Below are 131,635 nucleotides of genomic sequence, written 5' to 3' on the forward strand. Positions count from 1 at the left end.
TCAGACGCTAGAGTTACCTGTTATTGTTTCTTGTTAGTTATTACTTGAAAGTATTTGTAGTTTTCTACATGGATATTTGATTTTTAAATAATTATTTTGTATATTATCTGCTCATTCATTCAGTTAATTTTTTAGTTGGCGTGTACTTTTGCGTAAGTTCTGTTAGCTTTCACTGTTAGCACCTCTCTTATGTTAGCTTAAATTGTTTCATTTAAGTAAATAAGTGAAATTATAATCACTTCTCTACGTGGATAATTTATATGATTTCGTTTGTATATTATTAACTTAGAGTTGCAGTAAACTTTTTATTTTTATATTTAGATAGCTAGTTAGACTGTACTTTTGTAAATGTTTTGCTGGCTTTCAATTTTAGCTTCAAAACTGTTTCCCCAAAGTTAGCTTGTATCATCTACTGTTAGTTATTAAGTAACAATATAAGTAGTTGTTTACATGAATACTTTAAATTCATTAGTTTACTATCTGCTAAGTTGTACAAGATTTTTTTTCATTTTCACATTTAGTTAGCAAGTTGTCTTGTACTTTTGTAAATGTGTTTTTAGCTTTCACGGTTAGCATCAGAAGCTATGCCCCAAAGGTTAGCTTGTATTTCTTATTGTTAGTTATTAGTCAAAGTATTAGTAGAATCCACATAGATAAATTAAATTCATTACTTTGTATATTTTCTTTTCTGTCATTCAGTTTGTTTTACATTTTAACATTTAATTACTAAGTTAGCTTGTACTTTGTAACTTTTTCTTCTCAGTTGGGGCCAAAAGCCTCTTATGCTTATATTTTTTCTTGTTAGTTATTAATTGAAAGTATAAGTAGTTATCTTCATTAATACTTTAAAGGTATCTGTTTTTTTCCTTCTCATTCCTCCAGTTTGTTTTAAATTAAAACATTTATTTAGCGAGTTAGCCCTTACTTTTGTAAAAGTATTTATTAGCTTTCACTCTTAGTGCCAGGTCTCTTAGGTCGGCTTATGTTGTTTTTAGTTAGTTATTTAGTGAAAGTATTAGTAGTAATCTACATTAGTACTTTAAATGTATCACTGTTTTTTTCTTCTCATTCAATCAGTTTGTTTTGAATTAAGACATTCAGTTAGCAAGTTAGCCTGTACTTTACGAAGTATTTTTTTTAGTTTTAACTGTTAGGGCCTTATATTGTTTTTCAGTTAGTTATTTAGTGATAGTATTCATAGCTGTCTACATGAATACTTTAAATGTATTAATTTGTATTTATTCTGCTCAATCTTCCAAGTAATGTATAATTTTTACATTGAGTTAGCAAGTTAGCTTTTACTCTGATAAAAGTTTGTTAGCTTTCACTGTTAGCGCCACGTCTCTTAAGTTAGCTTTTTTTTTTCTTGTTAGTTATTAAGTGAGAAAATTTGTAGTTATTTACATGAATACTTTAAATGTATAATTGTTTTTCTCTCATTCATTCAGTTTGTTTCGAAGTAAAATATTTACTTAGCAAGTTAGATTGTACTTTTGCAAACGTTTTTTTTTTTTAGCTTTAACAGTTAGCGTCAGAAGCCAGGTCTCTTACATAATCTTATATTGCTTTTAGTTAGTTATTTAGTGAAAGTATTAGTAGTAATCTACAAGGATACTTCAAATGTCTTAGTCCATATATTTTCTTATCATACCATCAGTTTGTTTTAAATTAAAACATTTAATGAGCTTGCTCTTTTGCAAAGTCTTTTTTTTTTTAGCTTTAACTGTTAGCGCCTTATACATTGAGTGAGCAAGTTAGCTTTTACTTTTGTAAAAGTATTTTTTAGCTCTTACTTTTGGCGCCAGATGCCAGGTCTCTTAGGTTAGCTTATGGGGTTTTTAGTTAGATATTTGGTGAAAGTATTAGTAGTTATCTTCATGAATACTTTAAAGGTATCAGTGTTTTTTTCTTCTCATTCCTTCGGTTTGTTTTAAATTAACACATTCAGTTAGCCAGTTAGCTTGTACATTTGTTAATGTATTTTCTTAATACTGTCTACATCAATACTTTAAATGTATTCGTTTGTATTTATTCTGCTCAATCTTACTAGAAATGTATATTTTTTACATTGAGTTAGCAAGTTAGCTTTTACTTTGATAAAAGTTTGTTTGCGTTCACTGTTAGCGCTACATCTCTTAAGTTTTTTTTTTCTTGTTAGTTATTAAGTGAGAAGATTAGTAGTTATTTACATGGATACTTTAAATGTATTAGTTTTTATTTTTTCTCTCATTCATTCAGTTTGTTTTAAATTAAAACATTTACTAGCTTCTGCTCAATCTTACAAGAAATGTATATTTTTTACATTTAGTTAGCAATTTAGCTTTTACTCCGGTAAAGGTTTGTTAGCTTTTACTGTTAGCGCCACGTCTCTTAAGTTAGCTCATATTGTTTCTTGTTAGTTATTAAGTTAGAAAATTCGTAGTTATTTGCATGAATACTTTAAATGTATTATTTTTTTGTGTTTTTTTCGCTCATTCACTAGTTTGTTTTAAACTAAAACTTTAAGTTAGCTTGTACTTTTGTACTTTTTTTTTTTAGCTTTAACTGTTAGCGCCTTATGTTGTTTTTTAGTTAGTTATTTAGTGGTCGTATTCATAGCTGTCTACATTAATACTTTAAATGTCTTAATTTGTATTTATTCTGCTCAATCATACAAGAAATGTATATTTTTTACATTGAGTTAGCAAATTAGCTTTTACTCGTTTATAGTTTGTTAGCTTTCTCTGTCACGTCTCTTAAGTTAGCTTCTTTTTGTTGTTGTTGTTAGTTATTAAGTGAGAAATTTCCTAGTTATTTACATGGATACCTTAAATGTATTAGTTATTTTTCCCTCTCATTCATTCGTTGAGAATGTTTTAAATTAGAACATTTACTAGCTTCTACTTGTGCAAAAATATTTATTTTAGCTTTAACTTTTAGTGCCTTATATTGTTGTTTACTTAGTTATTTAGTGATAGTATTCATAGTTGTCTACATTAATACTTTAAATATATTAATTTGTATTTATTCTGCTCAATCTTACAAGAAATAAAAAAAGCTTAGCAAGTTAGCTTTTACTAAGTTTGTTAGCCTTCATTGTTAGCGCCACATCTCTTAAATTAGCTTATATTGTTTCTTTTTAAATGAGAAGATTCGTAGTCATTTACATGGATACTTCAAATATATTAGTCAGCTTAGTCTGTATAATTTATTTTATTTTATATTTTATAAGTTTTATTAGCTTTCTTTGTTGGTGTAAATTCATACATAATTAGTTTGATATTAACTTTATTTTTAAAAAATTAATTTTCATGTTCTATTTCGTCCACTAAATAAATGTATATAGATCATTAAGAATTAGTAGCAAATGAATCTCGACTGAAAAATTCCAAACTCATCCTTTTTCATCAAAAAAAAAAAAGAAGAAAGTTGGAGTCGCAGTTGTGACGAGCGGAGCAGGAACGTGTGCGGATCGCTGGGGGTGGAGTTAGAAAAGTGGACGAGAGCTGGATGCCAAACAGCGAGAGAGGAGAGACGGAGGAGAGAGGCAGGAGAAGAAGAAGAAGAAGAGGAAGAAGAAGAAGAAGAAGAAGAGGGGGAGAGACCAGAGGCTGCTGCACAGTCGGAGGAGAGAAGTGAAAGTGACTGGATGGAGAAGAAGGAATAAAAAACCTGGACCTAAAGAGGACTTTGATCTGAGATCGTTTTCATCCTTTTGTTTTTTTTCTTTCTTTTTTTTATTATTCTTGCACGAGCATCTCTCAACTCTCTCGCCCGGAAGGACCGACCTCTCGCCCCCCGGACTCGCTCACTCCTCCGGCGGACTCACCGGCAGATCTTCCCGGTGAGAGAGGAGCGATCAAGCGGACTTACAGAACTATTGTTCCTGGGGGGGGGGGGGGGCTCGATTTTTACACCACGATAGAGTTAAAAAATGATGAGAATGTTTTGACGTTTTGTCCTCTTGTCTCACCTGTTCTCAGGCTTTATTCGCGGGGATGTTTGAGTCGCGCGCGCTGGTGGGGTGAAGGGACCGAGAGAGCGGCCGGAGAGACCGAGGGACCGCAGGCCGAGAGAGGCGCCGGGAGGATGGCTCTGGTAGCGCTGGTGCTCTGGGTGCTTACGACTCTCACCTGGGCCAACCTGCTCCAGGTGTCCGCCAACAGACACTCCGTCTACTGGAACAGCTCCAACATCCAGTAAGAAAAACTCTTCCTTTTTTTTTTGTTTTATTCTCAAGATCACTCTGACTGAGGAACCTCCTCAAGATCAGTGGGATTTTTTACTCGCAACTTTTATTTATTACCTATTTATCGACATACTATTGTGTTTTTTTTAAAACACATCTGCACGTATTTCAGCTGGAAAATAATTTATCTTTAAAGTTTTCACCATATTGTCCAAAATATTCCATTTTTTGGGGGCTCGGTGAAAAGGATCCTCATATTTTAATCTTTAAATATGTGTCATTTATGTACGGAAAACTCGTCAAATACTGTAATCGCTCAACTTTTTTGGGGTAAATCTTGGTCTTAAAAATACGACATAAATCACAGGAATTCGTGAAGGATTTTTCTCATTTCCGCCTCTCTTAAAGTGCTCCTTTACCTCCTTCATCATCCGTCACGTTCGGTTATTCATTAGTTTTTATTACCTCAAGTATCACTTCATTCCCTCTTTTACAGCCATTTTTCTTTTTTTTTAAACAAGGCTGCATATAATTACTCATCCACCGTTCTTTTCAAAGCTTTTAAGTGAATTCCCTGCATCTCCGTAATAACACATTGACTGGACTGTGATGTGTTTTTATTAAAATAAAAAGGGAGAGACATCTCACCACTAATTATGTCCCAGGCGTAAATCTGCTTCATCCTTTTTTTCGGTTTTTAATGATGCTGTGGTTTAAAGTCAAGTCCAGACCAGTGTTTGGATGTTGGGAATTCATCCGCTTTTTTAGAAGTTATTATTTAACCGAAATAGTCGCTTCCAACGCTTTTATTGTAACTTGGATCGTGCCACCTCTACCTCAACCTATCGTGCGCTTCCTCCCGAGTCACGCCTTTCTTCGTGGATCCACCAACCCCATTGGTCGTCTTCCTCTAATCCCCCCTTTTTCTTTTTACACTTTCATCTTCTTCACCCGACATGTATCTGGTTAAAAAAAAAGGCGTTTTATTCGCTGATTTTACATGTGAACGCTTAGTTATCTTCAGGTAGTTGAGTCGGGATCATGTCTTTCCAGCATGTGATCCCGTCTTCTCTTCCATTCCTGGAAAAGTCATGTGTCTCACGTCTCTTCCAGGTCTTTTTTCTTTTCCTCTCCGTCTCTTTCGTCTCTCTCTTTTCTTTTTTCTGGTTCAATTAGGCGCACTTCTTCATCCTGACCCCATTGTGTTCTGGCAGTGTCACTATTCAATCTCTCTCCTCACCAACTTACACCCTCCTTTCTAACCCCCTTTCTTGTTTACACTCAGTTCGTTGGCCTTTTTGTCATCCGTCTAATCCCTCTCTCTTTGCCTGCGATCTTGATTCAAGCGAGAAAAAGCTCCTTTATTGTAAAATCTTTTTTCTACTCAACACTGTCCTTGCTCTGAGAAACAGCAGCAAAGAAACTATAGATATCGAGAAAAATCTTTATACATTGTTTGCGTGAACAGAAAAAATATCACAATCATTACTAAACCAATTAGTCGTCTTCCTGCCCCCCCCGCTGTGATCCCTATCTCTCCCGGATGTTGTTTTTATTGACGCTTTTATAGTCCACAACAGGATGCTGGAGCTACTTTTTTTTTATTTTTATGACAGCTCTTATTAAAGACGTAAACTATACGACACTCTGACAGACAACTTTCTTGGATTCGACTGCGACAATAACATTTTCTTTCTTTTCAAGAAGAGAAGGAAGATCTATGACTCACGGCCACATTAGCATCCAGGAAGTGCTGCTTAAAGTAATAGAAAAATGAAAAGAATGGGCTTAGAGGCTGCGGCGCTATAAACAATATTAGATTTCCTAAATATAAAAAATGATTTTCCCACACACTTTAGAAAAACCAATATTACAGGCACATTTGCAGCTTATGTGTTTTTCAGCGGATGCCTCTTTTTCTTCTGTTGTAGTTGTTATTAAACACCAATAAAAAGCACCTTTACTTTCCCATCACATCAGAGTGTGGTATGAAAAAAAAGAGGAGTTTATGCCCCGGAGCTTGGTTTGACTCGGTGCTCAGTGTTTTTCAGCCTCGGTTAATGAAGCAGCATCTGTTTTACTGTCATCTTTAAAGTGCAGCGCAGGGGCCACGTGCAGCCCTTCGGTTGTATTGATGTGGCCCTCGTGAACCGATCCTATAGCTCCTGACATCAATCAATTCTGTGCTTGTTTTTCAATGGAACTTTAATTGATATATGCATATATATATAAATATTGTGACCCTGGTCTGGAAAAGCGCTATATAAATAAAAAATACTTACTTACTTACTTACTTCTAAACTCTTCTACTTGTAGTATTTCTTTGAAATTCTTAAAATTCTTCTTCTTTTATCACGTTAACATTAGGGTATACGAAAATACTCTCGACCATTGCACTATTTTTTCTTTAGGATACAATATCAATATTCAACAGCAACTTTTTGTTGGCCCTTTTAATCATTTTTTAAAATCAGTTATTTTATGGTTCATATGTCAATAAACAGTAATAAAATATATATACAAATATATTTTCGAAAAACATATAAATATTCATGGGATTTGATACATTTAGCCAAGATTCCACATGACTAAGGACGAGAGGATACATCTTTAAAGTGCAGTGCAGGGGCCAGATGCAGCCCTTTTATTGTATTGATGTGGCCCTTGTGAATGACACAACTGATCATGCTGTTTCTGTGCTTGTTATTTAATACCATTTTTTCCTTATTTTTTACTCCTTCAAATCTTTACGTACTTTTTTTGGCTTTCAAATTTATTTTCTATCATAGTTATTTTACGGTTTATATTTCAATAAATCATGTTTAAAATAAAACTATTTTTACTTTTAATAAACCTTTATTCATCCGTTTGTTAATTTGCTGCGGGATCCCGGGTAATGACTGAGGACGAGAGGATACGGTCGACTCCAGCCGCTTTTAAAAGCTGATATTTGGACATAATTTGATTTCGAAAAACAAAATGAAAGCAGCTACGACTTCGTCAAGAGTCATGTGGTCTGTAAATTCTGCAACACCAGAGTCAAGCACTCGACAATACTATGAATATATCCTTGTTACTACAGTATCACGATATATTGTATCGTTGCCCTTGTATTGTATCACCAGATTCTTGGACCCCTAAATAAATTTGTATGTCCATACAACAAAAACTTCTTAGCACAATCATTTTTTCTATTATTCCTTCATATTAAGGACATGTTTTCCAGTCCTTTGTTCCCCTCCATTTATAATTATGGCCCCTAAAGTAATGTAATTGCCCACCCTCGACTTAAAGCGATTGCTTTCCTGACATATTGGAAAATCAGCTGCATCTCTGCGGAGAAGGTTCACCTTTAACCCGCCTGAGTATTGCAGGACCACGTCCCAGCAATACTTGTCGTCGTCCCAGTGGTGGATTTATGCCTCTGCTGTGTTTTCTTTATTAAAAAAAAAAAAAGACTGATAATTAAAACACAACCACTCCCTCGGTGGACCTGCCTCGTCCCCGATCCCCCCCCCATCTTTCTTTCCCCTCACTGCTCGCAATGACAACACATGAGTATTGAGTTGAATAACTATTTTTAGGACCCAAAAGAGAGGGTGGACCAGGACGCACAAAAGATTGATAGTCTGCAGGATAAGCTGTCTAATCGACTCTTGAAAATAACTTTTTATTTCAAGCCTTTATTTGAGTCGTCGGCAGGCCTGACTTGTGTATGTAGCCGTTGGCGATCGTTCTCTCCGGAGTTTTCTCTAACTTGCAGTTCATCGTGGAGGCTGGAAACAGCCAATAATAAGCTCTAGTGTAGCTGTCGGATTGAGTAGTAAACACATTGTCAAGCCTAGCCTGCAGTTTGTCGACCGGATTCTGACCCCGAGCGACTCATCAAGAGACGAATCTACCGGAGTTTTTTTTCTTCTATGGATTAACGCACACGTTCACATGCTGCCACTTATTTACACGCGTGTTCAACTCGCGCTGTCAATCATTCCGAACAGAGGCTTTTATGAACAGTACTGGGTTTTTTAGGAGAGAAAACACATCTTTAAACAATTAAATGGACAATTAAATACATATTTTTTACAGTTATATGCAGTTCAATTTTTTAAAATATAAGATAACATAATTATTAATTATTAATAAGATACTTATTAATATGTGTATTAACAGCGAATTAACCATCATAAAGTACTAACTTGCTTTTTATTCTATTTGACAATATTCTACCGTACTATACTCGTATTATGTTATAAATACGAGTATAGTTATCTTATTTATTTTAAAAGAGAAAGTATTATTAATAGTGATTTACTTCTATCATTGTATTTAAACCCAATAATGGTATTAAGGGTAGAATATAGTCAAAATAAACAAGTTGTGAGTTAGTACTTTTCAAATGGTTAATGTGTTATAATTAGCAGTGAATATGTGTAAATGTTGTGGCTGGAAATTAGTTTTTATCTGCAACAATTCTTCGTAATATCCTTCCGTTTTTCGTCATGTATTAAGATATTTTATTGTGTATACTTGTTGAAGTACCCGACCAACACAGTCTAGATCTGCAGTTATATTTTAATTTTAAGTAATAAAATTACAGTAAAATAATGTCCCAACAGCAGAAAACAAGAATATTCTTAAAGCCCTTGTCAGGGTTTCTAATGGTTTCAAATATAAAAAAACAATATCATTGATTTCTGATGTTTAAACGGTCAAATATTTATTTGATTTTAATCACTTTAATACGACTATAAAGCAACGCAAAAGAGCGACAGCAGCCAGCACTTCATCAATAGATCTATTTGTTTATTTTACCTGAAGAGTGTGATTTTTAAAAGAACACTGAGCCGCTGCGCATGGAAGTAATTAGTCGCAATGATTTCTATTTGTGTGCGTTCTGTTGTTAAGTGTGTGTCGCGGAGAAGGAAGAAGCTGATGTTGCAGATGTTTCGATCACTGGTGTGTGACCAGAACCCAAACAAATTCTTCACTTCATTAAATCTCACATTATCTTCCACCACCTGGCAATTATCCCATGCTGTGTGTTTGTGTGTGTGTGTGTGTGACCATGTGTGTGCGCATTGTTTGCATGACAGTGTGTGCACTTTTACTCGGAAGCGTCTGATTAGCATAATAGATAGCTATTTACAAACGCTCATTTTATCAATTGTATGTTTTGAAGTGACTGTTACAGACACTTTTTGTGAGTGTGCGTGCGTGTGTGCGTTTGTGTATGAATTCAATTGTTATCTACACATTTAATTATTTTTGTTAATTGTTGACAACATTTGCTTGTTAGTTACACGTTTTACTTGTATACAAGTGAGAACAACACAGAGTTTACATGTATGTCTGAATCCTTTCTGAAGTCGTTAAATATCTTACTTAAAAACAAACTTGGAAGAGTTATTATTCTGAAGGTCAAGGTTGACGTGAAAGACATTTCTAATCCTCACATTCATTTATCACAAAAGCGGTGTAACAACTATAAAAATATGATATGTGGTTAAGTACATTTGATGGACTTACTTTAGCTCAGGACATTCCAATCAGTGTGAAAACTTGAGGGTCTGTTCCACCACGATTGATAAATTGTACTCGGTCAGAACTAACTTCAACTTCTTGAAGAGACAAGTTGAATTTGTTTAACATTTATCGCAGGAGCGATAGTCCTCAAAGAGAACTAAAAACTGTGGATTTATTTCTGTTAGTTTGTAATAGTTGTGGCTAAATTGACTCCAACTTTGGTACCAAAAAATAGCTTTTAGCCCCTAATTATTTGTTTTTGTATGATTAATAAATAACAACACTACGTTTTCTTTAACCCTTGTGTTTTCTCATACCTTTGATTTCGGACCTCCGAGTCACCTTGACCAAAAGACAACACAAGAGATACCGCAAACACATTTTTTTCTGCCTTTGGGTCACCTTGACCCAGAGACTACAAAAGGAATATTGCACACACTTTAGTTTTAGGGCCTTTGGGTCACCTTGACCCAGAAACAACACAAGGAATACATCAAACACATTGCCTCCGGGTCACATTGACCCAGAGATAACACGACGGGTAGTAACATATTTTTTTTCGTACAGAACTTAATATTGACTTATAATGGTAACATTTTATTAGAAGATTAAACATTTTTATAGGACAAATACATTTGCTGAAAAAACATGATTATTAATAAAAAATCAGAGAAAATAACATGAATTGTTGGCCATGAAAATAATTAAATAGAAAATTGTATTCTGGGAAAATTTTTTATTAGAAAAGTATAAAAGTATTTAATATAAATATTATTTACTATTTAGTATTTTATTTTCATCAATTCCGAAAATGAAGTGTACATTTTTTCTGTCATCATCTATATCAGGATCTCTCATAGTTAACACAAAATGAAAAATAAAACTTAACATAAATTCTAACAAGATGTCTTTAAACTGAATTGTTGCTGCACTAAACATCCAATGAGAAGAGACGGAGGAGGAAAAAAAAAAGTATTCTATTTTTGGTCTTCTTCTGAACTCGTCTAGCGCCCCCAGTCGTGGGGGGGGGGGGGTCACTCGGACCACTGACATCTCGGTGAAAAAAAAAAGTGTGAAATAAATAAAACAGTCGGTTCGCTAATTGTTGAGGGACGTGTGTCGTCCACGGGAGCTGTTGTGTACTTGTGACGTCCTCTAAATATGTCACCTGCCTTTTTTTTCGCAATCATGTCCTGCTTTGTTGCGACCGAGATCAGATGGAAAGATTAGATTAGACTCGGATTCCAGGACGGGAACGTTGGGTCCAATTTGAAGGATAAAAATCAGGAATTTCTTTAATATGCTGAAAGGAAAATCTTCACCTTCCTGTTGATCGTCGCGACTCGTCATTGACCGAAGAATCACGACACGATCACGCCTCTGGATTCCCCTGAACCGTCTTGTCGATGCTAAAAAGGGGGAATTGAACATTCCGATCAACCCGCCTTCGCCCTGACGGCAGCACAAACCTATCCGTCTCCCGGCTCCACTCAGGATGTTACCATTTACATTTATGAATATCGGCACAAAGGGGCGCATCACTCACCGGCGCATCAGGAAGAAGAGCCTCGTCTCGTTCGTACACATCCATCATCCAGTGTGTTATCCACCGCTAACACACACACACACACACACAGGGATCGTCATCACGCGGCGATCAGGCGAGTCATTAGTAAGAAATAATAAGGCCTCATGGCGAGCGTGTGAGTGGACGCAGGTTGTGGCGGCGGCGGCGGCGCGTGGGTTAGCGACGGTATTCGAGCGACAACGTTAATTAGACGCAACACACGTGTGATGGATGGCAATTGTTGGCATGAAAAAGCTCAAGTTGTCTTTGTAGTTCGCTCTCGGCGAGCCGTTTAATTGAAGACACGGCATTAGCATTCCGCGAGTGTCAATTAGGAGAATCAAGTTGTATCAGGAACCCAACACCTTGTTTTTTTTGGCTTCAGAAGGTTGTTTTTTTTTGTTGTTGGATTTTTTATTCATGGCGGCAATCATTTTCGGTTTTAAAAGGTTAAATCTTTGAAGGATTGAGAAATAAATTAGCTAGAAAATTACCGTGATGAACACACGAATAGAAAAACACATTCAAATCTAAGAGTTGATGGTAATTTAGCCATAAAAATATATAAAAAATGTATATAATAGAGATTAAAGCACACTTTACTGTATTAGAATAGCATATTAAGTGTATGCTTTTTCGTCTGTTCTACTGATTGTCTACGGAGAATAAACTAAATCTAATTTAATTCAACTTTTTATTGAGATCTTAAGATAAATAGTAAACATTGTGGAAATTAACCAGAACAATTGGGCTCATTTTTGGCAGTTAAAAAGAATAAAAAAAACTTTGATAAATGTCGGAAAAAACCCATCTAAGCCTGGGGACTAATGAGTCGTTTATTTTGTAGTGTTTTGTATATATATATATATATATATATATACATAAATATATTTCCAGGTAGGAATTGTTCTATTTCACAGAAAACAAAAAATCAACGATGAAAAATAAATTAAAATTCCTACCGGATTCCTTTGCACTGCGACAATATGCGTTTTTTTTATTTGAGTCAAAAAATCTTCAAGCAAGAATTAAAGCTGCAGCATGTAACATTTAGATTTTTTTTCTTTTGCAGATTTACGCTGAAGATTGTGTTTTAGACAGCCATGACTCACTTGAACTCTTTTTTCTACTATTTTAATGGTTTTTAAACTATTACTAATCCTTTGATCAATCCAACCGATCTCTTTGCGGCAGTTCTCTGTAGACGGCGGTTACATTTATTTCCATCTTGGCTCAAGTATTGAGAGTTGTTTTTGGAGTTTACAGGAACTCCAATGAAGCCTTCCTCCTGTTTTTTTAAACAAGCACTAATTATTTATTTTTCCTGTAACTTCAGGGCTAAAGACACGTTTGTTACAGTTGTAAATATACTTTTTTAACAGTGAGTGGAGTGATAAACAAAATAGTTCAATCTTTCTTGGCTCTTTGTCGTCGAATAGTTTCTAGTAAGCTATCAGAAGTGATATGAAACAAATTAAATATTGATTACCCAAGTATATTCAATGTACTTTAGATATAGTTTGTGAGTTTTGTCTTCAAAGCAGCTGATGTTAGTAGACTTTCGTAAATGTCAGAAAAATGGTTAACCAGGGTTTTCTTTTAATGTAGTTTGACACTGTTGGATCAATATTTCGCCAGTTGGGTTGTCTTTATTGATCAATACTATTGGAGATCCATAACATTTTTAAATAAATTACATTAATTTGATTATTCAATTACAGTTCCATTCCATTATTTCCTGGATAATATGAAGAAAATAGAAGGTACAGCAAGTTTCATAAAAAAAACAAGAACAAAAGTGCAAAAACAAGAACAAAAGTGCAAATAAAAGTCCAAAAGTGCAAAAAAAAAGAACAAAGGGCAAGTATAGTATAATATAAGAACATAGATCAAAGGAAATAACGTAAAGAAAATGACAGAAAGGAAACATAAAATAAAACACATCATCTTTGGATATATTATTGTATTACTTTATTTCTATTTAAATCCTCTGGTTCAAGTAAGACATTTTATTTGGATCTCCTTAAAGGATGTTTCTAAAGAATCAATGTGTTTTACCGTGTTTTCAAGAGAACTAACCTCCACCTACGTCCGCGTGAAGCATCCCCTCTTTTCATCCTTTTATCAGTCTCTGTCACTTTTCCATAAAAGACCTTTTAAAGCTCTTGTGCTAAAAACTTAAATTCATTCATCGATCTGGAGAGAAGCTCCTGTTTTTCTTGGCGCTGATTGTTCCCGGGCCTGAAACGCTACTCTGCTTACATGACGGGCTAATTGGAGCCATCGCTGTAAAAAATGGAGTATTGATGTTTTGTGTTCATGCTCGTTGGGTCTGGAGTGAAACGCTCTCTCTGGTCACTAACGATCGGGAGATTTTTCTTTTTCTTTTTTTTTTTACAGGAGACAAGATTCAGGTCTTATTTAAAAACCGAGTCAAGCGAAAGTGCCTCTACCATCGATCCATATCGATAAAGCGCCTTTTTTTTTTTTCTCTTTTATCGTCGTTGACCAGACGATTTATTTTGACTTTTGAAGTTGAGCATAGATTCTGTGCTTCTAATAAGGGACGTAATCTAAGTTTTATTGCGACTCGGAGTGCCGTTAAGCTTCCCGCTGTCTCATCCAAGAGTTACAATAATGGCCGTCTCTTCCTCTCCGCGGTGCACTCTCCCCCTGCTTTTTTAATTTTTAATATTTTATGGCAATATCATTTTTTTTTTTACACAAGTGGAGGGAGCTGTTATTGTGGAAGAGGCGCTCGAGCACGAGGGGCGTACTTTTCTATTTATTCATTCTTTTTCATTGCCGCGACTGATCTGGTTTTTAATAGAAAAGTGCTGCGAAGATTTCACCTAAAAAAAAATCCTGAATCAATACATCTTGATACGTTTAACAGAATTCTGGTTGGATTTTTACATGTCATGCTTAATTCATTTGCAGTAATTGAATGCAGGAAAATATCTTGTGCAGGAAAAAAACTTCCTCTCTTCTCTGGAGTCCCACATGCAGAGCTTGAGGCTTTATTGAATTCCAAATAACTGCACATAAACGCCCTCTTCCAACTTCACACAGGCTTTAATCCGACGAATAGAAATACGTCACAAAATGTTGAGTTTATGGTCGATATGAAGGTTCATAAGTAGGTTTGCCCTGCACATGACAATGCATTTTATTTAGTCGTGTTCACGCAGCTATTTTTAAAAAACATAAAAGCTTTTTTTTTCTTATGATGCAGTGGGATTAAATGACACTATGTTCCTGTTCCAAGTTAGATAAATGAGGAGAGTTGCATCAGGGAGGATATATCAAATGGTTTTTTGTGTGTGTGTGTGTGTGTATGTAGGGAATAATGAAAGGAGAAGCTGTGCATTACATGTCGGATTAGTTTTATTTATAACAATTATGTATTTTAATCCATTAAATACCTCATAATCCGCGTTGAATCGGGCGGAACGTCGCTCTTTAAAATGTTTGCTCGCGTCTATCCTCGCATTCGTGCACGTCGAGTCAAGAAAACCATGTTGATTTAGTGCTTTTTGAGGACAAAAATTGCGATTAACAATATTTACACTTAAGCTTCCATTAACTTTTAACTGGCAGTACAAGAATAAAAACTTCCAAATATATTAATTTAATCTTTTCAATTTGATTGTTTTCGGTTTACAGATTATTTAAGAGGGCGATAAAGAAGCGAGAAGTTTTTTTTTTTTTAATCCCTGAGAATGCAGACTATAAACGTAAAGTTTATGTGCGCGATGTTTCCACGGATACAGCGGCTTATGATTCTAATTAATGATGGAAGGAAAGTTTCTTTTCCTCTAATAAACATTAGGAAATGATTGTCTTTATAGCCACGCAACTAAAGAAAATGGTTGGAAAATGCAATATAAACTTTTTAAATAATGCTTTAATAGAATTGTTTACATAGTAGAGTTGCTGAAAATGCTCGGAATATTCATTAAAAATAGCTCAACCCAAAATAATTGTTGTTGTACTTTCATAGTTGAAATAATATAAACAAGTGTTTTCTCCATTATAACTTTATTATCGTCCAGAGAGATTAAAAAATTGTATTTTAGATTAAGTAATGTTTCCATGCATAATAATGTTACTTCATTAAAAAGTCAGCATCATTTTAGACAAAACTACAACATATTTCCAGTTGTTCTCTTTCTTTTTACCATTTTAATATTAACAAAATACAATCACACATGGATCCTTAAAAGTTCATCTCTTGCTGGAGTTTTTTCTTCTGGAGTATTTTTTGGCACACCTTAGTTAGAACACACTATATTTTTTTCACAACCTTGTGTGTTTAAAGCGCTTGTGGATGACATACAATGAATAGTTTATTGAATGTTTTTTTGCTTGACTTATTTAACTTGTTTAATGCTGAATATAACTTTTTATTTTAGAAGGTTTTTCCTCTTTTTCTCTCTTCGGATGAGTCCCTGAGTCTATTGGTGTTGCATCTGAGGAGGAGCATTTGAGAACTCCTTTGAGATGATAAACAATACAATTTTTAAAAATGTATATGTCACAGTACAGATTATAGTCCAGTAGGAACTGGAATCCTACTTGTACAGATTGGAACTCCTATCTGTACAAGTAGGATTCCAGATCCTATGAGTACAGATTGGAATACTGAACTGGGATCTGAATATTGGAATTTCAATCTGTCCTAAGAGCAATCCAGATTCTACTAGTTAATTCCAATCTCTGCTAGTACAGATTGGAATCCTACTACTTTATTGGGATCTGAATATTGGAATTCCAATCTCATCCTAGGACAAATGGGAATTCTACCAGGACCATCTCCAATTCTAATAGGAGAAATTCAGATCACATCAAAACCAAGGACCTAACCCTAACCCATATCAATATTAAGATCCCAGTTCAGTAGCAGGATCTGTAGTAGAATTCCAGATCCTACTAGTAGAGATTGGAATTCCAATGTCTACTAGTAGGATTCCAGATCCTATTGGATTCCGATCTGTACTGTTACATATATATTTCTTCATTTTAAGCCTCTTTTTCTTGGCCGTAAATTTGGCTTAACGATCCTTAATGTGATCCCTTAAGAAAAGGACTTTCCCAAATCCACAGCCCCTTTATTTCGGCTCCCGAATTAATATTTAACGAGCGGGTCTTGAAGTCGATGGGAAGACAATTTGACCTTTTATAAGCGGAACTACTTCAGGTAATACAATCACCATTCAGTCGGTTTTCATTTGCAGTAAAAACGGGAACTTTATTCTACTTCCTGTTTCCCACTTTGACTAGTCCAACAGTATGATCCTTGTTTAATCTTTATCCGGAGTCGATGCCTGAGCTGTAACGGTGTAATCCGGTGCTAATAACCATCTTCTCATGTGTACACGCCGTTTGAAAAAGCGTTGGTTTTTTCGCCTCCTCTCTTTGGTCCCGGCGGCTCCCTGGGACTCCGGTGGACGACTAATAACGTGGGCAGCTTCACACGAACGCTGCAGCGACCAGATGCACATATGGGGCGTCAGTGATGTGGCTAATGATAGCAGCCATATGCTGAGGCCGATCGCAACCGTCTAGTCGCCATGAACCCCGTCGACGTGGGCAATTAGAACTTCCACCACATGGAGACGAAGAGATGTTTTTTTTATCTCACAACAACTCCGGTGTAAAACTTTTTTTTCCCACTCGCAGTGAGCAGAATATTTATTCTGGTTTCGAGACGGATCTTGTTTTTTTTGACACGTGTAGTAACAAAGGATATATTTGTAAAACACTTAAAACACTTGAACTGTGTTCGCGCCCACAGTCTTGGGCGAAAGACGTTCATGGCTGAGAGTTAAAAATAAAAAGATCCTCTGTCTCCAAAAACAATCATTTGATTTGGGTTTGTGAAGTTTGCAGGAGAGAGTCTGCGCTCTGTTTGAAAATGTGCATTTTATTTTTATCGAGTTATTATGTTGAAATATGATTATGTTGGAGTATATCCATGCCATGCCTGGTGTGTCTGAGACACTATTAAAAGTAGGACGCTACTTCCTTTGTACACTCAAAAACTAAAGGACATTTCGGAAAGTTTTGTCTGTTATCTAGGGGTGTGTAAATGTTTTTAAATTGTTTATATTATTCTTATTATTATTAGTATTTTCGGTCTCAAATCATATTTTACATTTATCATAATACTAGCTGTTATAACGGTCCTTCGCAATTAAAAGAAATGAAATGACTGAGGACAAGAGGATACAGACGACTCAAGCAGCTTTTAAAGCTGATGTTTGGACATATTTTGGTTTCAAAACAAATTAAAGCTGTTACGACTTCATCAAGAGTCATGTGGTCTTTAAATTCTACAACACCAGAGTCAAGTACTCGACAATACCAGAAGTATAGCAGTGTTCCATGTGTATCTGCTTGTCAATGCAAGTCAATGTGTGCAATCAGACTCTAAAACAGAATTTTTAAAGCATCAAATTTTTACGTTGAATTTTCGAAAAACATCAGATTTCAAGCACTGTCATTTTTTTGTCTGTTTGTTTTTTAATGAATACATACATCCAGTGAAATATTCAGTTTAAAAAAAAACATGATTGCAAAAATTCAATTAAAATAAAATAAAAATAATTTAGATATAACATTTTTCAATGTTAATCACAAACAACCAATACGGTGATGGTGCAAAGAAAATGTAATAAATAGACAAACCCAGACACAGTTGATTTCCTTTTAAAAAATGGAATTTCTTTACATCAAATTTCCTCCACTGAAATTTTTTAATAAAATATTTACATTATGTTTTTGTTTTGTTTTGTTTTCTACACTAAACATTTGTTGACATTACATTTTTTACACGATAATTTATACAATAGATTTATTCATTTATCAAAAAGATAGGAAAAACAGCAAAAGAAATACAGTACTAAAATTAAAAAGGTTTTTCAAGTAAAAGATTTTGATTCTGTAAAAATTCAGTGTTAGAAATTCATATTCAAAGTCCGATTGTCACACATTTACACTTCGCTTCTTCTCTTAAGGGATATTTTTACTGACCCTTGTGTTATCTCAGGGTCAAGGTGACCCGAAGGCCCCGAAACAAATGTGTTTGTTGTATCCCTTGTGTTGCTTCTGGGTCAAGATGGCTTCCAGAAATGCAGTGGTGGATATTGTTCACCTCGACCCAGAGACAACACAAGGGTAAACATAAAAAAAAGGCCAAAATGATTTACAACATATAACGATAAGATGTAACGATTACAACAGAACGACAAGTTAAATACTTATAATTAAAAAAAGAACTGCAACTATATAACAAGTTTCAGGTCTGGTATAGTGCAATAAAAATAAAAATAAAATGAACAATCTTAACCATATTTTATGGTTGTTTGTCGTGCTGTTGAGCATCTAAATATTAAGTCTGGTTTTGCTTTACATACACAACAATAAACTAAACGTACAACACTTCAGTATCAATGCTTTTTTTTTGCGTTCCGATACTTTTGACCGCCCTATTAGGTGTGAGTAATATGTTGAAAAACACGCCTTATAACGCGGTACTCCTTACGTATGAATATAGACCGGTTCATCTATATTGTGCCACATAATTTGTTGCGCCTTATAGTAAGTAAAGTACGGTATTTAAATAGGTGATCAATTTCATTGTGTGGTCAGGACGATAATAATTTGAGCTTCACCTTTAAAAGTTCAATTAAAACTAATTCCAAGGAAGACTTTGAAGCCGAAATAAAAAACGTTTCTAACTCCCACACGTTTTCCGACTAGTTGGTTCCACGTGGAAGACTCTTTAATTGAGGTTTTATCCACTCGAGCTGTCACATAGAGGCCGAATCTTAAAACCTTAAACCTCTCCTCGCCGGCTAATGACACAAATCACCGAGGTAATGTCGTCGTGTCGAGAGCGTAGGTGTGAACGTGTGTGGTTAAACGCATGTGTGTGTTCATGAAAGAGTGGGGGGGTAATTACGCGGAAATTGGGAAATGGTTAAGTGAATTACGACCTTGTTTCGGCAGAAGGCTTTAATCAGTCGCAGCCGGGCCGGAGAGGAAACGTTCGCAGGCGGTTTCTGATTGAAATGGTTCACGAGGGCAGGCGGTCGTTCGCGATTATACCTTTGAAACGATCCTGGGTCACTATGGTTATTGCTGTATTTCAATAGTGTTTTTGGAGGTTTGTACATGGAATTAAAATATGTAGGAACCTTAAACTCTGAGCTTTGTTGTGGTAGAGTTCGTGCTCAGGAGCTTTATTACCAATAACTTTTGAATTTAGAGTTAAAATCCAACTAATGAGGGTCGTGGGTGTCAAAATCAATCGCACAAATATGAATAACTGACAATCTTAGGACAATTTTAACCACCGATTCTTGAGCAAATAGTTGCTCATTTTATCACATGTTTTATACCTTTAATGCTCTAGTAGAAGAACTCACATTTCTCCGATCCTTAAAACTCTTCACTGGCTTCCAGTTTTTTTCAGGATCAACTTTAAAATTCTGGTTCTTACTTTCAGATCTATTCATGGTCAGGCTCCTCCTTACATCACTGATCTGATCCAGCCTTACACCCCATCTCGGGCTCTGAGGTCTAAGCTTTGGAACAATCTTCCTCTCTCTTTGCGCTTGATGGATCTACTGACGCCTTTAAGAAACATCTTAAGACGTTTCTATTTGTTCAGGCTTTTCCTTGATTTTCTGGAACTCCTGTGTTGTTCTCAGTATTATCTTGATCTTTAAAGTATGTACTTTTTTGAGTATTGTTTTGATTGTTAAAGCGCTTTGTGACCCTGGTCTGGAAAAGCGCTATATAAATAAATATTACTTACTTACTTACTTAATGCCAAATAAATTACACATTATAAACTGTAAACTGTAGAAACTGTTGAAAAAAAGTAAGAAAAAAAATCAACCAACATAAAATAAACCTAAATATGAAAGAATTATATTGTTAATACGATTTCAATATTACATAGAATTATATTGAGTAGCACGAAACATTCACGAAAAGGACACGAAAAAAAACAACAATGTCAAGTTGCTGTTGGAAATGTTGAGCTAACATATGGAAGCAATGTTGCGATCAAGGCACAACATAAAGACAACACTTAAGTGCTAAAGGTCCCTGTTCATTGATGGTCTACTTGAGGCTGAAAGACCAGAAGTCAAACCCATCGGAAAAAACTGACTTTTACAAAGTTTAACATTTACAAACAAACACTTTTATATTATTACTTAAAAATGGCTTCAACATACCTAAAGAAGGGTGATATTTTCTCTTGCATTTTACTTCTTCAGTTTTCATGAAGTTGCACTATGATGGGTTTGGTTTACTTGACTGGTTGGCAACCAGAGTCTAGAGCTGAATAATCCAGCAAAACTTCGCCTCTTGACATCACAGACACAACGTCCATATTCTATACAGTCTACACTTGCTGGTGCTGCAATTTAGGCATAAAAAAAAGTTAAAAAAAATCAGAAGTTCGAAACGAGCCTTGATGAATGTTTTTATAATAACTAATTGAAAGCTGGAAATTCAATTTAAACTCAACTAATGTGAAACTCCATGTTGAATCTTCCTCTCCAAGATGCAGTAAGTCCCTCATAATGACCACGTTTTGAACGTATTACTTCATAAAGTTCGGCTGAAATCTCGGCGAAGGAGAAGATACGAGAGCGGTGTCCATTATGACGTAATAATGGCTTCACTCCTCCTCCAGCCAGCTCTAATCTCGCCCCGCTTTGTTTATATAACGAGTCCCTTGGAGGTGGATGACCAATAGAGCAGAGTGGGTGTGGTTATGGTAAACAAGATTTTATGGTGTGCGGGGCTTAAGATCATTTTCTAATGTAAATATTTCAATGAAAAGAGAGTTTTGTACAAACAGACACACACTGATGATACAATAGAGGTTCAAGATCTATTAAAGAGACGCTTAAATCAACACATTAGTTGCCCTTTAACAAAAGGAAGGATCATTTAATAAAATAAATGAAGCCCCAAAGTAAGTCCGCCATTTTTACTTTCCACTTACATTAGACCTGCCCCCAATCAGATTCACCCACTTATCTTTTTTATAGAAAAAAGTCAGATTGCAGTAAATTCATATTACCTGTCGTGTGAAGCTCTAAAGTGTGTGGTTCATGCCTGTGAAAGTGTGTGTGTTTGCTTAATGAGTAGATCGGTTCCAGTGATGCTCGTCCAGGTGGTTAACAATCAAGAATCAATGACTCGCTTTGTTCGCGCACAAAACAAACAAACTAGTGTGAAGAAAAATCAGTTCCCTGAAATACTGGAAAAAAAACAATATTACGTAGAGAATGAATTTTCCCTGATAAAATCACACTTTGTTGATTTATCTTCAGACTCCAGTGAGTCTTATGAAGACACCGATCTTTATCTCTCTTTGAACAACTCTCAGGGTGTGTGTGTGTGTGTGTGAGGAGAAGCTTTTATCAGTGTGTGTGTGTGTGTGAGAGCATCTGTTGGTTCTTCTCTCGCTGTCCATTTCTGAGTGTGGAATCGATGGCGCCCTACAGACACCGCATTCCTCTCCTGGATGTTTTTAGCTTGTTCCCCCATCCCTCTCGCTCTGTTCCGACCCTTCCCCCTCCACCCTCTCAATCCCTGGAAGACTCTCCCAGCGCCGGCCCTGGCTCTGCATCGCTGCCTCCTCGCTTCATTGTCCTCCAGTGCATCATTGCACGACTCTCTCGTCTCCGATCAGACAGTGACCACTGTCTCTGTGTGTCTATCTTTGTCCGCACTTATGTGTGTGTGTGTGTGTCTATCTTTGTTCGCACTTATGTGTGTGTGTGTTTCTTTATCCGCACTTATACGTGTTTGTGTTTCTTTTGAGGGATTTGTCTTCCTCGAAGAGAATCCCACGTGGAGTCTTTGTTAGTGTTGATAAAGATACATTCAAGATTTAAAGGGATTATTCAGCCACAATTCACTTATTTTCTACTCATGTCGACTAAAGGTTGGGGTTATTTTTTAGAGTAATCTGCGTCTTTTTTTAGAGTTATAGGGAAAAAAGTAGGTTCATTTTAATGTAGCTTAGTTGTCTTCGTCTTCATCTTCCTCCAAAAATGATGCACTTAAAAACACCCTAATACCTTCATACTCGTCTTTAACATTCTCTTGTATTGAAGCCTCGACAAAAAGAATAGTTCCGAAAAACTTGAATAAATCTGTATATTTTACATTTGTTCGTAGCGGAAGTTATCATTCTCTCGTACGCAAAAGATTTACACTGCTAGCCTATCAACGTCCGCTAAAATCAAGCTAAAAATACAGACTTGCTTCTTTTTTTTCAGAACTATTTCTTATGTCGAGTCTTCAATACAAGATGGACGTTACAGACGAACAGTACGGTGGTATTTGGATGTTTTTTTATGTGTCTTTTTGGATGGAGATGATGCTGGTTTAGCAGCTAGCCTAGCAGTGGCCGCTAAAAACAAGCTTTAAACATAGACTTTATTCGGGAAACATTCCTCATGTTGAGTCTTCAACACAAGATTGACGTTGTAGACGAACAGTAAGGAGGTATTTGGATGTTTTAAAGTGTCTTTTTGTATGGAAATGAAGCTGATTTAGCAGCTAGCCTAGCAGTGGCCGCTAAAAACAAGCTTTAAACATATACTTTTTAGGGGGAAAAATTCCTCATGTCGAGTATTCATTAGAAGATAGACGTTACAGACGAGCAGTATGGAGGTATTTGGATCTTTTTAAGCGTGTTTTTGGATAAAGATGAGGCTGGTTTAGCATCTAGCCTAGCAGTGTCCGCTAAAAACAAGCTTTAAATATAGACTTTTTTTGGGGAAAAAAAATCCTTGTCGAGTCTTCAACACAAGACGGACGTAGCAGACGAACAGTACTGAGGTATTTGGATGTTTTTAAGTTTGTAATTTTGCAGAAAGATGAACCTGAGCATCAGTCGCTACATTAGCATGGACATACATTTCTGCCTATAGCTTGAATTTCTGGTAAACCAACCTTTAAGATGAAACCAGGAAATGACTGAAAATGTTTCTGTCAGCAATACAAAGGGTCATCGAGTGAAGCCCACTTCATTTTACCATGAACCGAGGTGAGAAACACAGAGCCACGCTTTTCATTTGTTGCTGAATCCAGTAAAATAAATATCCGACGTGCCAAGGTGCTTCATCAGTCTTGCGATGAAAATCGATATTTCCATAAAACAGTCCCCACTCATTGATTTGCAACAGTGCACACAAAGCGAATCAAGAAATTTCTATTGATGCGCCCCGCAGTTGTCGGGCGACGTGGTGTGCATGATCCCTCGCTTTGTTTGTGACCCTTTGTGTTGTGTCGCACAATCGGGAAACGCTGTCCATACATCGACGCCGATGTCACTTTTCTATATTAAAAAGATATTGACCGACTTTTAAATGCCATTTGAAATGTCAAATTTTTCTCCTTTCTTTTTTTTTCTGAGCCTGTTTTTCCTTGGGGATCCGCAGGCTTCGGTTTGTTATATCCTCAGGAATACGCTTCTAACGGGGAGCCCTGGGACAAATCTGGCCACAAAAAAAGGTTAGCAAAAATAATTAGCATGTTGTACAACAATTAAAGCTAAGCTAACAAACCTTACAAACTTACTTAAAGACTTGAGAAAAAAAAACATTTTTTTTATTTGGTTGAAATTGGATGAAAACTGAAAACCAGAAGAATTGAAAGAGAATGATTTTAAGTATTTTGACACTAACCATAAAGATGTGTATACTAACTTAAACCAACCAAACCTAAAAATGCAGCTAGTAAAAAGTTTCTCATGACTTGGATGAGTTTCTCATGCAATTGATTCACTAAAATGAATTGACTAAAATGTGGTAGAAGTGACTAATATGTTTTTATTATCTATTATTTAAGGCTACAGAGAAAAAGTGCCCTGAGGTAATGGTTTGATTCCCGGTCAGGTTACCTTTTTTTTGCCGTGAGTCAATACAGCTGTTAAATAATTAAAGTATTTTTATTTACTAAAAATAACTGTGAAATAGAGGTATGCACTGTTTCGATGCCGTGTTTTAAAAGGGTTAGTTCACCTAAAATTCAAATTTCAATCATTTTCTACTCGCCATCATGTTGACAAAGTTTAGGGATTATAGGCAGAAAGGCATTTCCAGAAAGACACAATTGAAAAACATCTATATTCATCCGAACTGCTCATCTGTAATGTTCCTCCTGTTATGAAGCCCAAAGAAAATAAATTATTTGGAGAAAAAAATTAAAAGTTTATATTTTAAGCTTGTTTGTAGCAGAAGCTAAAAGGCTAACGTGCTACACAGACAGGAAACGGGTCAATATCATGAAAGATCCCACAGTGGACAGTAAAGACTGGACGAAGAAAGCTGGTCTCTGGTCATATGGACATACATTTTTTGTCCGGAAACTCCAACAAGGAACTGAAGAAAACGAGGGAAATTTGAATTTTTGGGTGAACTTAACCTTTAACAACTAGGCATTGAAACAGTGCATACTCCTGCCAAAGAGCCAATTTCACTTGTCTTTTTATGGATCTAAAAACTCACTTTAAAAGGGCTCTTAAATTTTTTTTTTTTTTTTTTACTTAAAAAGTATTAGTAATACATGGAATCCTACCAAAAATGAAGGTATCAATGTGAGGTTGTTGTGAACTGTTTTGCTTATAAAGCAACAATTGTCACTTTAAATACAAAAGATACTGTCATATCATGCCTTGTTTCCTTTTCTATGGTTTGTATTCTTCAGGTTGAGGCAGAAAACCTTGGGTCTTAAGAATCAATTAAATCTAAACGAATGAACTTTAAATGAGTTTATTGATCTCCGGGCAACACGGATTGCTTTATATAAGAGTATGAACATTGCATTGATATTGTTGGAATTACTTGCAGTGATTATGGAAAAAGGTTATTAACACAAACGGGACTTTTGAAAAACCACTTGTTTGACTTGAACACGGGTGAATCAGACGTCGATGAGCGAGAGCTGCTGATGCTGGTGTTGTTAACACCCACGCCAGTCTGTGGGCTCACCATTGTCGTGGCGAGGCTGCATATGAATGAGTATTTACACCTCGTAGACAACACAGATCTTCCCTCGGCTGGAGGAGAAGAGACTAGTTTAGTGGTGGGTGGAGAAAGGGGTGGAGGAGAGGATGCAAAGGAGGGTAAGAGTGGAGGGAAGGGGGGGTCTCGTAATGAATGTGCTGCAGTTTTAAAGAATTCTGTGTCACTTCCCGGGAGAGGGGGGGGGGGGAGTAAAGATGGGGGAGATGTGGGAGGAGATGTTGTGAAATAGGATGTGTTGATGAAGAAGACTTCTACCAAAAGCCAGGAAAACTCTCCTCCTATCCTAGAGGAGGTGTTTGGAGAAGGAAAAAAAAAAAAAAGGCCGAGCAAATGATTGCCCCGATGGATGCCACCCACATGTACACCCACTCGCTCAGACCCATACATATGCATACTTGCTCCTCTCCACTTCTTTTTTTTTTGTTTTTTTTTTTTACACACACACGGATTCGTGGAAAAAAAAAAACATGTTTCGCAAGGACAATCTCTGTCATTACCTCCCACGGCTTTTCCTCGTGGGAGTTTATTGTTACCGACTCTGATTTAATAAACCGGGAGCACAATGACACACGCCGTCGCTGCGGAAAACATCACCGGCGTCTTGCGTGTTTAGGGGGGATGATTGAACGGGGGAACGCCACTCGCGGCGCTCAGGCGAAGCGTCGCAGCGTGTGCGTCGCCGTCGCCGTTTTTTTTCGTCTACAGTATCGCGGCTGATAATCAGAGACCCCGTGACGGGGGGGCTCTTAGAGTGGCTCAGATAAGACTCCCTGAAAGAAGGGGAAAAAATCCACGAAGGAGGGGAGAGCACCCCTAAGAAAGGAGGGCTCCGGCGGAAGGGTACTGCCAACAACAAAAAAAAAAAACCCTAGGTCAATTGTAATGAAAATGGCCGTTCACATGACGACAATAGCCGCTGAGTGACAGGACTAAAGCCGCATGGACGGGCTTATCCTGATCACTCAGGGCCACGACTGGGGGGTGATCACAATGGCCCTGGAGATCTGTCCTTTTTCTAGGCCCCGCAGGATCACAGGAGCGCCCACTGGTCTCAAGCTTTGGCCCCGAGACATCCCCTTGGCATTAGCATATCAATGCCCGCCCCGGCCTGAGCGCCAAGCGACAGTGTGGCCGGGCGATAGTGCCTCCTGGTTCGCGTCACCCTGTGTCCCTTCTCAAGGCCATTCAGCAGTCAATGGCGAGGGAGGGTGAATAGGCGAAGAAGTGGAGGCTTGCTGATGTCAGGTGGTGCATTCAAGGACGGCACTCGTGTTTGCATGAGGCTCCAATGTTATCTCTGTCTCTCTTCATCTTCGCGTTTCCTCTTTTAACAGGAGACGAAATGTACGCGAGTTCTTTTTGTCCTCGGCGGACACGATTGTATTGACAGTGTGATTCTCAAAGAGAGACAAAAGCCCCTGAAGGTATTTGGCCGTGTGAGGAATGTGACAAAATCAAGCTCTTGTTGTATTTTTTTCAGCGCGGAAATTTGTGAACTACTTTTGAAAAAAAAATGCTGAACAAGTAATTCTCACCCTTGACTCAAAGTTTCGACCGAATAAATTTAAATTGCTGTACGTTTTGTGGCTTTAGTGTTGGGTACGAGTGTGAGAAAATAGCGATACACTAAAATATTCCCACGATACTTGATTGATATTCAACAGTACTTTCTCACATTGTTTTTATTGTGTTTATCTGACTTACTGCAATCTGACTTTTTTCTAAAAAAAAAGAAAAGAGGGTGAATCTGATTGAGGGCTGGTCTAATGTAAGTGGAAAGTCAAAATGGCAGACTTACTTTGGGGCTTCATTTGTGTTTTACTTTTACTAATTAATTAATTGTTTTTTCTATTCTTATCATATTTATTCTAAGGTTTATATTACAATAAAGTCTGTAAAAAATGTAATCAATATTTTTAGTATTAACTCTTGTGTTATCGCAGGGTCAAGGGGACCCAGAGGCATGAAAACAAATGTGTTTGTGGTATCCCTTGTGTTGTCTCAAGGTCATGATGAACAACCTCCCTGGCTTTCAGAAATAGATACATAGTGGCAGCAGTTATTTTGTCCTCCGCAGCTAAAGGAACAATGAAATCCTTTGAGATCCCTGCCATGACTGAGGATGAGAGGATACAGTAGCTCCATTAGCTTTTAAAGCTGATGATACACATATTTTTGTTTTAAAACAAATTAAACAGTTACAACAAGAGTCATGTGGTCTGTAAATTCTGCAAAAAACAGATTCAAGTACTCGACAATACTGCAAATACATCCTTGTTACTACAGTTTCGCAATATATCGTATCGTTGCCCCTGTATCGTGATATGTATCGTATATCACTTTACAAGAGTCCTTTGCTCGACATCTCATGTGCCTTTGTATCTTAGGTTTTTTAAATTTATAGTCAGGAACATATCTTTGAACAATACTTTTTTTTAAATAGCCAGTGAAGTTTATTCAACTTTCTCCAACTTCAGTTGTCGTCTACTTTTTTGTTTTATACCGTTGTGCTGCGTCTGCTCTGCTGCTTGTATATCCTGCTCCACCGTTAAACCTTCCTTTCGTGAGACACACACAAATCCTTTTGCATTTCTTTCTCCTATTATAAAGTCCATGTGAATGCTTGTGGCTGCTATGCTGACTGATAAATATGGATGTATTTGCAAAAAGCTTGAACAGTAGCGAAAAAACCCAGGAGGTCCGAGCTGAATGCTAAACTAAAAGACTTGGTTTAGTGTGTGGTGTTGGTCGCTAAAGGCAAGTTAATGATCGTACTGGGTTAACGGTAGAGTTTGTGGTGAAGATGGGATCGGGGGGAAAAAAATGAAGACGGGCAAAAGAAAATCGATGAGGAAAAAAGGTGAAGGATGAGAAAGTAAAAGGGCAACATGGGGAGGAAGATGATAAGATTTAGGACATCATTATTGGGCGTCAAACCTATCAGGCACAAGGTTGTTTGGATTGCTGGGTCTTGTCAGTCAACACACACACACACACACAGATGGTCTCCAGTCTGTCACTAAGTATCGGCAGAGCGTTGAGAGGTTATCATGCGTCGTCAGGTGCCAGACCGACTCCGGGCAGCAGGTTTGTCATTTGTAATTAGAGCGAAACTGAGAGGCGGCTTGTTTATTTCAGCCCTCTCTCCACGAACCCGTCTGAAGGCTGTCTCTGGGTATCGACAGACAAGAGATGAGACTCGCACACATGTCGGCGATACATGCTCCACTTCTTGTCTGACTGGCCCGAGTTTGATTCCATTAAGGGGAAGTTTGGCAGTTTGGCAGCGTCGATGGATGGCTCACACTTTTGTCTTTTCTTCTTTTTTTTTTTTGTCGCAAACATACACTTTGTCAGTTTTGCCAAACTTCTAGATGAGTCTTGGTTAATGCTCGGTGTCATTTGATATTCTTCGATACCGGTTCCTGAACAATACATTAACAATTTTATGAGATAGATTCCAACAGAAATCTTGAGTTTAAATTTTCAGCTTCGTTAAGTTTTCTACTCCAAGCTGTTATAAAATAATTTCTAGTGCAAAAGAATACTTGCTAGAAAACAACAAATCAATCTAATGTTCGGTGCCACAAAAGAACAAAAAATCGATACCGAGGCCAATGCTGTGTCTCAAATCGGGCATTTATCGCACTGCTTTACAGTACACTGTAAGACAGTGTACTTACTTGTGCAGTGCTCAAATTTGGACAGTGTAGTACTTTCTCAAATCAAACACACTTACTGGAAATGACTCAACAGTTTCTTCTTCTACTACTTTTTAAAGCTGATTGCAACTGGCCATTGGAACACTATCGCTGACACTTGACAGCACTTTTCGCAAATTAAATTGCTTATTAATTTCCGTTTAATTTTATTATTACTGTCGTTGTATTGTTTTGTGGTAAAATTTATGTTTTCTCGAGACATTTTCGCCGGTATCTGCTCCAACGACGCGTCGTCTGTGACGTAGCTTCCGTTTAGCGTCATCTACGTCACTAAGATGGCGGCCGTTACGGGTGGAAAGTGTCCAATTTTCTGGCCGTTTGAGTGCGCCAATTAAGTGCTCATAGCACACTGCATTTTCGCACACTGCTCATCGGGATGTAAAAGTTCGGATCACTATGTACTAGTAGAGTACTTGGGGAAAAATGCTGCTGTGGGTTTTTTTGTTGTCTATCGGGAATTCCAACCAGCGTGTCATTTGCTTAAACTTTGATCATTTATTTAAGAAGCAGAGACTTTCAGAACCCAGAGGTGATGTAATCTCTCCATCTGGTACTGAATATCTTACGCTCCTTGTCTTTAAGTCTAAAGACTGAACTCGACTTGAAGAGAACCGACACCTTCTACCACAATGGCGTCAACTCTACTATCAAAGCTAACAACAGTCAGAATTGTTTCCTAAATTTCAGTTTGTTATAGCGTGATAAAAGTATTTATTATAAATATGGATAGTCAACTCACCAAAGCACACAATTTAAGACCCTAAACAACTGGTAATTTGTCGACTAAACTAAGGACTGGACTGTAGGAGTTTTAAAAAATATGGCTTTTGATTAAAGTGTGTTTAAAATAAACAAATTCGATTTTTTTAATTTAATTAAAATGCAAGCAGTCTTGCTTTTATCATTTTTGTGTTGCAAATAATCTTCTGGCCGCAGTCATTACTTCCTTCGTAGCTATATCTCGGCGATGACTGAGGACGAGAGGATACAGTCGACTCCAGATGTTTGGACATATTTTGGTTACATTTAGGATCTTTGTCAAGAGTCATGTGGGCTGTAAAGCTACGAGTCAAGTACTCGACAATACTACAAATATATACTAAAGACTAGTTCCTACAGTATCTTGTTGCCCTTGTATGTTATCGCGAGATTCTTGCCAGTACACACCCCTTCTGCACAACCTTCCAAATATGTGTACTTTTTTTATACACCCAGTGTCTTTTTTTATTTGATATGTTTTGGGTTTTTGTACTGTATTTTATAAACAGCTTTTTGATGCTACAATGTAATAGTGTTTATCCATATTGATTTGCCAGAAGCATTCTTGTTTGTATTATGTTAATGTCGTCAGTAATTTGTCAATGTTGGTCAATTTCACCAAATTACCCCCTTGAGTTACCCAAATAATACTATACTTGGGAAAAATGCAACACAGACAAAGGACAAACACTTTACCAAAAATAATACTGTCAAAACTGAAATTAATTTTGTGATATAAACTATTTACTGCCATAGTACATCTAAAAATGTTGAAAAATGAATTCAAAATATCATCAAAACATTAAAAAACAGTAGGAAAAAAACGATTTTGCTTAAGGTTTGCATTTTTTTTACTCTACAGGTGCCATAATGGGCACCGTTGAAGCTTTAGTAGACGTTATAAATATATGTATGTACTTAAACTTACGTTACATAAGGACCTACAATATTTTAACCAAAAAATAATACTGCCTTAACAGAAAAATATTTTGAAACGGGAATGTATTTAGTACTATGTTATTTTGTAAATAATAATAAAAAAAAAGGCTTGTATCGTACAACCATCCCGATGTCCCCATTATAAAAACATAAGACACATCAACTGAAAGTAAACCTAAACATTTTTTTCTCTCATCGTCAGTGTTTCACGAGCTAAAGTGTGCTTTAAATAATTCAGCAAACACTTCATATTTGTTAAATGTCACGAGAAATAATGAAAAGCATCTTTTGAAGCAGCCAGATGATGATTGCATTTTTATAGACTTGGCGAATAAAAGCGACTCCGGTCCCGAGGTGTACCAGTGGTCACGGTGTGTGCAGCTTGGAGTTCTGGTCACGGCTAAAGAAGCTTCCTTCTTAAGCAGAGGGGGGTGGTCGAGTCTTAAGACGGAGATGGGAGGGGAGATAATAGAACCGGGCTAACAAGGAAGGGGGTTGTGGCAAAGGCGGAAGGTGGATTTCTTTTTTTTTTTTTTTTTTTTCAAAGTTTGAAAGCTTGTGTGCTTCCATTCCTTGGCTATTGATGTATTCTAATGCTAAGCGTGTAATGTTGAGCCTTGACTGGTCTCGGAGAGAGACGGGTCTTTGATGGGCACGACCAAGCGCTCGGACTGATCCTTTGCATGCCATTCATATGGATATTTCTTTGAGTCCACATATCTCTGTGTACGTACACTGTTTTCTTTTAACCATTTAAGGAACTGATTTCCAGGCATTTGCTTCTGTTGTGCATCGGACTTATTTCCATATCAATGTCAGTCGGGTTGTGAGAAAACATTGATACGCTTAAATATCACGATATTTGTCATCACAGTGCTGTATCGATATTTAACAGCATCATTTTATTTAAATATATATATTTGTTTTTGGCTTTTAAATCATAGTCTAGTTTTCTTAATCCATAAATATTTTTAATAAAGCGTGTAAAATACATATTATTTATATTTTTTGAATTGCAGTTAAAATAGAATATTCAAAGTCGTTTTTTTGTTGCGAATAAACCACCGGCCGCAGCATTATTTACACCGTAGGAAGCTAAAGGGATAATGAAATCCAGCGAGATCCCGAGAGGACCGTGGACGAGAGGATACACTAGATTACAGCAGATTTTAAAGTTGATGTTTGGACATATTTTGCTTTCCAAACAAATGAAATCAGTTACGACTTCGTAAAGAGTCACGTGGTCTGTAAATTCTGCAACACTGGACTCAAGTACTCGACAATACTACAAATATATACTTGATTCTTCAGTAACACAATATAACGTATCGCTGCATCTGAATTGTGATACATATAACATCGCTAGATTCTAGCCTATTCACACCCCCATCTCGGATATGAAGTATATAGGTAGAACTGAACTCCATAAAAATAAATGTATTTGATTATTGAAACACAAAAGATAAAGCAACGAATATTTCCATTTACCAACCACATATGGTTATCCTCAGTTAAACTTTCGGCCACTGGATGGAAGTCGTCGTTACGTCCTCCGCATTTGAAGGAACAATAAAACATCATGAGATCTTGGCGCTGACTGAGGACGAGAGGATACAATAGACTCCAGCAGCTTTTAAAGCTGATGTTTGGACATATTTTGGTTTCAAAACAAATTAATCAGTTACGACTTCGTCAAGAGTCATGTGGTCTTTAAATTCTGCAACACCAGTCGAGTACTCGACAATACTACAAAGATCCTCCAGATGACTGGGGACGAGAGGATACAGCCGACTCTAGCTGCTTTAAAAGCTCAAGCTTGGACATATTTTGGTTTCAAAACAAATGAAAGTAGTTACATCATGTGGTCCGTAAATACTGCAACACCAGAGTCAAGTACTCGACAATACTACAAACACATCCTCGTTCCTACAGTATCGCAACATAGTGCGGCAGATTCTTCTCGCTAATACCCAGCCCCTGAATGTCACCGAGGCAGATGTGAGCGCCGCACATGTTGAAACGACCGAGCGGGGAATATGTTTTAATGATTATTGTTTTTTCTCATGAATTTTGCAAAAGAGGAAGTGGTTGAACATGCAGCGTTTCATGTGTGGCCTCTGCGACCCATCTGATCTCGTAATTGGCTATCGGTGGAGACGGCGCTGCTCCTCAAAGCCGACAACATCTCAGGAGGCTAGTGTGTGTGTGTGTGTGTGTGTGTGTGTGTGTGTAACCCAGGGATGGGTCCATTGCTTTTTATGCTGTGTGTCACGGTCCCCAAACTGATTACAGCATGAAATTCCACACACATTGTGCGTCAATGGGGAGTCTGGCATGTGGGTGAAGCGGCAGAAGAAAGTGAACACGCTCAATACCAGAATGAAGTGAGAAGTCAGGGGCTTGTTAATGACTGTCAGGAGCAAGAAAGGGTGGAGAACTGTGGCGGTGTCACGGCTTTGTGACGAATGCTTGTCGTAAAAAATGCGCCGCTCACTGGTTTATTGTGATGATGAAAGTAACCATCAGACGCGACAAGATTGATGCTCATACCTCTTTATGTCGGTCTTTTTCACACAGACAACACTGCTTTTGGTCCCTTCTGTCTCCAGCCCTTCTTTAGTTTCCAAGTTCTTTAGAACGCTCCGTCCGATGCATGAATATTTGATGGCGTAGAAAAACACGTATTGCGTCAGCTTTGAAGACTTGCTCGTGATTAGCCGACAAATATCTCCAGCATCGCGGACGCTAATCTCCGTGATCACATACAAATAGGTTCACACACACACTCATTTACAGACTCATGCATATGCAACAAGAACACCGCTCATTTGGCAGCGTTCGTTGACTTTTCGTCGTGCCCTCAACAGTCCTCGCGGTAAACAATTATTTGCCGTCATAATTGGCAACTTCTCAAGGGATGTTGTTAACGGCCTCCATTTTATTTAGCCTGAAATGTTCCTCCGTGTTGCCACGTTGACTTAATTACTCGAGTGCAGATTGTATTTCTCATCTGTAAATCTGGGTTTTTGTAACTGCAGCCATTTTGAAAGTGTTTATTCAAGTGTATGAATCAAGATGAGACTCTTCGAAACGTTAAAAAATGGCTATTTAGGGTGAGATTATGAATTTTACTTGTACAAGGAGAGATGAATACAGAACCTTCTTATGGAATGTCTGGTTTCACTTTGAAGTAGGAACTGTTTTGGTTGCATCTTTATACTCCATTGTAAGTAGTTGATTATCCAAGAGAAAGAAGGAACTTCACAACTGGAAAACACAGACTAGAATGAATAAAAGTTGCTCTTTAATGAAGCAAACAAAGGTTAGTCCTGTTACTCCTGGTTTCTTATACGTGGCGTCCTATGTGTTCTTTTATTACATTCCTACACATTCCGTTCCGAACCAGAAAGCAATTATTCAAATGTTGTCGCAAATTGTTATGCAAATTGTTAAGACACTAGCTCAGTAGTTGTCCCTCACTTAGTTAAATAATACTTAGAGCCAGCAAATAAAGCAACATCTCAACTTAACTCAACTTTATTTATAAAGCACTTTAAAAACAACAACAACAGTCGTTACAAAGTGCTATACAGAGACATAAACGTGCTGTTAGTTGAAAAAATGATATAAAATGTAACTTTTTACTCACTTATACAGAACTTTATCAACAAACACAATGAATATTTCTTGTTTCATTTTTTTCTTGTTTGGTTATGTTTTTGATATGTTTCATATATTACTGTTGCCAGTCAATAACACAACAAGAGTTTATTATTTATTATTATTATTAATATATTATTATTATTATTATTTAACCTTGTTAAAATTGTTAAAAATATTGAATTTTTCAAAATACAATCATTGCAATCAGAATCAATTATATTATTTTCTACTAATTTGTCTACAATTTATTTTTTATTTACTGTTCCTTTACAGAGATATGCTAAATGTAAGCCTAAACCAAGAACCAGAACCAACTTAAAAAAAAAAAGGGAAAAGAGCTTTGGTAAAAAAGAGCAATAAATACTAGAATGTTTTATAAAAGAGGTGTTTTCTTGTGGTCATACATGCATCAGCTTTGTAACTTTCCAGGATGAATAGTGATCAAAACAAGCGTTGTGAGCTTTGTGGTGTTGACCTGTTGCTCAGGCATCATTTTCATGAGTGTATTTCCATTAGCTGAGGCTGAATCATCATCATCATTATTATTGTGGTTGTTGTTTCTGTTGGTTTAGTGTTTTTTATAAAACGTGACTTCAATACGCCCAACACATCTTTATTCTAATATTCAAACCATTAAATAAATAAAAAATAGTCCATTATTAAACTTAAAACTTGTTTTGAATATATTTATCTGTTGCCTAAAACACATTTTGTATCACAATAGGAACGATGAGTTAGTTTTTTGTGTATATTTAGAACCGTGATAAGTTATTCAGTTTAAAAAGCAGGGGAAGATAAAATAAGCTCAAATATGCAGAAAAGTTTTGAAAAAATTAAAATCATTTGATTCTGAAAACACGATAAAAAGCCCCTTTTTGTGAATTTATTAAACATATTATACCCTTTATATAATTTTTCATGTCTCGTATTGGTCTTGATCTTGATAAACTGAGCTCAAATAAACAGAAAATGTTACAAAATACAGGAAAAATGTAAAGTTTTGGGGTTAATTGATTCTGAAAATACGATAGAAAGGCAATTTGTTTGTGAATATACTGTATATAAAAAAAATAATACTCTTTAAAGTATTTTGCTGGTCTTGTCTTGAGAAACTGAGCTTAAATATGCAGAAAATGTTAAAAAATTTAGGACAAATCCAACTTTCTTGGCCATTTGATTCTGAAACCATGATAAAAGTATATTTTTGTGAATATATTAAAAATATAATACTCTTCAATATTTTTGCTGGTCATGTAAAACTAATACAAAAGGAAAAGAAGGAATAAAGACGAAAGAAGCCTGAGATAGAGGATAAATTTCTTATTTATTCTTAAGCGAATACCAACATCTAATCATTCTTCAGGATTTTCTTCTACTGCGAGTCTAAAACTATTGTTCAAATCACCCAAAAAATATGTTTTTCAATTTGAAACAACAGAAAGTTTTCTGACGGTTCCTCCACTTCACCCCCTGTCACCCGCGTACCTGTGTTTCCATCTCGCTCCAGGCACGTGTGCGGCGACTGATCGCGGATGTATTTTTAGAAAAGACAGATGCAAGAACGCGTGAAAAGTCCTCACCTTTTTTTCTTTTTCTTTCTCTTTTACTTTTCACTGGAAGTCTAATGAATTTTTAAACCCCCCGAATGTCATCGTCGCTCGCCCGGCGTTCAAGTGCGAGACGACTGTTTGTGTGATTCCTCGGCTCCGGGAGGTTATTTGATCTCATTGGGTCGTTGGATAAAAAGTCTGGCTTCATGATGGCGCTGTAGGGAGATATCCTCCTTCACCTGCCTCTCCTTCGACAGTCCATTATTCTCCCCCTCGTCTTATTGCCTTTTTTTTTTTCCCACCGACGTTGAAGACTCGCCCGCGGGCTGAGTCACGTCGTGGCGTTCATCCGGGCGACGCCGACTCCGGGTTACAAGTCATCTGCATACAAGCGTCATTTGCTTCTTTAATTAAGACGTCCGCTGTAACTCGGCTAATAGCCGTCCCTTCACCCTCCATCACGACGTCGCCTCGTATCGCTCCCCGACAAACACCCTAATAGTCCCGGCGTCAGTCTCGTGTGTGTTGCGCTTGTACGGCCATTACAGTGTAATAGGCATTGGTGGAATATTCCGAGCGTTAATGCTCCGGGAGCGTGAAGTAATGACACAATAAAACAATTAAATATGTTGGAGTGGAATTGCTTTTTAAACGGGCTGCGGAGGAAGTTTGGGAGGAAATAAAGCAAAAAGTTAAAAATCTTGTTAAGTGAGAAAGATCGGGAGGATCTTCGTCGATGGACGTGTGCGATGATTTATTGATGCTCTTTGTTTTCAGTTAAATGTCAGAGTTTTTCAAGCAAAATGTCATATTAGCTTTCGGAGGCTCGGCGCTAATTTGATATTTAACGAAGAATTGTGAGTAATGATGACACATAACTGGTTTGTTTTTAGCTCAGGAAACATGTTGTGGTACTTTGAGATCACTTATTCAGGGTCTTGGACTCTTAAGAGATTTGTCTTGGTCTTTACTTTATTTTCCTGATTGATAGATAAGAATGTTCCCCTGCAGGTATTGGCTTGGTTAGTCTTGGTCTTGGTCTTGGTCTTGGTCTTGGTCTTGGTCTTGGTCTTGGTCTTGGTCTTGGTCTTGGTTTTGGTCTTGATCTTGGTCTGTTTTCTTGGTATTTTCTTTATTTGGTTTTGTTGTTGTCTTGGTCTTTCCTTGTCTTTTCTTGGTCTTGTCTTTATATTGGACTTCGTATTGGTCTTCATCTTGGTCTACGTCTAGGTCTTGGTCTTGGTCTTGGTCTTGATCTACAGTACGTCTTAATCTTCGTCTTTGTCATCGTCTTGGTCTTGGTATACGTCTTGGTCTACGTCTTGGTCTTCATCTTGGTCTTCGTTTTGGTCTTCGTCTTGGTCTTCGTCTTGGTCTTGGTCTTCATTTTTGTCTACGTCTTGGTCTTGGTCTTCATCTTTGTCTACGTCTTGGTCTTCATCTTCGTCTTCGTTTTGGTCTTGGTCATTGTCTTGGTCTTGGTCTTCATTTTTGTCTTGGTCTTGGTTGTGGTCTTGGTTGTGGTCTTGGTTGTGGTCTTGGTTGTGGTCTTGGTTGTGGTCTTGGTTGTGGTCTTGGTTGTGGTCTTGGTTGTGGATCTTGGTTGTGGTCTTGGTTGTGGTCTTGGTCTTGATCTTTGTCGTGGTCTTGGTCTTGGTCGTGGTCGTGGTCGTGGTCGTGGTCGTGGTCGTGGTCGTGGTCGTGGTCGTGGTCGTGGTCTTGGACTTGGTACGTGTACGTGTACGTGTACGTGTACGTGTACGTGTACGTGTACGTGTACGTGTACGTGTACGTGTACGTGTACGTGTACGTGTACGTGTACGTGTACGTGTACTTCTATATTTCATTGTCCTGGCCTTGTCTCGGCCTTGGTCATGTCTTGATCATGTCTTGATCTTTCGCTTGAACTTGTCTTGGTCTAAGTCTCTTTTCCTGGTCTTGTCCTGGTCAACATTTGCTTCACGTGTATCATTAAAGCAGCGTAACGATAATCACAGCTTCTGTTCTCACAGTCCGCTATACAGGCCCAAGATAAAGACGAGACCAAGACAAGATCACAGTCCGTGGAGCTTAATGTGTCCTGCAAATAATTGACTACAACACTGTTGTTTGGTTTATTTTGGGTCACTTCACAAAGCCCATTTAAAAAAAGTTAAATCTAGGACAAACCATTTTTTAAAGACGTTCACATTATGTAAGACACATGTGATCTGTAAACCAAACTATTTTTGTGGCCTATTTAAAGTCCTGTCACTTTTAAATATCGTTATCGACCTCTGATACATCTTTGTAAAAAAAAAAACACACAACCCGCTGGAAAAGAGGTATTTTGTGACTCTTTATGTAATCATTCCAGGGATCTGTTGAGAATTAGAGATCGAAAACCCATTTGCCGAGGTTACCTACGTAAAGTCAGTCTATTTGTCTGCGGGTGGAATCGAAACCTTACCCCCGTGTCTCTCTCCGGTCTCTTTACCTCAGCCTCGACTCCGCCGGGGTCACACCACAATGGGGGGTTGATAAGAGGAGTGATAAGAAGAAATGAGAGAATTTGTCTGAGAACGGAGAAAAGGACGTGGAGGTTGTTAGCGAGGAATAAGGAGACGCGGCGCCGAGGTTATGTTACATTTTCGGTGGCAGATGAATCGGGAATTTATGTCCACATAAAAGGTGATTCTCCATCTGTGAGCTGACTTTTGTGTTCCAGCTCTAATCTCCAGAAACCGCCGCGGCATTTGAACGCCTCATTCGTTCGCATCGTTTACAATAAAGGTCATTTAAAGTATCTGGAGATTATTTGTATCTTAAGTTTGTATAGATTTTGACAGATTATTTTCACGAAATGGTGCCAGTTTTATGACTGTCGTTAACTTTGCTTTCCGTTGGTGACATTGCTCCATGTGTGAAGGTGAGTGTGTCTGGAGTCATTTTTATTCACGCGGCATGTTCATTTTACTAAGACGACTGGAAGCCAGAACGAGCGAAAAAAAGAAAAAAGCGGAGCTGTTTTTGTAAAACTTTGCATTACGACATTATTAAGATCATCAGTATTTACATGAAAGTTAGTTTTGTTTTACATATTTGATTAGATAATACAAATCCAGACCATGAAAGTGACATTTTTGTCACCCATGAGCAACAAAAAAAAGATAAAACATGGAAAAAAATAGGCCATAGTTCCGTTGTCAAGCCTCTAGCAACCCTAAAACAGTCAACAAGTGATTGATGCTCACTATTTACCTGAAACTGTATTTTATACTTTTTTAAATTGTATTCATGTTTTCCTTTGTTTCGTGGTTTTTGTTTAAAAGCATTAGAATTCAATGACAAATCCTTCAAAGATGTCCTGATTCCAGATTGAACTGAATCAAAATTAAACCCTTGCTTTCTTGTACTATTATGAACATTTCTTATGAATTTTTTTTTACTTTGTAAAGAACGTTGAATTTATTTTCGCTAACAGAATGACAGATTATCACATACTATCTTTAGCAGAGGTGAATGTATCTTGGAAAAAAAAGGACACCTTTTCCTTTTAAAAAAAAATGCTAGTTTTATCTTTTTCTATTGATACAAATGAAGACTATAGTAGCTAAAATGCTAACTGCGATGCTAAAGCCCATCTGTAGGATCAACTTTAGAAAAGAGTATCCCACTTGTGACGCCATGTTAGCAAGAATAATGCTCATAAAAAAACTTTTTTTTTACAAGATTTAACATTGAAACTTAAAATTCTACTACAAAAGGCAGGAAATGCACCACGTTATTAAAAATGTTTGCTCTGAAAAAAGACTTTTATCAAAAACTTTCTTCCAAGTTAAAGCATTTATCTTTACCAATTATCAACCAAATAACAAAACTCAAGCTGAAACAGTTCATCGACTGAACACAACAACCTTTATTTAATTGATGTGATTTTCAAAATTACGGTAAATGTCGCACGATAATGTCTTTATGAATTTCTGCCCGTCCGTCTGCCGCTGTTGCTAAATTGCAACATTTAACACTTAAAGTGCAAAATCGATATCGTGTGTCACCTTGAGCTCTCGGTCCGTAATGTTCCTTTCAGTTTAAATGTCACACCTAATAAGCTGAAATGTAAATAAACGAAGCAACGGACTGATGAATTGACAATGAAAAAGGAGGATGTTAGTCGCCTCTGTTCATTTATTAGCTTTAGCTTCTCGGGTTCTTCCTGGAGCTCGGTTCAAGGACAAAGACGGCCGTAAAAGACGGAGCTGACGTGTTAAGATAAACAAATGTTCATAGTTTTGTTTACAGGCAATCAAAGTAATCACTCGGTTAATATTAGGGAGAGCGAACAAACCACAGGGAGCAGGTCAAGCCTGGGATTGGACCAGAGAAAAGGTTCTTTCAAGGACAACAATACAGTGATTATTGGAATAATCACAAGAAGACATGGAGTTTTAAACTATTTAAATAATATAATAATGATTCAGCCTCGTTATTTAGAATTATTTACTTATATGTCAATCCTACAAACTTGGTTTTTGTTATTGATTCTTATCTCGAACTGATTTTATCTGGTGTACAATTATTACAAATCTGTCAAAATGTTTCAGTACGACTTTGGTAAGTTGCGAAGCTTCATCACAAGGCTCTGTAATATTACTTCAAGAGGCTTTAAAGTATTACTTCACAAGGCTCTGTATTATTACTCCACAAGGCTTTGTAGTATTACTCCACGATGCTCTGTAGTATTACTTCACAAGGCTGTGTAGTATTACTCCACAAGGCTCTGTAGTATTACTCCACAAGGCTCTGTAGTATTACTCCACAATGCTCTGTAGTATTACTTCTCAAGGCTCTGTAGTATTACTCCACAAGGCTCTGTAGTATTACTCCACAATGCTCTGTAGTATTACTTCACAAGGCTCTGTAGTATTACTTCACAAGGCTTCGTAGTATTACTACACAAGGCACTGTAGTATTACTCCACAAGGCTCTGTAGTATTACTCCACGAGGCCTTGTAGTATTACTCCACGATGCTCTTTAGTATTAATCCACCGAGCTTCACTGCTAGGCTTGTAGTATTACTCTTCGTATGACTCTGTGTGGCTTCGTAGTATTACTGCCCATATAACTCAGCGAGGCTCGCAGTATTATTACTCGTATGACTCCTTGGAGCTCCTTGTTTTACTCCATGTATGACTCTGCGAGGCTCGTAGTATTCCTCCCTGTATTAGTCCATGACACTCGTAGTATTACTACTCGCATGACTCCGTGAGGCTTTTGTATTCCTCCTTGTATGACTCTCTTGTATTACTCCTTGTATGACTCCACGACGCTCGTAGTATTACTACTCGTATGACTCTGTGAGGCTCTTGTGTTACTCCTCGTATGACTCTGTGAGGCTGTTAGTATTACTGCTCGTATAACCTTGCGAGGCTTGTAGTATTACTTTATTTTCCTTCTCTAGGCTCTTAGTATTACTGCTCGTATGACTCCGCAAGAATTCGTAGTAGTACTCCTCGTATATTTGTGAGTTTCGTAGTATTACTCCACATATGACTGCGCAAGACTACGAGTACTACTCCTCGTATCACTCCGCAAGGCTCGCAGTATTATTCCTCGTGTACATCTGTCATACTTGGTAGTATTAGTCCATGAGGACCATATTATTGCTCCTCTAAGAACTCAACAAAATCTTGTAGTATTACTCCACGACAATCGTTGATTTCTCCTCATATATCTCTGCGAAACTTTGTAATATTACTCCTCGTATACCTGCAAAACTTCATAGGTTAGTCTTTGCATGACTCCAGAAAAATGTGTAGTATTACTTCTCGTATAACTGCAAAACTTCATTGTGTAACTCCTAGTATAACTGTATGAAACTTGCATCTTCTCCTCTTATATCTCTATGCGAATCTTCGTAATATTACTCCTTGTATACCTGCAAAACGTCATAGGGTTACTCCTAGTATAACTGTATGAAACTTCGTAGTATTACTCTTAGTATACCTGCAAAACTTCATAGGGTTAGTCCTTGCATAACTCCGAAAAACTTTGTAGTATTATTTCTTGTATAATTGCAAAACTTTATAGTGTAACTCCTAGTATAACTGTATGAAACTTCTTAGTATTACTCATATTACGCATATACCTCTGCGAGGATCATAGTATTAACAAGAGTTCCCAGGTATGACCGAGTGGTAAAAGAAGGTTCAGGATGTATGTTGGCGATAATGTTGTAGAAACATAATACTATAGTAGAAGAGGTAGCAACACACCGAGGCGAGGCAGTGATGGACGAGGTACAGGAAGATGCTCACGGTGGATGTTGGCGTAACACAGTCTGACACAGAGCTCTGACCCGAGCTAATAGCCTTGTCTATTATTATCTGCAGTTAATGACTGCCACTCCCCGTCACAGAGTAGCAGAGCCCGTAATCCTCATGCATCCCATTTTTTTTACCTCCTGAATAATGATCCTCATAAATTCTTTAAATATGGATGAGAACAGTGTGACCCGCGACGGGATCACCACGATGACTCAGGAGTCCGAAGAAGCCTCGATCTGAATCATTTAATCACTTAGAAAAATACATTAAAACTGCTTTCATTCAAAGCGTTTTTCCCTTCTTCTTTTTTTCCCCCTCTTCAAATCCAGCTGAATTTCAGCGAGTTCTTGAAGTGAGTGTAGCTGACACATCTCAGCGAAGACTCTCTAATACAATGTCTGCTCTGACTGCCTGTGCGACAAAGAGCTATAGAAATGGCTGCAGCAGTCGGCGACGGTGGTCATCGCTCACCCGTGTGCGACTCTATACGTCCACACACCATCCCTGCATCGCTTTCAATTAAAATAAGATCAATTCCGAGGACATAACAAAGCATAATCGAAGGGAGAAAATCTGACATATTTCTGTCTCCTCGTATCCATCCTGACGTATCGGCTTCTCCTTTGTTAGTTTGACCCCTGACCCTTGCTCTACATTTTCTCGGCGATTACGTACCTTCGTAGTATTACTCCTTGTTTACCTGCAAAACTTCATAGGGTTAGTCCTTGCACAACTCCTAAAAAACTTTGTAGTATTACTCCTCGTATACCTGCAAAACTTCATAGGGTTACTCCCTGTATAACTCCGGAAAACTTCGTAGTATTACTTCTCGTATAACAGCGAAACTTCATAGTGTAACTCCTAGTATAACTGTATGAAACTTCATAGTATTACTCCTCGTCTACTTGCAAAACTTCATAGGGTTACTCCTAGTATAACTGTATGAAACTTCGTAGTATTACTTCTCGTATACCTGCAAAACTTCATAGGGTTACTCCTAGTATAACTGTATGAAACTTCGTAGTATTACTCCTTGTATACCTGCAAAACTTCATAGGGTTACTCCCTGTATAACTCCGGAAAACATTGTAGTATTACTTCTCGTATAACTGCGAAACTTCATAGTGTAACTCCTAGTATAACTGTATGAAACTTTGTAGTATTACTCCTCGTATACTTGCAAAACTTCATAAAGGTTACTCCCTGTATAACTCCGGAAAACTTCGTAGTATTACTTCTCGTATAACTGCAAAACTTCATAGGGTAACTCCTAGTATAACTGTATGAAACTTCGTAGTATTACTCCTCGTATACCTGCAAAACTTCATAGAGTTACTCCTTATATAACTCCGGAAAACGTTGTAGTATTACTTCTCGTATAACTGCGAAACGTCATAGTGTAACTCCTAGTATAGCTGTATGAAACTTCGTAGTATTACACCTCGTATACCTGCAAAACTTCATAGGGTTACTCCCTGTATCACTCCGGAAAACTTCGTAGTATTACTTCTCGTATAACTGCAAAACTTCATAGTGTAACTCCTAGTATGACTGTATGAAACTTCGTAGTATTCCTCCTCGTATACCTGCAAAACTTCATAGGGTTACTCCTTATATAACTCCGGAAAACGTTGTAGTATTACTTCTCGTATAACTGCAAAACGTCATAGTGTAACTCCTAGTATAGCTGTATGAAACTTTGTAGTATTACACCTCGTATACCTGCAAAACTTCATAGGGTTACTCCCTGTATAACTCTGGAAAACTTCATAGTATTACTTCTCGTATAACTGCAAAACTTCATAGTGTAACTCCTAGTATAACTGTATGAAACTTTGTAGTATTACTCCTCGTATACCTGCAAAAATTCATAGGGTTACTCCCTGTATAACCCCGGAAAACTTCGTAGTATTACTTCTCGTATACCTGCAAAACGTCATAAGGTTACTCGTTGTATGACTCCGAAAAAATTTTGTAGTATTACTTCTCGTATAACTGCGAAACTTCATAGTGTAACTCCTAGTATAACTGTATGAAACTGCGTAGTATTACTCCTCGTATACCTGCAGAACTTCATTGGGTTACTCTTTGCATAACTCTGAAAAAATGTCATAGTATTACTTCTTGTATAATGGAAAATTATCGGCTTCTCCTTCGTTGGTTTGACCCCTGACCCTTGCTCTACATTTTCTCGGCGATTACGTAAAAGTCAAACTGTCAGATCGGCGTCCTTCGCTCGCAGACGCACATACATTATCCAGACATTGTGAAACGATGCGTTGGGAGCTGGTTGAAGAGGCTGCAGCGAGTGGGAGGCAGTGAGTGAGTGAGCGAGGTAAACAAGTTGAGGAGAGAGATGCGAGACACCGGGGGGATCATAAAAAAAAAAAAAAAAGGAGCCGCAAACGCTGACGCCACATATTGCTGCTCGGCGGGGAGAGTTGAAGTGTCTTTTACAACCGGAACTTTCTTTGTCTCATTTGTGTGTTGTGATGAGGGATGTTGTCTAAAAGCCTTTTCACTCACATGTACCTGACAAACAAATGCGTTTTTGTGAAGGTTCTTCTCGTGATGGATCCCATCATGGGTTCGACTCCCTCCTACTCGCAACTATCGTTTTCGTGTCCTCAGTTGCCGCGTTCAAGAGTGTGCTTTTTTGTTTTCTCTTCTTCTTTCACCATCTAAAGAGAGCTCCTGGTAACAAATACTAGTTTATGAACAAAAGTTTCCTTAAAATGTATCAGAAAATAAATAAAACAACAGGTTTAAGTCAAACTAGTATCATTTTTACCCTAAATGTATTATCTGACATCATTTCAATTTATGATTTAAAATATACATTTTTAGATTATATTAACAAATGGGAAAGAACAATTTTATGAAGAAATAATGAACATTAAAAGGAGGAAACAGGGAAGAAAAAAAGCCTCATTATTGTATCACTAAATATTTATGATATTAAAAAACAAACGTATACGATCTTATAAATCCAACACTTACACCAGGGGTTTTATTTTAGCTAAACGATATTGTTAAATGAATACATTAATATTATTAAATAGATAGATAAATAAATAGAAAACAAAAACAGTAAAGAAAAAAGCAAGTGTCTTACGTTTTAGTGTAGAGAAAACATATTGTTAAATTAATTATATTATTGTTGTTCAATAAATTCTTAAAAACAAGACTAGGAAAGCAAAAAAAAAGCTCCATTAGGGACTGTCTCTAATTATTTATGATAACTTAAAATGCTTTATAGAAATACAACACTTACATCAGTGGTTTTTAAGTTGAATTGAGCTAAACAATATTGTTAAATACATGAATGGATATTGTTAAATAAATACATAAAAACAAGAAAATAAAATCCTTAAGCATCTGTTATTGTCAGTAATTGTTTATCTTATTTAAAATATATATGTTTATAAACATCAAACACTTACACCAGTTTTGTTTTAGGTTTGGTTGTAGCTAAAAATATTGTTAAATAATTAAATAAATATATAAAAAAAAGAACAGGAAAGAAAACAATTCCTTAAGCAACTATAATTGTTACTAATTATTTATTACATATAACATATATTTATGTTTATAAACATCCAACACTTACACCAGTATATGCCTTATGTTGTATCGTGGCAAAATTATTGTGTAATTATAAATATTGGTTAATAAAATACAATAAAAACAAGAACAGGAAAAACAAAAAAGGACTTTAATTGTCAGTAAATATTTATGATGATGAAAAAGTTATACGAGGAGTACATAACAAAGTTTTTTAGGGGTAATACTAATTTTATTATTGTTCATCATATCCATTATTTTTTTTGTCTTGTCATTTTTAACTAAAATTCTTATTTCACTATAAATATCTGTATCTAGTTTTAGCCAAAGTTTCGAGGTTATACGAGTAGTAACATTTCAAAGTTTTGCAGATATACAAGGAATAACATTACGAAGTTTCGCAGTTATACGAGGAGTAATACTAAGAAGTTTTGCAGTTATACGAGGAGTAATACTAAGAAGTTTTGCAGTTATACGAGGAGTAATACTAAGAAGTTTCGCAGTTATACGAGGAGTAATGCTAAGAAGTTTCGCAGTTATACAAGGAGTAATATTAAGAAGTTTCACAGTTATACGAGGAGTAATACTAAGAAGTTTCGCAGTTATACAAGGAGTAATACTAAGAAGTTTCGCAGTTATACAAGGAGTAATACTAAGAAGTTTCACAGTTATACGAGGAGTAATACTAAGAAGTTTCGCAGTTATACAAGGAGTAATACTAAGAAGTTTCGCAGTTATAGGAGGAGTAACATTACGAAATTTCGCTTTTTTTTACAAGGAGTGACATTACAAAGTTTCGAGGTTATACGAGAATTAACAGTACAAAGTTTTGCAGTTATACGAGGATCAATACTATAAAGATTCGCTGTTATACGAGGAAAAAAAACTATGAAGTTTCACTGTTATACGAGGAGTAACATTACAAACTTTTGCAGTTAGACAAGGTGTAATATTACAAAGTTTTGCAGTTAGAAGAGGAGTAATACTATGACATTTCGTAGTTATAGGAGGAGTAACATTATGAACTTTCGCAGTTATACAAGTAGTAATACGCCAAATTTTCGTTTTTTTTTACGAGGATTAACATTACGAAGTTTTTCAGTTATCGAGAAGTAACATTACAAAATTAGAAAAATGCTTATAACACTTGCAGCAGGCTTTTTTCGTTTTTGTAGCTATATTGTTAAATAAAGTAATTAATATGGTTGAATCAATAAGTAAAAAACTAAAAAAAATTAAATCATAATAATTAAATTGAAATATTTTAATAAATGAAATAAAACAAATCCGGGAAAAATACAATTTTAAACAATTTAAATGTATCTTATTCCAATTAATGTGTTCCCTATGTAATATTCCATGTATTTCAACAAAATTCATATAAAATGAATATTCTTTCTGTCATTTATTTTCCTATGTTATGGCATGATCCCATTTTCATTAATTTCTTTTGTTTTTGTTAATGACTGCTCAAATTATCTGATACCCTTAAATAAAATTCCCTAAAAAGTGAATTAGAAAGATTTTTACAATCTCTAGTTTTGAAAAAAGACAAATTAAAGTAACGTTCAAGATGTTTTTTATCTTTAGAATGAAGCAAGACGAGTAAATTCAAAAGCTGTAGATGGTGATGATTTCCTAGATTCCCATAGACAAGCCGGGGTCGGTCAAAGAGCCGCGGACCCACAAGAGCAAAAAACGCACACGAGCCACAAATAAATTGGAAGCTATCGTTCTTGTTAGCGCGCCTCGTAGCGATGATGCGTCGCACACATACAAAGGTCAGAAAGTATTCACACGCGCCGCACATCCTCGCATCCGTCCTGCCGCCGCGAACATCATCCGACTCACATTTTCTCCAAGACCTTTTTGACCTTCCTCTCCCCCCGTCCCCTGACCGACCCCCTCGCCTCGCTTCGCATTCATCGCTCACTCTCAAGTCAAACACCAGAAACACACAGGAGTGAATTATCTTCCGAGCTAGACATTTTCTTCGGTGAGCGACGCACACAAACAGGGGGTTTAATTTGTGTGTTTATGCGACGCCCGGCGATTGCCGCTCGAAGCATCCGACCGCATCCAATTACAACCCGTTCAATTACGCTCTACATGCAACACTTGATACCGAGAAGACGGCGAGGTTTGAACAAGCGCACACACAAAAAGTGTGCGTCTGAGGCGAGGTTGTTGTCGACCTCTGGGGTTATTCCCTCGTTGGCTCGCCGTCACGTCTGATTGGCCGACTGCCGGATTCATCACATCCCACCAGAGATAGAAACAGACCTTGTGGCCTCTCACCTGTGTGTGTGTGTGTGTGTGTGTGTGCACCTGCTGTTGGCCGACTTCACTTGTGTGTGTGTGTGTGTGTGTGTGTGTGTGTGGAGCTGCAGGAGGGATGTTTGATGGACGAGACGGTTGCTGAAGCTCACACGTCTGAAGCATCTGTCCGGCACATGACAGTCCTGCAGCTGAACTCAAATACATCCAACACTTCCCTCCAGGAGGAAAACAAAGAGATGAAAACAGTGTCAAACCTCGACATAAAAAAGGAAATGTTGCAATAAAAGCAGCCGTTTCCATGCATGAGAAAATGACGGTGGCTCGTCAGATATGAGGGTGTTTTTAGCAAGAAAAAGATAAAAATGGTGATGAAATGTAGACGTTAAAAGACGATATGATCGACATGGTCGTAGAAAAGATCTGTAATCTCACGATAAATGTGACTTTAAATTACTTTTTTTTTTGTTTATCACATAATTAAGAAATGATTGGAAATCATCATCACAATTGTATTTATTTATCATCAACAAAGTTCTACGTAGAATTTGCACTTAATATTTTACTTTTGTTGGCAGTTTTACGAAGAGTAAAACTACGATCCTCGTGGAGTAACACTATGAAATTTCGCTCAGTTCTAAGAGGTGTAATACTACAAAGTTTTGCAGTTATACAAAGAGTAATACTAAGATCCTCATGGAGTAACACTATGAAGTTTTGCTCAGTTCTAAGAGGAGTAATAATACGAAGTTTCGCAGTCGTACGAAGAGTAAAACTGCGATCCTCGTGGAGTAACACTATGAAATTTCGCTCAGTTCTAAGAGGTGTAATACTACAAAGTTTTGCAGTTATACAAAGAGTAATACTAAGATCCTCATGGAGTAACACTATGAAGTTTTGCTCAGTTCTAAGAGGAGTAATAATACGAAGTTTCGCAGTCGTACGAAGAGTAAAACTACGATCCTCGTGGAGTAACACTATGAAATTTCGCTCAGTTCTAAGAGGTGTAATACTACAAAGTTTTGCAGTTATACAAAGAGTAATACTAAGATCCTCATGGAGTAACACTATGAAGTTTTGCTCAGTTCTAAGAGGAGTAATAATACGAAGTTTCGCAGTCGTACGAAGAGTAAAACTACGATCCTCGTGGAGTAACACTATGAAATTTCGCTCAGTTCTAAGAGGTGTAATCCTACAAAGTTTTGCAGTTATACAAAGAGTAATACTAAGATCCTCATGGAGTAACACTATGAAGTTTTGCTCAGTTCTAAGAGGAGTAATAATACGAAGTTTCGCAGTCGTACGAAGAGTAAAACTACGATCCTCGTGGAGTAACACTATGAAATTTCGCTCAGTTCTAAGAGGTGTAATACTACAAAGTTTTGCAGTTATACAAAGAGTAATACTAAGATCCTCATGGAGTAACACTATGAAGTTTTGCTCAGTTCTAAGAGGAGTAATAATACGAAGTTTCGCAGTCGTACGAAGAGTAAAACTACGATCCTCGTGGAGTAACACTATGAAATTTCGCTCAGTTCTAAGAGGTGTAATACTACAAAGTTTTGCAGTTATACAAAGAGTAATACTAAGATCCTCATGGAGTAACACTATGAAGTTTTGCTCAGTTCTAAGAGGAGTAATAATACGAAGTTTCGCAGTCGTACGAAGAGTAAAACTACGATCCTCGTGGAGTAACACTATGAAATTTCGCTCAGTTCTAAGAGGTGTAATACTACCAAGTTTTGCAGTTATACAAAGAGTAATACTAGGATCCTCATGGAGTAACACTATGAGGTTTTGCTCAGTTCTAAGAGGAATTATACTACGAAGTTTCGCAGTTATACGAAGACTAATACTATGATCCTTGTGGAGAAAAACTAGGAAGTTTCGCAGTCATACGTAGAGTAAAACTACGATCCTCGAGGAGTAACACTATGAAGTTTCGCTCAGTTCTAAGAGGAGTTATACTACGAAGTATCACAGTTATACAAAGACTAATACTATGATCCATGTGGAGTTATACTACGAAGTTTCGAAGTCATACGAAGAGTCAAACTACGATCCTCGAGGAGTAACACTATGAAGTTTCACTCAGTTCTAAGAGGAGTAATACTACGGAGTTTCGCTCAGTTCTAAGAGGAGTAATACTATGATCTTTGTGGAATTATACTACAATGTTTCACAATTTTATGAGGAGTAATAATACATGCCTTGCATACCAAAAGTAATACTACGAGCCTCTTGGGGTTATACGAGGAGTAATACTATTGAGCTTTTAAAGTACATTGTGTCAACTACTGTTATTTTATAGTGCTATATATATTAGAAATGAACCTATATTTAGAAGGATAAACCTTCATTAAAGGAAGTGAAGAATTAAAAAGAAAGTGTTGTTATCTAAAAGTGTTCTTTCATGTTGCTGGCTTGTGTCATTAGCCGACGACAGATGCTATTGCTAATCGCGATAAATCTTTCTTTGAACGAGGAAAGAGAAAACCTTTGAAGTTCCACCTGAGCGCGAGTTAAGCAAATGACTTGCTGTGCTCGAACCAACCGTCGAGGCTCAGGTTTGCATCACAATCAGCCCACGACTGGGATCCGGGATGGATGGATGGAGGCGAGCGAGCAGAAGGAAGGAGATGACGGGGGGAGATAGAGAAGGAGGGGAAAGAGATGAAGGGGTCAGCGGAGTGAGATAACTGGCGGGGAATGAGAGATGGACTAAGTGAAAGCAGATGGAGATATTTTACATAGACGGATGACAGGGGGTGCGACGAGGGGGGGCGAGGCGAAGAGATAATTACTTAGATAGACGGAGGAGTGAAAGACAGGAGCGAGGGAAGGGATTACAACTTCACACTGCAGTGGAAAGACTGGCAGCGTGAGACGGGAGGGGAGGACGGGTTGATGTCGAACAGAGACGGAGGTGTTTGAAAGTTGGTAAACAGTGGAGGAAGTCCTTGCCAGAGGGGATGAAGATGTCGTGGAGGTAAACAGTGTGGCATCATCTCTTGATGTGTTTGGTTCGCCGTCACAAACCAGCCACAGCTGTTCACTCGCCCGCCGCCGATTTACTTCCCAACGTGATGAACGACATGGAGCGGGAAGAGAAAATTGATGAGCGTAATCCTTAATGAACGTCTGGAATGAGCCGGAGTCGAGAGGAATTCACTTTGACGCGAAGTCTTTGTGTTACGGTGTAGCTTTGATTTGAACTATTGTTTATAACGCCATTATTTCATCTAAATTTCTTATTTCACTTTAAATATCTGTATCTAGTCCAAGCCAAAATTCCGAAGTTATACTAGGAGTAATACTACAACTTTTCGCTGTTTTACGAGGAGTAATTCTACTAAGTTGCGCAGAGTTTTCCGAGGAGTAACATTACAAAGTTTTGCAGTCATACGAGGGGTAATACTATGAAGTTAAGCAGAGTTTTCTGAGGAGTAAAATTACAAAGTTTCGCAGTTATACGAGGAGTTACATTACGAAGGTTCGTGGTTATACGAGGAGTAACATTAAGAAGTTTCGCAGTTATACAAGGAGTAATATTACGAAGTTTCGCAGTTATACGATGAGTAATACTACAAAGTTTCGCAGAGTTTTCCCAAGTAGTAACAAAGTTTTGCAATCATATGAGGGGTAATACTATGGCGTTTTGCAGAGTTTTTCCGAGGAGTAACATTACAAAGTTTGGCAGTTAAAGAGGAGTAAAGTTACGAAGTTTTGCTGTTAAACGAGTAGTAAAGTTACGGAGTTTTGCGGATATACGAGGAGTAACATTACAAAGTTTCACAGTTATAAGAGTAACATTATGAACTTTCGCAGCTATACGAGGAGTAATATTACTAAGTTTGGCAGAGTTTTCCGAGTAGTAACATTACAAAGTTTTGCAGTCATACGAGGAGTAATACTACAAATTTTTACAGTGTTTTTCGAGGAGTAACATTACAAAGTTTGGCAGCTATACAAGGAGTAATATTACTAAGTTTGGCAGAGTTTTGCGAGTAGTAACATTACAAAGTTTTGCAGTCATACGAGGAGTAATACTATGAAGTTTTGCAGAATTTTCACCGAGGAGTAACATTACAAAGTTTCGCAGTTAAAACGAAGAGTAATAGCATGAAGTTTCATAGTTATATATGGAGTAATGTTACTAAGTTTTGCAGAGTTTTCCAAGTAGTAACATTACAAAGTTTCGCAGTTAAACGAAGACTAATAGCATGAAGTTTCGTAGTTATATAAGGAGTAATGTTACTAAGTTTTGCAGAGTTTTCCGAGTAGTAACATTACAAAGTTTCGCAGTTAAACGAGTTGTTAAGTTACGAAGTTTTGCGGTTATACGAGGAATAACATTACAAAGTTTCGCTGCTATACAAGGAGTAATATAACTAAGTTTGGCAGAGTTTTGCGAGTAGTAACATTACAAAGTTTTGCAGTCATACGAGGAGCAATACTATGAAGTTTTGCAGAATTTTCACCGAGGAATACAAAGTTTTGCAGTTAAACGAGGTGTAAAGTTACGAAGTTTTGCGGTTATACGAGGAATAACATTACAAAGTTTCGCAGTTATACGAGGAGTAAAAGTTTCGAAGGTTCAATGTTCCTACGTGACATTGAATTCAAATGTATTATGGGATGCCTATAAAGTCTTTCTAAACTGTTTTCTGTTGTTAATTTGTGAAGTTTCTTTTAGTAAACGTTTGTGGATCCAAAAATCAAATTCTATTTGTTCCCACGTAATGAAAAGCAACGCGATCCACCGGTTCGCTAAAACATCTTCTGTTCCTAATCCTGTAATGATTTCTCTTCTTCCGTTTTTACTCGTGAACAACATTTACTCGTCTCGTTTGTCCAGTACACGGACATTACTTCATCCCACTTTTGGTCGACGGTAGCAACACAACACCTCCACACATCTTAAATACTTTGTCCAAGGTCAGAAAGAGCGTTTATGTTTTGAAACAAGAGCTTTGTTTATCAACCAGCGAAGGCTTTTAGGAGCCGAGTGTTAACTAAAAGCAGATCCTCCGCCGTCCATTAGTACACGATGTTTCCTGCATCGCTGCCAACAGGTTCGGAGAGAGGATGGAGAGATGTGGAATTAAAGCCTGAAAGAGGAGAGAGAGATGATGCGATAGAGATGAAACCCGTCGTGTCGCTGCCCTGTTTACGTCCGTCTTTTGTCTGCACGGATGATGGAGTATGAAGCTGACTTAGTGTCAGACTCCGGCTGACACCATACTGTACTTGCGAGGAGATTAAAGAGAGAGACGTGGGAAGACGGGAGGACGGAGGAGAGGAGAGGTGGAGGGAACGCAAGGAGAGAGAGGACGAGATGCAGATAGTTGCTGTTGTTTAGTGTTTGTTTTCCTGTCGAACCTGTCAATTTTCCTGCTCACCTCCGACCCGTGTCTCCCCCCCAACTATATGTGGACGTTTTTCTTTTTTCTTTTTCCCTTCCTGCTCTTCATCCCTCGCTTCTGTCGTATTAAATTTTAATTCCCTGCAGTGAAGGTCCAAAGACTTTGATAGACACACTGAGGTGAAAGCGAAATCATATCTATAACAACAAGAGGTGATGAGTCTTTGTGTTTATAGGTGTGTGTCTGTGTGTGTGTGTGTGTGTGTGTGTGTAATTCAATGAATACTTTTGATATATATATATATATATATATATATATATATATATATATATATATATATATATCTATAGATGGATAGATGGATAGATAGATAGATGGGTGGATGGATGGATGGATGGATGGATGGATGGATGGATGGATGGATGGATGGATGGATGGATGGATGGATGGATGGATGGATGGATGGATGGATGGATGGATGGATGGATGGATGGATGGATGGATGGATAGTTGGATATGTCTTCCTGACCCTTAGTTTTATACACGACCCTGTAACTCTATCATGTTCTATTACAAAGACACTGTTTGTATTAGTGCCATTACCTTCTGCAGGAGCCAAGTTCCCAGATAGTTGTGCATGTATATATATATATTTAAAAAAAAACAGTTTAAGAAATTGATTGTGTTATTATAAAGTGAACGTTCCATTTAATCCATATAATTGAAAACATTTTTTCGTTTTTTTACATTTCAGCTTCTGTCTTTTCACATTTTTTTGCTTGTTCCAAGAATTTAGCTTAAATTCACCCCGTAACACATACTATCTGGAGAAACAAAAAATGTGTAGGTTCTTTTGTGTGTCGTAATGATGGATATTTTACACACATTATAGAAGGAAACTTTTTAGCTGATTTTCAAAATGCACATGTCTTTAATTATACGTAAAGCAAGAATTTACCTATATATATTTAACAAATGTAATAAATGTTATTATTAAAATTATTCCATTTATACATTACATTGTGTTAAAAAAATGCAAGTATTACAAATGCATATTTGAAAATAACATTTTATACTTGTTTCTTTGTTTTACACACAACCCTGTAACGCTTTCATGTTCTTTTACAAAAACACTGTTTCTTTAAGTGACGTCAGATAATTATACATATTTATTCTTTTCAGTTTAGTACACAAACAAATAAAGAATATGACCTAATATGAACTTACCATTCAATTCATATTGGTTATACATTTCAGCTTTTGTCTACTTGAAATTTGTGCAAAGAACCACTTTTGTGTGTAGTTTAGCTTAGCTTGTTTGTATCATAAAGTGAACGAAAGTTTACACTGAAAATGTTGCTTGTTAGCTTATTCAAGAAGTCATGCTGATATGAAATGTATCATAAGTTAAGTCACATTTGTCGTACATAAAGTTAATGGCTTGTCTTTGATAATTGAAAAAAGACAGAAAAATGGCTAAAGCGCCACAGATGTAGCTCAAAATTAGCATCACCTTAAACACAAACTAGCCAAACTAGCTAGCGATGCTAATCAAGTTCCCGCCCTCGTGCGACATGAATCGATTCCACGTCCGTCTGTCGTTTATTTAGACGACCTGTTTTTTCGGTAAAACACACAAATATCCCCGTCTTTAAAAGTGTGTAATTGTGGGTCAGAGCTTGTTTAGCGTCGTCAGCAGAAAGTTGGCAGTGAAACTGATCAACCATTATCCCAGCATGGGCGTGGATGTTTTATGTGCCACTTTGTGCGCACATGTGTGTGTGTTCGTTGGGCTTAATGATCTTTTTGGATGTTCTGGTGTGGCGGATATTGAGATGGATGGTCCATATGCTCTTTACGGTCCATGCATATTTCATATTTCAGGCATCACTTATACGGCCAGGGATGTTGCCGAGGGACGTGGGCCGACTTTATTGGAGCTCGTATTCACTTCCCACTCCTTTGTCTCCGTTGAATAACCCAGCGTACGTTTCATGACATTTAAGAACGACTCCTACACAACTTTTAAACCCTGATGTCGAGCCTGAAATGTCGCTTCTCCAGCGTGGATCGCTCTCACGTCTGAGTGCAAAGAAAGCGATGGGTTAAGTGGGAACTCACACCCTCGTAAATGAATGTTTCCTCTCGGAACATGGAACCGTTAAGCACAGGAACGTTAGACACGTTTGTAATGAAGGACAAAAGCAAAGTAAACATTGTCTGTCAAACTTTCTAAACAGCTTTCTTTTATTCTTTTATACTTTTATTTTTGAAGGTCATTTGTTTCTTCTCGTCTGGACTATTGTAACAGTTTGTTTTCTTGTCTTAACAAGAAGGATCTGTCTCGCCTGCAGATACAAAACTCTGCAGCGAGAATTCTGACCCGCTCTAGTAGAAGAACTCACATTTCTCCGATCCTTAAAACTCTTCACTGGCTGCCAGTTTCTTTCAGGATCAACTTTAAAATTCTGGTTCTTACTTTCAGATCTATTCATGGTCAGGCTCCTCCTTACATCACTGATCTGATCCAGCCTTACACCCCAGCTCGGGCTCTGAGGTCTGTGGATCAGAATCTACTGATGGTTCCTGAACACGCTTCAGGACCAGAGGAGAGAAATCCTTCCAGGCTGTTGCTCCTAAGCTTTGGAACGATCTTCCTCTCTCTTTGCGCTTGATGGAGTCTACTGACTCCTTTAAGAAACATCTTAAGACGTTTCTATTTGTTCAGGCTTTTCCTTGATTTTCTGGAAGTCCTGTTGTGTTATCAGTTTTATCTCGATCTTTAAAGTATATACTTTATTGAATATTGTTTTGATTGTTTAAGCGCTTTGTGACCCTGGTCTCGAAAAGCGCTATACAAATAAATATTACTTACTTACTTACTTACTAATGTTTCTATTATTTAGATACATTTTTAAGCTTATATTATTAATAAATGTTTGTTTCATTTATTCAAAAATCTTTATTTAATTGAAAGTTTTGTTCACGTCTTTAAAAAATGAATGTAAATCAGTTCAATAAGAAACATTTTTGAATAACTTTTTTAACCAAAATGTTGTTTTTTGTGTTTTTACATTTACAAAACAATCAAACAAAAATTACCATAACTAACAGAACCCCCCCCCCCCTCACCACTGAAAATAAAATGAGCAAAATATTTAATAAATAAATAAAACCCAGTGCACATGTATACATTTTGTTCTTAAATTCGGTACCTCCATGTTATTGTGTTTTTAAGCATTTCATTTTCAACATTTAATTCAATTGATTCTATATGAAAACAAGTTAAATCAATTTATTTTTTTATTTAATATTTTTTAAATTCTTAGCATTGAAAGGTTGATTTTTGTTTTATAGAATAATTTAATTTAAAAAATATAGATACATGATACATTATCTAAAACGTTATTTATAACTCATTGGCTCTATAATTCAAACGTTTTTATATTTCATTTAGGTTTAGGATTAAAGAATCTGATTGAGGAATTACAATATCAAACTCAGTATGAAAAAACGTGGTTTGATTGTCTTTTTTGTTTAGGAATCTTAATTAAACTTAAAGCAACAATAAGTAACATTTGAACTTTTTTCCCACATATTTTCTGGAATAACGTTTTAATTTTGATTAGATATAACTCGCTCAGTAAAACGGTTCTGGGCTGGAGACGGCACTTGTATTAATTTCCATCATGGTCGATGTACTGAAAGTACTTTTTGAACTTAAAAAAAAAGTTTTTTTCAAACAAATTCACATATATATATATATATATATATATATATAACTTTTTTACATTTAGTAAGTTCTTAAAATGGAGGGAGCCATAAAAATGTGCGTTCAATATTACATAGTGCTGCTTTAAAGCAAGTCATTGTGGGTCAACTTAACATATACTTAACTCTGGAGGCCCGAAAACAAATGTTTCCAGGGCCCTCCGGGTCACCTTGACCCACAGATAACACTGGTGTTTAAGATAATAAATTATGCTTTAAAGATGTTCGATTTTTACGATGGTTTTTTTTTTATGAATCTTTTCTTGGCTATTAAACTTCTTGGCTTTTGAAGGTGATATCTGAAGAAAGTTCATCAGGAAATGTGGTTTTTAAACCCCCCCCCCCGCCTTCCCACCACTTCCTCCTGTTGCTGACTCGGGGAATATAAGATATTTATGGTGAGGAGATAAAGAGGACATAAATCAAGAAGTGAAGAAGAGAGTGCAGGCAGTTAAAAATTGGTCGACGCGGTCACTTTGCTAAAGTGGATTTAGGATTCAGAAGATGAACAGTTTGAACGTGTCGGATGAGTAGTTAATGTAGGGGGCGCTATGATAAACTCTCATGGTATAATCATAGAAATGGGAGCTTTTTTTGTGGCGACGATCCACCATTTTGACTTTCCACTAACTTTAGACCCGCTCCAGAAGTTCTACCTCGAGTCGTGACGGCGTCAACCGTGGAGAGAAGAATGATTGACAGTGAAGAGAAGGACGACAGAAAGGGAGAGAGTTGCTGTTGATAGAAGAATGAAAAGATGTCAGAAGAGATTGAACCTGGAGTGAAAGAGAAGCAGATGGAAGGACAGTGATGAGTGAGCGACGGAGGAGAAACGAGGGAGTGTTTCACGTTTGTGAGGAACTCAAAGTTACCGGATCATCAGGAACGATCACAAGAAACGTTATTATCAATTAGCAATAATTGTATATAACAAAAAACTTTTTTTTTTTCATATAACAAGGCAATTTTTCTGCTTTTTTTAAAATTATTTAAATACATGAAGCTTTATATTATTTAAACGTTGTTTTTTTTAAATTAATAAGTATGTGTTATATTAATATTTACAATTTTGTTCATTTGTATTTGTTTTTTTTAAGGATTTAATTTATTTAAATATTTGAATTAAATCGTTTTTATATTGAATGGTTGAATTAAAAAATCACTTAGTTTAAAAATAATTAAATTCTTCTAGCATCGTTTTTGTTTTTATAGAATAATTGAATAAATAATTAAGATCCTGAAAATATTGATGTTTTTTTTACGATATTCTCAGTCCAATAATTAAGAATAAAACGTTTTTAAATTTAATAATCACATCATTGAATCATTTTTTATATTTAATTTAATATGCTTACAACTAAATTAATATTCTATTTTATTTAGAAAATGTTTTTTATTAATGGAATTAAAATATCAAACTTTACATGTAAAAAGAATGTACAATAATTATCTTACATTAAATTATTTACAAAACACAAACATAATTACACCTTTCAATATTAAAATTATTGAAGTAATGCATTTTAAATAATTCAACCCTTTTAATATAGAAGTTATTTAATTAAATAATTGAAAAATAAATAACCATTCAATATCCTAATGGCCCTGATATACTTCTATTAAAATATTTTCTTAATTATTATTTGTATTAAAAATCCATTAAAAAAATGGAATGCATGTAATATTCAGGAATATTTGTTCAATATTGAATGAAAACAACACAGAACTGTGAGGACGAGCGAGTTGTTGTTCCTCTCGCTGATGCTGCTCCGATAATTACCTCTAATGTGTAATGGAACACCCGGCAAAGTGTCGCAATTTGCGTGCCGTAATTCCAGGATGTTGTGTGACCGAGTGTACGGTGTGATTACATTTAATCACCAGGCGTCACAGTGCATTAACCAAACATCTCTATTCTTCGTATTCCTGCTTTAATTTCATGTTTTGTGGGGAGAAGGACTTACGAGGGCGGCGGAGTCGTGGCGGGGCCGCCGAGGAAGGTTGTGTTTCTCCGGATGAGCGAGTGTTGTGTGTTTAACAAGACTTTTCTCCATGATCTTTGATTACGAGAAGATCCTTCCTCTCCTGGTGAAGCGTTGTTTGCTCGCGTTAAATCTGGAGTCTTATTGTTCTTCCACGGAACCTCCTTCATCCTCTCGTGGGTTTAAACTCTGTCGGATAAAAGACGTGAGCAGCAGGAATCCCCGGGCGGGTCTGGACCGGTGAGCGCATGATAGTTCTGGTACATTAGGGGTGTCAGGAAATATTGATACAGCGACATATTTCAAAACTCCTTGCATAATACACTATATTGTCTATATTTAACAGCTTGTTTTATTTTAACAAAATATTGTTCAATTATTTTATTATAGTTTGTTCATAGTTTATATTTAAATAAAGTCTATGTAAAATATATATATATTTTAAATCTATTTACAATGAACATGTGGTGTATATAAAATATTCATTGTGTTTGTTCATTTTTGTGGTGCAATTGAACTTATGTCCTGCGCAGCTAAAGGATTTTGGCAACGACTGAGGACAAGAGGATACAGTCGACTAAAGCAGCATTTAAAGCTAATATTTGAAGAGTAATTACGGTTTAAATGTACAAAAGTTTAAGTTTAAAAGGCCGTAAACGTAGAATATTATGAAAATCGAGATAAAGTATAGCAATAATAATAATAATAATAATAATAATACATTTCATTTAACAAGTAGAGTGATAACTGAATATTAATCAAATATATGTGTGGTGTAATTAAAGGAGAATTATATAAATTAGTGTTAAAGAATAATTAGGAAAAAAAAGAAAATAAATAACATTATAAGTATTGATATAAAATCATTGTAAAAAAAAACGTTTAAAGAAAATCAAATACTACTAAATATATATATGTATATATATATATATGTATATATATGGGTTTTGCCTTAAAGATAATCTTGTTTTAGTAGAAATGAGTGAATGTAATAACTTATAATGTAGGTATGTTTACTTATTTTACTTTTTATTATTGTTTTATTTTATTCATCATTTACTAAATTTCAAATAATTCAGAGGTTGTTTTAAAATGAAATAATTTGATTAAAAATATATTTACATCGACCCTATATATAAAATATTCACAGGCTTTGTTCACTTTCGTGTTGCAATTAAACTCCTGGCTGCTAGATGGCAGCAGTCATTATGTCCTCCACAGCTACAGGATGCTTGTGATGACTGAGGACAGGAGGATACAGTCGACTTCAGCAGCATTTAAAGCTGTTATTTGACGAGTAATTACGGTTTAATTGTACATAGGTTTATCAAAGACTATTAAAAAAAAAAGACCTGGATGAAGAAAAAGTTTTATGATGTATTAGAAATATAATTTTCTACTTCTAAATCTAGAAATTTATGAATAGAACTGAGATAAATTATATTATTATAAATTATAATAATAATAAATTAAATACATAAAGTAGACTGATAACTGTATATTAATGAAAAATACATTTTGTATATTTAGAGGAAACATGTATACAAAAAAGAGATAAAAAACAAAAGTTTTCATAAAAAAAAAAAAAGCTTTTCGTAAAAAAAATGGATTTCTTATTATTATTATTAAGTTTGCATAAAAGCAAACTTGTTTGAGTAGAAATTAGCGAGTGTAACAAAGTTGTATTGTTTACATATTTTCCTTTTTTATTCATTTACTTTTAAAACTACTAAACCAGTGTATAAATGGTTCCCACCTGTTGATGTAGAGAAACATTTAATTCAAACATCAAGAACAAAAAGCCATGATGTGTCAAGAGTATTAAAAAACCCTGAAAAAAGACACTTGAGAATCTGAATCTTGCTCTAACAGCTCAATTTAAATCTGGCATTTTGCTATTTTCTCTTTGTGCTGCAGCTCCGCATTTGTGGCTCCTTGGAATGAACCCAAATGTTCCTCTCTTTGTGGCTTTTAGCCTTTTTTCTTTTTTTTCCTCTCCTCCTTTCTGCAGCCAAACAAAAGCCTCTAAAGACAGACGGCGGAAAAACGCAGTGGAAGTAAATTTTCTAGTAATAGCTGATGATTTGAGATAATGGACATATAATAAGTGCTACTTAATTAGCCATTACAGAGACAGGGGAGGGACGTGGATAAAGAGGGGGATGGATGGTTCGGAGCAACCGAGCAATGAACTCCTGTCGCCCCCTTTTTTCCCTTTTTTAGGGCTACAATAGCGAGGGCTTCTTTGGTCGTCATGGCGACTAATGTTGGAAACCAGCTGTGGTTTTGTCTTGGAAGGCCATTAGGCCGGGGCACAGTTGGCACTCTAGTTTTTTTTTTTTCTGGTTCCACTTCCTGCGAGTTCCAGCGCCGAGTAGATCCGTGATTAACTTGTCAGACTTTTTGGGGTCGCGTAATGGTTCCTGGGTAGGATGTGGCCCCCGTGTTTATCACTCAAGTACACGCTGATGAAGAAGTATTTGTGAATCCTATCCGACCCGGGGTCGGCTTGACGGATGGTTCTGTCGCTCTCCTCTCGTTCCTTTTTTCTTATGAATCCGGGCTCAGAGAAAATGTTCTGCTGTTCGTCAGCTTCGGGGCGCAAAAAAACATCTGGAACGAACCAACGCTGAAGTAAACACTGCTTTTCTAAAACATTAACCGTACGCTGGACGTCCTGGAAAACTGCTCCGGGCTCTGTGTCCGAGAAGAAGCATTTTGTTGCTTAAGCTAGCATCACATCCATCAACACAACAAATGTGTACACAACTTGTTTGTGTTGATGGTCTCGATTTTGCGATGTATGGCTTGAAATTTTGGCTTTTTTTTGTTGGAGTAGTACAGGTTGTGCTGAGTCTGATGTTCAGTCAGAGAGAAAACGTAAACACAGAATAATGAATATATAAGCTATCAATACGATACCGTATTGATGTTCAACAGCACTGCACCTATTTTTGAATGAAAATCAAATGTAATTTGACAGTTTTTTAAGGTTCATATTTAAATAAAACAATTGTTTTTTTTAATTACAATTGACATGCAAATATTCCTATAGTTTGTTCATTGTTGTGCTGCAATTTAACTTCCGGCCGCTAGATGGCAGCAGTCATTATGTCCTCCACAACTAAAGGAACAATAAAATTCCTGAGAGATCCCTGGCAATATCTGGGGACGAGAGGATACGGTCGCCTCCAGCAGCTTTTAAAGCTGATGTTTGGACATATTTTGTTTTATATTAATAAAATATATACTTGTTACTACAGTATCACGATATATATTGTATCCTTTCCCAAATATTGTGATACTTACTCTTAGCGTGTATATGATGGATATGTTGAACTGAACAATACATTTTTTTCATTGTTACACTTTAGATAAGTTAACAAACCACATATTCGTATTTGTATTTGCTGGTTGTTTATCAATGGAAAGTACTTTTAAGCATTTATTCTTCATGATTATATTCTTACTTATAATGTTCCATTTAGACATCACTCTTATAACTTATTTACACATAAAGTAACAATACGTTGGTTGATCATATTTGTTTCTGGCTCCCTCCAGTGTCTCAACAGTGTAATTGCAATGTCAAGAAAACAACTACAGCACGGCCGCTACAGTATTTACAAATGAGAGAAATATCAGTAATGAATTCAAACGCTGTCCCCTACTGACGACGCAAAGTAGTGCAGTGAGGAGCAACGTCAAAGTAATAGCTAGTCCAGTGGTTTGGGACTTAATTTATTCGATATTTCACGGCTCTCAATTTGATATGAGGTTTTTATGAGTTAGGACCGAGCAAGAGACTTCATCTTTGCACTGTCAGGTGGTTAACCCTTGTGTTAACACAGGGTCAAGGTGACCCGAAGGCCTGGAAACAAACATGTTGTGGTATCCCTCGTGTTGTCTCAGGGTCAAGGTGACCCGAAGGCCCGAAAACAAACGTGTTTGTTGTATCCCTTGTGTTGTCTCAGGGTCAAGGTGACCCGAAGGCCCGAAAACAATCGTGTTTGTGGTATCCCTTGTGTTATCTCAGTTTCAAGGTGACCCAAAGGCCCCAAACCAGATGTGTTGGTTCACCTTCACACAGAGACAACACAAGGGATACCACAAACACATTTGTTTTCTGGCCTTTGGGTCACCCTGACCCAGAGATAACACAAGGTTTGAGGAATAAAGATACTCTTATTAAATGTTATTTATTTATATCTTTGATTACATTGTTAAGATGAAACAATTCCTTTAAGGAAAACACACGTAAAATCTGTAAATTCACAGCGAAATCTGACAAAAATTCGCCATAAATCAACATTTTTTAAAGGTTAAAAAAGTCCAGTCAAAGAAAATGATGCGTTGCCGCTTTAATAAGTAAGTCATTTGTTTATTAAAGGTCCTTTGTGGCCCTTTATCTTAAGTGCCTCCTCATTTTCCAGTGTTTTCTCACTGAAGATTGGACGGGATCAGACTTAACCGACCCCGTGAGGAAAATTTACGTCCCTTCCTTGCACATTCAGCAGGACCGCGCCAGCGTACCGGGGCCAGGAAGTGGACTCGGTGCAGGACGGGGGGGGGGGGGGGGGGGGTTTTGGTTGCGGCAGATTGATCGGGTTTCACAGGACGCTGATGAACCATCAATCCGTCCGAGCGCTTTGATTTGCCGCGGCACGGGTCAGCACCGGTGTCGGGGAGGTTTGGTTGGGGGGGGGCAGGGACTCCTGGAATCGATGGCCCGGGTCAGAGGGTAACGTCTCGCTGAGTGCTGAGTCCATACACAGGCGTCAGATGGGATCAGCATCAATCACGGGCTCAGAAACATACGCCGCCTGTCTCAGGGCCTCAGCGCCGGGTCCAGGCCCGGGCGTCTGCCGGGATCAGTGTTGCTCGTGTAGCAGCTTCTCGGAGCAAGACTCGCCGGGAAACACTGGATCTAGACGGAGCGGCGAGGATTGATGGGAGAGCAGCGAGAGCAAGTCTCCAGATGTTCTGTGGATTTCTCTCCTCTCCGAAGTCGACGTGCCCCGGATTGAAAAAACACGAGTTTGGATTTAAATGATGTTTTAAAAAAAACACGCTCCTGCTTCTACATTCGCTGCATTCAAAAACCCCTGCTGAGATTCGCACCCACAACAACAAAGAACTGTTTGTTTTTTTGTTGTTTTTAACCTCAACAGGAATAATAACAAAAATCTCCACTTTTCTTTTGGTCTCCTTTTCTATGAGACGTTTACTTTTATTTAACGAATGTTGAATTGACTTAATTTAACGTTTTAGTCACACATGGAACGTACGATACTATAGAAACCTTGTTCGATCGTTCTAAGCAGCCAGTTAATGTGATTGGAAAGCTATATGTCAATCAAACTACATTGATATTTGTCCCGCCCCTTTGTTAGCATCAATTTAGTTTTGGGATTATGTGGAGTTAATTCTTAAAAAAAAGTTTTTGTTACAACGTTTTCAGGTTATCTACCCCACCTTTAATTTGAAAAAAACTTAATTTCTTTAAATATAATGTGTTTCTATTAATCTCCTCTTTGTTAAGTAAATGATGAAGGAACTGGATGAACCATCCGTTATGAAAGCGGAGCAAGACGTCAATATTTATTCTGTGCTTACTATAAGTTTGCACACAATGTTTTGAAGAACACCTATCTCACATTTATGGAAACTAGTTTTTTAATTAATTAATTTTTTTGGATCAATTGATTTCACTGTTTTTTAACAACTATATTCTATATTTTTAGCTAATTCCTGTCTTGTTGTTTAATAGCAAAGTCTAGAATCTTTACATTTTTCGTAACATCTATTTTTGTTGTTAAAAGTTAAGGTAAGGTAAAACTTTATTGAAGTTGCATATGTCCAAACATCAGCTTTAAAAGCTACTGGAGTCGACCGTATCCTCTCGTCCTCAGATATTGCCAGGGATCTCACAAGAATTTTACTGTTCCTTCAGTTGCGGAGGACTCAATGACTGCTGCCATCTAGCGGCTGGAAGTTAAACTGCAACACAACAATGAACAAACTTTATGAGTATTTGCATGTTAATTGTATTTAAAAAACAAATGGCATTTGGAACTTTAAATCTGAAATTTAGTTTTTAACGATAATGATAACCTGGAGAAACTATGGGCATAACTTGTGGGGTCGTTTTTTAAATCTCACAAGCGACTTAAATTTTACGATTTAATTGAAAAATCTATAACTACTATAACTACAATTGAAATTGATACAAACGGCTAATTCTTGGGGGTAATTTTACGTATAATTTTATCTATTATTTTAGATCAATTCCGAAGAAAACTAACCTTTGAAAAACATCCTGCTAAATGGAATTGTTTTGAAATGTTGTCGGGTTAAAATATCACCATTTTTCTTACAATAAAAACCAAATGTAAGTTTGAAAGCGTAGTTTCAAACACATTTAACGCTTTGGAGCTTGAGTTTGACTCAATAACGAGTATCTTTCCGGACACGTAGGTGTAATTAAACGTACAGCAGTGACTTTATTGAGTCACAATAGCTCGGTAAGTAAAACCCTAAGACACACGAGCGTAGAATTCTGCTTCCCGTCGTAACAAAAGAACCGACGTCGGTTCAGAAGCTTCGACATAAGATGATGAATTACAGCGGAAACCAAAAATCAATGAACATGCAAATTGAATTTTCTCTTTTTCTTTCCTGTGATCTTCATCTCGTGGGTTTCGTGTCCATCTGTTGTTTCATGCGGTCGTTCATCTTTAATTTCCTGCGTTTTAATCATCATATCTACACGGGCAGCACACGCGTGTGATTGATGACGGGATCACACGTGTGCGGCGGACTCCAAGGTCTGTGTTTTCAAGGGAACAGTAACGCGAGGTCCGAGCCGACGGAGGTTTTCACACGCCATAGAGTCGATATATTCCAGCCCCGGCGCGGAAGAAAAAAAAAAAGGGGGGATGATGAAGTAGTTTAGATTAAAAATATCAGGGCAGTTAAAGCGAAGACGCAATGAGGCGTGACTGGAGGAAGAGACAGCTGCTTTAAGATGCTCGCCACATGTTTATGAGGACTCGTAAATGTGCTTTTCCCATCTTTTTAGATGAAAAAATGGAGGAAAAATAGGATGTGGCGAAAGTATAAATGGTCTTCAGAGTCAGAAGCTTCTGCTTTTCACGTTTCTTTTTATAAAACTGAGTCATGAATCACTCACTTTCGAACATTCCGACGTGTTTTGCTTTGAAATAAGCATTTTAATGTGAGATATTTAGCTGGAGGTGCAGAAAAAAACTGGGAAAAAGCTCAACATTTAATTCAAACTGTTTCAAGAAAGTATTTTGTCATCAGAAGTTTAACTTTAATTTAAAAAATAAAATTATAATAATAATAGTATTAATTCAAAGAATGGTTGAATATTGAATTAAACTAAAACAGAAAATGATGATTTTGATAATATTTATGTAGAAATAAATAGCTTTAATATAATAATATGTGTTTTGTGTTTTAAAATTATACAGTTCGGTTAATAAAATAAATATTTCAGTAAAATAATATAGATTTAACCAAATTAAATGAAAAAATAAGAAGAATATGTGTTTTTGTATTTTTAAATTCTTAAATCAGGTTAAAATAGAAATTATTCAGTAAAATAATATGGATTTAGCAAAAAATAATTAAAAAATAAAAGTAAAAATGGCAAAAATGAGAAGAACATGTGTTTTTCTATTTTTAAATTCCAAATTACAGTTATTAAAATAAATACAAAAAAATCAGTGAAATAATGAAGATTTGACAAATAAAAGGTGTATTTCAAAATAAAATAAAAATGCAAACATTTAAAGAATGTGTTTTTGTATTTTTAAATTCCAAAATATGAAAAAATGTGAACAGAAAATAAATAGTTCAATAAAAACGATGAAATTCTAGTTATAAATATATGTATTATTTTTGACTTGTCAAAATTGTGTTAGTTTTCTTTTTAAACATATATTTTTAAATGATTTTTGTGTTTTAAATTCACCTATTTAGATGTAAACTTCCTTTCTAGCCCCACTATATTTCAGAGCTGTGTCTCAACAAATAAATAAAATCCTAACCTCACTTAAAATCTTGAATTAAGTCACTCTCTCTTATCTCGTTCAATTCCTTCTTTCCTCTAATCTTCTTCTTCATGGTCATTTAAGTGAAACATTAAAGTCATTCCTGATCGTAATCTTTGATTTATTTATCGTCTCCCTGTTCGCTCGGATCAGAAGGTCGTCGTAATCTGACTCGTGTTTGCTGGACACAAATGATGATGAAGGCTGCTTCCATTATTAGTGTGTGTTTTTATGTGTGTGTGTGTGCGTGTGTGCGTGTGTGTGTGTGTGTGTGTGTGTGTTGGACAGCCTTGATAGCAGGCAGGATATTACAGTCTCACTCATGACAGCTATTGATTATAATGGGGGAGAATTTAGAACCTTGGAGACACACAAACACACACACATACACACACACAAATACACAACATAGTAAATAATGAAGCTTCATGAAGCTTTTAGACTCTGGATCTGATTGTCAATCAATCGCCGCCTGCTTTCTCAGTGCCTGGTCAATCAAAGACTCGTCCGCTGAAGAGGAAGAAAATCTTTTTCTCGAGATCGACTTTTTTTTAACCACATTTTGACTTCCTGACTCTTCACAACAATAGTGTTTCTCAAGAGGCTTCATTATGAACGGCTTAGGAAACCAGAAATAAAAGAAGTGATCGTGAAAAATGGCTTCAAATGTTGGGGAAATTTAAAAGTAATTACTCAAGTTACAATGTTAAAAAAGTCGTTTTTCTTCCATCAGATTTCACAGATTATTTAAATGATTTTACTTCAGACTTAAAGGTTTCCATTGTGGTTCGTGAGGATTTTTCAGAGTGTATTTACGTCACATAAATAAGATTTAAACGTTATAGAGTTTATTCTTCTTCTTTTTTTTTCACTGTTTTGTTCATAATAATAATAGAACTTCTTATTTAAAAAAGCCTTCCTCTCAAGGACTGACTTTCGAGGACACTTTACACGTGAGAAAACAAACAATAAATTCACATAATAACATTATTTAAAAAAAGAAAATCAAAAAATACAGTCAAATGAAATCATAAAAGCATAAAAGGTAGGTTTAAAATAAAGGAAATGGCAACAAAAACAATTTTATGAATTCAATTCAGATAAACCTCAATATGTATATAGTTCTTTTATTTCTTTTATGTGTATGTTTCTGTTTATTTGTTTTATTTTCCGTTAAATCAAAGAATCAACAATAAGATGAGACCGAAAAAAAAACACAACTTTACAGTGTGATATTTATAAATATATTGAATTGTTACTTTTATTATGTTTAACTTGCAGGGGCCGTGGAGAATAGTGGCACATGTGGCCCCCAGGCCTTACTTTGATTGATCAGGTCCACTATATTTCATTGTCGGTTAAAAAAAACATAAAAAACTTTACCGTGTGATATTTATAAATAATTATAATAAAATGATATATATTTATTTGTTACTTTATTATGTTTTTACTCGCGTGGGCCGCGGTGAATAGTGGCACATGTGGCCCCCGGGCCCTACATTGATCAGGTCCACTTTATCTCATAGTTGGTTAAAAAAATCCTCATTTCATTAAACATCCTTAAAAAAAAGGGAATAAAAGCCTTTTTTCTCATGTCAATGTTTGCTGCTTTAAACCTTTAAACAAATCCCATGTTTTGATGGATTCGACAATGATAACCACTTTAATTTCAACTTTAATTTTCTTTTTTTTTCCTCTAAATCTTCGTCTCTGGAGCTTCATCTCCGAGTGGCTGCTGCTCTCCGAGCTCTTGTTTCCAAAGAAGATGCTCTTACTGTCAGAGTGTTTTATCGACGCTCCAACAGGCTGATAATAGGAGGAACCCGGCGCTGAACGATACACTTCTCTCTCTCTCTGATGTGGTTCTGGCGACATTGATCCCGGCCCACTTTGATCCTCCTCTCAGCTGTTGCTGCTGCTACCAGCCTTCGCTCCCTCGTGGCCGGAATCAGCAGCTTTTAACCCCGACAACCCCTCGTCTCATCCTATAAATCTCCTTCCATCTCCCCTCTTACCTACATCATCACTCCATCCTCTTGCTCCATTCCTCCGAGTCATCACTTTTTTTTTTCTTCCCCCCTGATCTGGGATCTGCTGAACGTTCTTCTCCTGGTCTTCACCGGCTAGTGAAGGAGGAAGTAAAGGATGATGAAATATAAAAAAAGAAAGAGTGAGAAAGAGAAGAGCACAGTCGGACGTCTTCACTCCTCCAGCTTTCGTCGCCTCCTCTGAGCTTTGCTTTCTAATAAACTAAAATAGCATGAAGGGAAATTGAAAGTCTCGTAAGATTGTTTTCGCTCATTAGGGAGTCGAGGGAGTTTAAATCAACATCTATCTATATTTTTGGATTCTATGTTTTTATCTTCTTTTTCTTCTGCAAGTCTTAGTTGGTTTACTTTGATTTTTTTCTTTTTATTATTAAATAAATACGATGAAAACATTGCAGATGTTTTTTGATATTTCTGAAAACAACAAAAAAACTATATAGAAAAGGATGTAATAGGAAACTAACATTACAAAAAATGACATTAATTTATATTATGTTATATAATATATTAATTATAGTATATTAAATAACTGTAAAAGAGGTGTGAGGGCAAATGCTTAAGATATTAATATAGAAAATAACAAATAGTAAGATTTAAACAAAATTAATAATAAGAAACTATTTCAGTAAAAAGCAGGAATTAACAGGGTTTTTTTTACCTTCATTTTAAACAGTAAATATGAGGAATATGAAATTTATTTTAAAATAATTTCAGAAAAATAAATGCTAAAGTTAGACAATAGAAAAAATAAGCAAATTTCTTTTTTAACAGTGAAAGATATTGAATAATTTCTCTATAATTCTTTTTTTGTAGGACAAATAAACACTTTGCTCCAACCTGTTGAAGTTGGATTTATGAATAATTACATTTTAAAGAGTATTTTCTCTAAAGAAGTTGCTATATTTTAAATGTAAAGTTCAACATTGACATTTTGGATTCATTTTCCTACAGTTAGTCACATTTCTTCTCTTGTGAGCAGCAAAACTATATGATGGAAAAGGTTTAAGGCAAAAAAAAGTAATAACCACAAGTTAGTAATTTCCTTTTTTTACGACATCACTTTTTATAGATCAAAATGCAAAAATGAGAAGAAAAATAATGTATTTAAAAATTCTGAAGTCACGTTATTAAAATATATACATGTTATTCAGTAAAAGAGTATGTTTTTTATATATATAATTTATTATTTTAAAATAAAAACAAAAGGTAAAATGAGTTTAAGAGAAAATAAATCAAATTAAATTAATAAGTAAGTTTAAATATATATATTAATGTATCCAATGCATCCTTAAATGCCATTTTCCGTTTTTTTTAGTTTTTTTATCTTGACGACCCCTTACAACACTTCATAATGTGGCCCCTCAGGAAAAAGGGTCTGTGTGATCATTTCTTTCCTTCCTCCATATGAATATAAAAGCCTCCATAAATTGGTTATATTGCGCTTAAATCCACATTAAGTTGGATTTTTTTTCCCTCCTCCTCATAAATAATGAATGAAGGAGCAGAGATTTAATTTCTGGTTGTTTAAGTAACTTCTGAGCCAATTACAGCTGTTTGTGCGACGCTTGGAAGAAGCAGCAGAAACTAGTCAAATACAAATGAGTCCCGGAGAGAAAGAGCTTCAGAGTCGAGGTGATTCCTCTCCATCGCCACAGAAGGTCGTCAAGACTCCTGAACCGTCGTGTTGGATTGTTGGAGCAGCTTTTTATCTTGAAGAAAAAGTGATTTAATTTCAGATTATGACTTTGATTCTTGCAGGTTTCTTCTCCCTCCTCTGTTCCAGTTCCCACTTGCTCTCCGACTCCATTTGCATTCACACCTCCCCGGTGGAGCCCCCACTCATCCCTCATCCCCTCTTTTTTCCACTATAAATTTAGATCCCTTGAAGCACTTTTTATGCATTTCTGTACAAGCAACAGCACGTGAGATAAATCTCCTCTGCAGGCTTGTAAATGTTGCAAATGAGCGCGTGATGGACGGAGAGGAGAAAAGTGAGAGAAGGAAGATGACGGGACGCGATGGAGGGGAGAGCGGGTGTTTCGATCTTCATTTAATAATTGAATAATAATCTCCCTGGAGACGTGACCCAGAACTGGAGAACAAGGGGGAGGCGGAGGAGGGGTGAGGGGGGGGAGATCAGGACGGCGCGATGCTGCCCCCTCCCGGCGCCACCTCGCCACTGCAGCGGAGTGCATGATTTACGACAGCAAACCTGTGTGTGTGTGTGTGTGTCACGAGCAGACGTGAGGTTCTCTTGCATGTCAGGGAAGATTCTGGTTCACTTTGTCTGGCACGTTCATGCGTTGACGCAGAATCAGAGCGTGTCTCGCTGTCACGCCCGATTCTTTCCTCGCCGCCTTGACGGTGATGTATGAGGTTTAGGGTGGCGGTGAGGTTTTGGGGGGGGGGGGGGGTTGGGGGGTACATGGCCGCTGATGTTGACGGCTGGGTTGAGCGCAACGTTGCTCTCAGGGTTGATGTATGAGCGCTGGGGTTGTGGGACGCCGCTCGCTGACACCCGGAGAAGTCACCGCGGCCCTGGGGCCTCGTGTCCGCTCTGAAGAGCCAGCGCTGCATTCCTGGTGTTCACAAACACACACACACACAGACTCAACACACACACACACACTTTGTAGAACTTTGCCTTTTCACACTCAGTCCTTCAACTAGACCAGACTTGTGGCCCTTTGACTGTATATATATGGCCCTCATGAGGTCAAAGGTCATGTAAACTAAGAATTTATTTATATTATTTATTAATAATGTGGTGTATTGGCAATAATCTGGCGATAAGATATGTATCATGATACTGTGGCAACAATACCATATATAGTGATACTATAGTAACAAGGATATATTTGTAGTATTGTCGAGTACTTGACTCTGGTGTTGCAGTATTTACAGACCACATGACTCTTGACAAAGTCATAACTACTTTCATTTGTTTTCAAACCAAAATATGTCCAAGCATCGACTTTAAAAGCTGCTAGAGTTGTCTGTATCCTCTCGTCCTCAGTCAGGTCAAGTCAGGTCAGTTTTTACTCAAGCTGCGAAAGACATGACTGCTGACATCTAACGGCCGGTAGTTGAATTGAAACACAAAAATGAACAAACGCTGTGAATATTTTCATGTTAATTGTACATTTAAAAAAAACAAATGATTGTTTTTAACACTTTATTAAAATATAAACCGTCAAAATAACTATGATGAAAATATAATTCAAATAAATCAGTTGTGGTATTGAATATTGATACAGTATTGTGAAAAAAACTACCGTGATATTAAAGTTTTCTTACACCAATATTCATAACTAGTCTATTTTATTTACTATTACTAGTTTATTTTAGAACTTTTAAAAGAAAAATCTCCCTCTTTTGTAGTTTTTGTGAGGATTAATGACAATTTAAAAATGTGTAAGTGAATATAATCAAATATTTAGGGACAAAACACAATTATGTGATTTTTTTAATTAATAAAATTACATAAAATCAAAATTTGAAAAAATGTAACCAGATTTTATGACTTTATTTGATACTTTTCTCCTGTATTTTTGATTGACGGCCCCTAAAAACAGCCCGTGTATTAAATGTGGCCCCTCATTGAATTGCCCGACACTGAACTTGATAGATAGATAAATAGATTGTTAGAACTTTATTGATTGTTTGAGGAACAACCTGAGATGCTAACCGACATACCTTTGTCTCGACAGTCTGCGCCGCGAGGGTTACCTGATGCAGGTGAACGTCAACGACTACCTGGACATCTACTGCCCGCACTACAATGACAGCCAGCGCATGATCGGCACCGGGGAGCAGTACGTCCTCTACATGGTCAACTACAACGGCTACAGGACCTGCAACCCCCAGGAGGGCTTCAAGAGATGGGAGTGCAACCGCCCGCACGCCCCCCACGCGCCCATCAAGTTCTCCGAGAAGTTCCAGCGCTACAGCGCCTTCTCTCTGGGCTACGAGTTCCACGTCGGACAGTCGTACTACTACATCTGTGAGTGCAATTCTCAATTTAAAATGATGATTTATTCACGCCCCAGAATTTTATATACCACCTCGTAATGTTTAAGTGTTCTGGTTATGACAAAGACACTGTTTCTTTAAGAGACATCCTTCAAAGATCTCAAGAGAATTAGATTAATATCCTTTTTATAGTTCGATAAGGTTTGTCTCCCTCTACTGCTAGAACAGTGTATTGCACTATAGTTACTACTAGGGTTGTTGTAAAACATCAATACGATATTTAATTTCACGATACTCGATTTATTCTTTTATTTTTTTAATTTATTTTAGTTTCAAAATTTATTTTTTTCATCATAGTTCTTTAATTGTTTAAAGTTGAATAAAGTGTGTTTAAAATACAATAAAATGTAACTTCCGGCCGCTAGATGGCAGCAGTCATTACATCCTACGCCGCTAAAGGAACAATGAAATCCTGTAAGATTCCGGCGATGACTGAGGACAAGAGGATACAGTCAACTCCCACAGCTTTTAAATATGATCTTTCGATATATTTTGTTTTCGAAATGAATGGAATCAGTTACGACTTCATTCCAGCGATGACTGAGGACGAGAGGATACACTCAACTCCAGCAGCTTTTAAATATGATCTTTCGATATATTTTGGTTTCGAAATTAATGGAATCAGTTATGACCTCATCCCGGCGTTGACTGAGGACGAGAGGATACACTCAACTCCCGCAGCTTTTAAATATGATCTTTCGATATATTTTGGTTTCGAAATTAATGGAATCAGTTACGACTTCATCCCGGCGATGACTGAGGACGAGAGGATACACTCAACTCCCGCAGCTTTTAAATATGATCTTTCGATATATTTTGGTTTCGAAATTAATGGAATCAGTTACGACTTCATTCCGGCGATGACTGAGGACGAGAGGATACACTCAACTCCCGCAGCTTTTAAATATGACCTTTCGATATATTTTGGTTTCGAAATTAATGGAATCAGTTACGACCTCATCCCGGCGGTGACTGAGGACGAGAGGATACACCCAACTCCAGCAGCTTTTAAATATGATGTTTGGATATATTTTGGTTTCAAAATTAATGGAATCAGTTACGACTTCATCCCGGCGATGACTGAGGACGAGAGGATACACTCAACTCCCGCAGCTTTTAAATATGATCTTTCGATATATTTTGGTTTCGAAATTAATGGAATCAGTTACGACTTCATCCCGGCGATGACTGAGGACGAGAGGATACACTCAACTCCCGCAGCTTTTAAATATGACGTTTCGATATATTTTGGTTTCGAAATTAATGGAATCAGTTACGACCTCATCCCGGCGGTGACTGAGGACGAGAGGATACACTCAACTCCCGCAGCTTTTAAATATGATCTTTCGATATATTTTGGTTTCGAAATTAATGGAATCAGTTACGACTTCATTCCGGCGATGACTGAGGACGAGAGGATACACTCAACTCCAGCAGCTTTTAAATATGATGTTTGGATATATTTTGGTTTCAAAACAAATTAAATCAGTTACGACTTCGTCAAGAGTCATGTGGTCTGTAAATTCTTAGTACTTGTCAATACTAAAATTATTTCCACAGTATCGAAAATAACACAATACAATATATCGCAATATGTCAAATTATTGTCCCTGTATTGTCATACAACCCAAGTTACTACTCAACAAATACAAAACAAGATTAAAGCTCTTGTTACCGATTTATAGTACTCTAGACATTTACAGAAATTAACGCAAAAGCCATCTCCGACCCACTGCCAGAAGCAGATTGCTTGTAACGACCACATGACAAAGTAAAAAACATCATCAAAAAATATGGAGTTCTACTGCACAAGTCAAAAATACTCAACTTTACCGAATGATGAACAAAACTGTTCTTATTAAACTCTATTGTTAAGTGAAGAACATTTTAAACGTAATGCTATACTAGCTAGCTAGCCTCACCAAAAAAAGGAAAAAGTGTTAAATTGGCCAACTCCTGACATGTTCTTTTGAAGAATTTAAAATTTTGTAAACCTCTTACATATAAATCTCACAACTTTTTGAGGGAATTACTACGACAGAAAATGTGAGATTTTACGTATTGGATTACGTATTAAACTAAGTGAATTCTATGCATTACGGGGCGCTAAAGATAAATGTATCCGCTCCATATAAAAACTCTATATATGTCAGAATAAAAATATATATTTATTTTGATTTACATAATTGGACTAGAATGACCTCCAACACTGAACTAATGCTTACGCTCGAAAATTTACAAGGCAGGAAGTGACAGAAGGAGGTCAATGTAAATCTGCCAAACACATTTCTTCTCTATAAACATTTGAGGTTGTGTTTATTGGAAACTTGTCTAATTATATCTGTGGTCAGAAGCAATAATTCACTTGTCATCCGCTGACCAATTAATTCCGCTGTAAACGCGTCTATAAACGGTAATGGACGATCAAACGACGTCCGACGTTAAAGAAGCGGCGCGACGACTGCAGGAGTTCACCTGCGGTTCCTTTACAGCAGACGCTTTCATATCTACACGGGCGGAATCACAGAGATGGCTCGGGCGGGCGCGCTACAAAGCCGTCGCCGTTGTTTGCTTCTTTACCGTCTGCGTTTTCGCGGCGGAATAAAGGAAAAAAAAAAACCTTTCAACTGTCATATCACTTCAAATCAGGCTCGCCTTTGAGCAAAGCTGTTCTTCTAATTAGCGACGCAACGGCGTCAAGCAAAGGTTTGACGGCTCCGAAGAAGGTTCGTGTAAATGGAGGCAGCAATAATGAGCTTTTATCACAGCGGGACTCGTTTTGAAAAGTGAATTATTCTTTTTTACAAAAGGCACTTGAGAACAAGTTTACATTTTCTTTAAATATATACGTTTCCTCCTCTGCATTGTTGTTAATGTTCTTCAAATCTTCATCCACATCTTGAGACCTGCCAATCTGTACACTTTCTCTTTTGACTAGTTAACTTGTTTTTAATAATAGACAGGAAATTGAAGGTATTTAAAGGAGGGATAGATGGTCCTCAAAACGTTGTGAGCGAGTTCAATTTGAAACTGGAAACCTCTTCTTCTGAAAGTTGAAGACGGGACGAAAAGTTTCGATCGATGTATAACTATCTGATCGTTTTAAACTATTTGCTAATAATTGAGGTGACTTGACTTTCGTATTTTTGCGTCGATGTTGCGAATATTCTGAGTTCCAATTGATGTGGTTGGATGCAAAATATATATGTTTAAATACTCTGAGCCAGAATTTGAAGGTTCTTTTGTACATAAATGTAAAAGAATCAAAGTGTTTATGTCAAGATCTGCATAATCATGTACTATCTATTCGCCCCCTTAAGGCTATGTGGGGAAATTACAAGGCCAAAAAGTTGTTTTTTTTTGGGGGGGGGGGGGGGGTGGAAAGTTATCCAAACAGACTAAGGAGTATAAGAAAAATGCCATTTAATATTGTATATTCAATGTTTTTGACGTGAGCTTGATGAACTCTGATTTGAACCCTATTTTCAAGGTGTCTTTGAACGCAGCACAGTTAGCTTAGTCCAGTTTAACACACAAAAATAGTCGTAAATAGTAAGTAGATAAAGACATTCTGCTAAAATTATCTCAAATTTAATTTAATTTATACACAGTATAAGAAGTTTGGGATCTATTCATATACATTTTTCTAGAGGAAAGTTTTAATTGTGTCTAAACATGTAACATACAACAACTGTTCTAATGCACAGCACTGTCATGTTTCACTCGGACCTCAAGGGGTCGATGGAGAGTCTGAACTATTGTGTTTTTGTTTCTTGCAGCCACACCCACGCATCACCACGGCCACAGCTGCCTGAGACTACGAGTGTACGTCTGCTGCTCCACAGGTAGGTCCACCTGTGTGTGTGTGTTGTGCAGGCGAGCACGATGCATCACTGCATTTGAAGTTGTAGTTCCACATGATGACCACACGTGGTCAGTGTGTGGAAAGTGTGAGGGAAGTCTCTCTTTAGTATCAGCCTCTCCTCTCCCTCTTCATCCCTTCATCTCCGGAGCTTGATCTGTCTGTCGTCACTCTCTGGCCTCCGGGCGTTTTTTAACCCCGACAACCTTGGCTGAGTGCTCTCTCGCATGCTCCCGTCAAGATGTCAACTCGTGTATAATTAGAATCTCTTCAGGAGAAGCAGAGTTAACCCCTTCACACCCCCTCACCCCCTCACTCTCTCTCTCTCTATCTTCTCAGCGTCTGACGTGGACGACGAGCCCGAGCCAACAGAACCAAACTACATGCTGAGACCAGACCTAAAAAACGAGGACATCGGTGAGTCCCCCCCGGAACGTGATGAGATGTTGGATCGTGACCAGTTCACTCGTGGAGACACTTAAAGACTCGACGCTGAAGGGGTTTCTGAGGACGTTTGACCTCTGAGGACCCAGCGTTTGACCTCCGCCGGGGTCAAGAAGCTCTTTAAGAAGCTCATACAAGCTCCATTGTTGGGTTATTTTCAGGTCCTGATGGTCCAAACTGGTCCAGACCAGCTCAGGATCTCTGCTGGACATAGATCTGAAATGAAGAACATGATGAATGAATACATGAGTTGATCACCAGTTCTTAAAAGGGATATACTGACCTTTGAATGATGGAAGGATGAAGGGATGATGGATGGTGAAAATGGATCATTTTTGATGGATGGATGTTTAGATGGATGGACAGATTAATGAGTGGGATGGAAGGAATGTATATGACTGGAGGGATGGGAGGAGCTAAGAAAGATGGATGGATGGATTCATACAGTACATGTAAAGAAAAATGAATGAATGAATGGTTAAATTCAGGTTTATGATAAAGGGATGTTGTTGTAATGGATACATGAATGGATGAACAGATTAAGGATCGATGAAAACAACATGGATGAAGGATCAGATGGATTGATGGATTAATGGAGTGATTGGATGTTGGTGAGAAAAAGGAAATGTATTTATTGAAGGTATGGGTGGATGGGAAAGGCTTATAAAAATGGATAGATAGATGAATGAATGAATGAATGAAAAGGAAAATGGTATTCAAATAGAAATTAAAACATTAGATTCCGGTTATAAACAGATCGATTTATCATGAATCAGTGAATGGAAGTTTATACAATGGATATATGAATGGATGAATGAACAGATGAAGGGGTGTATGAGAAGAAGACATGAATATTGATGGATGAGTGAATGAAAGAGTAGAGAGAAGGAACATATTGTACATGAATAAACTGATCTGTAAATGGATGGATGGATTCTCAGCGAACAAAGACGCAGAATGGAGTTAATAAATCTATGGATAGATTCAGAAATAAATGAATGAATGTGGAGGAAGTTGGCAGGATAGGTGAATGAGTGAATAAAGGAGGGGAGGAACTGAAAAATAGATTGTGGGATGAACTGTAAGAATTAACTTGTATACGAATTAAAGCTGAGAAATCAATGGGTGGAAGGTTGTTAAGATGTATCGATGGCAACAGGTATGAATGAATGAATGATTAAAGGGGAGAAACAGAAGAATAGATTGATAGTTGGATAGAAAGAAAATAATGGAATGATTGTAAATGATAGGATGCTCAAGTTGAGAAATCAATGGTAGAAGGATATTTGGAAGAATTGAATGATTGGTGGATGAATAAATGAATGAGTGGCTGATGGATGGATGGATGGATGGATGGATGGATGGATGGATGGATGGATGGATGGATGGATGGATGGATGGATGGATGGATGGATGGATGGATGGATGGATGGATGGATGGATGGATGGATGGATGGATGGATGGATGAGTGGCTGATAGATTAAAATGATTTTAGACACATTTCTGGATGGATGGATGGATGGATGGATGGATGGATGGATGGATGGATGGATGGATGGATGGATGGATGGATGGATGGATGGATGATGGATGGATGGATGGATGGATGGATGGATGGATGGATGGATGGATGGATGGATGGATGGATGGATGGATGGATGGATGGATGGATGGATGGATGGATGGATGGATGGATGGATGGATGAGTGGATGAGTGGCTGATAGATTGAAATGATGTTAGATACATTTCTGTATGGATGGATGGATGAGTGGCTGATAGATTGAAATGATGTTAGATACATTTCTGTATGGATGGATGGATGGATGAATTGATAGTAAGATGGATGGATGGATGAATTGATAGTAAGATGGATGGATGGATGGATGGATGGATGGATGGATGGATGGATGGATGGATGGATGGATGGATGGATGGATGGATGGATAGATGGATGGATGGATGGATGGATGGATGGATGGATGGATGGATGGATGGATGGATGGATGGATGGATGGATGGATGGATGGATGGATGGATGGATGGATGGATGGATGGATGGATGGATGGATAGTAAGATGGATGGATGGATGGATGAATTCATAGTAAGATGGATGGATGGATGAATGAATTGATAGTAAGATGGATGGATGGATGGATGAATTGATAGTAAGATGGATGGATGGATGGATGAATTGATAGTAAGATGGATGGATGGATGGATGAATTGATAGTAAGATAGATGGATGGATGGGTAGATGATAGATGGGAATGATGCTGGATTAATTTCTGGATGGATGGATTGAAGGATGGCAGAAGAAAACTTCAGCTTCAACACTCGTGTCTCCGTCTGAAGAAACACACCACGTTGTTGTTGTGTTTATAGCAACAGCAGCTCAGCAACACAACAACGAAGCCACATGTGTATTTTACCCAAACAAACACAACCAGACTTGCCGACGTAATCGTTTCTCTTTCTTGCTCCGAGGAGCCACTTTTGTTTTGTTAGCTAATAATCTGCTGCTGTGATGGATCAGCTCGTCACTGTCATCATGGCTGCAGGTCATGTGGGTTTGTTTTCATACCTTCGACCTCCATCTGCTATCTGTACTTTTCCTTCTCTTCCTCCATCACCTCTCCCTCCTCTCTCCTTATCCTCCTGCCCTTTAATTCCCTTCCACCGCTTTTCCGCCCAGTTGGAAAGCAGTGGAGGGGAAAACCACCGCGGGTCGGTTTGTTCATGTTTTCATGTGTGAAATTGAGTTTTATTCCCTTTTAAATATTATTTTTTTATACGAATGTTAGTCATAATCACTCAGTCGATTAGAGGTGATACAAACTTTAAATCGTTATGTAATACTTTTGTGAAAAAGAAGGCATTTGTTTTTAATACTTAACTTTTAACTTGCATTTGTGTTGTACCACAAATAAGTTTGTTTTCAGGCCTTCGGGTCACCTTGACCCTGAGATATCACAAGGGATACCATAAACACATTTGTTTTTGGGCATTCTGGTCACCTTGAACTTGAGATAACGCAAAGGATACCACACACACGTTTGTTTTCGGGCCTTCGGGTCACCTTGACCCTGAGATATCACAAGGGATACCACAAACACATTTGTTTTTGGGCCTTCGGTTCACCTTGACCCTGAGATAACACAAGAGATACCACAAACATGGTTGTTTTCAGGCCTTCGGGTCACCATGACCCTGATACGAAACAAGGGATACCACAAACACATTTGTTTTCAGGCCTCCAGGTCACTTTGACCCAGAGATAACACAAGGGATACCACAAACATGGTTGTTTTCGGGCCTTCAGGTCACCTTGACCCTGATACGAAACAAGGGATTCCACGAACACATTTGTTTTTCAGGCCTACGGTCACCTTGACACTGAGAGAACAAAAAGGATACCACAAACACGTTTGTTTTCGGGTCACCTTGACCCTGAGACAACACAAGGGATACCGCAAACACATTTTTTATCGGCCCTTCAGGTCACCATGACCCTGAGATAACACAAGGGATACCTCAAACACTTTTGTTTTCGGGCCTTCGGGTCACCTTGACCCAGCGATAACACAAGGGTTAACATCTCGTGCTTGATACCGAGTCTGATCACGTCACAAAATATAAGAAACTAAAATATCTGTTGCTGATCTTTAGAAATGACACAAATCATTTTTTAATAATGCCACTTTTTAAATATCTCCCATGATGCAATTCAAACTTTGCACACGCCACATTAATCACATATATTCTTCATAAGCCTTCTTTGGCAAAACAACAGCATAAATATTAAAGAATAAACATTCAATCCGTTTGATTCATTTCACCTTCTGTTCTCATTACTCACTCTGGATGCTTTGCACACCGGCGCGGGAATCGCACCCTCGCGCTCTCAATTAAAAAGTGAATTTACCGAGTGAGGAGGGATGTTGGTAGAAGGGGGCGGCGGTGAAAAGATCATATTAGCAGCTGCGACAATAGCAGGACAAATTAGCTCAGTTGCTGTGGGTCACTTTCACCTGTTGTTCGCCGTAACCAATTAAATTAGTGGACTGGACTCAAGGGGGGGGGGGGGGGCACCTGAAATAAAAGGCTTCTTTCTTCGCCTCTTATCTTCGTATTGAAGCTTCACACGTTCACGGAAACACGAGCCGAGATAAGAACGAGTAGAATACCGTCCTCCTCCTCCTCCCGCTCCCGTTGATTTCGATGGACGGATGGATTAATGAATGAATAAGTCGCTGATTTTAGTAGGATGGATGGATGGATGGATGGATGGATGGATGGATGGATGGATGGATGGATGGATGGATGGATGGATGGATGGATGGATGGATGGATGGATGGATGGATGGATGGATGGATGGATGGATGGATGGATGGATGGATGGATGGATGGATGGATGGATGGATGGATGGATGGATGGATGGATGGATGGATGGATGGATGGATGGATGGATGGATGGATGGATGGATGGATGGATGGATGGATGGATGGATGGATGGATTGATAGTAAGATGGATGGATGGATGAATGGATGAATGGATGGATGGATGGATGGATGGATGGATGGATGGATGGATGGATGGATGGATGGATGGATGGATGGATGGATGGATGGATGGATGGATGGATGGATGGATGGATTAATGAATGAATAAGTCGCTGATAGAATGAAATGATGTTGGATACATTTCGGGATGGATGGCTGGATGAATTTATAGTAAGATGGATGGATGGATGGATGGATGGATGGATGGATGGATGGATGGATGGATGGATGGATGGATGGATGGATGGATAGTGAGATGGATGGAAGGATGGATGGATGGATGGATGGATGGATAAATTGATAGTGAGATGGATGGATGGATGGATGGATGGATGGATGGATGGATGGATGGATGGATGGATGGATGGATGGATGGATGGATGGATGGATGGATGGATGGATGGATGGATGGATGGATGGATGGATGGATGGATTAATGAATAAGTCGCTGATAGAATGAAACGATGTTGGATACATTTCGGGATGGATGGCTGGATGAATTTATAGTAAAATGGATGGATGGATGGATGGATGGATGGATGGATGGATGGATGGATGGATGGATGGATGGATGGATGGATGGATGGATGGATGGATGGATGGATGGATGGATGGATGGATGGATGGATGGATGGATGGATGGATGGATGGATGGATGGATAGTGAGATGGATGGAAGGATGGATGGATGGATGGATGGATGGATAAATTGATAGTGAGATGGATGGATGGATGGATGGATGGATGGATGGATGGATGGATGGATGGATGGATGGATGGATGGATGGATGGATGGATGGATGGATGGATGGATGGATGGATGGATGGATGGATGGATGGATGGATGGATGGATGGATGGATGGATGGATGGATGGATGGATGGATTAATGAATAAGTCGCTGATAGAATGAAACGATGTTGGATACATTTCGGGATGGATGGCTGGATGAATTTATAGTAAAATGGATGGATGGATGGATGCATGGATGGATGGATGGATGGATGGATGGATGGATGGATGGATGGATGGATGGATGGATGGATGGATGGATGGATGGATGGATGGATGGATGGATTAATGAATAAGTCGCTGATAGAATGAAACGATGTTGGATACATTTCGGGATGGATGGCTGGATGAATTTATAGTAAAATGGATGGATGGATGGATGCATGGATGGATGGATGGATGGATGGATGGATGGATGGATGGATGGATGGATGGATGGATGGATGGATGGATGGATGGATGGATGGATGGATGGATGGATGGATGGATGGATGGATGGATGGATGGATGGATGGATGGATGGATGGATGGATGGATGGATGGATAAATTGATAGTGAGATGGATGGATGGATAAATTGATAGTGAGATGGATGGATGGATGGATGGATGGATGGATGGATGGATGGATGGATGGATGGATGGATGGATGGATGGATGGATGGATGGATGGATGGATGGATGGATGGATGATGGATAAATTGATAGTAAGATGGATGGATGGATGGATGATGGATGGAAATGATGTTGGATACACGAGCCGTGATAAGAGTTGAATACCCTCCTCCTCCTCCTCCTCCTCCTCCTCCTCCTCCTCCTCCTCTCGCTCCCGTTGATTTCCTGGACGCTGCTCTCGATCACACATCTCGCCTCAAACGCGGCGCTATCAGGTTTCACGTGGATCTCGTTTACATCGCGGACGAAACGACGTTTGCTATAAGCTCCCCAAGTGGCTTTCTGATTACTGGTGGCTTTTAGCGAGAGGAGACTCATTTGCCCGGGTCGGCTCGGGTTACCGCGGGCAACGATCGGGTCGGGCCATTAGAGGAGCGATCGGAGGCTCGTCTTTAATGGAGTTTGACGGAGCAGCTGTAACTTCTTTAAGCGGCGACTGTGTTTACAAGCAACACTTAAGTTTGAATCACATGATCTTTAGTTCAGCGCTCGCTGGAAGACAAAGAGTGAAAGAGTGAACGTTAGATCGCAGGAGCACGGAATGCTGGGTCTGCCCTGTGGCCTCCTCCTAATAAAATGATAATCCCACTAGAGAGTCTTCTAGTGGAATCAAGACCAACCTGGTTCTACTCTGAGTCACACAGAGATGGTGAATGTAATCATCATTTGTAACTTGACATTTTCACTTGATGGGATTAAGTTGCTTTGTGTAGCAGCAGCAATATTGCTTTTCGTTTACATTTCATTAAAGTCGTTTACATTGCTTTCTGTTAGCATTTTGTTGCAGTAGTTTAGTTTGCTTTTGTTTTCTTTGCTTTTCATTTACATTTTGTTGCACTAGTCTAGATTGCTTTTAGTTTACATTTTGTTGCAGTAGTTTACATTGCTTTTTGTTTACATTTTGTTGCAGTAGTTTACATTGCTTTTTGTTTACATTTTGTTGCAGTAGTTTACATTGCTTTTTGTTTACTTTACATTGAGTTGCATTGCGTTTGCTTTTTGTTGCAGAAGCTTTACATTGCTTTTAGTTTACATTGCTTTTCGTTTACATTGCTTTTCGTTTACATTTTGTTGCAGTAGTTTACATTGCCTTTTGTTTACTTTGCATTGCGTTGCATTGCGTTTGCTTTTTGTTGCAGAAGCTTTACATTGCTTTTAGTTTACATTGCTTTTTGTTTACTTTACATTGCGTTGCGTGGCGTTTGCTTTTTGTTGCAGAAGCTTTACATTGCTTTTTGTTTACATTGCTTTTTGTTTACATTTTGTTGCAGTAGTTTACATTGCTTTTTGTTTACTTTGCATTGCGTTGCGTTGCATTTGCTTCTTGTTGCAGAAGCTTTACATTGCTTTTTGTTTACATTGCTTTTTGTTTACATTTTGTTGCAGTAGTTTACATTGCTTTTTGTTTACTTTGCATTGCGTTGCGTTGCGTTTGCTTTTTGTTGCAGAAACTTTACATTGCTTTTTGTTTACATTGCTTTTTGTTTACATTTTGTTGCAGTAGTTTACATTGCTTTTTGTTTACTTTGCATTGCGTTGCGTTGCGTTTGCTTTTTGTTACAGAAGCTTTACATTGCTTTCGTTTACATTGCTTTTCGTTTACATTGCTTTCGTTTACATTGCTTTTCGTTTACATTTTGTTGCAGTAATTTACATTGCTTTTTGTTTACTTTACATTGCGTTGCGTTTGCTTCTTGTTTCAGAAGCTTTACATTGCTTTTAGTTTACATTTTGTTGCAGTAGTTTACATTGCTTTTAGTTTACATTTTGTTGCAGTAGTTTACATTGCTTTTTGTTTACATTTCGTTGCAGTAGTTTACATTGCTTTTTGTTTACATTTTGTTGCAGTAGTTTACATTGCTTTTAGTTTACATTGCTTTTTGTTTACTTTACATTGCGTTGCGTGGCGTTTGCTTTTTGTTGCAGAAGCTTTACATTGCTTTTAGTTTACTTTACATTGCTTTTCGTTTACAATGCATTGCTGTGCATTGTGTTAGCTTTTTGTTGCAGTAGCTTTGTGTTGCTGTAGGTTATCATTGCTTTTAGTTTACATTGCTTTTTGTTTACTTTACATTGCGTTGCGTGGCGTTTGCTTTTTGTTGCAGAAGCTTTACATTGCTTTTAGTTTACTTTGCGTTGCGTTTGCTTCTTGTTGCAGAAGCTTTACATTGCTTTTTGTTTACATTGCTTTTTGTTTACATTGCTTTTTGTTTACATTTTGTTGCAGTAATTTACATTGCTTTTTGTTTACTTTGCATTGTGTTGCGTTGCGTTTGCTTTTTGTTGCAGAAGCTTTACATTGCTTTTTGTTTACATTGCTTTTTGTTTACATTGCTTTTTGTTTACATTTTGTTGCAGTAATTTACATTGCTTTTTGTTTACTTTGCATTGTGTTGCGTTGCGTTTGCTTTTTGTTGCAGAAGCTTTACATTGCTTTTCGTTTACAATGCATTGCTGTGCATTGTGTTAGCTTTTTGTTGCAGTAGCTTTGTGTTGCTGTAGGTTATCGTTGCTTTTCGTTTACATTGCGTTTGCTTTGCGTTGCAGTAGTTTATCATTTGTTTCACATTGTTGCACATCAATGCTTTTTCGTTGTATAGCAGATTATGTTGCTTTTCTTTAGCCGTTTTAGTAGCGTTTCAGTTACATTGCGGTTGTAGTTTTAGTCGCGTCACATTTGCGTTACTGTTGCAGTTCCAGTCGTGTCAAAGTTGCATTTTCAGTTGCGGTTCATGCAACATCAGGGTTAAATTACGTCAGTTTTAGTCGCTTCAGTCGTAGTTAATAAAGTAATAAACGATTCTGAGCGAAACATGAAACATGTGTTTGACGTGACGCCTGGAATCACGTCTTTATCGAACATGTCAGCCTGAAACATGTCTCACCGTCACACGTCTTTAACTCGCGGAGCAGCAATCAGTGCTCGTCGAGGTCAGGAAGTGAACTTTGAACCCTCGCTGTCAAACTCAATCTGCCGCCGAGACGACGAGGATCTGGCAGTCGTCTGACGGCGTGAATGAAAACGTACGACGCTGTTCCACGTCTGCTTGCATAATGGTGGAGAACATTCTTCTCTAATTATAACCTGGAGAGTGTTAGCGGCTCGTGCTTCGGGAACATCTCGCCTTCCTCGCGTCGACGTGACGCCCCGAGAGTCTGGAATGAGAAGCTTAAACGGCTCCGACGTGTCACATGTCAGTGTGCGTTGCGTCGGCGTAGCTGCACACCTGTAGCATGTAGCATGTTTGTACAAGACGTGTGCGTTTGTTATGCAACAACTGTCTGACCCACACCTGCGACTGAGTGAGGCTCGGGGGCCACATGGTCCCCCTTACTGTATTTCTGAGGTCGAATTATTGATTTTTTTTTACCAGTATTTGAATGTGAGAGAAGCTAATTGGGTTGTTAGCATATGCTAGCAAAAATTACAAAAACAGAATGTCGTTGAAAAATGCTTTTTCACTCGGATAAAGAACACTTAAATAACCATCTGGATCCACGAGTCTTGTGAGGATGTGTTGCTTTGTACTGCAAAATTTGAGTGAGTTGCAGAGAACTAGCGCCACCTGCTGGAGAACAAATACGACTACTTTGCTTTCAGTCAAAATCTCAAATAGTCCAGAAGAAGAGAGTCAAGGACAGACACGCAAATCATTAGAAATGGAAAAAGGTAAAAAAAAAAAAGATCAAAAAACACCCAACTGTAGAAACGGCGTCGTATAAAATGGCGGGATGATTGACAGGGGGGGGGGGGTCTCACCCCAACACTGTATTGAAATCACTCTGTAAACTGTACACAATCAAAAAGGAAACAAGGGCCAAAACAAGAAAAATCATGATAAAATCGCAATTTAAAATTGTTACAATAAAAAAATGAATGAGCTGCTTGGGGGTCGTCTGCGTGCTCTGTGGTTACTCGTCATCATAATAGCGCCTTTATTGTTGTTTTTTTAACTAAATGTATATAATTCTTCTCTATTGTACTTACATAATTTCCTAAATCTACCTTTTTAACAACTTTTTAACGAAAATCAAATTAAAAAAAGTTCATTTTTGCCTGTTAAACTCATGGCCCGGGGGGCAAAATCCAGCCCGCCATGTCATTTTATGTGGCCCGCTGAATGCGTGTCTAAAAAAACAACCTATAAAGACATCACTAGGATTAGAGATGTCGACAATATGAGGGAAACTGGAATTTGTTTGGTGAAAAATGACAAAAACAGAGATATAAAGAATACATTTTGCGTCAAATAATGAAAAGATAATATCAAAATCTTACGTCCTGTTCATGTACATTTTGTTTGGTCCCTGGCTTAGACTGCAAAAATATGATGGCCCCTAGTGTTAATACGTTTGACCCCCCCGACCTAATGTCCCACTTCCTTATTACTTGTAATCCTTTCACAAACGTCCATCATTGATATTGTAAGTACAACAGTTTGACGTCCTCCAGTATAAGTACATGTCTCATGTACTGTCTTATAATAATACACATTCCTGTCAGTCAACGCAAAAGTAACACGACGTCCCTCAGTACAGGTCAGATGACTTAACCTGACGCTGGAACATACCTGAGGAGGACGTTTTTTCTTTGAAAAAACCAGGTGCCGCTCAGTCATTACTGTGGTGTCTGACCCCGGAACACTGGGATGGAAACGCCGACGATCACTGATGACATAACAAGATCCTGAACAGACGACGTTCTTCTCGTCTGCTCTTCTGCCTCATTAATCTGGCCATAAAAAGAAAAAAGGGTGTAATTCCCCCTCGTGGGCCACGACCGGCCGAGACTTGCCGACTAGACGTGCGGGTTTCTAATTTTAGTTTGTGCCCGCGGGGGGTTTCAGGTGCAGCCTTTGTGCGTAAGTGTGTGTGTCACTTTATTAGGACAATAAGAGTTCGGCGTTAACAGCTGCCGAGAGCCTCGTCTTGATAGCAAACTAATTAAGTTCCGGTGGGTGGTCAGGGTTTTTTTTCTTTTTTTACAGGCGAGGAAAACACTTCTGCCTTATTAGTAACACACACGGTCACATGTCTAAGAATAATAACTGACAGAGTTTAAAATACAGGAAGTGCTTATAAGTTAAATACAATAAAACGTTAAATAAAATGTTTTAAATATGAAACTTTTGAGGGAATAAAATGTTAAGAAGTTCTACAAAAACTATATAATTTAAAGGAAAATTTTGAGATTATTCTGATATGTAATTTTTCTTGAATAAAAAAATGGAGAAATATATACATATATACATACATACATCAGCTTTAAAAGCTGCTGGAGTCGTCTGTATCCTCTCGTCCTCAGTCAGGTTTTCATTTTTACTGAAGCTGCAGGGTTGACTGTACAATTTCTTTTAAACAAAATTATTTTATTTAACACTTTATTCAATTATAAATAATCGTCAAAAAACTATGATTAAAAATCAAAATCAAATTAATCAGTTGTGGTATAGAATATTGATACAATATCGTGAAAAAATAATACAGTGATATGAATGTGTTCTTACACCACTATTCATAACTAGTCTATTTAATTTACTATTTACTATTTATTACTAGTTTATTTTAGAACTTTTAAAATAAAAAATCTCCCATGTTTGTAGTTTTTGTGAGTATGCATGGCAACTCAAAAATATTAAAGTTAATATAAACATATTCAGGGACAAAACGCATATATCAGATTATCAGATATCAGATTATCAGATTTTTAAAATTAATACAATTACATAGAATACAATTTTTACTTAATTGTACCCGATTTTATGACTTGATTTGATACTTTTCTCGTGTATTTTTGATTGACGGCCCCTTTAATAGTAAGTAAGTAAGTTAGTAATTTGTATTTATATAGTGCTTTTCCAGGCCAGGGTCACAAAGCGCTTAAACAATCAGAACAATACTCAATAAAATATATACTTTGAGATCAAGATAATACTGAGAACAACACAGGAGTTCCAGAAAATCAAGGAAAAACTGCACAAATAAAATAATTAGTGATATAGGTTATGAGTATTTACACACACACACACACATATATATATATATATATATATATATATATATATATATATATATATATATATATATATATATATGTAAATACTGAGTGTATACTGTGTGAAACAGACAAATGAGACATTTTAAAGGTAAATAATAAAAGGAAGAATAATGTTGAAAAGTAAATTGGTTTTGAAAAATATATTTAAAAGAAAAAATAATTTGAGATGATACTAAAGAAGTATTGATAGAAGGGTCATGTTTGAAGGTTTTAAAAAATAATCTTTAAAAAGGAAATTAATCTGTTTGCACAATAAATATTATGCTGAAAGAAAAGTGCTTTAATTGAATAAATCAAAGGAGTTTAAGAATATAGTTAAATCAGATATTTTAAATTGTAAATATTAAAAGGAAAGAATAATATTCTTAATAAGAATTTTTTTTTTTAATTGTTTTTAACTCTTTAGAAAGCTAAATAATTTGAAGGAAAATGTTATGCGCTTTAATAGAATAGATCAAAGGAGGTGAAGAAATGCAGACAGTATGAAACAGATCAAGTTGACTTCCAAAAGGGGATCAGAAGAAGAGCATATGAAGTCAAAATATATTACATTTAAAAAATAAATGATAATAAAATATAATTAAATTTGGCAAGTTCTTGAGTTCTAAAGGGTCTCTTTAAAAAAAAGAAAAAAGTTGAGAAAATAATTTCAAGGTGATGCTGGATAAGTAACGCTTTAATAGAAAGACGGAGATCAGAGGAGGTGAAGAAGAGAGTGCAGACTATGTGGTACAGGTGAAGAAGAGAGTGCAGACTATGTGGTACAGGTGAAGAAGAGAGTGCAGACTATGTGGTACAGGTGAAGAAGAGAGTGCAGACTATGTGGTACAGGTGAAGAAGAGAGTGCAGACTATGTGGTACAGGTGAAGAAGAGAGTGCAGACTATGTGGTACAGGTGAAGAAGAGAGTGCAGACTGTGTGGTACAGGTGAAGAAGAGAGTGCAGACTATGTGGTACAGGTGAAGAAGAGAGTGCAGACTATGTGGTACAGGTGAAGAAGAGAGTGCAGACTATGTGGTACAGGTGAAGAAGAGAGTGCAGAATATGTGTTACAGGTGAAGAAGAGAGTGCAGACTATGTGGTACAGGTGAAGAAGAGAGTGCAGAATATGTGGTACAGGTGAAGAAGAGAGTGCAGACTATGTGGTACAGGTGAAGAAGAGAGTGCAGACTATGTGGTACAGGTGAACAAGAGAGTGCAGACTGTGTGGAACAGATGAAGAACAAACATCGAAAACTAATCCCTCGTTTTTTTCTCTCCTCCCTCCTTCTCTCACAGACCAGTACAGCAACCCTTTTATCACCAAGCTGGAGAAGAGCGTCAGCGGCAGCAGCCCGTCGAGGGATCGCCTCCTTCTCACTCTCACCATGCTCCTTCTGGCCACTCTGTTCATCTCCTAGCAACGGCCATCCCATCCACGTCACCATGCCAACTAGCCTTGGGAGGGTGCACGGCAATCGGCGGGTGGGACGAGGAGAAGAAGAACACCCAACCCCCCCCCACCCCAACCCCCGAGCGGGGCGAGGAGTTTTCGGGGTATGAATGTGAGCGAGTGTGTGTGTGTGTGTGTGTGTGTGTGTGTGGGAGAATAAAAAAAAAAATTGTGTGGAGAAGGTGTGTGTGTGTGTGAGGCCGGGAGTCGAGCTTGTCGAAAAAAACACTCAAAAAGCATTTACAGAAGAGGAAAGACTGAAAATTCGGCAACAACAAAAAAAGAAGAAAAAAAAGGTCCGCCCACCTAATTGAAAGACTTTCCTCCGGATATGATTGGCTGCTACACTTCCTTTAGGGCTATAGTTGCCATAGTTTCTTGCAACGAGACGAACTTTTAACGAACTGAAGCGGGACTAATATTGCCTTTTATTCGGTGTCCATGATTGTGACGGCCACGCGTGAGTCACGGTAGCTGATTTTAGTTTAGTCGGGAAAAAAAACACACACACACCCAACCCCCGGACCTTCATCGTCGCCACTTTTTTTTTGTGTGTTTTCAAAAAACTGGATCACGTCACTCTGGACTTTCTGTGAAGCACAAGAGCCATAACTTTTCCCTTCAGCTTCCTCCTCTCCACTGCCACTCGGAAGAAGAAGAAGAAGAAGAAGAAGGAGGGATGGATCTTCACTCTCCATCGACATTCTCCGAAGCATTTCAAACAAACAAAAAAAAAAAAGAAAAAGCAAAATAAAAAAAAGGAAGATTAAGTGCTTTTGGTCGGATCGGAAAAAAAATCAACAGGTTAGTTGCTTCAGAATAAGGTTTCCATAGCAACCACCTCCTCCTCCAGTAGGGCATGGCTTACCGTAGTAGCTGATAGCAAAATGGCGACGACCACAGCAGCAGCAGCTCAACCCGCCGGCATCTGAGCGTGTAAATGTCACAACAGACCCTGAATGGAATTTTCAAAACAGTCAGTTTTTTTTTGTTGTTTTGTTTTTTACAAACTTGAAGCTCGTTGTGGTTATTTTTCTGACTTTTTTTTTACTATTTTTTTTTTTTTTTGCCGTGTTGTGACTTGGTAGGTAAAAGGTTGACCTTGTTGACTGGAGCCACACGGACGCTCGGGCTGGACCGACCCCAGACTACCAAAAATATTCTTTAAAAAAGTACAATTTTATAACACAAACTTAAAACAAATGCGACATTTAGGTTTAGCTAGCAAGGCGACCCAGAAGCAGAGGATAATAAGTTACAGGCAGAGGTTCACAAAGACAGTGTAGTAATGACACTAAAACGTCCACAAGATGGCGTCAAAAAGGTCCAAAACTCGGTCTTTACTTAAAAACCGGAAGTCCATGTGAACCAAGGCAGGTGCGGCTGCAAGGCGCGAGATCCACGATGGTCCAGAGAAAACGAGCTGACGCCGACTCCGGCCAGACTCTTTATACAGCACCTCTGATTGGCCCTTATAGTCGTGGATCTCGCGAAGCGGCGCAATCGCCGACTGTCAAGAAAACACAGGAAACCCAGGAAAAGACTGTACAAAATAAAAGCCCCAGGAAGGGGAATGTGACAAAACTGTATTTTAAAAATTATATATATATATACTCCCTCTAGTGGAGTAGTGCAGTATCACACAATATCGTGTGAGAAAAGTCCGGAACTAAAACCACGGGAAGGATTACTTTAGCATAGCAACGTTTTTTCACGGACCGAATCAAAACAAAAACAGTAAATAATAAATCAAATAGAGTTTGTTTTTTCACTAGTTAAAGCTTAAGTTAGATCAAGAGTTCATCAGATTATGTTACTTTAAAATAAAACATATTTTAGACGGTAATAATCAGTTGAAGATAAAGTATATCAATTATTCTCTAAGTAGAAACAGGAAAAAGCTAAAAGAAAATATATGTTATCCATGATATAATAATAAATGAAGGCAAACATTATCTTCTCCCAGAAGCCCATAATGCATTGCAACCGTTGATGCTATTTTCACACTTTTTTACAAAATTTGTATTCCTGATCCAAATATAGTCGAAAAATTAATCTTTTTTTTATGATAATTTAAGATCAGAGTAGGAAAGATGTTCATCCGTGATATACTCGGAGTAGAGCCTTTTGCCAGAGCTAGCTAACTTGCTAACGTCAAGTTAAAATGTCAATTAAACTTTTGATATTCACGATAATGTATGATTTGTTTTATGGAGGGTCCAGCCCGGGGGAGCGTGTGGCGTCAGTCAGGTGTCTGAGGAATACATCGTTTAAAGAATTGCACTTAAAACTTAGACACGTTAGACAGGATGTGTGTGTGTGTGTGTGTGTGTGTGTGTGTGCGTCTGGGAGTGTTCCAACATTTGTGTACCTCACTTCATGGTTGCGTGCTGCGTTCTTCTGAGTCACCGTCTGTGTTTCCGTGTGAAGGCGTGTGACCGTTTGTCGTCCGGCAACAGCAACAAAAAAAAAGCATTTAATAGTGTTGGAAACAACAAATTTACAATCATGTTTACCTTCGACTGGAATGAACTTCAAAAAAACTTGAAAATAAAAAAAAAAAGGTGTAAACTGAACAAACTGTACCAGAGGTTATAACCATGATCATGACAATAACAAGAATAATAAGCTTACAAATCCTACTTTTGAGGATAAAAGTCTGCGACTCTTCTTTTCATGCCTGGTTTGGTGTCGGCGTCTGCCAGAGATAATGTTTTTACACTTCAAAGCTTCTCGTCGAACCGCTCGGTGATACCTTCACGATCGGGAGAGATAAGTGTTTTCAATCAGACGCCATGTTTGAATGACAATGAGACGACGGCGGCGGCGGCGCTTCGATAAATCTGCTGATCCTCGTGTGCGGCCTCGTCGCAGATTACACGCCAGGGTTCTGGTGGAACAGGTGGAATTATCCTCCGTGGAGAAAGAGAGAGAAAGAGGTGGAGGTGATGGAGGGAATAACGCGACTGAAGATAAGAGCTTCATTTTATCCTTCTATACATCGACAAACTACATCAGTACGATGGTTGAAAAAGTGTTATAATTTTTTTTTTTAAAAGACAAGTCATATTGTGTAAAGCCATTTTTTAAAGGTAGTACGTGTAATTATACTACAACAATGTATATTAAAAAAGGTGAGTCAATACTTATTTTAGAACAGGGGTCTCCAACTCAATTGGCGGGGGGGCACTGGGGTGAGGGGTGGCGTCTTTACAAATCTGATTTTATATTTAGTTTCATTTTTGAGCCATTTTAGTCACAACTATTTTAACCATCTGTTCCTCCTTAACTATAAAATAAAAGCTACTGTAACTTGTTCCTTAACCTTCTTGTGTTTAAGGTGCTGCTGAATATTATGTTACAGGCCTCAACTTTAAGATCTCTGTTATATATTAATATCTTTATAATTTGACGTTCTCTCGAAACTATAATAATTATATTGTAATTGCTAAACTGCTAATGCATGCATTCTAATATAAAAATAAATCACATTCAAAATGGGTTTAAAATAACAAAAGATAATCAGTAAGATCAAGAAAATGTATAGTAATACAAGAACTTGTGGTGGTCAGGTGAGGCAGAACACAAATAAAATAAAAAAAAAGTACTAATGGTGATAGTTTACCCACAATTCATGTGTTTAAGTTTGTCTTCAAATTTGCCAGCTTCAGTCGCTACATTAAAATGAATACACATTTTTGTCTACAACTCTAAAAAGTAACAGTAAAATTACTATTAGTAAGGAAAAATCCCAAACATACGATAACATATCACTTTAACAGACTTTTACAGACTACAACACCATATAAATACAGGATAATAACTAAATTAGTTGAATGTAAATGTTTCACTGATCTGGTCATAAATATGATGAATAAATACAATTTTAACGTGTAAAATGTAGCGAAATTAACTGACAGAACCAAAATCAAGAGACACAGTTTGTAATTGGGAGAAGAACTCTTGAGATGTCAGTTGTTTAAGCAGTAAAAAATTAATGTACCATAAAAAAAGAAAAAGTAAACAATACAAATGATGACTGATTTATTACTCTGCGGACTATATTGATCGTAAAGTAATGACAAAATAATCTTCTCAAAGATGTTTACAATGGAAAGAAAGTCGTAATGTAGCTAATAAAAAATAATGCAGATTACCCCCAAAATTCTTTTTAAATAATACCAATATTTGTTGTATTTTTGTGAGAACAAGTACGGATATAAATACTATAATATATACATTTCAAAATATATATTTCATGTATTAAATCGGACATTATGGACCTTATCAGTGGTATCAAAGGCCCCCAAGCCACGGAACACCCATGTCACCTGAGTCTTGACCCGATGCAAAATGTTATCTCTACTCTGACTGAAGAACATCTCGGCCTCCTTCGATGATGTAGATTAATTAAGTGAACTCACTGTTCCTCTGTGCAGGAGATAGAACCTCCAGGCTTTACCTGAGTGAACAGAGAGAAATTAAATGTGTCAATCAACGTCGCTCATGACAGACTCATGTCAGGAGGAAACATCCACTCGATGTAAAACGGTGACTAGATCATTTCTTACTTAAACCACTCATGGATCAGTCAGAAGGTGAGTCTGGGAAATCATCGTCTCCGTGTCACGACCATCAATCTGTGGCTGATGGTTCGTCTGATCTGCTTCGGTCAGGGGAAATTAAAACGCCTTTTGTCTTCAGTTTGTTTGTTTTCATGATGTTATTGACTTCAGGGGCTGATGTTCAGGACGTCCAGGATTGTTGGCAAAAGTGACTCAGCGACTGCTCTTATGTGTCACATCTCATCCATTAAGGAGCATCAACACTGCAGGGAAGATGATCCTGACAGTGACTCAACCTTCTCAGGAAACATGCAGGATGATTTCAGGAATTTATCTTATTTCCCAAAAACATCTTTTTTTTTCTTCTGTTTTCATCGTGACTCATGTGTTTTCCTCACAGCTGTGACTGTGTATGAAGTGTGTTGTGCAACAAACAAGTACGACTCATTTTCACCAGGTATTAATGTAAAGGTTAAAAAAGTTGTGTAACAATTTTCTAATGGCATTTGTCAATTTTAAATTGATTTCCTAATGAAACAAAATACATTAGTATTATCAATAGCTATTATCATTATTCTCGATTTTGTTGTTTTGTTTTCGTTGTTATATAATTCTGACTTTAATTATTAATGTGTTTCATGTAAAAATATTTTATCACACGTACATTATGTAGGTCTTGTGTCTATTTATGTGATCATTTCATGTATTATGTGGCATTTATATATGTCATATGAACATTATGTATGTTCTGTGTCTATTTATGTGATCAGCACCTGTCATGTGACACTTATTTATGTCATATGAACATTATGTATGTCATGAGATCACTAACGTGATAATTTTATGTATCATGTGGCATTTGTTTATGTCATATGATACATAATGTATGTCATGTGTCTATTTATGTGATCAGCATCTGTCATGTGACACTTATTTATGTCATATGAACATTATGTATGTTGTGTGATTGTTAACGTGATCATCTTATGTATTATGTGGCATTGATATATGTCATATGAACATTATGTATGTCATGTGATCGTTAACCCGATCATTTTATGTATCATGTGACATTTATTTATGTCATATGAACATTGTTTCTGTCATGTGATCGTTATTGTGATCATTTTATGAATATTGTGACTATTTATTTATGTTGCATGTACTTTGTGTATGTCATGTGATCTTGTATGTGATCATGTTGTGTATCATGTAATCATATTATTACTTTATTTCACTAATATTCCCCATTACAATTCAACATTTGTCTTAATCCCAATAGGGGCTCTTATGCCCTTGTAAAGTCTGACCACCAATGGCCCCTAGGCATGATTTTTTGGAAAAATTGTGTTGAGAAACTGAAGATTCCTCAGATGTCTAGTCTGACACCACAAATCTCACATTTTTATTTTCCTTTTTTCACGTCCTCCACGTCTGTCTTCATACAGTACCTTCATTGAACACTGGGGGTCGCTATTCTGCCGCAGCGTTTCTAACCTGAGCCGCTCGCCGTTTCCTTCATGTTAATCCATCAACATTAACTGATCCATAAATCCCGTGACGTCACGTATTGTGTAACTGACATCACTGTGATGAGAACGTGTTACATCACCGTGTGTCTGCAGGTCTGACCTTTGACCCCTGCAGGTGACCCCGAGGCAGGTGATGTTTGTTTGGAACTTCATGAGAACTTCATGAAACTACTCCTGGGTACCAGACGACAGATTCACCAGAGAGAGACGCGACAGAAGCGTCTCTGTCTGGGTTTGTTTGTCACAAATGTGGCGTCTTTAATTGTTTGTTTCTCACAGAAAGTAATACCGTGCATGAGTGAGCGTGTAAATATCAAACTTGTACGACTTTGATGCCACAACAAACACTTTTAACGCTGAATTTTCAATTACCAACTGCAGACTTTTGAGTTAAGCGCGACAGAAAATATGCAGTAATCTTCTATATCTTACATTTTAGAAAAAAACGTTTGACTAAATAGTTAAATATGTATTTAATGTGATCATTTTAACAGCAAATTAACAAATTATATTAAATATTATTCTAATCAAGAGTGCGTTTTCTAAATATATGTTTAAAATAAAACACAAATTGCAGTAAAAAAAAAAAGTTATGTAAAGGCTCGTTCCTAATTGGTCAGTGAGTCTAAGAGCCCGACCTTTTATTGATTGGCCGGATGAGGTCATGTGATCATGAAGGTGCCATTTTAAAACAAAAGGTTATATTTCCCTGTATTATATTTTGCATACATGTCATCACCACTCCCATACTGCACTGCAGCAGTTCCAGGAGTCAAAGAGTGTATTCCTAGTCACCTGTGGATAAATGTAACTCCTCTCAACGTGCTGAAAACCAAACAGGAAGTCGTCCATTAACGGCGAGCAACTCGACCACGTAAGCGTCTTGAGTGCCTTTCGCTGTGATTGATGTTTGTTGTGGAAACTAAATATCATCCTCTGGATGCAACGTTAGCAGTTTCAACAGCTACTTGTGTATCGTCTTGCAGCGCAACCGCTGCACGTCTGGCTAAATATCATGTTGGGACTGCTCTCACGTTTGAGCTACTTGGAACGACTACTATATATTTGACATGTTGCAGTACTTGTTTCACATGTGTCCTGATGTAAGGACTTTAAATTTGTGTGTTCAGATAAAGTCAATTAGTAATATAAGAAGGTCAACCAGGTGATTTTGGGGGTCAAAACGTTTGATAGTGTTTGTAACGCTTGTCATTGGTGCCTTTTTTACAGACTTTCTGTCTGCAGTGTTGCAGATGGCGATGAGGATCAGCTCCTCTACGTTTGACAATGGTTGATAAATTTGATGGTATCGTAGGCTTTTGCTCCTCAGCTGCTGGGTGGTGGTCTAAGGCAGGGGTGACCCAAAAGACAGCTTTGGGATGAAGGGGTTCCTCAAAGTAGATTCTCAAAAACCGTTGCCTTGGAATCTAGTCGGTTAATAACTCTTTTCTACCGGCTCATCTTAGCCCTACTTGACTCGTTTAGCGGATACTATTTCTAGTACCTGCTTCGCTCTGGTTGCAAGCAGGCCAAGTCAGCACTTAAAAAAAAGGTAAAGTCGACCGACTGCTGGCCGCCGATTGGTCAAAAAGTGACGTCACTGAAGAGTCATCAGCGCGACTGAAGAAGCAAACCAGCCATTTTCAAACAACACTACGAAAAAGAGTAGGGTATGTTGATCCGAAAAGTTGTTTTCCGATGTCTGTAGAAAAGCTCCACACATTTTCCATAACTATTGTTAGTCTTTGTGTCACTTACAAAAATGGTGGCCCCGCGCACCGCAAGTAGGTATCAGGGCCGGTGGAAACACAACAGATTAGACGCAACCAATGCCAAGTGGGGCTGGAACGATGTTGTGCAGGGGTGGCCAACAAAAAACAGCACCCACTTCGGCTCTTAGAGGACCAGGTTGGCCACCCCTTGTGTAGTGGAAAAGCTATTCATTTATTAAAAGTCTTTTTGTGACAGCATTGGTTACTAGTTGCAGCCTGAAAGTGGGCGGGACCACAGGGTAGACATTTGTTGCCTTGCCAATCAGATTGCAGGGATGTCCCAAAAAAGAAAAACTGGTTCACTTTTATCAGAACCGAATTTACGATGGCTTAGCACGATGCCTAGAGGTCCACCTATGGATTTGGACCGCAACCTTCCTAGTCCATGATTGTCGCTAACCAGGTAGTTAGCAGGTTCTAGTTAGTCAGTAGGCAAGAAAGAACTAAAAGGAAAGGGTACTGTGGAAAAGGGCCTCAACTTGGAGGAGGCCAAGGGGAAGACCCTGGACACCCTGGAGTGTCCCTCCACTTGTTGGTGCATTAATGGTCTACCTGCAAAAATTCGATTTTTATTTGACGTGTGTTCGTGTAGTAAAGCAATAAAAAATAAATTGTGTGTTTCCTTGGAAGAACAAGAAGCCACAACCCAAGAGGCCAAAAAGTACAAGTTGATTTCTGCACCAAGACAAGTTTGAGGTAAGAAAATATTGTTTGTCTTCAACTTTTCAACACAAGTATAAACTTGTGACAAACCTAGAAAAGCCAAAAACATCAAGTCATCATTTGTCTGGAACCTGATAGTACTAATAAAAAGATTGCTCGGAGAAGTGTCTATAAATCAACAAGAAATACCAGACGCTCATGTTTCAGAACTGTTTGCTTTTTGATTTATTTGGGTCAACGGTGCCAAGTTTGCAATCCTGGCAACACACCAGCAACTTCACCGTCATGCATTCATCGAGTTTAAACTAGTTTAATCTTTGGTTTAGCTTCTTATGCTAGTAGCACAAATGGTTGTTCCAAGTGGAGCTTCTAGCTTCCTAATATTAACTTGTAAAAGAGATAATAGTGATCAACGGCCATTTGGTTTAGAACAAACATTTTAAAAAACATTTATCCCACAAAACATTTATTCAGACCTGAGTAGTCAATAATTTATCATTTTAATTATGACCCGGGTGTCATTTTTATATAGAGCAAATTCATTTTCAGGAAATCTTTTATTACATTTAATATTATAAATCATATGTTTATTATTCTAGTAGAGTTGTAGAATTTAGTTTAGTCTAAGCAAAGTAAAAGTAGCTAGCTCTGTTATTGAAGCACTAAGCTAGCATGAATCATATGGAAAGCCAAGTGAAAATGTATTCCATATCCAACTATTTAAGCCTAAATAAAGTCCACTAGTGAACTAGTCCTGCACTTTTACATTACTAGTGAAGGTTAAAAAAGGCATACTAGTGAAGGTTAGCATGTCTACCAGTGAACTAGCTGGTCTTTTTAGCCTTGCTTGTGAACTAGCTGGCTCCAGCACTTAGCTTGTGAACTAGCACAGTTACTAGTTTAATCGTCCAAAAATGGGCTTACTAGTGAACTAGTAATGGACAAACGGTCTACATGTTTCGAGTGTTCTGACTGACCAATTTTCGCTACTTAACAAGTGAATGCTCCCTTCACTGCCCTAGTTAACTAGTTCACGTGTTATATTGTGAATGTTCACTAATACGCTAGTTAAATAAAAAATGATTTTACTAGTGAGCGTTTCTGACTTCACTAGTACGTTCTTTTTAACCTTCACTAGTTTACTCGTAATGTAAAACTACATGACTAGTTCACCGGTAAGCTTAATTTAGGTTAGCATGACAGCGTTTTTGGAACTAACTAGTGAACTAGTGTGTGCTTTTGACATGTGATATCAAGATTATGGAATAAATCCTCACTTGGCTTTCCATAGGATCTGCTAACAACTTCCTTCTCTTTAGAACAAGTTTGAAATAAGAGTCAAGCTAAACAAGCGCTGCGTAGCTACCAAAAATAGAAAACGAATTTGAATTATTTTTGTACTTGCCAACTCAAGTCCTTGGCTACTTTAAAGGTTTTTGACTTATATTTGCTCTGTCACTTATAGATGTATTCAGGCTTTGGAATGTTTTTTTTTTATGAGTTTTGTATAAGTAAGTAAGTAAGTAAGTCAGTAATTTTTATTTATATAGCGCTTTTCCAGACCAGGGTCACAAAGCGCTTAAACAATCAAAACAATATTCAATAAAATATATACTTTAAAGATCAAGATAAAACTGATAACACAACAGGAGTTCCAGAAAATCAAGGAAAAGCCTGATATAAGAAATTATACTATAAAAAAACCCAACAACAATAGAATCAATTAAATAAATAAATTTTGTTTAAAAAATGGCAAAAACAATTGCAATTCAACCTAAAGCATATAATTCACAACACGTTAGTTAACAGTTTTTATCCTTTAATAATAAAAAGATTTCTACTAGGAAAATGTAGAATATAGAAATGGGTAGACGGAGCAGAAACAAATGCTTTGTAGACTCTACTGGAAAATCTTTGGTTGGTTCTAAAGTTTGTGTAGACGTTTTAAAAAAAAAAGGTTGAGTCAGCAGTTGCTTACTCACACCCTGGCGGGGTAACTCCGAGGTGTCACAGCACCTTCGTCAACCAGCGGCGGGCGTGTGAGGCTTGTGTCAAGATGGCAAACGTGTCTCAGACGTCGGCGAGGATGAGCTCGGCAGCGTCTTCTGGAGCAGAAAGGAAGGGAAACGTTGAGTCACGTCACGTTGCAGCGCCCGAGGCTAAACCTGCTCGCCGGCTCACTTAATCATCGCGTCTGCGCCGTGATGAACACACTCAGGTGTAGTCAGGTGACCGGCGGAGCCGAAAGTGCAGGCGTGTTTACCGTTGGAGGTGAAGAAGTCACTGGAGTTGTTTTTTTTCTTCTTGGGACTAAAGATGAGCAAATAAACGTCTTCACCTTCTGTTATGCAAGGTGGCCTAGAAGTGCAAAACAAATATGCAAACTCTGAAAACATGTACTTGTATACAACTATGAAACAAGTATACAGTTTCCTGAAGTTATTTCCTGAAGTTAAATTATAATTAGCACTGCAGAGATTGGGAATTTGTCCCAGAGTTATTTGCCCCAAGAGTTTGGGGATTTGTCCCAAGAATTCGGGAATTTGTCCCAAGAGTTCGGGAATTTGTCCCAGAGTTTGATCAGAGTAATAGAAAATCGGAACCTTGTTTCAGAGAATGGGGAAAATTGTTCCAGAGAATCGGAAACTTTTTTCAGAGAATCAGAAACTTGTTCGAGAGTATCGGAAACTTGGTCCAGGTAATCGTACACTTGTTCCAGTGAATCGGCAACTTTTTCCGGAGAATCTGAAACTTGTTCCTGAGAATCGGAAACTTTTTCTAGAGAATCGGAAACTTGTTCCAGAGAATGGGAAACTTATTCCAGAGAATCGCAAACTTGTTCCAGAGATTCGGAAACTTGTTCCAGGGAATCGGAAACTTGTTCCAGAGAATCGCAAACTTGTTCCAGAGAATCGGAAACTTGTTCCAGAGAATCATAGACGTGTTACGGAGAATCGGAAACTTGGTTCAGAGAATCGGAAACTTGTTCCAGAGAATCAAAAACTTGTTCCAAAGAATCGGAAACTTGTTCCATAGAATCCGAAACTTGTTCCTGATAATCTGAAACTTTTTTGAGAGAATCCGAAACTGGCTGTAGAGAATCGGAAACTTGTTCCACTGAATCAGAAACTTGTTCCAGTGAATCAGAAACTTGTTTCAGAGAATGTGATACTTGGTTCAGAGAATCGGAAACTTGGTTTAGAGAATCGGAAACTTGTTCGAGAGTATCAGAAACTTTTTCCAGAGAATCGGAAACTTGCTCCAGAGAATCGGAAACTTGGTTTAGAGAATCGGAAACTTGTTCGAGAGTATCGGAAACTTTTTCCAGAGAATCGGAAACTTGCTCCAGAGAATCGGAAACTTGTTCCAGAGAATCGGAAAATTGTTCCAGAGAATCGGAAAATTGTTCCAGAGAATCGGAAAATTGGTTAAGTGAATCGGAAACTCGTTCCAGAGAATCGGAAACTCGTTCCTGAGAATCCGAAACTTTTTCCGGAGAATCCGAAACTCGTTCCAGCGAATCAGAAACTTTTTTCAGAGAATCGAAAACTTGTTCCGGAGAATCCGAAACTTGTTCCAGAGAATCCGAAACTTGTTCCGGACAGTCCGAAACTTGTTCCGGACAGTCCGAATCTTGTTCCGGAGAATCCGAAACTTGTTCTGGAGAATCCGAAACTTGTTCCTGAGAATCGGAAACTTGTTCCAGAGAATCGGAAAATTGGTTAAGTGAATCGGAAACTTGTTCCAGAGAATCGGAAAATTGGTTAAGTGAATCGGAAACTTGTTCCAGAGAATCGGAAACTTGTTCCAGAGAATCGGAAAATTGGTTAAGTGAATCGGAAACTTGTTCCAGAGAATCGGAAACTCGTTCCGGAGAATCCGAAACTCGTTCCGGAGAATCCGAAACTTGTTCCGGAGAATCAGAAACTTTTTTCAGAGAATCGAAAACTTGTTCCGGAGAATCCGAAACTTGTTCCTGAGAATCCGAAACTTCTTCCGGAGAGTCGGAAACTTGTTCCTGAGAGTCCGAAACTTCTTCCGGAGAATCCGAAACTTGTTCCAGAGAATCCGAAACTGGTTCCAGAAAATTGGAAACTGGTTCCAGAGAATGGGGAAACTTGTTGCAGAAAAGTGGAAAATTACTTTAAATAAGTGGAAACTTGTTTAAGAAAAATTGGTCTCAGAGTTCATTAGATTGCTTCAGGAAATGTTCTTTCTTCTGTAAGTTTGTAAGTGTGTTTTGCACGTCTGGGCCACCGTACCTCCGTGTTCTGCAGCAGATGAAGCAGACGGAACAGCTTCACCGGTTCTGACCCGGCAGACTTCTAGCAGATATTATTTTTATCTCTCAGCATCAGAGCTTTGATCCGTCAGAACCGAACCCGACACATCTCCGCCATCGTCATCATCGGCGTGTTTTTTTTCCCTCTTTGATTCCTGCCCTCATGGATGGATGCTTCCTAACATCGTCTCCTTGTCTCCTGCTCTGCTGTCTCTGAGATTGATGCTGCTGGTGTTAGTCACCCCCCCCCCCCTCGCCCGGCTCGTCCTCCTCTCATCACATGTCCATCTCTTCGCTAAGTTTAGCTCTAATCCTGCGTCGCAGAGACAACATGTAAACGGCGGGAACAGATGGAGAGTTATATTTATTCCGTCCGCCTGACATGCATAACTGAAGAGGCCGCTCGGATTGTAAACTTTAATGCTTCTTGATCAATCCTGCACTCTGGCGAAGGAACTTCTGACAGAGTAGGCGTGTAAATGAAAGGGGTATTTTGGCTCCTCCCACTTTTTTGTCGCTCTAATAGAAGAACATACATTGGGCACATCACAATGACTTATATAAACGAGGGAATTCATCTGCTGTTTTTTTCTTTTTTTTCCAAATTCAATCATCGTATGTTTCCGACGGACAAATTGCGTCGTGAATGGATTACGATAATTGAACCGGCCGCGTCCTAATCTCCAGATTACGTCGCCTGCGCTGGAAGATCTTCCGGATTGGATGATGTTTAGGTGCGAAGACTTCTGATGGTGATTTAGGACGAGGAGCTTCTGTCGCCGCCAGCTGTCGCCTTTGAGCTCGTGAGACGTTGGAAGTTAAAAACAGGAAATAGAACATTTAGTTCTTTTAACTGAGCGCCGTCGGCTGTTGCCGTGCATTATGGGGACGAAAATATAATTATTAATCTCGTGGTACAAATAAAACTAGATGCTCAAAAACATGTTGAGGTCCCGGGGCCAAATCTGGCACGCCAAGTCATTTAAATGTGGCCCAGTGGACGGTTGGCAAATATCAATGTACATTTATGATGTTTACACGATGATCTATGAAGATTCTAATGGTTAAAATAAGTGTGAGATTATAGAAATTTACAATAAGGATAACATAAAGATTGAGATAAAGAATTTTGACGGACAAACAGATGTTAAGTCTGGCTTCAAACACGATTTCAAAAGTTTTAACAAATGTAATTTGTCATTTTCAGTTTTATCTATAAAAAAAAAGTTGTGCTTATTTCATGTTTTATTAATTATGATATTATGACATTGTATGACAGGAATTTAAGTGGACAAGAAAGAGCAATATAGAGCAAATATTTCTTTGAATCTATTGAAAAAACTTTTTTTTTTAAAAAGAGGAAACTCGGTCCATTAGATCGGAAACTTGGTTGAGAAAATTACAAAATTGGTTCATAAAATCGGAAACTTGGTTGAGAAAAATAGGAAGTTTTTTTTGAAAAATCTGTAACTAGTTTTGGATAAAGTTAAGAAACTTGGTTAAGAAACTTGTTTGAGAAATCTGGAAATTTGGTTTAAAAAATTTGAAAATTGGTTCATAAAATCGGAAACTTGGTTCAGAAAATTTCAAACTTGTTTGAGAAAAATGGAAGCTTTGTTGAGAAAATCTGAAACTTGATTTTAAAAAAATGGAACTTGGTTCAGGAAATCGGAAACTTGGTTCTGGAAAATCGGAAACTTGGTTCGGCTAATCAGAAACTTGGTTTTGGAAGATCGGAAACTTGGTTCGGAAAATCGGAAACTTGGTTCGGAAAATCTGAAACTTGGTTCGGAAAATCGGAAAATTGGTTCGGAAAATCAGAAACTACTTTGAGAAAATTGGAAATTTGGTTTTGAAAAAAAATGGTTGAGAAAATCGGAAACCTGATTCAAGAAAAGTGGAAACTTGTTTAAGATTAAAATAACCAAAATCCCACTATTTGAAGTAGAGCTATTTAACGTATCAAAGTACCATATAAATGGAGATAAAATGTACGTAAACACAAAAATTAGACGTTAGACTATAAAAAAAATCATCAGAATTATTGCAACAACCGCAAAAACTCAACATTTAAATGGAGTTACAATTTTCCTACCATTTAATGGAAACCAATAACTTTATTGGACATTTGGCACAAATCTAAGGCTTTTGTTTTGTGAAACTTGAAAAACTATCTTTATAACATACTCACTTCAGAACACAAAACATACAACTTTTTTCCTTGCACTTCTACAACATGTAAAGAGTATTCTCTTTTTTTTTTAAGATATTTGTTTATTGATTTTTCACAAAAATCAACCAGTAAAGTTCAACAGTGTAAATGATGATTATTCTTTTAATTCATGTGGTGAAAGTGACAACATTCACTCTGTATAACTTCATAACTTTTTCTAAAACGTAATCAAATAAATAATCTTGAACGACAGAAGATTCACCGTTTTTTAATCCTCCTCTATCTTGTCTGGGCTTGTCGAGCTTTTATTTTTACTCCTTCGCAGTAACCGGCCTCACAGGTCTTACAAATCTACACCCACGCCTTCTAAACTTTTTCTTTTTTTGTTGTGTAATAAGAGCGACAACAGGCCGGCGAACTGTCAACACAGCACGACATATGTGATGATGGACTCTGACGGATCACACCCTCAAGATCCTTCAATCTGCAGCAGAATCCTTCAAATATTCAACTGGCTGGATCAGATTCTGTGACTCGTCTAAACTGAAGTCACTCTTGAGTTTTCTCGATCGTTTCTCTCGTCGACGGTCATTTTGAATTGTTCCATTAAAAAGCATGAAGACATTACGAAGCTCCACATTAATAATTGTCTGTAACTGTTTAATTATTTATGAAGCAATAATAAGTTCGAGATCAATTAAAAAAATGCATGATTTATGCATTTAATTAATATTCTCTTACGACTGTAGTATTTCTTTTAGTGGACTTTGATGTACGTCTGGCTCTCGTTAATGTTACGTTTTTGTTAATCTTGTATTCATGTTGATGTTTAAATGGATGTTTAAGTTTAAGTTGTTGTGTTAGTTTACTTTGATGTTGATTTTTAAGTGTGTGAGCAGGTTTGTGCGTACGTTCGTACGTAGGTTATTCATGTAAGTATATTGATGTGTATGTATGTAAGTATATGGATGTGTATGTGTACGTTTTTTTTTTGTTTTTTTTAAGATATTTGTTTATTGATTTTTTACATAAAACAATAAGTACAGCTCAACAGCTTAAATGGAATGATACATAGAAAATAGATAATAATAAAAGAAAATAAAAATATGAAAAAAGAAAGAAGGGAAATAACATTTTTGCCGCTGTACAAATAAAAGTATACATATATATCCACACGCACTCAAACATATACAGTATATTCATAAAAATAAAATAAAAATGAAAAGATACATTCTTGTATAATTAACAGAAAAGGTGAGAAGAACTAAGACAAAATAAATAAATAAAAGACAGCACAACAAAAGAAATAAAAAATAAAATAAAATAAAATAAAATAAAAACAAAAATAAAAAACAAAAATAAAAAAATAAAAAACACAAACAAAACAAAACATGCCTGGTCCGCACATACACACACCTCACCCCACATAGATAATAACATTATCAATCTAAACAAGCATTTAAAATAAACAAGAAATAAAAGGGAAGATGTTCATGAAGTGACAGTCAAGTGCATTGTCCTTGCATATACCAGAAAAGGTCCCCACATCCTTTTGAATTTGGTGCTGGACCCTTTTAAAGTGTGGCGTATTTTTTCCAATTTTAAGTTGCTGAGAACTTCTTTCAGCCATGATGTGTGTGATGGAGGTGCTGGTGATTTCCATCTCAACAAGATGAGGCGTCGGGCCAGTAATGTTGCAAAGGCTACTACATCTTTTTGGAGCTTGGTTAGAGGTAGATCAGAAATACCATATAAAGCAGTTAAAGTGTTAGGTTCTATATTGGTCTCAGTGACCTCTGACAATGTCCTAAAGATGTTTTTCCAAAAGATGGCCAGAGAGGGACATGACCAGAACATGTGTAGATGGTTAGCCGTTCCATTATGACACTTCTCACAAACTGCATCAACGTGGTCGTATATTTTAGTTTCAGTTTAGTCCAGTGTGTGCGGTGAACAATCTTGCATTGGATCAGTCCATGTCTGGCACAAATACTTGAAGTATGAACACGCTTCAGAACTCCGTCCCATTGGTCCACAGAAATTATCTCCCCGATCTCCTCCTCCCAGAGAGCCTTAATCCCATATAGAGATGTTGAAGTGAGATTTTGGATTCTATTATAGTTATGTGTTATTAAGCTCTTCATCACTGGAGTTTGTGAAAGAAATATATCCAACAGAGTTTTTTCAGGCAAATTTGGAAATTGATCAAATGTTTTTTGGACAAAAGTACGGATTTGTAAATAGTGTATGTGTACGTTTTTGATGTGTAAGTATGTGTATGTATACTTGGATGTGTACATTTGTACAAGTGTGTGTTAGTTTATGTACAACTTTATTTGTGTGTGTAAGTTTACGTTAAGGCTTATGTTGATGTTAAAGTGTGTGTGTAGGTTTACATTGATGTGTATGTGTAAGGTTACGTTGGTCTTGATGTGTAAGTGTGTGTATAAGTTTACGTTGATGTTAAAGTGTTTGCGTAAGTTTGTACCTACATTTTTGTTTAAGTTTGTTCAGAAGTTTTTTTTTGTTATGTAAGTATGATGTTTGATGTTTAAGAGTGCGTGTGTAAGTTTACGTGTAAGTTTATGTTGATGCTAAAGTGTGTGTGTGTGTAAGTTTACGTGTAAGTTTATGTTGATGCTAAAGTGTGTGTGTGTGTAAGTTTACGTGTAAGTTTACGTTGATGTTTAAGTGTGTGTATCTAAGTTTCTGTAGATGTTTAAGTGTGTGTGTAAGTTTAGGTGTAAGTTTACGTTGATGTTTAAGTGTGTGTATCTAAGTTTCTGTAGATGTTTAAGTGTGTGTGTAAGTTCACGTTTATGTTTATGTTTAAGCATGTGTGACTAAGTTTACGTTGATGCTAAAGTGTGTGTGTGTGTGTAAGTTTACGTGTAAGTTTACGTTGATGTTTAAGTGTGTGTGTAAGTTCACGTTTATGTTTATGTTTAAGCGTGTGTGACTAAGTTTACGTTGATGCTAAAGTGTGTGTGTGTGTGTGTAAGTTTACGTTGATGTTTCAGCGTGTGTGTGTGCGTTGACATGTAAGCTGATGTTGATGTTCAAGTGTGTGTGCATGTTTGTCTGTGATGTTTTTGTTTTTTATTTGTATGTTTTGTTTTAATGTTTATGTTTTTATTTTAAGTTTTTTTATATATATTTTAATGCATTTATTAATTATTTACATGTCATGTTAATGTAATTCATTCTATGTATCTCTCTTTATTTCATTTCTATATTAAATTTCGCCACCACAACAAATTCTTGTGCTTTGTTTACGAAGGCAAAACAGTTTCAGATTCGAAGAATTCTAGTTTGACCCAGTAGTGGGAGATTATCCTGCAAAGGTTCAGGCTGGTGCGACCTAGACTGAACTGCTGGATCACAGGTCAGCGACATATGTTGTTGTCGTCTGGCTGCTGCTCGTGTCCCGAGGTTTCCTCCCTTATCTCCGGCGTGACTTCGGCCTCCTTCATAGAAATCACAGCCTTCCGTTTTCCTCGACGATCCGTGTTCCCATTTATCCTGGGCAGCAGGTTCGGATGCGTGACACGGCGGATGCGAGCAGCTGAGCTGTCTGGTCTGAGCGCCGCTCGCAGGCTGCCGAGAACTGCCTGAACTAAATAGAGGAATTAATGAGGGAGGAAGTAACAGCCAGACCGGACGCAACAACACTGACAATGAGGTGTCATAGTGTCTTGTACGTGAGACAGTCGGTGTGAATCCGTTTTTGTTTTTTATTTTTGTTTCCATCTTTAAACTGGTGTCCACAACTTTAAACTTATTTTGATTTTTTTTTTAAAGGAAAATAACTTTAAATTGTATCCAACCATTTCCTCGTCAGCTAGTTTTGTAAAATAGACATAATTACATAATTTTTTATCATTATTTATCATTGTTTCTTTCAGATAATCCATTGGGATTTTTTTCCAATATCAATCAATCAATCTATACAGTATATCAATCATTAAAAAAAAAGATTAGTAATTAAGTAAGTAAGTAATATTTTATATAGCGCTTTTCGAGACCAGGGTCACAAAGCGCTTAAACAATCAAAACAATACTCAAAAAAAAAGTACATACTTTAAAGATCAAGATACTACTGAGAACAACACAGGAGTTCGAGAAATTCAAGGAAAAGCCTGAACAAATAGAAACGTCTTAAGATGTTTCTTAAAGGAGTCAGTAGATCATCAAGCGCAAAGAGAGAGGAAGATCGTTCCAAAGCTTAGGAGCAACAGCCTGAAAAGATTTCTCTCCTCTGGTCCTGAACCGTGTGCGAGGAACCATAAGTAGATTCTGATCCACAGACCTCAGAGCCCGAGCTGGGGTGTAAGGCTGGATCAGATCACTGATGTAAGGAGGAGTCTGACCATGAATAGATCTGAAAGTAAGAACCAGAATTTTAAAGTTGATCCTGAAAGAAACTGGAAGCCAGTGAAGAGTTTTAAGGATCGGAGAAATGTGAGTTCTTCTACTAGAGCAGGTCAGAATTCTCGCTGCAGAGTTCTGAATCAACTGCAGGCGAGACAGATCCTTCTTGTTAAGACATGAAAACAAACTGTTACAATAGTCCAGACGAGAAGAAACAAACGCATGGATTACAAGCTCCAGATCATGTTCCGACAACATTTTCCTAAGTTTAGAGATTATCTTTCTGTGTGGCCGGGTAACGAATCCCTCATGGATCGGTTCTAGGCCCGATTTTTGGGAACCCCTGCAATAGAGGATTATTGGATTTCAGTTTTGGGGTGTAACAATCTTCGTTATGTGTGTTCCGCAATCAATATGGCTGTATATTAGAAAAAATCTGTCGCGATACAGGGGCCACAACACAATATATATATAGTCATACTGTAGTAACAAGTATATATTTGTAGTATTGTCGAGTACTTGACTCTGGTGTTGCAGGATTTACAGACCACATGACTCTTGACGAAGTCGTAACTGCTTTCATTAGTTTTGAAACCGAAAAATGTCCAAACATCAGCTTCAAAAGCTGCGGGATTCAACTGTATCCTCTCGTCCTCAGTCATCGCCGGAATCTTGTGGGATTTCATTGTTCCTTTAGCTATAGGTTACAATCGAATTATATTATTTTGACCAAACTTTATTGAACTGTAAACCATTAAAGAACTATGGTTAAAATAAATGTAATGATTCAAAGCCCAAAAAATGTTTTATTATTATTATTTTTTTTAATTAAAATAAAAATAATCAATTTATTGCTGTCGGATATTGATACATTATCGTGAATAGAAACATCGCTGTATGGATATTTCCTAACGCACCTACTATTAAATCATGTGTTAATCATGTCACAAGTTACAGAATGCATTGCAACAATTGAAACTTACTATAACTCTTACGTTATTAACTAGCATGCAATTTAAATTATTTTTATTTTACAGGATATTTAGTAGCAACCGCTTCTGTAAAGAAAGTAAACAATCATTTGAATGTGTAGATAAGAGTAGATAAACTGATCCGTCACATTTCAACCAGAATAAATCAAGATCTTACAGAGAAAATCCGCCTCATGTGTTCCTCGTGTACCTTAAAGATTCAGCACCTGATCCGGATGATGGATCGACGCCGGCGTTACATGAGCGAGCATCGCGGCGTGTTCACGACACGTGGGCCTCGACGTGCCGACGGTGACAGTATTGAACGGCACATTTGTTGTATAATCTTCCGTCTTCATCCCCGTGGCTGCGACCCCACGATCCACATGTCACTTCACGCCTCCTCACACCTTCTCATCGGCTCGTCTGGTCTGATCGCAGATCGACGCGGGACTCGTGTCCTCGTCCAACGATTTAACCTCGAATCACCTCCATTTCTAATTATGAAGCTCAGAATTGCTTTATCGGATTCACTCACTTTATCATTTAGAGTTCGGGGAGTTAAGGAACTGAATCAGGCTTTAGATGAGATGAACTATCAGGACAACACAGGAGCCTGAACTCAACACAAGGCCACAAAAAAACATTGTAAAAAGTTTCCCAATTATGGCAAACTTTGTAAAAACTTCCTGCTTTAGGAAATCAAAGTGGTTTTTGCTTCCTTATAAATCATAAAGTTGGGCTTAAAAACTTTTTTATCATCACGACAACATAAATTTTGCTCAAGGGCTAGAGAAATAACCCCAAAAATATCCTCTAGTCTGTTGCTTTGTAACCTTTTCCGTTGGATTCTTTTTTCCTTTCACTTCATTCACTCAAGGACGTTTTTTTTTTTGTGGCAATTTCTTCTGTATTTTAGTAATGTGTGTAAGAATATAACTTTTTCTGCTTTGTGTCCATGAAATTGGTTTTAAAGATTCAGTCAAACTGAATGAAATTAAATTCTCAGTGAGCCAGACATTGTAGGATGAAAGGAAATGTGAAGAAACCAACGACAGAAACCAGCGTCTTGATGTGTCAAGAGTTGGAGGCTAATGTTGCTTCAGAAAAAATTGCATCTTTTAAAAAAACAAAAAACCTTTCAGACGGTATAAATCAATAGAAAATAAATTATATTCAAGAAAAGACCTTCTGTACGGCCCGGTAACCGATTCCTCAGGGACTAGTAATGGTCCCAGGACCGGGGGTTGGGATACACTGCCTTGGAACACCTGCCTAGAATGATTTAAATGTACATTTTATTTAAAAAGACAATGTTTTAGTACCTCAATTGTGCCTTTTTGTTTGCTTTTCTTACATTTAAAATGTAATAGATAAGTAAAATCAATCGATAATGGTCAGTTCATATAACGCAGAGATTTTATTTTATTTAATTTTACTCTGTTAGTACCAAGAAAAGATGTCCTAGGAGGAAAAGATGAATGTAAAAGAACGGTATTGATAGAAAAGTTGCCAGGTTTTGACCTTTCATAACAAATGGGTTACATCACTTATTTCAGAACTATTTTAACTTTGTAAAAAAAAGAAAGATTAGCCGGAAATTGAGCACTTTAATTAAAAATATATTTGTTTTTCCATTTGTTTCTCTTCTTGACATCTTGGTTTGTGATGGTCGCTCCTTGCTAACGATATATATTTGAAAATGGTACGTTTAAAATTTTATTTGAATTCTTTTACTCTAGAGTGGGTGTATCTGTTATTTTGGGGCTCAAACTTAAAGGTCACACAGAGTATATATCTGAAACCTTTACTCATCTACAGACACAATAACAATGTAAGTAGTTTCACTTACACAATCATAAAATAACAATTTAGCTTTAATTTTTGCATCAAAGATAATACCGTTATAAATACTTAAGTGTTTTGTCTCTTTAGTGATGTCTCACTGTGATCCACGGTTTCATAACTGGTGTTTTCTAGGGCCGACCTCTGACCCCACCAGCATGGTTATGCCAAAAATAAATACATTTCTTGGTAGTGAGATGACGGATTATTATTGTTGTTGTATAACTGAATGAATTTGGTACCAACAAGAGGAAAACCGGGTCAGAGCGCTTCCTGATAAAATCTTCTTCATGTAAATACCACTAACCTTAAGGTCAGAAGACTCCGGATGCATGTTCTGATAATATATTGAGCTGAAATACCATCTAATCATCTCTACCATCTTGAATACCAAAAAAAAAAAAACCTGCAGCAGGAAAGTAATGAAAAAACATCCAGGATTATGAATCATTTTGCTGAGCCATTAGGATCCAGCTTCAGAAAACAACTCTAATTCCGCCATTAAGTTTAAAATCTGTAATTACACTTCCCTTGTTTCCTTTTTGGATTTGAACATTTTTCTTTAATCTGCTTATTCAGCCGATACTTTTAAAGTTTTAGCTTCCGGGAAGCGTCTATTTAAAGATCAGTGTGCCGGCAGGAAGTAGTTATTGGATGTTATTCAGGGTTTTACTGACACAAATCTAAATGTCAGAACGAACTTTTCAAGGAAACGGATGAATGGATTCTCAGATGGATGGATGGATGAGGAACGGATCAAACATGTGGAGATGAATTACTTGGTTTGAGACAAACATAGAAGTAGAAGTAAATGCTATAAAAGAATTAGGAGTTTTGATGGATGGATGATCAATAAATTGATAACTACATGAAAGCATAGATGTTTATTTTGGAAGTGTAAAATTAAATATTGGATGGTTAAATTAGTCAATATATTGATAGATGTATGGATGTATATATCAATAGAGGCCACAATACGATATATAGTGATACTGTAGTACAAGTATATATTTGTAGTATAGTCGAGTACTCTGGTTTTGCAGAATTTACAGACCACCTGACTCTTGAGGAAGTCGTAACTGATTTCATTTGTTTTGAAACCAAAAACACCTCTAAAAGCTGCTGAAGTCCACTGTATCCTCTTGTCCTCAGTCATCGCCGGGATCTTGTGGGATTTCATTGTTCAATATATATTGTTTAGCTAAAGGTAACCATCTAATTATTGTATTTTGAACAAACGTATTGAACTGTAAACCATTAAAGAACTATGGTTAAAAAAATAGATAGATATCAACACATTATCATTATTATAATTATTGATTGACAGATAGATGAAGGATGTATGGGTCCTGGAGTAAATGTTTGCATTGATGAACGGATGATAAATGATGGATGGATTATTGTTGTGTGGATTAATGATCATTAAATAGATGGATGAAGGTGGATGTTTAATCGAGATAAACTGTGCCAATGAACGAATGCATGAGACACATCAATGAAGATGAAACTGTAATGAAAGAAGGGATGGTGGGATGATCATTAAGTGGATGGATGGATGGATGGTTGATGAATCAATAGATGAACAACATAAGAAGACTATAAAAACAATATGAATAAATGATTAGAAAAAAAATGATTTAAAAAAGTGGTCGAATTAAAAAAACGTCAGGATTAAAAGATGGAAAATGTATAAAAGTATGAAGACATTAAAAGTACCAAAGCTAATAAATACTAGAAGGATAACAAGAGCTATTTGTTCGAAGGGGAAACACAATATTTTCACAGCGACTCACAAAAGAACTGGGCAATAATTCCAAATTTTCATAAACCAATGTTCAGTCTTTCATCTCCATTGTTCTGCTCATGATACAAGTTACATAACAGTCGTACAATTTAATCAGTCCGGGCACCGCGTCACGAACCACAACATCCTGTGAACACACACATTTTTTTGTCGATAGTTTCCGTCAGCGAAAAAAATAATCACAACGTCGTTCGACTGGACAGAAGAGCCACATCTGGTTCCAGTGTTTCGTCGTCATGTTCGACTCGACAGGGAAAAACGTGGTGAACCGCATCTCACTGACCCGAGGAATCCTCCAGCACCAATCATCCCGCCGGCTTCTCTCTCATCCGCCGAGAAAACATCACAACGTTAATAAAAGCTCATTAAAAAAAAAAAGACTCCTATTAGTCCTGCGACTGCGTGGATATACAGAAGCGGCTGCTCATTATCTTTCTGTTCGACCCTTAATGAGCAAAATGTAATTTAAAAAACACAATTGAATCCATCATTTTTATACTCGCTTTAATGAGCTTCTTCGTGTTCAATCAGACTCTGACAATAACCACTAAAACAAAAAAGCATAATGCAGTCAAAATGAATGAAATGCAGCCTTTGTGAACTTTTCGGAGTCTTTGACCGACCCTTCACTAAATATAGAACGACAAGAGTCATTTGTCAAAGTTTAAAAATAGTTATTAGACCAGAATCTAATGTATCACTTCAACCGTGCAATAAATTTGCTTTATTTTCAATTCACTCGTGTCTGGTGAGAACCTGGGTTTTAATTTGACGTGTATCTTTAGTTGATTAACTGTGTATTTCATGTCAAAGCAGTTCGGGAAAAAGTCAATATTGCAGGATTTCAAGGTGCCTTAACTAAAGCTCCGGCCGACCAATTAGACCATGAGATAGAAAATGAACTTGTTTACCAGACTTTTCTGCGCTTTATAATAGTTTGAGAGTTGTTTGTGGTATCAAAGATTTGATTATGGATGGTTATGGCCCTATTTTTAACTTATTATTATTTATATTTATACTATTTTTTACTTTTATTAAATTTTTTATTTATGCTTTTATATATACATTTACTCTAATGTGTTTTTTAACGGTTGCAAAGCAACACAATTCTGTTGCCAGTTTCCCTGTTGTGTTCTTCTGTGCAATGACAATAAAAGAAAGTCTAAAGTCTAAAGTTCAGTTGTTAGATTTTACTGTCCAATACATTTGTGATTGACCCTTATTTTTCCCAACCTTTTAGGACATCATTACCTTCACTGAGGACATCAGGTGATCGATGTGTTGTTAGAAAAAAACAACGCAAAAACAAGAAAAGTGTACGACTTTTGGTGATGTTCTAAAGTTCCATCTGGATCCATAAGTAATTTAAAGATTCATCACGTACTAAAGTGCAGTTTCAGTTTGAGCTTATTTGTTTTTAGCTGATATTTATCAAGCATATTTCAAATGCTAAAAAAGTTGTGGAAATCTATACATTAACAAAACATCTGACAATAAAATAGCGTCAAAAAAATAAAGAAAAAATGACAACATATGTGAAAATATATGTCTTGGCCGAGATGTTTGCATTGTAGTTACTACTATTGTATTGTAGTTTTTTTTTAATAACAAAACTTGAAAAATTGGTTCATAAAATTCACATAAAGTTGACATAAACATTTAAATTAAATGCATAGCCACATTAGTGTGTTTCTTAAAGAGTTGCGTAGCTTTTGTGTCTATTGTGTCTAAAACAACTTGTCAGAAAAAATGATGTTATGGTGCTTATGGCTACATTTTAAAAAAAAAAATGAATTGTCTTTAAAGTAACTGACTCACTCACATGTTTCAAATGTTGAAGTCTTCCTCTCCAAGACGCAGTAAGTCTTATTACTTTATAAAGTTCCCCCCCCTCTCTGAAATCTGGGCGAACGAGAGGTTACGAGAGCGCAGTTGATTATGACATAATAATGGCTTCAATCCTCCTCCAGCCAGTAATCATGCCCCGCTTTGTTAATACAACGAGACCCTTGGAGGTGGAGACTTCCAGGATTCATCACTGGCGGTGACAAACCTCGATGCTTGACCAGTCCCATTGGAGTGGGTGTGGTTATGGTAAACAAGATTTTAACTTCAGAAAATGATTAACGTTTTTTCAGTGGGCGGGGCTTAAACACATTTTTCTAAGGTAAATATTTAAACAAAAAGAGAGTTTTGGTTAAACACATACTGATGAGTACAATAGATGTCCAACATTTATTTAAGACACACTTAAATCAATCAGAGTCAGGGCAGCAACAACACTTCATGAAAAGATGGCTGACATCTGTGATGTTATTAAAACAATGATGTTATTAACTCTCCAAAGAAACTAAATTATTCACCAAAGAAAACGAATCATCGACTGATCGCTGATCAGATGTTAATATTACCTGAGCATGTGTCGGTTTGAGAAACATTCCGTCCTTCGACAGAAGCCTTGGAAAACTGAGCAGTGTTTACGCTGCTGGACGAGGCAGATGCTTATGTAGAGCATAAAAAATATATGTTTGTCAATAAATGGTCCGTGCAATTGCTAAGCAACCGCAAATATCGACTGCTGGAGACCGTCTGTGAAGGCATCACCAGGTCTTTTTTTTTACTTTGAGATTTGAGTGCAAATGTAAAGTTAAATTTAAATAAGATATCTTATTATTAATATTGTTATTATAACACCATCTGATTGTTGTTACATGATCATAGAAATATATATATATATATATATATCAATGAATAGCCCGGGTTAAATACTCGACACGGTCCGGGACCAAAATTTTCCGCCGGCTTTCCCGACCCCCCCCCCCCCTCCGCGTGGATGCATTTACCTCGGAATGTCTGGGAAAATGTAATTTGTGTCGGTCTCAATCCAGAACTTGCAATGTGAGAACCTATTAAGAGTCATTTACTCGGACGACTTGACCTACATTCATGCCGATGACAAACACGCTCGTGTCAAGATCCTTTAACATTCAAATGGATATAAAACCGAGTCCCTGGAGGCGACTGTACAGTAAAAACCCTTGAGATACTGACACACATGATGGCGGATTAGATCGACCCCTGAATGTATTAGTGCGGGTCCTGCAGGCTGTTCTGGACCTCGGCCTCATGATAACACACATGTACGTCGGTGGCATTTCACAGCCCGGTTTACGGTCTATAAATAATCTCCTGACCTCTACGCAGGAGTAATGAAAGTCCAAAAATACCTCGGGATGGACGTGGAAACACTGAGGCTGGATGAGCGGCGGAGATAAAAGGTGGGATTACATGGATCCGAGGCACTAAGTCAGATGGACGGAACATGAGGCCGAGCATAATGGATCCACTCTAGGAAAAAAAAAAAATCTGGGAACATCTGGATGGAGCGGTACCGGGTCTCCTGTGGGCAGATGTCAGACGTAAAAATAAAACCTCGGATCCTTCGCCGTGCCTCGTATTAATAGACCCCTGACTTCACCTCACATGATCATATAACCTCACATGAAGTATATAACAGGTAAATAAATGTTACTTAATGCTAGTGTAGCAAGTGTTGTTGTTGATGCTACGTTGATCTGATAAAAGACGTTGCAACTATATTTGGCCTCTTAATACCATTGAATTAAAAATATAACATACAAAATATATAAGAGCTCTCTTCAATTTGTCTCCAGACCAAGCTAATATGTTTTGCCCGCTTCGGGTTAGCGTTAGCCTCACTTAGCTGCAGTGTTTGTACTGAAAAGCACAATATTTATTTTATTAATAAACCCATAACTTTTAGATATATAACAGTGTTAATAGGAAGTATCGGGAGTGTAGATTTCGGGAGATAAATTAAGACAAAATATCATTTATATACGTTTCTTCACTGTAATTTCGGTCTTTTTAAATAAAGGTTCATTTGACTTGTTAGATGAGATTTTCAATGCAATATTTAAATTAAAATATTTTTTTTTTCATTTGTTTGTTTTTGAGGATTGCATATATTTCAGTGAACACAAGTTTGTAGAAATTTTTTAATTGTGTTTAGCGTTAGCATAAAGATACGTTTTTCTCTTGTTGTTTAAGATTAGCTTCATGTAGCTACAATGAGTTTTCAGTTAAATAACTTTCTTTTAATTATCCTAATTTTTATGAGTTATAATTTAGTAATACATTAAATAGATACATAAGAATGTGTCTTTAACAATCAATTGGTAACATTAAAACGTTAACTCATATTTTATGAATGAGTTAGCGACGGCTAGTGGTTTAAGGCTAGTCTGAGTGTGAACTATGTTCTTCCTGTCGTTGCGCGAGTATCCTCTGGACACTCCAGTTTACTCCCACACTGTACCGTACACACATATAAACAGAGGTTAGTCGGTATAACTGTAGCGGTGATAAGCAGAGAGTTTTTCAGTGGAGAAGAAAACATTAATTATGATTATTCCTTCTTTCATCGGGGGCGTTAAAAACAAATGGGATTCTGGGGAGAAAACAGATGGATCCAGAGAAAGCCTGAGTCAGCAAAAAATCCAGTCCAAAAAGAAGTCCAATTAGTGCTTAGAAATGAAACGAATGCAATAGGCAGCACAAATGGGTCTGAGTAACCACTTTGGGGTCTTAATGATCTTTTAAACAATGTTTGAATTAAGTCCAAGTCAATTGTCCGGCGCCACAATTCTCGGTCATGCTGTCTCTGAGAATCAGATGATATTCCCAACATTTGGAGAACAGCTTTTAATGTCATATATATGTGGATTCTTAGCACAGCGGGTGTAAGTGGTGAGTCATTATGACGAAATCCTTACTATGTGACGCTTGTATTTTCTATCAGTGGGCTAAATACAGACCACCAAGTATCTTTTCCTGGCCTGCATGACCTATATACACATATAGTTATCTTTAAATCAATATGGCTCTTATAACAGGGAGAGATTATAGATGTCAACAATTTATTGTAAACTTGAAAGAATATTGTATGTTTTTGTTTTAGTGATGGAATAATAACCAATAGTGTGTTTCGGTAACAATATTTCACGCTGTTCAAATTTATATTTGTTATGCTAACGGTACATGCTAGCTCCTATCCACCTTCTCGCTTGAGTCAGCTTTGTGACTCCGAAAAGTCCCACAGAGATATTCTAACGCTCAAAACTCTTCTTGTTTTTGGCCTGATTCGTCTGCAAAGGCCAAAAAGAGATCATTTAAACTACATTATAGCCAAGTACTCAACTATTAAGCAAGTTACAGCTTTCTAAAAGTACCAAGTCCTCCAATGCATTTGGCCTATTTTAGCCACTTTTAATTTTTCGTAGTATGTTATGATTGGACGAAAAATGAGGCTAGCACAAATTTGAGTCAATGCATAACAGCGTTATGTCATGTAAAGTTATAAGCATGTTAAAGAAATGACAATAAAATATTTAAAGCTGATTTTGATTGGCATTTTAGTTGCATATAAAATTACCCGGGCAATTTTTAAAGGAATATCCATGGGGCGCAAGTATCTGCATGTTTCTAGTAATGTTAAATGCTGATAATGCAACAAAAAAAAAGGTTTCACAGTGTTTTGACACCTTTATTTTAGAACACCAAATTTGTCTTGTTTTTTTCCTTCATGTAAAAAAATTGTTGCTTGCTTAATGGAAATTGTACCTTTGTGAAAACACTAGCCGTTTTCTTCTTTTGAACCAACCCAAAGCAAACAAATTACCAGCGCCTTGTTAGCATGGTTCTTGCATTATTTAGCGTCCTCTAAAAATAATTACACTTTTATCTGGCTTCTAATAGTCATTGATTTAAATCCATTAAGAGGCAGAACATGCTGACGGAGGGAGTTTTTGTCCTTTTGTCTTGAGTTCTTTCTCCGCGAACGCTAATCGTACTGAAAGTATAGTCGCACACTCCCCTCCGCTCTCGCAGATATCTCTCTTTGTTCTGTTTGTTTCTTTAAATCTTGCCCTTTATTCTCACAAATGGCGGGTTAATGAGTTTGTTCTGTTGCGTTCCTTGAATGCCAGCACGCCTCGCGCCGCTGCACACACCTCCATAACCAACAGACGCACAACCCTACACACAAACACACACACACACACACACTGAACTAATTGTTTCCCTTTGGACACAAACAGAATTGTGTTGTGCTCCATCAACGCAGACAGACACGAGTGTGTGGTACGAGAATGGCGGCTCCGACAAACAAGAGATCGGGTGATTGATGGCAGCATGAAATGATTGGGAGTTTTGGGAACAAAAGGGTTGAGACTTTGATCGACTCCGACCCAAAACTGAGAGCTGGGCCACTGAGCCTCCTGCTTCGTTAGGATTATGGTGAGCCTGACACATCTGGAGGACGATACTGTTTCCTCAGAGCAGGAGAGTACCCGCAATACTGCGTCACTGTAGATCGTATCGGGTGTGAGAAAATATTGCTACACTTAAATATCACAAACATAACATATCTCTGTTCCTATGGTAACGCAATATATTGCAACCTCTTGTTGTTCCTACAGTATTGCAATTTATCGCAACGTATCGCTGTTAGTAAAGTATTGCAATTAATTGCAACCGATCGTTATTCCTACGGTAATGCAACATATAATTGCTCTTATAGTATTCCAAAATATCACAAAATATAATTGTTCCTACAGTATCTCATTATATCGTTGTTCCTATGGTAACGCAATATATCGCAACATATCAGTTGTTCCTAGGCTATCAAAAAATATTGTAACTTATCATTGTTCCCACAGTATCGCAATATATCCCAACATATCGTTGTACTGACAGTATTGCAACATATCTCTGTCCCTACAGTATCACAATATATGGCAACATATCGTTGTTCCTACGTTATCACAATATATCCCAACATGTCGTTGTACTGACAGTATTGCAATATATCGCAGCATTTCGTTGTTCCCACAGTATTGCAATATATCGCAACATATCTCTGTTCCTACGGTATCGCAATATATCCCAACATATCGTTGTACTGACAGTTTTGCAATATATCGCAGCATATCGTTGTTCCTACAGTATTGCAATATACTGCAACATATCGTTGTACTGACAGTATTGCAATATACTGCAACATATCATTGTTCCCACAGTATCGTAATGTATCGCAACATATCGTTGATCCTACAGTATTGAAATATATGGCAACATATCGTTGTTCCTACAGTGTTGCAATATATCACAACATATCGTCGTTCCCACAGTATTGCAATATATTGCAATATATCACAACATATCGTTGTTCCTACAGTATCACAAAACATCGCAACCTATCATTGTTCCTAAAGTATCGCAATTACTCAACATATCGTTGTCCCTACAGTATCGCAATATATCGTTGTTCTGACAGTATCACAATATATCCCAACATGTCGTTGTACTGACAGTATTGCAATATATCTCAGCATATCGTTGTTCCCACAGTATTGCAATATATCGCAACATATCTCTGTTCTTACGGTATCGCAATATATCCCAACATATCGTTGTACTGACAGTATTGCAATATATCGCAGCATATCGTTGTTCCTACAGTATTGCAATATACTGCAACATATCGTTGTACTGACAGTATTGCAATATACTGCAACATATCATTGTTCCCACAGTATCGTAATGTATCGCAACATATCGTTGATCCTACAGTATTGAAATATATGGCAACATATCGTTGTTCCTACAGTGTTGCAATATATCACAACATATCGTCGTTCCCACAGTATTGCAATATATTGCAATATATCACAACATATCGTTGTTCCTACAGTATCACAAAACATCTCAACCTATCATTGTTCCTAAAGTATCGCAATTACTCAACATATCGTTGTCCCTACAGTATCGCAATATATCGTTGTTCCGACAGTATCACAATATATCCCAACATGTCGTTGTACTGACAGTATTGCAATATATCTCAGCATATCGTTGTTCCCACAGTATTGCAATATATCGCAACATATCTCTGTTCTTACGGTATCGCAATATATCCCAACATATCGTTGTACTGACAGTATTGCAATATATCGCAGCATATCGTTGTTCCTACAGTATTGCAATATACTGCAACGTATCGTTGTACTGACAGTATTGCAATATACTGCAACATATCATTGTTCCCACGGTATCGTAATGTATCGCAACATATCGTTGATCCTACAGTATTGAAATACATCGCAACATATCGTTGCTTCCACAGTATTGCAATATATTGCAATATATCACAACATATCGTTGTTCCTACAGTGTTGCAATATATCACAATATATCGTCGTTCCCACAGTATTGCAATATATTGCAATATATCACAACATATCGTTGTTCCTACAGTATCACAAAACATCGCAACCTATCATTGTTCCTACAGTATCGCAATATATGGTTGTTCTGACAGTATCACAAAATATCACAACATATCGTTGTCCCTACAGTATCCATATATATAGCAATATATATTGTAGATCATCCCTGTATTGTGATATTTATCGTATCACGACATTATTGCCAATACACCCCCTTAAAGACCCCTTTAAATAGTCTCAGTGTTCAGATTTTAAGAAAGGTTTTCAAAGTCATTTTCATATACATTGATCGAAGGTTAATCCAAGAGTACACAATTACCAGTTAAACCATAACCTTTACCCTCTTTGACTGTATTTATTTGACCCTCAAGAGTTCAGAGTAAAACCATAAAACTGATGTTGTCTCTTATTTTTTTCTTGTAAACATATGAAATGCAACGTCATTAAAATGAAACATCTTTTCTACTTCCTTCTCTCTTGCGGCTCAAACGAGGTTAAATAATGTCCAGCCTTGAATCGAGATCATAAAACCTTCAGAGAAAAACAAGGCGTGTCTTCAGAGCTGCTCTTTATTGACTCCAGGTCTCGCCTCTGGAAGATGACGGCGTCTGAGTCAACGCCGGCGTAAAAAGCGCCAGCAATTAACAGGTTTACGTGAGATCCCGCCCGATATTGAACCGGTGCGTGATGCACTGCTGAGCGAAGGTGGCACGTGTCGCGTCCTGGTATCAACAGATCGCCATCATGCGTCATGTCGAGTCAGGTGACGGGAAAACAAGAGCAGGTAACAAGCCAATGAATCCAGAGTGAAACCTGTGGTCTCAGATCACATTGTGTAGAGCATGATGAGCAGAATCCACAGGAGGCTCCGTGTCTTACTTCACGCACTGATGCCCTCGCTGAGGCCAGAAATCGATGTGTTCATGTTGCACATTAGGGAAGATCTAATGAGGAAGAGCTGCTTCTTGTCAGGAAGTCAAGATGGCCGACGAGGTGGTGTGACACTCTTACCCAAGCAAGAATCCCATTTATTATAAACTGACCAGAAACTGTTTACTTCAACTGAGAAAAATCTCTAAACTTAGGAAAATGTTGTCGGAACATGATCTGGAGCTTGTAATCCATGCGTTTGTTCTTCTCGTCTGGACTATTGTAACAGTTTGTTTTCATGTCTTAACAAGAAGGCAGTTGCAGTTGATTCAGAACTCTGCAGCGAGAATTCTGACCCGCTCTGGTAGAAGAACTCACATTTCTCTGATCCTTAAAACTCTTCACTGGCTTCCAGTTTCTTTCAGGATCAACTTTAAAATTCTGGTTCTTACTTTCAGATCTATTCATGGTCTTACATCAGTGATCTGATCCAGCCTTACACCCCAGCTCGGGCTCTGAGGTCTGTGGATCAGAATCTACTTATGGTTCCACGCACACGGTTCAGGACCAGAGGAGAGAAATCTTTTCAGGCTGTTGCTCCTAAGCTTTGGAACGATCTTCCTCTCTCTTTGCTCTTGATGGATCTACTGACTCCTTTAAGAAACATCTTAAGATGTTTCTATTTGTTCAGGCTTTTCCTTGAATTTCTCAAACTCCTGTGTTGTTCTCAGTATTATCTTGATCTTTAAAGTATATACTTTATTGAATATTGTTTTGATTGTTTAAGCGCTTTGTGACCCTGGTCTCGAAAAGCGCTATATAAATAAATATTACTTTTTGTTCTGTTTTTACAATGAAAAAAAGTAAAAACGATGTTGTACTCAACATGTTGACTTGGGTATTTAATATACATACGTTTTTCAACTTAATCAATAAAATGTATACAGTCCAGGTACTGTTTTATCTAAATATATATCTAAGTTTATTAGTTTACGAGTAGTTAACTTACAAAAACCAGGGGAAACCTTTTGAAACGGATGAACAAATTCTAAAACTTAATAAAGAAAATGACACAAAACTGTTATTTCCTGAAACAATGTGTCAAACTTGATAAAATCAGATGTAAAAAGTTTAAATTGAATTAAATAAATTCTAGAATATTGTTAATATATTGCTTAAAAAAAATAGTTGGTTTCAATATCTGTAAATTTGTTTCAAAACAATGTTAATGTGTCTTTCAAAACTATGTACATCTATTTTAGAATTGGTAAAAAAAAAAAAAAATCCTTAATATTTTGTAGATTTCTTTCAGTTTTCGTAAATAGTGTCAAAATGTTTTTGTTTCCAAATAAAACAAATATTGACACATTGTGGAACAAATCTACAACATTTTTTAAACTCTAAAACTTTACAAAAATTGACACAAAATTGACATTTTCCTGAAAAAATCTGACAAACTCTTCAAACAAATCTACAACATTTTGAAAACCAAATACAACTTTTATTTTTTTTCAATACATGAACCTTATCTCATCAGAATCAGAATCAGAATCCTTTATTTGTCCCGCTAGGGGAAATTCGGTTTAAACAGCAATATACAAAAAATAAAAACACCCAGAAATAAAAATAAAATGAAAAAAATCTAAATAGAATAGAATAAAAAATCTGCCCTATTTTATATATATACACTAACATATTTACAAAAATAACAAGAAGAAAAGGTGCTGTTAAATATTATCAGGCTGTGTTCTTGTTGTGGATTATCTCTTTGTAATACAAAGAGAATTGTTTTCTTTGAATGTTTGCAAAACTCTGTAAATGTGTATCAGCTTTTGTTAAGAATGTGTTTTTAAAAAAAAGTGTTTTCATTTGCTTCAAGGTTTTGCAAAATGTGTTTCAGGAAATGACAAGTTTGTTTGAGTTTTTAAAATTGTATTTCCCGTTCAAAGTATGAAGAGAAATATTTGGATGAGTCACAGCGAGACTGGAGCCTATCCCAGTTTCATAGGGCGAGACGCAGGGGACACCCTGGACAGGATGCCAGTCTGTCGCAGGGCACACAAAGGCCGACAATTATTCACACACACACTCATACATACGGACAATTTCTCAAGTTCTCAATCAACCTCTGTATGTTTTTGGACTGTGGGAGGAAACCGGAGTGCCCGGAGTAAACCCTCGCAACACGGGGAGAATATACAAAATAGTTCTCAATACACTTTTCACATTTAAAAGCATCAGAAACTGGACATTCTTGTTCCTTTCTGGACACCTAGTATGTTCCTAACTATAAAAACCTCCGTGACTAGTGATGTTAAAACGAACAGAAAATCGAATCCGCTGGAGCAGATTTTTGGTATTTTTGGCACAAAAATAACCATGAATAAATCAAAGATTTCCTCATCTGAGGTCGATTATTCCGGGGCCTGCCCCAGTGCTGGAGCGTATGAAGACACGAGGAGATGACATGATCGTACGTCCTGGCCCGGAGCTGCTGACAGATGACCAGAGATTCTGGCCAAAAACTCTGACGAAACGCCACATGTTCTCTTTTGAATAGAAAAAAATGGACGTGCGCTTCCTCGTGGCTCACCAGAAGGCTCCACGTTTTCCCGCCAATGAACTTTGTTTTATGAGCTTTTGATAAGAAAATACAACTCCTCTCTCCTTCTCTTTTTTTTTTGTTTTTCCATCCTTATCTCGGCGGGAGCAAGGTGCACACCCTGCTGATAACACATAAAGAGTTGTGCATGAGGTAATGCACGTACACTCGCACACGTGGCTCCAGACAGTTTTCGGCTTTTAACGTTTCGCTATAATTAACTACCGCTGCATCCTCTGATACCCAGCTGTGTCCACGGTTGCCGTGGAAACCCAGACTGATGGCCAGTTGTTAGTTCACCCCCTCCTCTCCTCTTCCTCTCATCCTTTCCCCGCATCCTTTCCTTTCATCTCTCACCGCTGGACCGACTTGACAGAGACAAGAAAAAAGAAAAAACTCTTTAAAAGATATGTGAACAGAGCTCTGGCTGTCTGCTCCGCTCTCGGCATCTGTCAATTAGATTCTCTCCGTCTGAATCTTTCTGATCCCGTTGATCCGCGGGGACTCTTTTAACCGCCGCTCCCGTGCTCGTGGAGATTGTGTAGAAGAAGAAGAACAGGAGGATGGAGTTGAGGACTTATTCCGGGGAGTTAACTCAGGACGGATGTCAGAATTTTTGATGGGAAAATTGTAGCGACACGACCTCGGTAACCTCAGATATTTGAGTGATGAAGATTTTGTTGAACACTTTTTTTTTTAGTGTTTTTTAAACACGTCCAGAGCCAGTGGTCCCAACCCAAAGACTCATGCTTTCCCACCCAAAAGTATGACGTCATGAAGTTTTTATGGTTTTGACTTTTATTGCCGCAATAACGCCAATCAAACTGAAAGGGAAAACAACATTTTTCGATCATTACTCACTTAAAAAAGAACATTTTGAGTTTTGGCCACACCCAAGGTTCACCATCGTTTTCAAGGCAAATATCTTGAGCGTTTGCAAGATTTAACATCAGATAAACAACATTTTTACATATTGTTTACTAGATAACTTGACATTTTCGTCACAAAGAGAAGTTTTCACTTTTATTTCCAGCTCATGCATATGTTACAAGACGGATTTTAAGCAAAATGTTTACATTCATGAACATATTAAAAGGCAACACATGTAAACCAGAGACTACTAGCTTAATTCATTCAATTTTTCTTTAATCATTTTAATTAATTTAGCACTTTTTTTGCAAGATACATGTGTTTATATCGTACATGTTGTCCAACCTTTTTTTTCAATTAGCGCCATTGTCCTAGATACACAATTATTAGGGTTTATTAGATAAATAATAAATACACACTGACATGAACATTTGGGAAGATTTTAAATGAAACATTTTTTTAAACTAGCGACAGCTAATCTATTTTAAGGAATAGAAAATGGTGGTTAAAAAAAAAACCCTCTGGTAACGAAAGCTCTCAGATAATTAGCTTTAGCTTTAATAAGCTTTGATAAGTCTTGGATTTCTTTTGCTAATCTATGGTTGGGTCGTGGGGGGCAGCAGTTTTAGCAGGGATGCCCAGACTTTCCTCTTTCTAGCTAACCTTCCCCGAGGGGACCAAGTTGAGTTTATAAAAATCAAAAGAGAGGATAGAAACAAACCAAAAATAAATGTTTACCTGGAAAAAAAAACTGGGTCCTGTACAAACAAATGTGGTTTTGAGCTCAGTTCATAGTTCATGCTATTAATGGTCAACTTGATACATGTTAAGCTTATTTTGTAATTACTCACAAATATCGCAAAATAAACACCAGAAACGAGGACGTTTTTTCTACAGAATCTGACGATAAGATATGTATCACGATACTGTGGCAACAATACGATATATTGTGATACAGTAGGAACAAGAATATACTTGTATTATTGTCCAGTACTTGACTCTGGTGTTGCATAATTTACAGACCACATGACTCTTGACGAAGTCGTAACTGCTTTCATTTGTTTTCAAACCAAAATATGTCCAATCATCAGCTTTAAAAGCTGCTGGAGTCATATGTATCCTCTCATCCTCAGCCATCACCGCGATTTGGCTGATTTCATTGTTCCTTTAGCTGTAGAGAACGTAATGACTGCTGCCATCTAGTGGCCGGAAATTTAGTAGCGACACAAAATTAAACAAACGCTGCAAATACTTACATGTTAGTTGTAAATTAAAAGTTAATTAAAAGTGAAAATCACTTGTTTTTTAAAAATAAATCAATATAGTGTCGTTTAAAATCATTGTGAAATAATATTGCGATATTTAAATATATCGATATTTTCTTACACCCCTGAAAAATCACAAACTTGTGCGCACATCAATGCAGGAAACACACATGATGAGCAGAAGATAAACTTTCAGAAATCCAATCCACTTTTTATTCAGAGAAAAACAAAAAAATGCAAACTATAAGAAAAGAACGGTAGAGACAAATATTTCCAAGTTATTTTAATGGCGTTGTTTGCAATAATCCATCCAGATTCCCTCATCAATGATTGATCCCACGGATGAATATGGAGGACCCCCGACAGGTGCTCGACCGTCCTGTACCTCCACGACATGAACTCCCTCGACCCTCGCTGTACATCTGCGTAGTGACACCGGGCTGTTTCTGCTTCACTCCAAAATAAATGCGAGCGTTATCGGGACGCAGATCAAGTTACCCCCCGCCCCAAAACCGTCTCTCGTCCTCCCCTCTTGACCCCCGTAGCACCCCCACTTCGCTGCCAACACCTTTTCTCAACCTGGATCCATTTATCTTCAGGAAAAACCTTTTTAGAAATTCTCTCCACGAACTCAGGGGAGTGGGGGGGGGGGGGGGTCCCCTCGTGGACAGGTGCCCGGCGAAACAAATGGCACAATTAGAAATCCCGCCGCTTTAATTGCCTCCATCCCAGGATCATTCATAATAACTCTATTTAAAATCACACCCTTTCTCCGGGCGTGAAACGAAGCTGCCGCTGGTGAAAACGTCAACTCTGTGGATGTGTGTGTGTAGAGAGGCTCATTAGCCGGTGTCTTTAAAAGCAGGGCCACGGGAGGTTTAGCACCTACAGTCTGGGCCCAGAGCCCTGGATCCTGGCGGGTCGTAATTATAGCCCAGTCAGTCTGAAGCGGTGCATTAACAGACCGGCCGCTCTGCTATACTGTCCTGGTCTGTAATTAGAAATGTCAAAGTCCACTCGGTACCTTCGGCGAGACTCACAGGGTGATGCCTTTTTTTTTTTTAAGGGGGTGGGATTGTTTTTTTGGTTTTGTGGTCACCGAGAGTGAGAGTGTGTGACGCATCAGCAATTCAGTTTTCCCCCCAGAATAGTTGGCGAAAGTGACCACAATGAGACCAACAAATCCACATTTTTGAATATTCCAACCTGGTGAAGAGAACACACTGGTTTATCAGTTAGTAAACACACCTTGAAAAATATGACTTTTTTTTCAAGCTCTGCTTCACTTTATTTGCCCTTTTTGTTTTTTAATCCTGCGACTCATTTATTTCCCTGAATATTCCACAGTTTCCTGCAGATCTTGAGAAATGAATCGAGGTTAGAGTCAGTGTATGAGAAGATTAAAAAAGGTTTAATAAAAATTTTGATTGTGTTGTTGAAGTGTGGATGTACTCGAAAGCTTTTGTCGGGGTTTTAAGTAAACTTTCTTACCTCACAGATCTTAATCTCAAAGAACACGTTTGTTTACTTTCATTTTTCACAGGTGGTTTTAAAAACACGATAGTACTCTCAAGGAGAATAACTGTGATTGACAAGTTTTTATTGTGTAGGTCATTCAATAAGAACAGAGATGTATTTTTTGGGGGGAATATTACATTTTAAGGTATAATAATGATAATAATAATATTTATATAGAACAGGTTATGCATTCACTGTCAAAAGGTGCTTTAAGTAAAAAAACAACTTGTTAAAACCAAGTTAAAACTCACTTACTTACTTAATAAAATAAGAGTAAAATTCGAGTAAAACACAGTAAATGACTAATTGAAGGAATTTACCGAAGGAGATCTCCAGAGGGATTGATAAAGTCTATCTAATCTAATCTAATGTAATCTAAATGGTTAAAGGGAAGTAAAATAAAGACAGTGAGGAATCCAATTAACAGTTTAAAGGCATCAGATAAAAGCATGTTTGTAAAGGTGTGTTATATTGAGTTGAATAGAAGCAGAGGAGGGTTGTGAAGAAGAGAGTGCAGACAAGGTGGATTGGATGGAAATAACTAAGAAGCGTGATCATCGATGTGTACGAGAAGTTGTCTTGGTTTGTCATTTTTTATGGTTTAGTGTCAAAGTTGTATCCATAAAATATACATTCTGTCATTTCACAAGCTATACATATATGTACAATATGTGATGTTGCTCATTTTTCTGCATACAAGAAAATAATTGTGTGTTGTTTAATGCCAATTCCTGATAAATACTCACTGATCTGAGCTTCAGGAGTTTTTAATAAGTATATGTGGTTTTGAAAATGTAGGTAGAAGCTGTTGGCACTTTCCCCTTTTGTATCTGCTGATACCATATGTACCACATGTACTTTATATAGTGATCCTGTAGTAACAAGGATATATTTGTACTATTATTTCAGTGTGCACCAAATTACCAAATATTTGTACACTGAGCACATTACTTACGCAACATAAATACCTGTATAGACTAGGAGTGTGTATTAAGCAAGAATCTGACGATACGA

The 131,635-nt window shown here is 37.3% G+C and overlaps 1 protein-coding gene across 1 annotated transcript; it reads left to right on the forward strand.

Annotated features, from left to right (window-relative positions):
• The first annotated feature begins 3,568 nt into the window (after nt 1-3,568).
• Nucleotides 3,569-93,866, forward strand: efna3b (ephrin-A3b). Its single transcript, XM_087812481.1, has 6 exons — nt 3,569-3,823; nt 3,963-4,178; nt 73,063-73,355; nt 77,164-77,229; nt 77,586-77,663; nt 91,056-93,866. Exons 2-6 carry the CDS (start codon nt 4,069-4,071, stop codon nt 91,175-91,177), a joined length of 669 nt encoding a protein of 222 aa, XP_087668607.1. The 5' UTR covers nt 3,569-3,823; nt 3,963-4,068; the 3' UTR covers nt 91,178-93,866.
• The last annotated feature ends 37,769 nt before the right edge of the window (nt 93,867-131,635 follow it).

This window comes from Callionymus lyra, chromosome 17 (assembly GCF_982586985.1).
Source record: "Callionymus lyra chromosome 17, fCalLyr1.hap1.1, whole genome shotgun sequence".
Classification (NCBI taxonomy): Eukaryota; Metazoa; Chordata; class Actinopteri; order Syngnathiformes; family Callionymidae; genus Callionymus; species Callionymus lyra.

Excerpts from the sequence above, each read along its gene's own strand:
- efna3b (XM_087812481.1), top strand. The coding sequence starts at position 4,069 with ATGGCTCTGGTAGCGCTGGTGCTCTGGGTGCTTACGACTCTCACCTGG. Across the intron at positions 73,356-77,163 it reads ACAGTCGTACTACTACATCT|CCACACCCACGCATCACCAC; the intron begins GTGAGTGCAATT and ends TGTTTCTTGCAG. Across the intron at positions 77,230-77,585 it reads GTACGTCTGCTGCTCCACAG|CGTCTGACGTGGACGACGAG; the intron begins GTAGGTCCACCT and ends CTATCTTCTCAG.